Source organism: Dama dama, chromosome 27 (genome assembly GCF_033118175.1).
Source record: "Dama dama isolate Ldn47 chromosome 27, ASM3311817v1, whole genome shotgun sequence".
NCBI lineage: Eukaryota > Metazoa > Chordata > Mammalia > Artiodactyla > Cervidae > Dama > Dama dama.
In genome coordinates this window covers 50,742,076-50,886,254 of record NC_083707.1, presented here as the reverse complement: position 1 = coordinate 50,886,254, position 144,179 = coordinate 50,742,076, and the positions used below count along the sequence as shown (strand labels likewise).

The window sequence follows — 144,179 nt, the reverse complement described above, 5'->3', positions numbered from 1 at the left end:
GCAGGTACTCAAATATTCGCCAAACAATTGGACATTCTACTCTGGGGACTTAACATTCTCTTGCCATGAAAACACAGCTTCACTTCAATGAAAAACAACAAAGCAAAAGCAAAAAAAAAAAAAAAAAAAAAAAAAAACCCGAACTTTTACATTCCATTTATATCAATTAGCATGCCACATATAAACCGATGGGCTTCCCTGGTGGCTCAGAAGGTAAAGAATCTGCCTGCAATGCAGGAGACCTGGGTTTGATTCCTGGGTCAGGAAGATCCCCTGGAGAAGGGAATCTCCCACTACCCACCCCAGTGTTCTTGCCTGGAGAATTCCATGGACAAAGGAGCCTGGCAGGCTATATATAGTTCATGGGGTCACAAAGAGTCAGACACGGCTGAACGACTAACACACACATATAAACCAATATAAACTTCCATACTCAGAGAAAATCACATGGTTACATCCACTCTCTGAAGAGTCAATGTGTTTCAAGGAACAGAGGTCCACTCATGCAGGAAAGAGTGTGTCAGAAATTTCAGCTCTGGAAAGAGATCTCATTCCACTCTCAGGGACTATGCATTCTTTCCCAGCTCTTTCTCTTTCTTGTCCACTTCTCTTTGAAGGATTCCTTGGCGTTATATCCACAAGTCTATGTCCATTAGGCCTTTCAGAAGTCTTTGTGTCTCCTGTTTCAATTTCTCAAAAGAGAGACTCTGATTGGGTGCTGGTCAGGCAGTGGATTGACTGGACCTTTGTCAGGTATTCACCACAGGTGCAATCAGGGAAGGGGAGCTGGGGTCAACAGGGCTCCCTGATTCTACCACTCCTTCAACTGAGGCTATGGGTAGGGAGGAAGCAATTTTGAAAAGGAGGCTACAGGTAAGACAAGCATCCAAAAATATATCTATTAGGATCACTGTCCTATAAAATTGTGCTGAGAAGTCATTTTAGTTAAGTTACCTGAAATAATATCAATAACCTCAGATATGTAGATGACACCACTGTAATGGCAGAAAGCAAAGAGGAGCTAAAGAGCCTCTTGATGAGAGTGAAAGAGGAGAGTGAAAAAGGAGGCTTAAAACTCAACATTCAAAACACTAAGATCATGGCATCTGGTCTCCTCATTTCATGGCAAATAGAAGGGAAAACAATAGAAACAGTAACAGACTTTATTTTCTTGGGCTCCAAAATCACTGCGGACGGTGATTGCAGCCATGAAATTTAAAGAAGCTTGCTCCTTGGAAGAAAAGCTATGACAAACCTAGACAGTGTATTAAAAAGCAAAGATAACACTTTGCCAACTAAGGTCCCTATAGTCAAAGCTATGGTTTTTCCAGTAGTCATGTATGGATGTCAGAGTTGGACCATAAAGAAGGCTGAGTGCCAAAGAATTGATGCTTTTGAGCTGTCATGCTGGAAAAGACTTGAGAGTCCCTTGGATTACATGGAGATCAAACCATCAATCCTAAAGGAGATCAGCGCTGAATATTCATTGGAAGTACTGATGCTAAAGCTCTAATACTTTAGCCACCTGATGCGAAGAGTCAACTCATTGGAAAAGACCCTGATTCTGGGAAAGATTGAGGGCAGGATGGGAAGGGGATGACAGAGGATGAGATGGTTGAATGCATCACTGACTCAATGGACAGAAATTTGAGCAAATTCTGGGAGATAGTGAAGGACAGAGAAGCCTGGTGTGCTGCAGTCCATGGGGTGGCAAAGAGTCAGACACGATGGAGCAACAGAATGACAACAAAGCCTAACTGAAGAAGCAAAACACTTGTATCTGAAAAACTATAAGACTTTGTGAAAGAAATTGAAGACAACACAAACAAATGGAAAAATATGCTGGTGTTCATAGATTGTTAAAAATGACCATACTTCCCAAGGGATTCTGCAGATACAGTGATATTCCTTTCAAAATACCAATGGCATTTTTCACAAATATTTAGAACAAATAGTTCTAAAAGTTCTATGGAAACATAAAAGATCTTGATTAGTCAAAGCAATCTCAAGAAAGAAGTATAAAGTTGAAGGTATCATGATCCCTGATTTCAAGCTATACTGCAAAGTACAGTAATCAAAAGAGTATGATGCCTATTTACCTTTCAGTTAAGTTCAGTTTAGTCACTCAGTTGGGTCTGACTCTCTGTGACCCCATGAACTGCAGCACGCCAGGCCTCCCTGTCCATCACCAACTCCTGGAGTTTACTCAAACTCATGTCCTTTGAGTCAGTGATGCCATCCAACCATCTCATCCTCTGTCGTCCCCTTCTCCTCCTGCCTTCAGTCTTTCCCAGCATCAGGGCCTTTTCCAGTGAGTCAGTTCTTCGCCTCAGGTGGACAAAGTCTTGGCATTTCAGCTTCAGCATCAGTCCTTCCAATGAACATTCAGGACTGATTTCCTTTAGAATGGATTGGATGGATCTCCTTGCTCTCCAAGGGACTCTCAAGAGTCTTCTCCAACATTGCAATTCAAAAGCATCAATTCTTTGGTGCTCAGCTTTCTTTATAGTCCAACTCTCTCATCCATACATGACTACTGAAAAAACCATAGCTTTGACTAGACAGATCTTTGTTGTCAAAGTAATGTCTCTGCTTTTTAATATGCTGTCTAGGTTGGTCATAGCTTTTCTTCCAAGGAGCAAGTGTCTTTTAACTTCATGGCTGCAGTCACCATCTGCAGTGATTTTGGAGCCCCCAGAAATGAAGTCTGTCACTGTTTCCACTGTTTTCCCATCTATTTGCCCTGAAGTGATGGGACCAGATGCCATGATCTTCGTTTTCTGAATGTTGAGTTTTAAGCCAACTTCTTCACTCTCCTCCTTCACTTTCATCAAGAGGCTCTTTAGTTCTTACCTTTAACACCCTCTTTTCTTCATGCATAAAATATGGATAACAATGCCTATATTATCTATCTTGTATACATCTTGTATCTTACAAATGGTGACACCTATCTTTTAAAAAGGCAGTGTAACTTTGAATAAAACACTATTATGCCTCAGTTTTCTCACCTGTAAAATGGAGAAAATAACTAAATCATAAGGCTACTTGACTATTCAAGAGAGGGAACCACATTTAAGACAGCTTCTAATTAAATGTGGAGTCTGAATGTAAAGCTTTTAGTAGTGTTCATTCTTTAAAGAGTCAAGTTGGGGGAAATATCTGAGTTAGGATTCTGAGAAAATCTTGGAATGCAATTGCAGCTTATTAGCTCTCCAAAAATTCAAATGGGAAAAATATACTTGATTTGGGATTCAGCGAGAATGCAGATAAGATGGAATTTTTATTTCTTGGGCTGTGTCAGTAGCTTTACTGCCCAGTTTGTGAGCTGGGTAGTAAGAGGGAAAAAAATAGTTCAGGAAGAGAAAAAAGTCTGTTGAGAAGTTGGGCTGCAAGTTGTTTGATGCAGCCTGGCAGCTGTCAAGGGCACATGGCCTCAAGGCAGCCCAAACCCACAGGTGAAGAAGTGTCAACTCAGAGTACTCAGGAGGGTAGCTGTCATCAGAAGCCTGGGTTAACGTGCACACCACTTGGGTTTATGGAGAGCTTTAATGAGCTAACCCCTGCAAAAGCACTGCACAGTGCCTGGATCAGAGAAAGCGCTCAGTATACAATAACTGTTGATACTGCTTTAGTTCAGTAAACACAGTGAGCAACCTGGCAGGGAGCTGGATAAAAAGCTGAATAAATCCAATTCTGGCCCTTGAGAAAACATGCACATCAAGTGTTAAAGAATCCACCTGGGCACAAATGTATCGGAGAGCTGTCAGGACATCGTAAGTAGAATGCTTATCTCCTATAGATGTATTTGTATAAATATAGGTTTCATTCCTAGAGAGTCCTTCACACCAGAGCAATACCACATATGCTTAATGCAACTGCTGGTATCTGCTTTTCTAGATATCTACTAAGTGTTAAATGCAGGTGTGGTGGTTTAGTCACTAAGTCGTGTCCAACTCTCTGTGACCCCATAGGCTGTAGTCTGCCAGGCTCCTCTGTCCATGGGATTTCCCAGGCAAGAATACTGGAGTGGGTTGCCACTTCCTTCTCCAGGGGATCTTCTGGACTCAGGGATTAAACCTGCATGTCCTGCATCTCCTGCATTGGCAGGCAGATTCTTTACCATTAAATCTAAATACTTAATCTTTAAAATACTCTTTTGGGAGAATTTTACAGCACAAACTGAATTGGCTGAAGAATTTCACAGTAAGAATACAATGAAGGTTAAACAAAAAATGACAAAAACTCCCTAAAGCAAGAGGAAGCATTTTTTTCATTGCTCCCCAGGTTTTCAAACTGCATTCAAAATCATGAGTCACGTGTCTCAAGAACTTTTCCTTGCCTAGTTGATGTTCACAAACACCACTGAAAGTGTGTAAGTTGTACATATAACCTGGGTAAGGGGTATTTTCCCTGGAAAACTTTTTCAGTGATCTTCTTTCACAGGTGTTAAATTATGTCTCTAACCTCTGGATGATTCTAGTTCTTTTCTTTATTTTTTAGTGTTAAATCACTTGTTTCAGTTAAGTGACCTGCTAGTTCACACAGCTGAGTATTTAACACCTTTGAGTCTCCATTTTCTTGCCTGAAAAAATGAGGATAATTAATAGAAACTATCTCAAAGGACAATTTTAGGATTTTTAATTTTAGGTTTAGTAGAGTTATTACAAAGCATTTAGAACATTACCTTGATAATAAATGCTTAATGATTATCTTACAATATAATATATAACTATTATGAGCTTCCATGGTGGCTCAGACGGTAAAGCTTCTGCCTACAATGCAGGATACCTGGGTTCAATCCCTGGGTCAGGAAGATCTCCAGGAGAAGGAAACGGCAACCCACTCCAGTATTTTTGTCTGGAAAATCCCATGGACAGAGGAGCCTGGTGTGCTACAGTCCATGGGGTTGCAAAGAGTTGGACACAACTGAGCAACTTCTTTCTTTCTTATAACTATTATAATATATAACTAATATATATAACTAGTATATAACTAATATAATATCAGTTCAGTTCAGTTCAGTCGCTCAGTCGTGTCCGACTCTTTGCGACCCCATGAATCATAGCAGACCAGGCCTCCCTGTCCATCACCAACTCCCGGAGTCTACCCAAACCCATGTCCATCGAGTCAGTGATGCCATCCAGCCATCTTATCCTCTGTCATCCCCTTCTCCTCCTGCCCCCAATCCTTCCCAGCATTAGGGTCTTTTCCAATGAGTCAACTCTTTGCATGAGGTAGCCAAAGTATTGGAGTTTCAGCTTCAGCATCAGTCCTTCCAATGAACACCCAGGACTGATCTCCTTTAGGATGGACTGGTTGGATCTCCTTGCAGTCCAAGGGACTCTCAAGATTCCTCTCCAACACCACAGTTCAAAAGCATCAATTTTTCGGCGCTCAGCTTTCTTCACAGTCCAACTCTCACATCCATACATGACCACAGGAAAAACCATAGCTTTGACTAGACGGATGTTTGTTGGCAAAGTAATGTCTCTGCTTTTTAATATGCTGTCTAGGTTGGTCATAACTTTCCTTCCAAGGAGTAAGCATCTTTTAATTTCATGGCTGCAATCACCATCTGCGTGATTTTGGAGCCCAAAAAAATAAAGTCTGACACTGTTTCCACATCTATTTCCCATGAAGTAATGGAACCAGATGCCATGATCTTAGTTTTCTGAATGTTGAGCTTTAAGCCAACTTTCTCAATCTCCTCCTTCACTTTCATCAAGAGGCTTTTTAGTTCCTCTTCACTCTCTGCCATAAGGGTGGTGTCATCTGCATATCTGAGGTTATTGATATTTCTCCTTGCAATTTTGATTCCAGCTTGTGCTTCTTCCAGCCCAGCATTTCTCATGATGTACTCTGCATATAAATTAAATAAGCAGGGTGACAATATACAGCCTTGATGTACTCCTTTTCCTATTTGGAACCAGTCTGGTGTTCCATGTCCAGTTCTAACTATTGCTTCCTGGCCTGCATACAGGTTTCTCAAGAGACAGGTCAGATGGTCTGGTATTCCCATATCTTTAAGAATTTTCCACAGTTTATTGTGATCCACACACTCAAAGGCTTTGGCATAGTCAATAAAGCAGAAATAGATGTTTTTCTGGAACTCTCTTGCTTTTTTGATGATCCAGTGGATGTTGGCAATTTGATCTCTGGTTCCTCTGCCTTTTCTAAAACCAGCTTGAACATCTGGAAGTTCTCGGTTCACGTATTGCTGAAGCCTGGCTTGGAGAATTCTGAGCATTACTTTACTAGCGTGTGAGATGAGTACAACTGTGTGGTAGTTTGAGCATTCTTTGGGATTGCCTTTCTTAGGGATTGGAATAAAAACTGACCTTTTCCAGTCCTGTGGCCACTGCTGAGTTTTCCAAATTTGCTGGCATATTGAGTGCAGCACTTTCACAGCATCATCTTTCAGGATTTGAAATAGCTCAACTGGAATTCTATCACATCCACTAGTTTTGTTTGTAGTAATGCTATATAACTATTATAATATATAACTATTATCTAATAATAAAAGTATTAACTCTTATCTTTATTACTATCATTATTATTGCAAATTCTTCATATTTCCTTTTCGTATCAAATACTTCATATAGCCCTTGAACTGTGCTTCTTAAGTAAACAAACCATCTTTTCTTTGCTTCTGTGGGAAATGTCTTTCTTTGATGTCTTACCAATTTCCTAGTAAGCATTTTAAAGAGAAACTGTATCTTGATGCCAAAGTGTTTGCTAGTAAAAAGGCATATGAAATTTTCTCCCTCATGAAACAGCTCATTGAATTTTATTTTAGAGGTTACTTTTTAAAATTTGTTTATTTAATATTTAAATTTTTGATTAATTTATTTTTAATTGAAAGATAATTGCTTTACAAATTTGTGTTGGTTTCTGCCATACATCAACATGAATCAGCCATAGGTATACATATGTCCCCTCCCTCTTGAACCTCCCTCCCACCTAAATTTATTTTTTGTTGGAGTTTTTAATCACTGTAGGTTGCAGAGAAAATCAGAGAAAATCTTGTTATGATAAGAAATGTCAAAAAAATCAGAAGGCAGGACACAGAAAGATGGAGCAGCTAAGGAAGAGTGATGATCAGGAGGCCTGAAAGTGTCCTATAGAAGAGGAGTGGCCAGCCTCCAGGCACTTCAGAACCATCCGTGCCAGACCCTCACTATTCCAAGTGCAGTCTGTGAATGAACAGCCTCATAACATCTGACAAGCCCCATGAGACCTAATGAATCAGAATTTGCATTTCAGAAAGATCCCCAGGGGGTGGGTGGACACAGCAAAGTTCAAGAAGCACCAAGTTAGTTGACTGTTTAAAAATACTAATGTCCAGACATCTGCCCCACATCAAGAAAGTCAGATTCCTCAGGAGTGAGGCCTGGGTTTCAGTACTTTTTTAAAAAGCTCCTGGCAGCTGATTCTACTGTGCAGCTAGGGTTGGAAGACCTACAGGAGAGGAAAACAGAACTGGGTGTGGCGGTCAGAACAGCATCCACCTGGTGGAGAAGGAAAGAACACGATTTGGAGTCCAAGGGTGAGCCTGAGTGCGTGCGCAGAGGGACAGAGAAGCCAGTTTGTCTCAACTACAAACAAGCCACCATTTGTAGTTGAGACAAGAGACAGTCAAGGGCGAGGAGGCTAGACCGTCAGCGAACAGATCGTGAGAGGCCTTGGGAAGTCTTAGTCACTCAGTCCTGTCCAGCTCTTTGTGTCCCCATGGACCCTAGTCCACCAGGCTCCTCTGTCCACGGAATCCTCTAGGCAAGAATACTGGAGTATCCCCTTCTGCAGGGGATCTTCCTGACCCAGGGATCGAACCCAGGTCTCCTGCATTGCAGGCAGATTCTTTACCATCTGAGCCACCAGGGAAGCCCTAAAGGCGTTTAGTGAGGTCCTTAGAGCTAAACCTGCTCAGGCAGACTCTGAAGGGTTTACCAAGCCCTCACTTTTGTGTATCAATCACTGTAGAGATTGGATTTGGCAGGGACAAGACATAGGACAAGAAGGCCAGTTACAAAGACAGTGGATAATTCTTGATAAGACGAAGGTCCTGGATCAGGCTAATGGTATTGAAGTTAGAGACAGGGGGACAAGTTCCAGAATTAGCAGAGGACTTAATGTGGGTAGACAGGGACTATACTAAGAAAACTGAAGAACAGGAATAATCAGTTACGGGGAAAAGTCTAGCATTCCAAAGAAGTAGCCTTGGGGAGGGAGGGATATAAAGGAGTCGGGGTACAAAGGGGACTTTTTAAAAAACTTTTTGGCCAACCCAATATATTGGAATATAGTTGATTAATAATGTTGTGTTAGTTTCAGGTGTACAACAAAGTGATTCAGTTATACGTATACAAGTACCTATTCCTTTCAAATTCTTTTCCCATTAAGGTTGTTACATAACATTGAGCAGAGTTCCCTGAGCTATACAGTAGGTCCTTGTTGGTTAGCCATGTGTACATGTCAATCTCAAACTCCCTAGCTGTCCCTCCCTCCCCTGGTAATCATTAATTCCAGTCTCTAAGCCCATGAGTCTGTATTCTGTTTTGTAAGTAAGTTCATTTATATAATTTCTTTTTATATTCCACATATAAGTGATATCATATGATATTTCTCTTTCTCTGTCTGACATTTCACTTTGTATGACGATCTCTAGGCCCATCCATGTTGCTGCAAATGGCATTATTTCATTCTTTTTAGTGGCCAAGTAACATTCCATTGTATATAAGCACCACATCTTTATCCATTCTTCTGTCGATGGACATTTAGATGGCTTCCATGTCTTGGGTATTGTAAACAGTGCTGTAATGAACATTGGGGTGCATATATCCTTTTGAATTATGCTTTTTCTGCAGGTATATACCCAGGAGTGGGATTGCAGGATCTTATGGTAGTTTTGGTTTTCCATGGAACTTCCATACTGTTCTCCATAGTGGCTGTATCAGTTTATATTCTCACCAACAGAGTAGGATGGTGGGCAGGTGGGGGAGGTCAAAGTGTTGGTTGCTCAGTTGTGTCCAACTCTTTGTGAAGCCATGAACTGTAGCCCACCAGGCTCCTCTGTCCATGGGATTTCCCAGGCAAGAATACTGGAATGGGTTGCCGTTCCCTTCTCCAGAGGATCTTCTGGACCCACGGATCAAACCCATGTCTCACACATTGTAGGTGGGTTCTTTACCCTATGAGCCACGAGGGAATTGTGAGTCAGTAAGGATGGGGTGGGGTTGAGATGCTGTGTTTTGCTAAGGATGTGCACTTTAAGTCTCAAAAAACTACTTGAAAGAATCAAACCTAGGAGCTGTATCTACAGGTATTTCCAGGCATCAGCTGGAAATTTCTCCCAAAATGGTGCCTCAGTTCTCTGGCTACATTTCTCTTAACAGATTAAAGATCAGACCCATGAGCTTTTGGGAGTGAAGCGATGGTGTCCCACCTTTGGGCTCTGAAAGGCCTGGAGGTGGGAGAGGAGCTGCAGAACGTGGATGTGAGGTTTCCTTCCGAGGCGACTCTGATTCAAGGAGGAGGGTGTGGGGAGGGCCGATTTCTAAAGCCCCTTCCCTTGGTTCCTGCCTTCAACAACAGATTTTCTTGTCTCTCTGCGCTCTGAATTCCCCTCCATCTGCTGAAGTCAGGATAAGTGCAGCCTTCATCCCTGCCATTTCTGGACTCTCTAGTCTTGTAATGAATTTAAAATGTGTTTATATAACAGCCTTCAGTCTAGCTTGCTACAACTGGAGGCAGGAGTCTGATAAGAGAGCTCCCCTAACTGCCCTCAGGTAGGGAAGAGAATTTTTGAAGAGCGCAAAGCACTCAGTTCAGTTCAGTCACTCAGTCATGTCTGAGTCTTTGTGACCCCATGGACTGCAGCACGCCAGGCCTCCCTGTCCATCACCAACTCCTGGAGTTTACTCAGACTCATGTCCATTGAGTCGGTGATGCCATCCAACCATCTCATCCCCTGTCTTCCCCTTTTCCTCCCAACTTCAATCTTTCCCAGCATCAGGGTCTTTTCCAGTGAGTCAACTCTTCACATCAGGTGGCCAAAGTATTGGACCTTCAGCTTCAACATCAGTCCTTCCAATGAATATTCAGGACTGACTTCCTTTAGGATGGACTGGTTGGATCTCCTTGCAGTCCAAGGGACTCTCAAGTGTCTTCTCCAACACCACAGTTAAAAGCATCAATTCTTCGGTGCTCAGCTTTCTTTATAGTCCAACTCTCACATCCATACATGACTACTGAAAAAACCATGGTTTTGACTAGATGGATCTTTGTTGGCAAAGTAATGTCTCTGCTTTTTAATATGCTGTCTAGGTTGGTCATAGCTTTTCTTCCAAGGAGCAAGCACCTTTTAATTTTATGGCTGCAGTCACCATCTGCAGTGATTTTGGAGCCCAAAAAAATAAATGCTGTCACTGTTTCCATTGTTTCCCCCATCTATTTGCCATGAAGCGATGGGACCAGATGCCATGATATTAGTTTTCTGAAGGTTGAGCTTTAAGCCAACTTTTTCACTCTCCTCTTTCACTTTCATCAAGAGGCTCTTTAGTTCTTCTTCGAAAAGCATTAAGGGAGCTCAATCAGCATATTTCTCCCCCGGCAGTCCTCTAAGTGAACTTCTTCTTGCACCATATCCAGGTTTGCTTCTGGCCAATCTCTTCTCCATCAGGGTTTACAATAGACTAGTACATTTTCCTGCTCGCACTTGTGAAGAGCTACATTAATCTCTTACCTTTGAAACTTCTTGGCTGAGCTTTCAAAGTCCTCCCTCACCCTCACCCGTGTAACCTCACCTCCCACTGCACTCCCAGCTCAAGCTCACTGCTGTCATGAACAGGTTTTTTTATTTATTCTTGTTTGGGATTCTCTCCCTTGTCTAATCACTTCTCAAGGTGAAGCTTCAGGAAGCTCCCTCATCATCCTCTCTAGAGTTTCATTGCCTCCTACATGGAGCCGGCACTACCAGCTGAGAACGTCTGTCTGTCTGTCTGTCTGTCTTTTTTTAACTCCAAAAAGACTACAGATTTCTTGAAGGCAGGGATCAAGTCATCTTTATTTTGTATTCTGCATAGAAGCTGGCAGAGAGACAGGCCTGCATCAGTGGCCAGTACACGTTCTCTCATTTACTCCATTATCCCCCTTTGACAAAGCACCTATTTTTAGGTGGTGAATTTGGTGCAGTGGCTTTTTAAGCAGCATGCAAGGTTTATGGTTTGCAAGGGCCACTAGAGTCAAAGGCAAAAATTTAAGAATTCGACTCTAAACCCAAACTTATTTGTAAATTTTATGTCTTACCATATCCCTCTCCTTTATCCTCATACCCTGAATAATAGTGGAATTAGGAGTCACAGCAATAGCTATAGCAGTAGTAATAATAGCAGCACTGGTGGTGCTAATGGTGGTAGTGGTGGTAATAGTGGTGGTAGTAGTAGTAGTAAAGGTGTAACAGTAATAGCAATAATAATAGTGGTAGGTCCTACAGGGCTTCCCTGGTGGCTCAGATGGTAAAGAATCTGCCTGCAATGTGGGAGATCTGGGTTCAGTCCCTGGGTTGGGAAAATCCTCTGAAGAAGGGAATGGCTACTGTTTCCAGTATTCTTGCCTGGAGAACCCCATGGACAGAGGATGGTGGTGGGCTGCAGTCCATGGGGTCTCAAAGAGTTGGACACGACTGAGCTACTATCACATATGTACACAGTAGATCCTACCTGATCTGTCACTCCTCATTATCTTTCTAAACTCCCTTGTCTATCATTCTCCCCCTTGACCTCTGCACTCCAAACAACTCATCTCCCTATAGTTAGTCCCTTGAACACACCAGGCATGCTTCTACTTCAGAACCTTTGAACTTGCTCCTCCCCAAACAGGCACATGGCTTACTTGCTCATCTCCTTCAGGACTTTTCGCAGAGGGAAGCTTCTTGATGATGCTTTCTGGACCATTCTATTTAAAATTACAAACCCTCCTATGCTGTTGTTGGGATTGGAAATTGGTGCAGCCACTATGCAGAACAGTGTGAAGGTTCCTTAAACACTAAAAATAAAGCTACTATATGATCCTGCAGTTCCATCCCTGAAAATCATAATTCAAGAAGATACATGCATTCCAATGTTCATTGCAGCACTATTTACAATAGTCAACACAAGTTCAGTTCAGTCACTCAGTCGTGTCCAACTCTTTGCAACCCCATGGACTGTAACACACCAGGCCTCCCTGTCCATCACCAACTCCTGGAGTTTACTCAAACTCATGTCCATTGAGTCAGTGATGCCATCCAACCATCTCATCTTCTGTTGTCCCCTTCTCCTCCCGCCTTCAATCTTTCCCAGCATCAGAGTCTTTTCCAGTGAGTCATTTCTTCACATCAAGTGGCCTGATTGCAAAAGTATTGGCATTTCAGCTTCAGCATCAGTCCTTCCAATGATTATTCAGGAATGATTTCCTTTAGGATGGACTAGTTGGATCTCCTTGCAGTCCAAGGGACTCTCAAGAGTCTTCTCCAACACCACAGTTCAAAAGCATCAATTCTTTGGTGCTCAGTTTTCTTTATAGTCCAAATCTCACATCCATACATGACTACTGGAAAAACCATAGCTTTGACTAGACAGACCTTTGTTGGCAAAGTAATATCTCTGCTCTTTAATATGCTGTCTAGGTTGGTCATAATTTTTCTTCCAAGGAGCAAGCATCTTTTAATGAAATGAAAATAATGAGTGGCAAAATAATAATAGCATTTATTTATAATGATAATTAATAGTTATTGCTAAGACCTTTAGATTCATTATTGCATTTACCCCTCATAACTTTATGAAATAAGCACTATTATAATCACACTTGACAAATGAAAAAACTAAGGATTAGCATTTCATTAATTTTTTCAAGATATTACAACTAGCAAATCAACTGGAATTCAAAGCTAGGGAGTCTGAGTTCAAAACCTATTCTTTTAATCATAATAGTTTTGCTTTTCAAACCAAGATATTTATCATTTTTATTTATGAATTTTTGAACCATTTAGTAAAAAAAAGTCTAGCTTCTCTAATTTTTAGGAAACCTATTGGCTTCACATTATGAATGAAGATGAAATTTCTTCCTACCTCCCTTCTCTCCTCTCTATTACCCAATTTTCTTTTCTGTTACTTTTTAAATTTCATTGCTTTATATGTATTGATAGCCTGTTACCTGATTTAGCAGATTTAGACAGTATCTTTGGATCACCCACCATGAGAAATGAGAAAATCCATATACTTACATTACCCACCTTCTCATTCTCTCTGTTGCTGCTGCTGCTAAGTTGCTTCAGTCGTGTCCGACTCTGTACGACCCCACAGACAGCAGCCCACCAGGCTCCTCTGTCCCTGGGATTCTCCAGGCAAGAGTACTGGAGTGGGTTGCCATTTCCTTCTCCATCTCATTCCCTCTGCCATCTGAGGTTTTTAATTGTTTTTGTACATTATCTTTCTTTGTAATGTTCACATTATATTCTGAGCCATATTTGCCACTGCTGTTAGTTTTATTGTTGCATTTAGATAGATTCAATCCCTACTGCCAGTCCTTTTTGTTTTAGCTCCTCCACTGACCTTTTATACAGCTAAATTTTATCCTTTAGTAGTTTTTCAAGGTCTAATAGGAAATATGAACTATGTATTCAGCACTGTTACATACATCTGTGCAAATTGTGCACTGCACAATTCCAGGGAACACCATTCATATTACAGTCTATGGAATGCCATATACATGTATGCCACATGTGGCAGCTATGACTACATTCTTTTTTATTATTACTTTCTTATTGAAGTAGAGTTGATTCACAATGTCATGTTAGTTTCTGGTATACAGCAAAGTGATTTAATGATTTAGTCGTGTGTGTGTGAGTATATATATATATATATATATATATATACGCACACATACATATACACATTTTCTTTTTTCATTATGATTTATTACAGAATATTGAATACAATTTCCTATGCCAACATATATACACATATTCTTTTTTCTTTATGGTTTATTATAGAATATGAAATACAGTTTCCTGTGCTATAAAGTAAGACTTTTTGTTGATGTATTTTGTATATAGTGGTTTGTATCTGCTAATTTCAAGTTCCTAAATGAAAACATTCTTCAGGTTCTGTCATATTTGAAAATATCTGTCAGTTTCTTATTTACTTTTGTGCACTTTATCTGGGTATAACATTTTTTTTCTTTCCCTGAGGACTTTCCAATCATTGCTTTAATCATTACTGAAATATTTTCTATATTAACTAATACCTTGGAGAAGGGGGACACATGAAGCTGACCTGTGTGCCAAACTTGATCTTTATGGATTCTTAAAGGTTAGAGGATTAAGGTTTTGTTGGTCTGGTGGGTTAGAAATAGCACCTTATGAGTGGTAGTGTTAGTGGATGTGTCCCTTATTATTCATTTTATTATTTTATTATACATGTAAATATTAAAATTATATAATACTTGTTATATGTAATTATATATTTATATATTATATTACTCATATTATATTTTATATATTTGCTTACTATTAAAAACAAAGTAGACCATCTTTTCACATGTTAAAGCCCTTTTAATTTACTTTTCTGTGATCTGGCTGTTCATGACCTTTGTCTATTTTTCTATTGGCTTGTAGGTCTTTCTCTTGATGCTTTCTAGAAGTTCTTTATATATTAGAGAGATTAGGCCCTTGCAGATCAAGGCTTGCCTCCTCCAGGAAACTTTGCTTGAATTATATCCTAAGGGAGACTACCAGTGCCAGCAAAGAAACAGACACAAAAGGGGTTTGACTTGAGGGACATATAGTTTATTATGAAATCAACTATAGCAAAGGAAGGAACAGGTCAACCATCCGGATGCTTGGGACTTCTCATTGGGGACTGTGTTGTCTTTAGCTTGTGAGGGCCGGATTCACTATGTACCCTGGACAAGATGCTCTGAGCCTGCCAGTTCCATAGCCCCCTTAGGAGAGAGCAGCCAAAGTAATAATTTGCCTCTAAAGCCAGATCACACCCTCTAACCCCGGCACCTGACTCCAAAAACAGCCCTCTGAAATCTGGCAAGTTTTACCGAACAGGGATGGCCAATAGTGGCTGGCGACTAACTGAACCAAATCAGATTCTTTCATAACAAGTCTGATCATGGCACACACACACAGGTGGCCAACAGCAGAAGTAGAGAAGCGTGTGGAGAGAAGGACAGAAGAAGCAAATAGAAGCAGAGAGAGAGAGAGAGAGTATAGTTGAGGTGTGAATGTGGCCTTGATGTTAGCGGCAGGAACAGCCTTATGACCAGACCACAAAGACAGTCACTGAGCCCCGAGGTCAGGAGAGCCACCCCAAACCCTGAACTGTGTTCCCAGTCTGTGGAGTCAGGGTAAGTGACCGGTGTTTGTCAAAACACACCACACGGTAAATTGAAGATTTATGTATTTCATTGTATATAAATTTGACCTCAAAAGGGACAAAAGAACCATAAACAAATATTGAACTTTAAAAATATTCACCTGACATGTTTGGTCTGATGGGTTCTGACACCTACCATTTAATTCAAAATGCATCCAAATGAAGGTGGTATGATAGATGAAAAAAGAGGAACAGATAGATAGATAGACATGTGATAAAGTAACCTCACTAAAATGTTAATGGTGGCATCTGAGTGGAAGGTGTGTGGATGTTCACTATAAAATCCTTTACACTTTTTTGTATTTTGAAAATGTTTGTCATAAAATCTTATAGGCAAAATCTTTGGGGAATGGCTAACTCATGGAAAAGAAGGGAAATAGTCTATTACATCAAAATGAATCAACAGAGGAGAAAAAAGAAGACAGCAAAGAAATTAAATGAGAACCCCCCTCCAAAAAATAATGCTGGGTTCAGAGTGAATGGGCCCTGATCCTAAAAGAACAAAGATGGGGAGCCATGAGGAGACAGCAATCAAAGGAAATATGTAGGTCTTAATAAAATTACATTTATATAGAAAGAGCACAATTTGGAAATACATAAAAGTAGTAAAATGAAAAACATTAAAGTCACAGTTGGTATGGCCCTGAGAGAGAAGAAACTGATGTGATTTTAGTACAAGAAATAAAGTGTAATACCTAGAGAGAATTTTATTGTACATAAAGGGAGTGGGTTTTAGGCATCTTCCCACAAGCCAGTAATAGGAAAAGGAATCATGTAGAGGTGGAATTTTGTTTAATATACAAAATGAGCATGTTTGAAAGAAAGAGAACCTCAGCTGCCAGATGTGTATTTATAACACTGCATATGAATGGGAGCCTGGGAATAATAATAAAATGTGTAACTGCCTCTGAAAAGTAATCTTTCCTCCATGCAAGAATATTTCAATTGTGTCTTTAAAAAAGACAGACATGTGAGAAGTCATCAGAGATCAATCTACAATAAACAGGGTCTCTGAGCAGAATTTGGGAAGGCTAATTGAAGAATTCATGACAACTGGGCTACCCATCAAGTCAGAAATTAAACACATTTCGGCTATTTACAAATGATAGATAGTCAATAAATATGTGGGTAGGAAAGACACCTATAAAGCTACGCACATAATCCTGTAATAATGAATTTGGAAATCTTCTAAGGCTTTGTGTCCAAATCTGTAAAATGGAAAAAATTCTCAAAGTGTCTGACTCAATATAAATCCTCAGTAGGTGTTTCTACTTACTTATGAGAACACAAGTAAATAAAGGTGTTTACTTACATCAGGCTTCTCTGATAGTTCAGTTGGTAAAGAAAGCGCCTGCAATGCAGGAGACCCCAGTTCGATACCCAGGTTGGGAGGATCCCCTGGAGAAAGGAAAGGCTACCCACTCCAGTATTCTGACCTGGGGAATTCCACAGACTGTATAGTCATGGGCTCGCAATGAGTTGGACACAACTTTCACTTTCACTACTTATAGGAGCCTGGAACACCAGAAAGGGAAATGGATCAGTAGAATTTTCTGGATTGTGAGAAAAAGATCTCTAATCTCTATGAAGTATAAGGTATAGGATAAAGTTTTTCCAACATTCCATAGTAATCACTGAAATTAAAATATAGTACATTTGGGCAGAATTTGGAATGAGCTAGATTTTAGTAGAGCAGGAGGGCATTTTTTCAATGATTAAAGGAATGATGGAGAAGAGCTCCAAATGTCCTCCAAGATTTGAAAGAGTTGTGATACATGTTAAAATGGGCATAAATGGTGGGAAAAATGAAGTCACATGTTTGCTGCTGATTATAAAGTGACATGCGTGCATGCTTGGTGGCTTCAGTCATGTCCGACTCTTTATGACCCTGTGGACTCCAGCCAGCCAGGCTCCTCTGTCCAGGGGATTCTCCAGGTAGCATACTGGAGTGGCTTGCTGTGCCTTCCTTCAGGGGATCTTCCCTCTCCAGGGATCGAACCCACATCTCTCATGTTTCATGCTTTGGCAGGCAGGTTTTTTACCACTACTGCCATCTGGAAAGCCCTATAAAGTGACACAGGCTTTTTGTTAAAAATTCAGATAATACCAAATGTATAAGGCAAAAAGTTAAGGACTCTACCTTCAATTAGGTATATCAGAATTTTAAAATAAAAGTAAATATTCCTCCTCTAACTCCCAGTATAGCTTTTAATCCATGAACTGGTCTATGAATTGGTCACACCAATTTTATTTATTTTTTTTTTAATTTTTTTATTAGTTGGAGGCTAATTACTTCACAACATTTCAGTGGGTTTTGTCATACATTGATATGAATCAGCCATGGATTTACACGTCTTCCCCATCCCAATCCCCGCTCCCACCTCCCTCTCCACCCGATTCCTCTCGAAACATCCCACCCTCACCTTCTCCCACAGAGTTCAAAAGTCTGTTCTGTATTTCTGTGTCTCTTTTTCCGTTTTGCATATAAGGTTATCGTTACCATCTTTCTAAATTCCATATATATATGTTAGTATGCTGTAATGTTCTTTGTCTTTCTGGCTTACTTCACTCTGCATAAGGGGCTCCAGCTTCATCCATCTCATTAGGACTGGTTCAAATGAATTCTTTTTAATGGCTGAGTAATATTCCATGGTGTATATGTACCACAGCTTCCTTATCCATTCATCTGCTGATGGGCATCTAGGTTGCTTCCATGTCCTGGCTATTATAAACAGTGCTGCGATGAACATTGGGGTGCACGTGTCTCTTTCAGATCTGGTTTCCTCAGTGTGTATGCCCAGAAGTGGGATTGCTGGGTCATATGGCAGTTCTATTTCCAGTTTTTTAAGGAATCTCCACACTGTTTTCCATAGCGGCTGTACTAGTTTGCATTCCCACCAACAGTGTAAGAGGGTTCCCTTTTCTCCACACCCTCTCCAGCATTTATTGCTTGTAGACTTTTGGATAGCAGCCATCCTGACTGGCGTGTAATGGTACCTCATTGTGGTTTTGATTTGCATTTCTCTAATAATGAGTGATGTTGAGCATCTTTTCATGTGTTTGTTAGCCATCTGTATGTCTTCTTTGGAGAAATGTCTGTTTAGTTCTTTGGCCCATTTTTTGATTGGGTCATTTATTTTTCTGGAATTGAGCTTCAGGAGTTGCTTGTATATTTTTGAGATTAATCCTTTGTCTGTTTCTTCATTTGCTATTATTTTCTCCCAATGTGAGGGCTGTCTTTTCACCTTACTTATAGTTTCCTTTGTAGTGCAAAAGCTTTTAAGTTTCATTAGGTCCCATTTGTTTAGTTTTGCTTTTATTTCCAATATTCTGGGAGGTGGGTCATAGAGGATCTTGCTGTGATTTATGTCGGAGAGTGTTTTGCCTATGTTCTCCTCTAGGAGTTTTATAGTTTCTGGTCTTACATTTAGATCTTTAATCCATTTTGAGTTTATTTTTGTGTATGGTGGTCACACCAATTTTAATCCATGAAATAGATTCACCAATTCAATCAAACTTCTGGGCTGGGGCCAAAGCATCAGTATTTAAATCCTCCCCCGCCCCCGCCCCCCCCAACCAGGTGATTCTAAAACACAGACAAGGTGGAGAGCCAGGGTTTAAGAACTACGGTTCTCCAAGGGCGGGCATCAGATCAGCAGCGTAAGCGACACCCAAGAACTTGTTAGAAATGCAAATTCTTGGTCCCCACCCCCACCGCAGACCCACTGCAATGGGTGTTCTGAGACCAGTGAGAGGTAACTGTAGAGGGTGTATTGAACAGTCACTAAGATTTACATGACATTTCCACTGTAAGGGTGTAACTCATATGATAAGCAAGTATCATTTGTGATATAATTAAAATGCAACTTTATTTTTGCCTTTTACTTCCCCTTTAAAAGGGAGGAGTACATCTCCCCTGTTCCTTGATAAGAATACAGTCAGATCCAATGACCCTTCTGCTGGTTTGGAGGCAAAATCTCCCAATTCAGAAATTATAAGACATGTTCAGGGTGAGACTTCTCTGTTGCCCTCCCAGACCTCTGAGAGGTGACATGATGTCCCCCATGGAGTGGCACATGGGGAGAGACAAGAGGAAGGGGTGAGGAGGGGCAAGGAGGTTCCCCCGTGACCAACAGCTTCCACTCTCCTGGCTGGTAGGTGGACATTAAAAGCCACCTCTTCCCCCACAGGTACTTTCTTGGACCCACTGGAGGCCACTCTGCTGGCCCCTCTGGCCACGCTCCCACAACATGGACCCTGCGTTCTGCTCCTCCAGGCACTGCTCCCCATCACCCATGGCCCCGTGCAGTGCCCACATGGACTCCATCAGGAGGTCTTCATCCACTTCTTACCTTCTCTAGATGCTAAATGGCATGAGCTCCACCAACCTCTGACTTCCAAGAAGTCCTCATGCTCTCTTCATCCCGCAAGTCCCCAGGAGTCAGGCAACCCACCTACCTGCTGCTCCTGGTCCTCTGCGTCTTTCTCGGCATGAATCAGGTCTCCCCCCACGAGTCAGCTCTTCCAACTGCAGCAATGCACACCAAGCTCTCTGAACGATCCCCTGGGAGTCACCTGCCACCAGGGAACCTCAGAGGGCGTGGAGGTTCACGTTATGGCAACAGTCCTCACTCAAGAAAATCCCCCTGAAACTAACACAACTTTGTAAAGTGACTAGACTTCAGTTGTTAAAGAAGAAGAAGAATAAAATAAAATTCCCTCACACATTCTCAGTCCTCTCCACCTCTTGATTCTTTTTATCATCTTAAAGCTGGTGAGAAAAAGTTTAAGAGATCATGAATCAGTTTGGGGACATTTTCTTTGGAAACTGTCCGCGTGCTGATATGGTGTTGGAATATGACATGTATCATGGCTTGAGGACTGAACAGAAGCTTCCATTTTCACATTCTGTTGCATGAGGAGGTTCTCGTGTGATCCAGAATAACCCAGTAAGGTGTGTGTCGTGATTGTCATTATTGTCCAAGGTCATGCATCTAGATAGAAGCAAGGAAGAGACATGGACTCAGATCTTCCAGCTCTGAAATGTCCTCTTTCAACTACCACATTAGATGGACTGAATTTGCTGAAACATAAACTAGAACTAATAAGACACAGAATATGTATAAATATGATTTATTAAGGCTGAGGTCCTGCTTGAATTGACAGCCCCTTGAGTACAGACCTGGGATGAGAGTGCTCCCTAAACATATTCAAGAACCAGAAAATGTAAATAAAATGGTATCTTAGTTAGGCTTCCTTTGATTGGAAACAATCAAGGCCAATGCTTGAAGTAAATGGATATGTTCACTACTTTGGTTGTGGTGATGGTTTTATGGGTTTATACATATGTCAAAACTTAGTAAATTAATGCTTTTAAATGTGTACAGTTTGTTGTATGTAAATTTCACCTCAATAAATTGCTTTTTAAAACTCAAATAGCAAAAACAAAGTGGGTTAGTGTGGGATAGCAAAGATCCAATGTTAGGAATAAGGACACTCTGGGGTAACAGAAATGTGAAAATGTCAGAATGAGAATTAGGAACATAAAATGTGTGTTATAAAACCACACAGGATCATGGGACTTCCCCAATGGTCCAATGGTTAAGACTCTGCCTTCCAATGCAGGGGGTGCAGGTTTGATCCCTGGTCGGGGAGTTAAGATCCCACACTCCTCATGACAAGAAACAAAATCGTAAAACAAGCCCAATGTTGTAATAAATTCAATAAAGACTTTTAAAATGGTCCGCATTAAAAAAGCAAACTTTAAAAAATAAGTAAAACAGGTTCATCAGGCAAGTAAAAGGAGAAAGTGAAATATATGGGATTTAGTGTTCCTGAGATATTGATATTCAGTGTCCGTGGAAGTTTTATTGCCTTTGTTCGGTGGTTGGGAGTGTGTGCATGCTCAGTCATGTCTGACTCTTTACAACCATATAGACTATAGCCCACCAGGCTCCCCTGTCCCTGGAGTTCTCCCTGCAAGAATACTGGAGTGGGTTGCCATGCCTTCCTCCAGGGGATCTTCCCAACACAGGATTGAGCCCATATCACCGGCATCTCCTCATTGCGGGCAGATTCTTTACCACTAGCACCACCTGGGAAACCCCTTAGGTGGTAGGGAAAGAGCTGTCAATATTTAAATATATAATATGATGCATACTTTAAAACTCTTTCAAAGGTCCAAAGAGATCAAGTATACATTAGCACTTTGAAAAGTATAACATGTTAGACAAATATATAACAAATATATTAACAATATAAAATAGTATAGTTATTCCTGTTAAATTCAGCATTTCCCCAGCAGACACCTTCCAACTTCATGGGTAATTGAAAGTCCTAGACATCTTTCTCATTGACAGGTTGAGAAGTTTTCAAAATAGTCTTGAGTCCTAGATATGGAGATGACTGTATTGCCATAAACCTCTTTAAACCTGGCCTCTCCAGGGGCTGACCCCCTGCGTCCATCACCAGCAAGATTCCCAACTGATGGGAGTAGGAGTGGGCAGTGGGGAGCAGGGACATCTTGTGCCGCAGCTGTGTCGAGTTGACTTGGCTCGTCCAGCCATCTGTAACAGGGAAAACAAGCTTCCCACACACGGGCGTGAAGTCAACAGATGGAGGGTTGGGGATGGCTTCCGTCCTTCAGGGAGAGGCAGGGCCCGTGTCTTCTCTGTTAGAGCAAGCTTTCAGAAGGTTTGCAGGCTGTTGGGACACACTTTCCAGAAATTTCTTTAACCTTTCACAAGCCACAAACACATGTCCCCTGCCTGGCTAGTTCCAAGCAAGTGACGCTCAGTGGACAGCCACAATTCTTGTGTGGCATCCAGGGGCCTCACTTGGCATCTTGCTCAACAGAGGAGGGGGCAACATCGGCCTGTGTCTCTAAGTGCCCAGGACATTATCTGATACAGATCAGGGACTCAGAAAGCATTTCAAGAAGGAAGGAAGGGAGGGCGGGAGGAAAGGAAGAAAGAGATGAAACAAAGGAAGGGTGGAATGAAAGAAAGAATGAAAGCAGAGAGGGAGGGAGCCAGACAGAAAGTAGAACTGAATAACTCTCCTGAGAGGAAGGCAGAGACTCTACAAAATGGCCGTAAGCAAACATGCGCCAATCAACTAGGGAATGTGGGAGTTTTGCAAGCTGTTCTTCACCAACAGAGTTGGAGCGCCTTGTGGGAATACGGAAACAGGGAACTTTCTGTGGTTCAGGTACTCTGCCCCTTCCCTGAGACCACACCTGACCTGAAGAGATGGGTTCCTGTGGCAGACACTATTGGCTACCCACCCAGTATCCATCCTTGCTTCTTCTTTAACTAAGAGAACATTGATTTATTCAGTAAATGTGCCAGTTTATCTCTTTCAGATTCCCTTGTTGGTAGGGAAGTAGCCATGTGACCCGTACTGATGTGCTCAGCCACTCAGTCATGTCCAACACTTCCACCAGGCTCCTCTGTTCGTAGGCTTCTCCAGGCAAGCACACTGGAGTGGGTTGCCATGCCCTCCTCCAGAGGATCTTCCCGACCCAGGAATTCAACCCTGTCTCCTGAATTGGCAGGCGGCTTCTTTACCACTAGCACCACCTGGGAAACCCTGGCCATGTGACCCAGCTCTGTAAGTAGAAACCTACAGCATAGAGCTTCTCAGAAAGTGTGTTTCCTCATTTACAAAAGAAAAAGAAAGTCTTTCCCTTTTTACTATTCTTTGTCATCCCTTTCTTCCTGCCTGGAGTCAAACATGATTTCTTTCAGTGAAAGAGTCATCTCGCTCTCCTGAGGCCAACAGCCACACACAACAGACAATAAGGCCAGAAGCATGAGAAAGACAGAGTCTCTGATAGCATTATGTATGTTCTGCCTCAGTTCTAGACTGCCTTTCTCCAGACTTCTTTTTATATGAGAAAAACAAAATTTCTATTTGGTTCATCAGAATCGGGTTGGTGTTATAAGCTGTTAGGTATAAATATAACTAGTGAATCAGAAACACAACATGGACACCAGTTCTTCTGGAAACCCACTCACTGGGAGGAGAAACACAATGATGTCTCCTCAAGGGTGCACACCCACGAGTTAGAGTTCTTTTTATAAGTCACAGACTCCCAGGCTCTAAGTAAGGGGGCTAAAAAAAGAACCAGACCAGGTGCTGGAAGACCCCATGAAGGTTGGCATCACCAGGCTGCCATGGAGTCACATGTCCGCCCGCCTGAAGACAGGACTGGCTCTATGGATGAGGATGGAGCTGTGGAGACACCAATGTAGTAAAAAGACAGCTATTTAAAGAGACAGTGAGAAGGCTGGAACCAGTGTTGGAGCCACTGGTTAGGCCTCCGGCAGAAAGGCAACAATGATTCTCATTGTTTCTGGCCAATATGGCAAAATGACAAGACATGGTGAAATGATGTGTCACTGGCAAGAACCAGGACCTCCAATTCCAGCAACAACTTCCAAGCTAGAGAAGAAACAAACTGAGATAGAAGAGTGGGATTTGTTGGACTTTTGGACTTTATTGCTAATGGCCTGATCAAATATTTGGAGAACCAGACATCCAGGAAATATGGCAGATGCTCACGGCTGCCTACAAGCATCCATCCCCCAACCCTCTTCCTCGCTGGACAGTCCATCACACTGCACATGTGGACATGTCATTCACCTGCTTTCCTAGCTTCTCCCACAGCTGGGGCACGAGCCTATGACCCATCCATGGAACCTGAGCAGAAGTCCACTGAAGGGCTTCTCAACAAGCCTTTCCTTCTAAGTAAGGCATCCTTCTTCACTTGACATAGGTTGGGATTGAGACTGTGACTCAAATTAATCTCGAATTAGGTTATATGTGGGTTAGCGGGTGAATATAGCTTTCCTCTCAGGACTTTGTGCACCTGTCAAATCACCAACAAAAGCCTTAAGTCATCATTTTAGAGGAAGACAGGCTTCTCCAGCGTCTGTAAAGCAAGAAACATTCTCAAAACCTTCCCAGGTGCACCCAGCGGGTTCTGGCAGTCAGGGTAGGACAAAGGAGAGCAGCAAAGTGACTCCACCGCTGGACGAGTGGGATTCATTTCACTTCCGGAAGTGGAATGGCAGCTAGTGCAAATTCCCAGTTGTCTGGAGTGAGCGCTCCTGCTGACAGTATGCTCCCCAGGGCCTATTGTGAGGGAATGGGGTCAGGGGCTGCTGCCTTCTCCCCTGGGAAGCCTCACCTGGTGTCCCTGTTCCATTTCAAGTGCCTGGGAACCACCTGCTACTGATAAGCCTGGTTTCCTTGATGGCCGCCCTCCGTGGCCACAGGGATGCTCTGGAGAGAGAGGGAAGGGGTCTCTCCTGACCTGCAGGCCTGGCTTTCTCCTGTCACTCACTAGCCAGCATCCTTCATGGCTCTTCTCCAGCATTCCCATCTCCCTCACCTCAGAGCTGTCACCAGTGTCAGCTTTTCACGCACTGAGGGAAGCAAGTCAGGGGACCACGAATGCATGTCCATGTCAGAGGCAGATTTGACAAGACCCCAAGTAGTACAACCAGCTTGCTTTGTCCCTGACTTGTAATCACACTTTTATAGGCCTGAGAGGGAATTCACTAGAAAGGGTCCATCAGGGAAAATGGTTCACTGAGCCGTGTGGATCATAAAGGCAGTAGACTAGATGTCATGTTCATCATGCAGGCAGCCTCCCAGAAGGCCAATTTGAATTACTTTATCATATGCATATCCCTGAATCTGTTCTAGTGAACAAAAAGGGAATAATTTGTAAGCTAAATTTAACTATTGAGAGTACCAAATTACTAGTAATATCCCTCATGTCTCTATCAAGAACAGCTTTAGAGGAGGACGCTCTTTAAATACGTCACCCTCAACCTTTCCTCCAGACTGATCATGTACGGGGGGGCGGGGTATTCTCTGCAGGTGCCTTCATGGACTTCATGTCAACTCAAGTCCTGCAGACTCACTGGACATCTCCCCTCTGCTCAGCACTGAGGAACCTGCTGGGGAAACTTCATAAGAAGGGTCTGCCCCCATGAAACTGAAGCTCCTTTCGGGACAGGACTTTTGAGCAGAAAAGGGTCAAAGAATGACTACAGGCAGCCCTGAGGTCCAGATGGAAGACCTAAATGTGAGTGTCTGATGAGTCCCCTTGTCCCCCAGCCGTTTGGGGCACCCATGTCCTCAGAGACCCAGAGGTGACCGTCACCTTGATGAAGCCACTCGCTTTGTCGCTGATGCTGCTCCCTCAACACAGTGTGACCTTTCTCTCCCTTCCTCCGTAGGACCACCCCCTCAAGGGGCACCTCCTCCACAACATTCCCAGTAGCCCCAGTCAGAATGAATGGCTCCTTCCACCCGACTCTCCACTGAGGGCCTCTTACACCTCAAACCAGGAGCTCCTTACTATGGTTTAGTGAGCAGAAGAAGAAGTCAGAGGTGGATCTTTATTTATGTCTATTACACTTGCAAGGAGATCCAACCAGTCCATGCTAAAGGAAATCAGTCCTGAATATTCTTTGGAAGGACTGATGTTGAAGCTGAAGCTCTAATACTTTGGCCACCTGATGCCAAGAGCTGACTCATTTGAAAAGACCCTGATGCTGGGAATGATTGAAGGCAGGAGGAGAGGGGGACAACAGAGGGTGAGATGGTTGGATGACATCACCGACTCAATGGATGAGTTTGAGTGAACTCCGGGAGTTGATGATGGACAGGGAGGACTGGCGTGCTGCAGTCCATGGGGTCACAAACAGCCAGACACGACTGAGCGACTGAACTGAACTGAACACTAGTAATATATATCTTTATGGTAAAGGAAAAGAGAGGGAGAGGTAAAATAAAGAAAGAAAGAAAACAAAATCTTTAAAAACTAATACACACAAACAAAATTTAACTGCATTTCTACCCCCTAGACTAACAGATGTCAATATTTTGGTAAGCCTTCTTTCTAGATGTTTTTCTACGTGCATATAGAGATAGAGGTGTAGATGTAAGTATAAATATGGAAAGATATAAGGCTTCTATTTTTAAAAAATGAAATAATACTGCACGATGCAGTTTTGTGAATTGCTTACTTCCTTCGGCAAGGGATCCAGAGCCTCTTTCCATGTCAAAAAATTCCTTCTAATGTCAGACAGGTCAGCGATTCAGCCTCACGTCCATGCCATTTTCTCCCTCGATTAGATATAGAAAAAGAAGCCACCAGATATGAAGATGGACTCCCTCCCGAGCTGTGCCCTCCTGGGAGAGACTGATCACACAGCATCATACACAGGCAGCCCACAGCTCAGCACCTGTGCACACACCCAGCCCCCAAAATAGGGGCTTGGGAAACCCAGTCCCTCTCTTACCTTCTGCTCTGGCCTCAGCAAGGTTTGAATCAAGCAACCACAGGCAAGTCTCAAAGATCAAGGGATCCGTGCCTCATTGCAGGGGGCTTCCCAGGTGCCACCCAGTGGTAAAGAAACCTCCTACCAATGCAGGAGACATGAGTCACAGGTTCGATCCCTGGGTTGGGAAGATCCCCTGGCGGAGGGCATGGCAACCCACTCCAGTATTCTTGCCTGGAGAATCCCATGGACAGAAGAGCCTGGCAGGGTACAGTTAAGTTCACAGGGTCGCAAAGAGTCAGACACGACTGAAGCGACTTAGCACGTACAGGTAGAAAACAAATGGCTGCTGGGGACAGTACGTCTACATAAACCAGCCCTGAATCAGGGAACAGAAGGGTTTTTTTTTAATATTTACTTACATATCTATTTATCTGGCTGAACCTGGTCTCAATTGTGGCACACAGGATCTTTGATCTTCATTGCAGCATATGGAATCTAGTTCCCTGACCAGGGATCGAACCTGGGTCCCCTGAGTGGGAGCACAGAGTCTTAGCCACTGGACCACCAGAGAAGTCCCAGGGAGCAGGGTTTAGAGGAAAGTGGACCCAAATCTTCAACATCATGTTTACTAACTTCAGAGAATTCTGTGATAAAAAATATGTATACATGTTTGCTTATCTATTTTTAATTTACCTAAATCTGATTGTCATACATTTAGGATGTTTCTTTATTAGTAGTATATTAAAAATGAATCACTGTGAGCATGTTTGCCAGACTCTGTGCACTATCATAAATATTTCCTGAAGATAAATTTCCAGAGGTAGAATGGCTGAGTTTAAGAGAATTGTATTTTTAAGGCTTTTAAAATAGCCAAACCAAAATGCCCAAGGTTGTAGCAATTTAAACTTGTGTTTCAACAAGCTCAAAAGGAATGGCCTCCACCACAAATTAAGGAGGACTTCACAGAGGAAGTGGAATTTCAGCCCAGTGGAGATGGAAAGTCAGGCCAGAAAGAAACAACAGCCCAAGTAAAGACACAGTGAGGGAAGCTCTTCTAGGAACCACTGAGCTCCATTTAGCGGAGGGTGGATAGCCTGAGTAGGAGGAACAGAAGATAAAGGCCCGCAGGAAGGCTGAGACCAAACTGGAAATGTGAATGCTTGGCCAAGGGGCAGGGAGTTTTATCAACCACATCTGAGCAAGGAAAACACAGTCAGATACGATCAGCTATAAATTGCCCAAAGTTATGTTTATTCAGAGATTATACAACTAACCAAGAAAGACAAGAAAGATGTAAATTGCCTATTGTGCTTGAAATAATAACACTAATTCTCACCATCAGTGTGGGCAGACTTCCGTTTGTCTATGGATTGTGCAGCATAATAAAGGATATGCATGTGGTCCTACATGTGTCGTTTCAAGAACATTATTTGCTTACAACCCAGAAAGCTTTCAGAGAAGGCAATGGCAACCCACTCCAGTACTCTTGCCTGGAAAATCCCATGGATGGAGGAGTGCAGTCCATGGGGTCGCACAGAGTTGGACACGACTGAAGCAACTTAGCAGCAGCAAAAAGCTTTATGTGTGCTCCATCTTTGCAGTTTTTTGGTATAACTGTGTGAGCTGCCCTCCTCCAAGACTTCCAGGCAGAAGGAAGAGTAGGTGTTTCTTCTGCACCCAGATCCTCAAATGCATCTGGGGAGCTTCTGCCCTCACTTCTATCCCCTGGTTTCAACCCCACAGGTGGATCGAGTCAATGCCCCTCCCTATCTCTCTCTGTCTCCTGAGCTCCTCCTAGCCCAGGAGGCATTTTTATTGTCTCCTTGTGGGATGGGAAACCACCTTAAGTCACAGCCTACCTCATTCCCTATTCTATTGTTCACCTGCATAAATGCCAAACTCTAGTCCTCCAGCATTGGCTCCCGGAGAACACACAAACCTCACTTCTCTCAAAGAATCTGACTCCTCACACTAAAACCCTGCAGATGGAAATCACAGCTGTTGTCTTTGATGTGCACTTTGAGAGCCTATCTTGGAAGCCGGGAACTGAAGTCGTCTCTACTCTTCAGCTAGATACTGCAAAGCTCCCTGTGTCACAGGAATTGAACTTTGCCCCAAAAGAGGTCTGGTCTTTGCCCTTGGCTCCTGGGGTGCTTACCTCTAAGCCTGGAATGTCCTGCCTTATAGGAATGTCCCTGCTTACCCGGAGGCATTGGACCACACCAGACATGTGATTTATGGAGGGGGTTTTGAGGCAAGTGCTGTCAGCTCAGTTTCCGAAGAAGGAGCTGGAGCCTGAGGTCAGCCATGTGAGCCATCATGAGCCATGGAACCCAAACAAAAACTCTGGACACCAAGGCTCAGGTGAACATTCTTGGTTGGCAATCCCCCACATTCATTATCACACAGCCTTGGCAGAAGAGTAACCCTGTCCATGACAGTGGGGGAGGATGACCAAAGACTCCACACCTGGGACTTTTCTGGACTCTCCCTCCCACCTGTTCCCATGGTAGGTCTTAACCTGCATCTTTCCCCTGTAATAGACCATAATGGAGAGCATAACAGCTTTCAGTGGGATCTGTGAGTACTCGAGAGGTATTAAACCTGTGGATGGTCTTGGGAACCCTTGAACTTGCAGTGGGTGTGAACTTCAGTCAGAAGTGAGTGTGGTCTTGCCCCCAGTTCAGTGGTTGCCTCAGCCTTACTGGAAAGAGAGGGTTGCAGAGCAACCAAAGTTACCAGCAAGGAGAATTATCCCAGATAATATATCAAAATATTGTCCCATCAGTTCAGTTCAGTTCAGTTCGGTCACTCAGTCATGTCCGACTCTTTGCGACCCCATGGACTGCAACACGCCAAGCCTCCCTGTCCATCACCAACTCCCAGAGTTTACCCAAACTCATGTCCATTGAGTTGATGATAACATCCAACCATCTCATCCTCTGTCGTCCCCTTCTCCTCCCACCTTCAATCTTTCCCAGGGTCTTTTTCAATGAGCCAGTTCTTCGCATCAGGTGGCGAGAAAGTATTGGAGTTTCAGCTTCAACATCAGTTCTTCCAATAACACCCAGGACTGATCTCCTTTAGGATGGACTGGTTGGATCTCCTCGCAGTCCAAGGGACTGTCAAGTGTCTTCTCCAACACCACAGTTCAAAAGCATCAATTCTTCGGTGCTCTGCTTTCTTTATAGTCCAACTCTCACATCCATTACACATGTCTAAAAAGGAAATGAACACAGTGTGGCCATACGTGGTAAGCACTAATAGTGAGCTGCACACCCTGAGTGGTACTAAATTCGGAAAGAGAACATGGTGGGTGGAAGAGATTAGAGAAGGCTTCCTGGATTTCGTGGAACTTGAGCTGAGAGCTTAAGAATGTAGAGAAATCAAGCAGTCAGAGCGAAGAAGAACATTCCAGGTCAGAAAGAATGATTTATATCAGCTTACCAAATTGGCATAGCATTGAGAATCTGGGGAGGAAAGGCTGAAAGAGAAAATTAGGGAGTTATTAGCTGTGAAAGATTCCTGATGTTATTTATCTCCCTGAATGCCCTCATTAGCTGATCACTGTAACAATCTTTTCAAAATCCCAACAATCACTTTGCTAATTTGGAACACAGAAGCCAGAGTCCTATTCTTGATTCTTCTTTGATCTTTTCCACATAGTCCACAATAAATACACATATGAAAGAGCAGACAGACCATGGGGGAAAAGGGGTGTTGGTGAAGACCTCGGTGGCATCAACACATACAAGAGAGCACTGGCAATTAACAAGGCTGCTTCACTGCCCAATTTGAGGTGTCATTCACAGGGGATGGAGGCGAACAGTGTCCCCTGAAGTTGTGTGATGCTCTTATCCTCATGAGTAAGAAAGAGCTTTGAGGCTGCAGGTCTTATAAGAGATCACTGGCTCTGATAAGAGAAATTATAAAACATGAATACTCATACTGAGGACCATAAAATAATTAAGGCTAAGGGACCACACACACACACATATACACACACAGCCCAAGTGACAATTAGAGCTATTAACCAGTGTAACTTTGTGGAGGCACAGACATCAATAAAAGCAAAGACCTATTGTTTAGAGGAGGTGATCAGAAGGCCAGTAAAGCTCCTCTCTTCAGTTCAGCCTAGTGCTGAGAGCAGCCGTCAACCAGGGTGCTCAGCGGCATGAGAATTCAGAAACAATAAACCTGAGCTTCTCAATATTCCCACCTACCCATCTTAGTCAGTTCAATTGATATAACAGAACACTCTAGACTGAGTGGTTTATAAGCCACAGAAATTTATATCTCAAAGTTCTGGAGGCAGGAAAGTCTAAGATCAAAGTGTCGGCAGATTTCATATCTGGTGAGAAACCTCTCCTTGGTTCACTGATGGATTTCTTCTCACTGTGTGCTTATATGGCAGAAGGGGCGAGAGAGCTCTCTAGGGTCTTCTTAATAAGGACCCGAATCTCACTCGTGAGAAACAACATAATCACTTCTCAAAGACCCTACCTCTTAATGCCATCAGATTGAAGGTTAAAATTCCAACATGTGAATTTTTTAAATTTATTTTGAATTGGAGGATAATTGTTTTATAATGCTGTGTTGGTTTCTGCCATACAACAATGTGAATGGGCCATTAATATATGTATCCGTATGTCCCCCAAACCTGAGCCTCCCTCCTACCCTCCACCCCATCCCACCCCTCTAGGCTGTCACAGAGCACTGGGTTGAGCTCCCAGTGTTATACAACAACTTCCCACTAGTTGCCTATTTTACATACGGTAGTGTACCAACATATGAATTTTAAGGGGCCATGAGCATTCAATGCATTGCACCACCCCACATAGGTAACTGGACCTTTTGCCATCCTCAGAAACAATGCCATGTAGATATCTGAACCTTTTGTTTCCTCAAAAACACTGCAGAAAATGGAATTTTCCCTTTCAACATGGCTCATTACATTTTTAGGGAGATCATGAACACCTCTCTGAGAATTTGGTAAAAAGCCTGAGCTCTTACCCCAGAAATACACACAGAGAGAGTTTTGTGCAGAATAGATTCTGAAGCCCATATCTGAAACCCTGCTGCCTCACAAAATCAAATGTGATCTGCTACTCAATTTAGACAGCCCTTTCCTTATTAATACCCAGCATTACCTCTGTCAGGAGATTTGAATTTTAACTAGGTCATAAGGTCACTGTGGTAATTTACTTTTTAAAGACTTTTAAGACTATGAACTATGTAATGTGTAAAAGGTGATTCATTATCATATGAAAAACCCTGAACAAGACTCAACAGTTCAGAGGTGGCTGCTTAAGCCCCTCAGACATTGTGACTTAAATCTACTTCACAGGTTTCTTAAACAGCATAAAGGATGTTAGGTATAATTTATTTGGGGTGAATTAAGTGGTATTCGAGAAATAAAAATTATCCAGTCTCCTCGGAGAAGGAAATGGCAACCCACTCTATTATTCTTGCCTGGAGAATCCCCAAGGACAGAGGAACCTGGTGAGCTACAGTAAATGGGGTCGCAAAGAGTCGGACACAACTGAGTGACTTCATGTTCACATTGAAGACATTAATGCTAATTGAAATAAGCCAGACCCAAAAGGACAAATACTGTATGGTTCTGTGTATTAGGTACACAGAGTAGTCAAACTGGTAGAAATAGACAGTCGAATCATGATTGCCAGGTCTGGGGGTGGGGGGCGGTTGGGGACAGACCTAAGAAAAAGTTTTTTAATGTCTTGCAGTTGGGTTACTCTAAAAGATGAAAGCTGATACCTATTATGACTCTTTCCTTATCCATCTCCTCCACCATATTGAGTTAACTGAGATGGGAAACTATCTTTTGTTTCTATATCTGACAGTATTTGGTCCTAATAAGAGAATCACTAGGTAATTTTTTAATAAATGGATTATTGTCTGAATGAATAAATTAATGAAAAATCAAATTCATTCCATTTTACAGGGGCATCTGCTGTTCCTCTGTGCCCAGCATTTTCCCTTTATCTCAGTAATAGCAACCTTCTTTCTTCCTTCCATGTAGTTCTGGTGGGGCTGCCACCCATAATTCCTGTACCCTCTATCCAAGCTCACCAATCATGGTATTCCTTTTCACACACCACAGTGATTGGTCCAAGCAACAGATACATGACTCACAAAACCAATTAATTCCCTGGTACTTGGGTACTAGGAGAAAGGTGTTCTCTTATTACTGAGACTGCTAGATTAACACTACACCACCCGGGAAGCCCATGGGGATATCAGTGGTCATCTTTTCTTTGACATGGAAGTAGCCTGGGTATGACCGAAGAAAATATGGAAAACCCAGAGAGAGTCAAAGAAGAGAGAGGAAGGAAATGAGAATAAGAAAGAGAGAATGAATGTGATGGAAAGTGACCTGTTATATTTATTTTAATCTGATCCACTGAACAGACTCCCACTTCATCTTTCCTGTATTTTGCCCCATTTTTCCCATTTATAGTAGTCTTTGTTGGAGACCCAACTAATGTACTCCCAAGAAGCAATTGCATCTACCTTTCACCAAAGCAACAGAAGCTTCTCTTTAAAAGAAATAGACCATACCCCAAAGTTATCATGGGCTGCAAAGTTATTATGGACTGGTTCTACTCTGAATCACAGAGTAAATCAATGAACACACAGTTCAGCCCTTAACTTTCACTCATTAGAATTTTGTAGAACTCACACTCCTTTCCAAGAGCAACACATCAAAATCACCTTTCACACAAAACTCAGCCATATTAAGATAACACAGCCTGGCAATCAATAATTTTGATTCTAAACACCTCTGTCTATGTCTATACAGCCGTATTTCAGCACTTGTTTAGAATTTTTTTTACCTTTATGATTTTTTTATAACTTAAGACAAATCCTAGTATAAAAGAGAATAGATTTCACAAAAAAGTATAATCCAAACAAAAATGGGAATTGTTAGATGTGTTTCAAAGAGTATAAATAAAAGAAAATCTGTATATTCAGTTACAGGGGGAAAAGAATAAAATTAAAGAGCATTCACATTCATTTCACAAAGCCTGGGCTGAGCACTGTGGTAGCAGTAAAGACTCAGGTAAAAATAGACAAAGTCCCTGTCCTTGTGTTGTCTACAGTGTAGTGGTAGAGACTACACTAGACTACACAGTGTGATTCATGAAATAATCACACTATGGCAGATGTTACAAAGGACGGACCGTGGTGCCAGAAGGGCTAATAATTAGGGCTCTTGACTTTCTCAGTAAGGTCTGGAGAGGCTTCCTAAAAGAGTGATGATTGAACTGCAATTCAAGAATGAGTAGAAATTAACCTGGTGAAGAAGGGCACGTGGTGTAGCAGATGATGTCAGTGCTCTGCCCAAGGGCTTTCTCTGGCCATAGGGTGGTCTCAATCCACACACAAGGCAAGGCAGGAGTCCTAGAAAGTTGGCACTCCCAGAAGCACAAACATCTCAACTTCCTAAGCTACCAGGTTGGACAACTCCAAGCATGATCTGCACCACCTTCTAGAAGTCCCTGATGAAACCGAGCTTGACCATCCTCACCAGGAACCTCCTCATCCTTGCATCTAGTCTTGGCTTCCTTTTATCCCCAGCTCATCTGCCTTCCCTGATTCCCTTACCAGTGCTTTCTGGACCACTTCTCACACCAACTAGACAAACTCATGTTCCAGTGTCAGGAGAAGACTTCTTGGAGAACCCACCTTAAGACAAGAAGTTCAAGAGAGGGAGGAGAGAACAGGAAAAAATCTTGTGCAAAAGCCCTGAGATGGGAAGGAACATGAAGAGTTCAAGGGATTGAAAGATGGCCACTCTCACTAGAACAGAAAATAATGAGGAAAATGTGGTAGGAGGGATTTCTCTGGTGGTCCAGTGGCTAAGTCTCCATCTCCCCAATGCTGGGGGCCCAGGTTCAACCTGTAGTCAGGGAACTAGATCCTACATGCCAAAACTAAGGGTTTGCATGCCACAAGTAAAGATCCTGCCTGTTGCAAAGATGATCAAAGGTCCCCTTTGCAGCAACTAAGACCTGGCACAGCCAAATAAATAAACAAATATTATGAAAAGAAGTGGGAGGAGAAGTGTCCAGAGAAGTGGTTGGGGGCAGAGGGAAAAGAGTAGAGAAGGATTCTGCAGGATCCAAGAGCGATCATAAGGGACCTGGAAACGAGCTCTGCCTTTGTCCTCAGTGGGGTAAGAAGCCAGTGAAGGATTTTATAATGGAGGTTGATGTGATCTCATTTCTGTTTTGAGATGGTGGCTCTTGTCTCAATGTGAAGAAAAGACTAGAGGGGGCTAAGAAGGATCTGTTTGGAGCCGTCAAGGGTAGATGATTGTGGTCCAGATTGAGGTGATAGGAATTTGCCCTGGAGTTACTGACAGAGGACTGGAGAAGGAAATGGCAACCCACTCCAATACTCTTGCCTGGAAAATTCCATGGACTGAGGAGACTGGTAGGCTACAGTCCATGGGGTCGCAAGGAGTTGGACACTACTGAGCGACTTCTCTTTCTTTCTTTCCTTTGTTCTTCCTTTCTTTCTTTCTTTCTTTCTTCTTTTCTTTCCTGACCAGGGGACATTAAGTGGTGGGATTTGGAGAATATTTAGGAGGCAAAATCAATAGGTCTTGGAGACAGATTCGATTTGAGAGATGAGAGATAGGGAATTATCAAAGATAACACTTAGATTCTGGCTTATGTGCTTGAATAGTTAATGTATTTCTATTATAGAAGACATGCCAGAGATCATTAAAGATTGCCTTAAAGACAAGGTTATACACAAGGGGTATCTTTAGTTCTCTGGAGTAAGTACACATAGGCAGATAGACCTATGATTTTACTTCTACACATAAAAATTCTGGGTAAGACAGGGACTGTCAGAGTAGGAAAACATAAAGAGCAAAATCTAACAGCAGCTGGAAACTAAACGTCATCTTGTTTTGAAACTAAACGTAGTGTACTCCCCAGCTGACATAACTGGGCAGGTTAAGTGGGTGAAGCGGGGTGGTCACACGTGGACTCAAAGCATGAGAAGGAAGCCATGTGGGAGCAATGACCTAGGCTGATCAGACGTCTTCCCCCCTTGAGCCAGCCTGATGCCACCTAGAGTTTCAACTCTGTTCAAATGAATACGCCTCTTAAACCCAGCCCACATGATGATGAAACAGCAAAGGAAAGGGAAAGACAATGAAAGCTTGGGAAGGACAGTGTATGAAAGGAGAAGAGAGAAAGTAAACAAATTCTCCTACTTTACATTTGTGTTTCAGGCCCAAACCAATGAGAGTATGAACGGAAAAGCTGAAGAGATGGGAAACATCATGGCATTTTAGGGATGGTAGACATCAGCTAGCCCAGGACTTGTCAGCCTCAGCACTATTGGCATTTGGAGCTAGATAGCTCTTCAATGAGGAGGGAGGAGGCCTCTCCGGGGCCCTGTAGCCCAACACCTCTGGCCCCAACTCAGTAGATGCCAGTAGTGTCTGTCCTCAGACATTGCCAAATGTCCACTGAAGGGAAAAATGACCCATGATGAGGACAACTGATCTACTCTCACCTCTCCATTTTACAGATGAAGAAACTGAGGCCCACACTGGGAAGAAGTTTGCCCAAGGATGTGCAGAGTCAAAACAAGAATCTAGATTGTCCCAAAAAATTGGATCATTCTATTTAAAAGGCTATGTTTATAGACAAAGATTTCTGCTTTGTATAAACCTAACTCTAGAAAAGGCTGTATATTGTCACCCTGCTTATTTAACTTCTATAGAGATTATATGATGAAAAATGCCAGGCTGGAATCAAGATTGCCAGGATAAATATCAACAACCTCAGATATGCAGATGATACCACTCTAATGGCAGAAAATGAAGAGGAACTAAAGAGCCTCTTGATGAGGGTGAAAGAGGAGAGTGAAACAGCTGGCTTGAAATTCAGCATTCAGAAGACTAAGATCATGGCATCTGGTCCCATCACTTCATGGCAAATAGATGGGGAAAAAGTGGAAACAGTGTCAGATTTTTTTTCTTGGGCTCCAAAATCACTGGACAGTGTCTGCAGTCATGGGGGTCACAAAGAGTCAGACGTGAGTTAGTGACTGAACAACAGCTCTAATGAAAAATAGTTAAAAAAAAGTAATAATCAGGCAACACTGAGAACACATCAGGGGTAAAGAGAACCATCCTTATATGTGAGTGGGTACTAGGCCAATCTGACCAAAAAGTTTTTACATCAGTGAGGGCACCATGAACCACCCACATGAGCAGGAAAGTGTGTTGAGACAAAATACCTGGTTTACTTTTATTTGTATAAGACTCAGGAAAAAGTCTAGTTTAGAATACAAGTCAAGGAATATTACTCAGCCTTTTAAAAGAAGGAAGTCTGTGACATTCTATAACCCATAAACATTATGGACAGTATGCTAAGCAAAATAAGGCAATCACAGAAAAGCAAAGTCTGTATGATTTCCCCTGATAAGAAGTATCTAAACTGATAGAAACGGAGAGTAGAATGTGGTGGCCAGAGGTTGGAGGAAAGAGAGGGCATAGGAGTTGCTATACAATGATTAGAGTTACAATCATGTCAGATGAAACAGCTCTGGAAATTCGAGTGCAATGAGAGTTAATACTGTACTGTACACTTAAACAGTAGTTAATAGGGCACATTTTATGTTTTGTGTCTTTACCACAATTAAAAACACATGCACAAATCAAGGACTGTTACTATTCTATCTCCCTGTTTCTTTAGAGTAGGCTCCTGTCTGGAAACATTTCCTGTGTTTGATGGATGACAATCTGGGAAATGCTGGTCCCAAATCCCAGCCCTCATTTATAAAGCTCGAGCAACCACAAAGTTGCAGAACACGAAACGACTTTTAAATCCAGCGCTAATTATCACCAAAGACCCATATTTCCAGTACCAGGGCAAATCTCACTTCTTAAATACAGCTGTAATTTTACAAACGGCACAGAAAGTTAATGCCTGGAGATCATACTGGTCAAATCCTTCTCTTTAGAGATAAGGGTCCTAAGGCAATACCAAGAAGTTGCAATTTTGCCCAAGGTCACTCAGCCTGTTAGTGATAAAACCCTGCACGCAAACCCAGACTCCCGAGCCCTCATCCAAGAATTTCTCTACTTTACCAAACTGCTCTCCTGCTGCTCTGAAGACCCCAAATCTACCCCCTCCATTAACATGAGATGTTCATTCCAGGTAGGAATAAATGTGAGACCCCAAAAAGGAAACCATGGAGGAATGTCAAAGAAGAGAGATGTGATGAAAAATAAATGAAAACTGTGAAATAAAAAAAGCAAGAAAATTCAGAAGGCTAGAAAAGAAAAATCCCAGAGGATGAGAAACAGGCCCCAAAAAGACATCTACAAAGATAAGCTGCTAGTTATTCTTGGTGCCCTGAGGAGTGTCTGAACCGCTGCCAGAATTGCTTCTGACCTAAATGGAGAATAAAAACTATTTTCCTTATCTATTGAGAGAAAAATCAAATTTCATGTTAGGAAGCATTGGTTTGGATGAGGTGAGTTGAAGTTTTAAGAAATAGAGTGGTATTAGCCACCCCTAGCCAACCCGGGGCACTTGAGAAATGCTTATTTTTAAAAAGAATATCTAGATTTTAACAATCCATATTGGAGTCACACTGCACGAGGAGTTCATTATTTTCATCTGCTTATAAATGAATGTCCTCCTCTCTCCTGCTTTCTCCCACGGATATAAATTCACTCCATGCTTCCTTTAGCTTTGTGCTTTTACACGCGCACACACGTGCACCTGCATACACACACACTGATTCTTAACTCCCCCTTTTCCCTCATTCCCCTTCATATACCCTTCAAATTGAAATAAACTGTAGAAAAACCCTGTGTCCACTCCCACATCTATTTACTTAAGCAGTATATATATCAGTCATGCTGCTTTTGGCTACAGGGAAGCGCAAACCCAAATAAAAGTAGCTTTGAACAATAAGTACATTTATTTTCCCCATGACAAGAAGTCCCAAGGTATACAAAGCACAATAAACGTTTGTTGATTTGAGTTACCCCGCAGCATGTATTCTGCAGAAAATTAATAACTCACACGTACTGTGGTCCCGGGGGCTTGTCGGCCAGCAGAGAGAACTGTGTCCCCAACCCTAAAACCAGGTGGCGTGACAGACACCAAGTGATTGGTGTGGACGATACACACTCCTGCAAGCGCTGAAAGGGAGGAAAGCTCTAAGACCTCAGAGAATGGACAAGGCTGCCTTACAGGGAACAGGAACACGGGTGAGGTTTCTAAGGATGGGAAGGATTTTGCTAAGTGGAGATGTTGACATGAAGAAGCACTCAAGGAGGAGGAAATCACTGGAAGCAGCAGAAAAAGTGAATTTTTGGAAGCGCACAGGTAAATATGATCAGAGTAAAGAGTTTGTTCCTCCAGACTTAAAGGAGAAATGGTAACGTCCACTTCAAATCATGAAGACTAGGGTCAAAACAAGAGAGAATGCCTCAGTTCAGTTCAGTTCAGTTGTTCAGTCATGTCCAACTCTTTATGACCCAGTGAACTGCAGTACACCAGGCTTCCCTGTCCATCACCAACTCCCACAGCTTGCTCAAACTCATGTCCATCGAGTTGGTGATGCCATCCAACCACCTCATCCTCTGTCATCCCCTTCTCCTCCTGCCTTCAATCTTTCCCAGCATCAGGGTCTTTTCTAATGAGTCAGTTCTCCACATCAGGTGGCCAAATTATTGGAGCTTCAGCTTCAGCATCAGTCCTTCTGATGAATATTCAGATTGATCTCCTTTAGGATGGACTGGTTAGATCTCCTTGCAGTCCAAAGGACTCTCAAGAGACTTCTCCAACACCACAGTTCAAAAGCATTAATTCTTTGGTGCTCAGCTTTCTTTATGGTCCAACTCTCACATCCATACATGACTACTAAAAAAACCATAGCTTTGACAAGAAAGATCTTTGTCGACAAAGTCCAGTGGAATTTCAAAGGCCATCCCCTCAAGTGGTGGCTTTCCTGATAGCTCAGTTGGTAAAGAATCCACCTGCAAGGCAGGAGACCCCAGTTTGATTCCTGGGTCAGGAAACCTGCTGGAGAAGGGATAGGCTACCCACTCCAGTATTCTTGCACTGCCCTTGTGGCTTAGCTGGTAAAGAATCCACCTACAATGCAGGAGACCTGGATTTGATCCCTGGGTTGGGAAGATCCCCTAGAGAAGGGAATGGCTAACCACTCCAGTATTCTGGCCTGGAGAATTCCATGGAGTGTATAGTCCACAGGGTCACAAAGAGTCAGACAGGAGTGAGCGACTTTCATTTTCACTCTCCCCTTAAGTGGTCCAAGGAGGCCCAGTTGAGTGGAGAGGCAGAATACCTCCAAGAGGAAGTTGAATTCCTTATGGTGGAGACCCTGGCTCTGTCAAATCTGAATTGCTAGGTTAAAAGATCAGGTTTAAGTGGACACTTCGGGGACTCCTGAGGGAATCAACCTGAAAACTTTTAACTGCTTTGTTGAGGAATAACCAGTATGCACATACTTGGCAGAGAGTTGGGAATTAGGTTACCGGCCCAGCTTTTCCTTTAACTGGCTGCAGCTCCTGAAGTCACTCCCCACTCCCACCCCCAGCCTCAGTTTCCTCTTCTCTAAAATAGGATCACCAGACTAAAGGCACTCTGCACCCTTCCCTCCTCCAACAATCCAAGAATGGCTCTATGTATGGATGTTTATTTAGGGAAATGCGGTCCACACGCCTCACAAGCAAGGAAGCGGGGCGATCGGGGCTGTATCACTCCCCCGACCGTCACCAGCTGAGTGGTGCTGCAGTTTTTCTCCCAAACATCTGCTCCGTCATTAGTAATGTCTATCCTTCAACCACAATGGGGTTTATTATCATTAATGATAATTATTGTTGTTGAAGAGCCAGAGAACTTTCATCTCATCCCAATATTTTGTTTCTGCCTCACATCAAATCTCTTCTTCCTAACACATTTCTATTTTCTTTTTTTTTAGAAAGCAGAAGAAAGGGTATGATTGCTGGTAGGGATATTTGGATAGTTAGTTCAATTTCGCGTGATATTAGGTAAGTCTCTTCACCCCCTAGCTTCGGAGTGAGTAGAATAGATCTAATGAAGTCTGTGGTTTTTAACCATGAGTGAACCTCAAAATGATTATGAGACTTTTTCAAAAGGCAGATCCACGAACACCAGTCCGGAACTGGAGGATTTGTATGTCCAGGGGTGGATCTAGCAATGTATATTTTGAAAACTCCACCCAGGAATTCTGATGGGCTCTCTAAATTATCTTTATTGATTTGGTCAACAGATACTTATTTACAGCCTACCAAATAAATAGTAGGACTATTTATTAATAAATTAGGGCTAATGCTGAAATGTCTAAAGTATACAGAGAGAGAAGATTTTATTTCTGTCTTTAAGGAGTTCAAAAAATGGTGAGGAAAGACGAACATGAAAACAGACACAGACTAAATAGAATCAGACTTCAAAGACAGAGCACTGATGTTATAGGAGCAAACGTGAGGGATTCCAAGTCGGACTAAGGTGATAAGAAGTCTTCCCTGAGGAGGTAGCCTTGAATTAAGCTTTAAAGGACAATCAGAGGTTCAGGGAGGTGGGGACTTCCCTGGTGGTCCAGTAGTTAAAACTCCTCGCTGCCAATACAGGGGGGCACGAGTTCAGGGGCACGGGTTCGATCCCTGGTCAGGGAGCTGAGGTCCCACACGCCGCACAGTGTGGCCAAAAGAAATTTTTAAAAAAAAGAGGTTTCAGGTAGGTGGGGAGAGCAATGCTATAGGAAAGATCCAGAGTTCAGATTAGTAGTTCTTACAAATGAGGTACAGAGACTGAGTGGGAGGCAAATGAGGGAATAAAAGCTATAGAAACGCCCCACCTCTAACACTTCCAGCATCCGTATATGCAGACACCAGCACCCCCATCTCCTCTTGACCTGCAATGTCAGCCCAGGGGAATCACCAACCAGACTGGCTGCAGGTCTAGGGTGAGAATTTGGGGAAGGAGAAGAAGTTACTAAGGACAGAACCAGAAGAATGCAGATAGGATGATACTGTGAGCTCTTGCTGAAAATATATGAAGTCCCCCTAGAGAATCAGTAACTCCAAGGGAAAGAGGACTGGGCTTCGCAGCCAGATCTGGTATCTTCCCCACCAGCCTCCTGACTCACCCCTCAGGCTGCACTTGACCTTGGCTTGAAGTCTCCTCCCCTTCTCCCTCAAGGCTGAGCCTGGAAGCGCAGCCTGACCTCAGATCTCTTGACAGGCACACTGGGTGCAGAGATGGGGGCCAATCCCACAGTTTACCTGCACCCCGTGAGAGTGATGTTTCTTGGAACCCCTTGAAAGTTGGATCTGATTCCCCCTCCACCCCCGCCCCCCCCCCAAGGAGCAAACCGATTTCCCCCTGGTTCATAGGTCTGCCCTCTGTAGTGACCTAGGTCTATGGGTTGGTTACATTGGCTTCCATTGTTGAACACAGCTTCAAAATCCTGCGGCTCTGTGGCTAATGCTCTGTCTGACCAGACCCACTGAGCACTCAGACCCCTCAAAGTGAAGGCTCTCTTATCTTATCACAGGCAGCCTAGAGCAACGATTAGAAGTTTTGGAGTGTCAACTAAGATAGGCTTCTTGGAGTCAGTTTATAGCCTCCTTGTAAAAAAAGAATTTAGAGGAAACATATCTCCTGTGGGCCAACATTCATCTCTTCCAGAGCTTCAAACACTCATTAGACACCACTGTTTGCCAGGTAGCCAGTGTATCGATGCTTAAAATCAGAGCAAATACAGAGAAATGGGAATAAGCCCACCGCAACTAAACCTGCTGTGATCAGTGTCCACAGCCCTCAGGTTACAGCGTACAGAGGGAGGCAGCAGTACCCTTTGTGGTCTACACTCTGGCTCTCTTGAAAGAAAGACTTTATTCCAGGAAGATAATCTATACAAGTTGCATAGGGTGAAAGTGTTAGCCTCTCAGTCGTGTCCGACTCTTTTTGCAACCCCATGGACTATAGCCCGCCGGCCCCTCTGTCCATGGAATTTTCCAGGAGAGAATACTGGAGTGGATTGCCATTCCCTCCTCCAGGGGTTCTTCCCAACTCAGGGACTGAACCTAAGTCTGCAATGGCAGGCAGATTCTTTACCGCCTGAGCCCACCAGGGACGCCTTGCATAAGGTAAACCAGCCATTCTCAGCTGGAAGGGCTCTTGCCCCACCCCATGGGATATCTGGTGATGCCTGAAAATACTTTTGGTTGTCACAACTAGAGAGGGGATTCTACTGGATGGGTCAGGGGTGCTGTTAAACATTCTATAGTACACAGGAACCACTACCCCCCACAACAAAGAATGATCTGGTCCAAAATGTCAATAGGGCCAAGACTGAGAGCCTGGGGTAGACTGTGGAAAGGATGTGTTCTCTTCCCTCCGTGGCTGGAAGTTGGTGCCCCTGCTAACGTGCTTTTGTGAAGGCTGACAATTGTGCCCCTCTCCTCACAAGTCCAGAGACCAGCTAGTCCAGTCCCATCACTTACAGATAATGGGAAAACATGAGGCTCTGAGAGTAAAGTGACTTCCCTGAAGGACACAAGTTAGCAGAGTGGAACCTGGCTATCAAGCCCCCAAGGTTATTGCCCCCACATTGTGTCCATCCACTAGGCCCCATTTCTGCACAGAACCTCATTTCCAGCCAGACTGTTAGTGCCTCAAGTTACCAAATAAAGCTTCTATTGGAAAGGACTTTTTTGTCTCCAAAAATCTTGGATCTTCAAGAGAGAGAGAGAGAGAGAGAGTGTGTGTGTGTGTGTGTGTGTGTGTGTGTGTGTGTGTGTGTTGTGTGTGTGTGAAGGGAACTGGGAAGGAAGGGTTTGAATCCAGCTTTTTGGAATGAGACAGTGAAGCAGCAGCTGCCCAAGGCAGTGGCTCTGAGACCAGATAGACAGTTAGGAGACTGTGTCAGATGGACGTAGAGGTCACTATACAAAGTCAACCAAGTCCGGCAGAGAAAGACCAACATGTGGTATCACCTACGTGAGAAATCTAAAAAAATAATACAAATCAACTTATTTACAGGATAAAAACAGACTCACAGACATAGAAAACAAACTTATGGTCACCAAAGGGAAAAGGCAAGGAGGAGGGGTAAACTAGGATTATGGGATTAATAGGAACACACTACTATATACAAACTAGATAAACAAGGACCTACCATATAGCAGAAGCAACTACATTCAATATCTTGCAATAACCTATAATGGAAAAGAATCTGAAGTTGTATACCTGAAACCACCACAATGTTATAACTCAACAATAGTTAAATAAAAATAAAATGAAATGGAAAAAAAATAAAGAAAGGAAACAGTGGTACTAAGAGACCAAAGGCAGAAATGCAAGCGAAAGTTAATTCAACTTTAAGAGACTGTTTGGTCCATTGTCCAGGCAAAACCATAGAACAGGACTTAGAGGAAGGGGCAGTATGTTAAGGGAGGGTCTGATGGAACCATGGTTAAGGCCCAGGCATATCTGTATGTGTAGCTGGTCTTTCGGAATGTTAACCTTGTGCACTGCAAGGTTCAGAGACCCTTAAACAATGATCTAGGGGCAGCCCCTGACTTGATAGAACCATGGTGAGGAGGCCTTTTGGGACCACATGGTATAAGGAACCTACCTATGCATGGATCTGATGCCCTGGGTTGCCTGACAGACACCAGATTGATTGCAAGGAGAACAAAGAGGCTCCGGAGAGAATAATCCCAGGTGAGGGAGGGAGGCATCTGGGAAGGAGGGGCACGCCAGCCCAGGCAGGAGAGGGAGTGAGTGCAGAATGGAGTGATGGGTTCTCTACCATGCTACACCCTTCCCCATCCTTCTCCACTTCCTCCTCAACCTTTGACCCAGTGCATAGGTGCCTTAGGAAGAGGAAGTCTGAAGGGTAAACCTCAAGACCTGAGACATTCTGGGCTACAGCCTCTGTGCTAGGGGCCCGTGCAGTGGTTTCTCCCCTCCCACTCATCTCCCTGAAAATAGATCTGGTCAGTTTGCAGAGGAAGACATTTTTTAATAGACTGAGAGAGAGAAAGGTGTCCATGAACTGGAGAGACATCGTGGCCAAGCCCCAGAAAGCAACCAAGAGCAAACCCCGGAAGTCAAGATCTGGTTAGCACCGCCACTGGGGCGATGGACAGCATGCACTTTAGAGAGAAGGAGAGACAGAGTTCTCACTCCTCCACCCCCTTCCTCCATCTTCCTCCATCTCCACCTGTTGTCCTTGAGGAGTTTATGTACCTTCTCTGAGCTTCAGTTTCCTCCTCCTTAAAATAGAGTTCTTGTAAAGACTTAAAGGGGGCTTCCCTGGTAGCTCAGGGGATACAGAATCCGCTTCTAATGCAGGAAATGTAGGTTCAATGCCTGGGTCAGGAAGATCCTCTGGAGAAGGGAATGGCAAACTCATTCCAGTATTCTTGCCTGGAGAATTTCATGGACAGAGGAGCCTAGAGTGCTACAGTCCTTGGGTCGCAAAGAGTCAGATAGGACTGAGTCACACACACACACACACACACACACAGACACACACACACACACACACACACTTAAAGAGAGAATTCCTGCAAATCACTTAACATACAGCACAACTGTTATGGACTAAATATGTGTGTCTACCCCCACCCTGTCTACCGCCAAAATTCATATGTTGAAACTTAATCTCCAATGAGCTGGTATTAGGAGGTGGAGCCTTTGGAGGAAAATAGGTAATAAGGATGGAGCCCACATAATCGGGATTAGTGCTTTCATAAGGGGCACTGGTGGCTCAGACAGTAAGAATCTGCCTGCAATGCAGGAGACCAGGGTTTGATCCCTGGGTTGAGAGGATCCCCTGGAGAAGGGAATGGCAACCCACTCCACTATTCTTGCCTGGAGAATCCCATGGACAGAGGAGCCTGGCGGACTATAGTTCATGAGCTTGAAAAGAAACTTCAGCGAGCTCCTTTACCCTTTCTGCCACGTGAGGACTCAGGGGAAAGACAGCCATCTCTGAACCAGGAAATGGGCCCTTGGCAGACACCCAATCAGTCAGTGCCTGATCTTGGATTTTTCCAGCTTCTAGAATTGTGAGAAATAAACTTTGGTCATTTATAAGCTACCTGGTCTATGGTATTTTGTTATAGCAGCAACTGACCAAGACAACAGTGCTGGGTAGATATAGCACATTCCCAAAGAAGGGATAGAGGTCATCACTACAGGGAGCTATTCCAAGCATCAGCTACAGTGAGGATAGGTGACCAGAGTCAGGCTAGGAAAGCATGGACTCCAGATGGGCCTGGATAACAACAGGCGGCCTTGAAAGTCAGAGGTAAATGTTGGGTCAGTGCAGCAGAGGCCAGGCCTGGGCTGCGACTGTGGCGTCCACAGATCGGCCGTCTGAGACAGGTGATGCTAGTGAGTGAGAAGGGACTGCATCAGCAGAGGATGGTAGAAAGGCCAGGGGAGGCCAAGATACCCTCTGTGCAGGGGGAGCTCCTTCAGAGCCACAAGGAGAGGGAACGTGTGGCCCGTCGGTTCAATAAACATCACCAAGAGGAAGGAAAGCTGGGGTCCAGCCCAATGAGAGGAAGCTACTGACTCAGCTGACTTATGGACAAGCTGAACCTTGCCAAGGATTCACAAGACTGGGGAGCATTAAGAATGTGAATATTTTTACAAACTTTTTTTTTAATTAATTAATTTATTTGGCAGCACCGGGCCTTAGTTGTGGCAAGCAGTATCTTTGTTGTGGCATGCAGGATTTTTAGTTGTGGCATGCAAACTCTTTGTTGTGGCCTGTGGGAACTAGTTCCCCCACCAGGAATCAAACCTGAGTCCTCTGCATTGGGAACTCAGAGTCTTAGCCACTGAACCACCAGGGAAATCCAATTTTTAAAATGTCTCTTGAGTATATGAAAAGATGTTTGGTCACGTTGTAAAAAGAAAAGTTCAAGAAGCTATGATTTCTCTATCAGAAGGACAAAAAATAAGTTTAAACATGAGAACAACCCTGTACATTGTGGGAGGTTAATCTGAGTATATCTCTATGGAAGGTTGTTTGCACTGTCTATCAAAACTACAAACACACACACCCTTGGACCCAACAATTCTGTTTTTAGGAATGTATTCTTTAGTGGTACTTGTTACATATGTGTAAAATGATCTACACAGAAAGTTGTTCACTGCAGCCTGGTTTCTCACAGAGAAAGAATTTTTAGAAAAAAAAGAAAAGAAAACTAAATTTTGAGTAAATAAGTAACAGCCATTAAAATAGTGACACGTTGTACCCTTTGACCACCACCTCCCTGCTTTCCCCTGCACCGAGCCTCTGGTGGTTACCACTCTGCTCTCTGCTTCTCTGAGCTTAACTACTTCATATCCCACCTATAAGTGAGATCATACATATTTGTCTTTCTGTGCTGGCTTATTTCACTTAGCGTAACATCCTCCAGGGCCATCCATGCTATCACAAATGGTGGGATTGCCTTCCTTCTTAAGGTTCTGTGTAATTCTTGACTAAAAGGTCATTTTAATGGCTTTGCTCTTTTTTTATGAAGAAGGAAATGGCAACCCACTCCAGGATTCTTGCTTGGAGAAGTCCATGGATAGAAGAGCCTGGAAGGCTACAGTCTGTGGTGTTACATAGAGTCAGACACGACTGAGAGACTAGCATTCACTCACTCACTCTTTTTTTTAACCAAATACATTTGTCTTTTTATTTTCCTTAATACCCTTTCCTTCTTCCTTGCATTGCTATCCACCCAGATCAAGTTGTCAATTTGCAGAGACTGTATAATTCTGTGGTTAATATGCTCTGTGGGAGAGAAATACACTGGTGAGACACAGGGGATACAACAGGGAAGCAGTAACCAAGATTCAGAAGAATTCCCTGGTGGTCCAGTGGTTAAGACTCCATGCTTTTGCTGTCTAAGAGGAGGGTTCAATCCCTGGTCAGGGAAGTAAGGTCCTCCAAGCCATGGGACATGGCCAAACAAGATTTTTTAAAAATACAATCTACAGAGCATCTCTAGAGAGGCACCGGAGTAAGGGTGGGGGAGACCCCAGCCCAACCCTGACTCAGAATTGCAGAGTGAAGATACACAACAGAAAATCATCAGGGAGACATTCCATTTGGTATCTAAGAGAGATGAAATTGTTTGTAATATCCTAGAAGGAGGATTATTAATCAGAGGACCTGACAACAAACTGATTTATAGACATTATGCAACATTATATTTTGTCTTCTGTGTGGATTCTTCAGAAAGTGAACTTGGTATTTTAGATCTAATTCAGGTATTTGTGGAAACATTAGACAAGTGTTTTGAAAACGTCTGTGAACTGGATTTAATTTTCCATGTAGACAAGGTTCACAATATTCTTGCAGAAACGGTGATGGGGGAATGGCATTGGAGACCAACATGAATGATATTGTTACACAAATTGATGCACAAAATAAACTGGAGCAATCTGAGGCTGGCTTAGCGGGAGCTCCAGCCCATGATGTATCAGCTGTAAAGAATATGAATCTTCCTGAGATCCCAAGAAATATTGACACTGGTGACATCAGTATAAAAGTGCCAAACCTGCTCTCTTTTAAAGAAAAAATTTAAAAGGCCACTCCCAGGTAAAATCCAGGGGAAAAAATCATCTAAGTTTACCATGTAGTTGTTTACCAAAAATAGAGGAGAGTCTTAACTTTTACTCTTGGATTTAAGTCAAGGTACTATATAGACATAATGTAAACTCAGTATGGAAGTTCAATGTTACTTTTCTTGCTCAGTGGTTTTGAAGAAATGAAGTAGTTCCAGTGTGATTTTTTTTTTTCTTTATTTTCTAAACTGCATTCCTGTGGCCACCTAAAGCATGCCTCTATGTATTGGCTATTACAGTATTTCCAAAAGTGTTCAGGACATTTCTTTAAATTGTGTACAACCCAAAATGCTGATGTTTTGTATGGATCACAAGTGCAGCATTCCTTAATGATGTCTGTTATTTGTTACAATAATTGTTATTTAAAGAACGAAGGATGTATTGCATGAAAACATTATGACCTTTTTCTCTTAGTTTAAATAAACTACAATGTAACCAGACTTATAAAGCAAAAAATATATGTATAATCTACAGAATGCCAACACCTCAGGCATGTAGGTGCACACAGTGGGAAAGGAAAAGATCCAGGCCATGTTCCATTTGTGATTACAAATCTACCATCTAGCCTGGAGGAGGACCAAAGTAACTAGAAACATTGATGAGCAGGCTAATTTTCAGTGATAAATCCTCAGATGGGAGTCAACCTTCCAGGAAACACCTGGCTAATCAATGTAATGAACAGTCACTTAAGGATCTTGAATACCAACGGAGTCAGGCTAGCTGGAAATAGCACCTGTGTCCATTCTTCCTATTTACAACACTGGTGAGAAACAGGGGCTTTAAGGAAAAAGTAAAACAGAGCAAGAGAAGAGATATCATGACATGAATTGCCTTCAGTTCTTAGTCTACTGTTTTTCTCTCGCCACCCCTTTCTGCCCAAAGAATTAGCCTGCTGCTATTTTGCTGGTCACTTCTAGCCTAATGACTCCTATAACCTTCTTTCCTAAGCATATATCAGAAGATGAAAATGTCACCTGCCATATCTAGAAACAAAAGAGGCTGCTGACATCAAACCCTCAGCCACTGTAGCCTCAGCCCTCCCCCACCACTGTGAACCCCCCGGGAGATTCAGGATGGACAAAACAGAATACTGGCCCAGATAGTTCAGGTGCCTATCAGAGGAATAATCTCAGTGAACCCAGACGCTTGCATCTTCACATTCATAAGAAAGTGCTAAGGTCATTGACTTGAAATGTCTGTCTTTTCTTTCATTAACAGTAATCTTTCAATGTTCCAACTACCCGGTTTTTGTTGCAAAAATTCCTATATATCCTGATTTCTCCCTTACTGTTTGGAGCAGTCCCTCAGAACTAAGGGAGAGATGGCCACCTGGGCTTAAGTCTTCAGAAAGTCCTTCAAATAAAACACAATTCCCGGACTACCCTGGTCGTCCAGTGGTTGAGAATCATCTGCCTGCCAAAGCAAGGGGCATGAGTTCGATCCTTGGTCCAGCAAAATCCCATATACTGCAGGGCAACTAAGAGCATACACCCCAACTACTAGCCCAGAGTCTGTGCCCTGCAACAAGAGAAGCCACAGCAGTGAGAAGCCCAGGCGCACCAACTGGAGAGTATCTCTGCTCGCTCCAACTAGAGGAAGCCCTAGCACAGCAATGAAGACCCAGCGCAGCCAAAAATAAACAAATAAATATCTTTTTAAAGCCTAATTCTCGGGTTTAGGGTGTGGAGTTTTGTTTTGTTCTGTTTTTTTTCAGTTGACACAGCTGTCTGCATAGGAGATATTTCTGCATGAATTGTACTGTTAACCTAAAATGAATGTTTTCTTTAAAAAAAGCACATTCTCTTCTCCCACAGTATTTTCCTCTCCAAGTTTTTTTTAATGTCCATCAATTTTCATTATTTTCCTCTCCATTTTCTCCCAAGCACTTGGGTTTACCGTTAGTCTTAACCATCACAATAACCTCCTACACAATTCTCTGCCTCCGATCCCTCCTACCTTCTGGTGTCCTTCCTGTATGGGAGGAAAGACTTTCCCTCGATCCTGCTAGTTTCATTAGGGGGATCTACTAAATAAACTGACAACAGGCAGACTAACAGGAGAAAAAGATACAAATATATTAATTCTTAATATTATGTGCATGAGGACATCACGGGGAGGGGGAGAGTGAATATTCAAAGAATCAGTGAGATTCAAAAGCTTTATATCATCTTAAGAGCAAAAGGGGAGGGAGAATGCAGGCAATTTAAAGGAGAGTAAATGATGTTTAAGAAAGATAAATGGGCCCTTCAAAGAACAGATGAGAGGTATAATCATTGTCTTTGTTCAGTTGCTAAGTCATGTCCAATTCTTTGTGACCCCATGGACTGCAGCACACAAGGCTTCTCTATCCTCTATCCTCTATCCTCTATCCTCTATCCAACTCTATCTCCCAGAGTTGGCTCAAACTCATGTGCATTGAGTCAATGATACCATCCAACCATCTCATCCTCTGCCACCCCCTTCTCCTCCTGCCCTCAATCTTTCCCAGCATCAGGGTCTTTTCCAATGAGTTGGCTCTTCACATCAGATGGTCAAAGTATTGGAGCTTCAGCTTCAGCATCAGTCCTTCCAATGAATATTCAAGGTTAATTTCCTTTAGGATGGACTGGTTTGCTCTCCTTGCAGTCCAAGGGGCTCTCAGTAGTCTCCTCCAGCACTGCAACTCAAAAGCATCAATTCGTCGGTGCTCAGCCTTCTTTATGGTCCAATGCTCACATCTGTACATGACTACTGGAAAGACCATAGCTTTGACTAGACAGACCTTTGTTGGCAAATAATGTCTCTGCTTCTTAGTATGCTGTCTAAGTTTGTCATAGCTTTTCTTCCAAGGAGCAAGTGTCTTTTAATTTCACGGTTGCAGTCACTCTCTACAGTGATTTTGGAGCCAAAGAAAAGGAAATCTCTCACTGTTTCTACTTCTTCCCCTTCTATTTGCTATGAGGTTTGATGGGAAGTATGCTAGTTTGTGATAAAGTTTGTCTAGGTGTGGTGTCAACTTCTTATTTCCTCTCTTGCAATGACTCAGTCCTCCCTGGAGGACAAAACTCCCCACAGGGCATCTATCACTATTGAGTTCCTCTTGGAAGATCTGTCTTGAGGTAGATAAGAGGAGTTCAGAGCAAACCTCTCCCTTCATTTGACGTTTTTCAAGTACCTTCAGCTCAAAATAATCAATACACCAAAGTGGCCTATTTGGCTACGCAATGTCCTGAAATCCTTCAGTTCCCTCCACACAGACATTAATCCTCCAGAACACAACCTTCACCATAGCTCTCTACTCAAAAACCTTCATTAGCTTCCTAATGGCCTGTGCAATGAGTTCCAAAATACTTGTCATGTTATTAAAGATATGCATGAAGGTACTCAGAATCTCCTTCTCCTCTAGCCTTACTTCTCAGGTTTTAAGCAAGGTTTCTCAGCATCAGCATTATTGACACTTTGGACCCAATGGTTTTGTATCGTTGGGGACTGTCCTGTGCATGTCCTTGAACTTTTAGCAATATCCCTGGCTTCCACTCGCAATGTGCCAGTAGCACTTCCCGCCCTGATTGCAACAACCAAGCATGTCTCCTGACACTGAGAAATGTCCCCAGGGAGGGCAGAATCATCCAGTGGAGAGCCACCACTCTACAGGAAATTCGGGTCAATTCATCGTTCTCCCATTAAAGTAAGATTTTTAAGGCATTTGTTTACTCACTCATTCATGAGTGTATGTGTTGGTTTCACTATGTGGCTTCCCCTTCTAGAATACCTCAAAAGGTTTTAAATCTTGGGGAAATGGGGTTCTTAACTTTAAGAAAGGTACAGATCAGATCAACTCTTATTCTGGCCAACAAAGGCCTCCAACATCCAGACCCAGCCTTATCTCCCTCATCTCACATCAGTTCATGCCTCACACTTCGGGCAAACAGTTCTTGAATACACAGTGTCTCAGCTTCCCACCTCCCCACAGGTCATTCCCTCTGCCTTCATGGGGGATCCATGGATTTTCCTGGTCCCAATCACTCAGGGTTCTCAGAACCAACACTGTGCTCCCCTGAACCGCCTCTGGCCCCATGCACACCTCCATCCACATTCCTAGCACACAGATAGAACTGTATATTTGTTTCTCTGATGCTCCAAACAGACCATCAATAACTTAAGAAATAATACTTATCATTGGTGTGATACTTATCATTGTTTCTACAAAGCCAGGCACAGAATATGTGGTATAAAGTCATAGTAAAGATAGTAACATGTTGCTGCTGTTGTTGTTGCTATTTAGTTACTCAGTCGTGTCCAACTCTTTGCATGGACAGCAGCACACCAGGCTTCCCCATCCTTTACCATTTCCCAGAGCTTGCTCAAACTCAAGTCCATTGAGTCAGTGATGCCATCCAACCATCTCATCCTCTGTCATCCCCTTCGCCTCCTGTCTTCAATCTTTCCCAGCATCAGGGTTTTTTCCGAGTCATCTCTTCCCATCAGGTGGTCAAAGTATTGGAGCTTCAGTTTCAGTGTCAGTCTTTCCAATGAATATTCAGGACTGATTTCCTTTAAGATTGACCCGTTGGATCTCCTTGCAGTCCAAGGGACTCTCAAGAGTCTTCTCCAACACTGCAATTCAAAAGCATCAATTCTTTGGTGCTCAGCTTTCTTTATAGTCCAACTCTCTCATCCACACATGACTACTGCAAAAACCATAACTTTGACTAGACAGATCTTTGTTGGCAAAGTAATGTCTCTGCTTTTTAATATGCTGTCTAGGTTGGTCATAGCTTTTCTTCCAAAGAGCAAGCACCTTTTAATTTCATGGCTGCAGTCACCATCTGCAGTGATTTTGGAGCCCAAGAAAATAAAGTCTGACACTGTTTCCACTGTTTCTCCATCTATTTGCCATGAAGTGATGGGAACGGATGCCATGATCTTAGTTTTCTGAATGTTGAGCTTTAAGCCAACTTTTTCACTCTCCTCTTTCACTTTCATCAAGAGGCTCTTTAGTTCTTCGCTTTCTGTCATAAAAGTGGTGTCATCTGCATATCTGAGGTTACTGATATTTCTCCCAGCAATCTTGATTCCAGCTTGTGATTCATCTAGCCCAGCATTTTGCATGATGTACTCTGCATATAAGTTAAATAAGTAGGGTGACAATATACAGCCTTGATGTACTCCTTTCCCAATTTGGAACCAGTCTGTTGTTCCATGTCCAGTTCTAACTGTTTCTTTTTGACCTGCATACAGCTTTCTCTGGAGGCAGATCAGGTGGTCTGGTATTCCCATCTCTTCAAGAATTTTCCATAGTTTGTTGTGATCCACACAGTCAAAGGCTTTGGCATAGTCAATAAAGCAGAAATAGATGTTTTTCTGGAACTCTCTTGCTTTTTCAATGAGCCAGCAGATGTTGGCAATTTGATCTCTGGTTCCTCTACATTTTCTAAATCCAGCTTGAACATCTGGAAGCTCACGGTTCATGTACTGTTGAAGCCTGGCTTGAAGGATTTTGAGCATTACTTCACTAGCGTGTGAGATGGGTGCAATTGTGCGGTAGTTTGAGCATTCTTTGGCATTGCCTTTCTTTGGGATTGGAATAAAAACTGACCTTTTCCAGTCCTGTGGCCACCACTGAGTTTTCCAAATTTGCTGGCATATTGAGTGCAGCACTTTCACAGCATCATCTTGTAGGATCTGAAATAGCTCAACTGGAATTTCATCACCTCTGCTAACTTTGTTCATAGTGATGCTTCCCAAGGCCCTCTTGACTTCACATTCCACGATGTCTGGCTCTAGGTGAGTGATCACACCATCATGGTTATCTGGGTCATGAAGATCTTTTTTGTATAGTTCTTCTGTGTATTCTTGCCACCTCTTCTTAATATCTTCTGCTTCTGTTAGGTCCATATGATTTTTGTCCTTTATTGTGCCCATCTTTGCATGAAATGTTCCCTTGGTATCTCTAATTTTCTTGAAGAGATCTCAAGTCTTCCCCATTCTATTGTTTTCCTCTATTTCTTTGCATTGATCACTGAGGAAGCTTTTCTTATCTCTTCTTGCTATTCTTTGGAACTCTGCATTCAAATGGGCACTTAGCATGTCTTTATTAACTCAGTTATTCTTCAAAACATAGTGGCACAGTGGTAAAAAAATCCGCCTGCCAAGCAGGAGACTTGGGTTCGATCCCTGGGTCTCCAAGACTAAGTGGGATTGATTTCAGGAGTGCAAAGATAGTCTACTATTATGAAATGTAATATATAATTTACCAAGTCTGGGAATGAAAAGAGAAAAGAGTCTTATGATTATTTCCACAGATGCTGAAAAAATATTTCATACTGAAAAAATGTAATGTCTAGTCTTAATAAAATCACGTACTAGATAGATACTTTCTTTACTTTAATTAATATTTATTGAACACTTGCTATATGCCAGGCACAGTTTTAGGCATTTGGAATATGGCAGTGAATATAACAGGCAAAAATCTCTGCCCTCTTGAGGCTTACATTTTAGTAATGAAGACAGACAATAAATAATAAGCATAATGATTAAGTAAATTAAGGGCTCTCCAGCTGGCACAGTGGTAAATAATCCACTTGCCAATGCAGGAGATGCAGAAGACTTGGGATCAGTCCTTGGGCCAGGAAGATCCCCTGGAAAAGGGAGATGGCAACCCACTCCAGAATTCTTGCCTAGAAATTCTTCTCCATGGACAAAGAAGCCTGGTGGGCTACAGTCCATGGGGTTGCAAAGAATCAGACACGACTGATCAACTGCGCATACACAAAAATTACCTAGGATATTAGAGGGTGATAAGTGGAATGGAGAGTTGGAAGAGCTGGGGATGTAGGCAACAGGGATTTTAAATGGAGTAGTCAAGGGGTAGGCTCAGTGAGGTGTTGACGTTTGCACAAACACCCGAGGGAGGTGAGTGAGCCATGCAGATATCTGAACTAAGGACATGTTCCATGCAGAGAGAACATGCTAGCTGAGTTGAAGAAATAGCAAGGAGGCCAGTATAACTGGAACCTATTTGAGTATAAACTGTGAGGTAATGTGTGATATTTAGAGGTGTGACCACCACACCCTCACAGAAGCACCTCAAAAGGCAGAAAGAAAAGTATCTTTTATCACGTTTCTTTTTATCAGAGAGGAAAATATGTCTTGAAGCTCTACAGCAGACTTTATAACACTATCAAATCTCCCTTCAATCAATCTATAAATTTAATAGGATCCCATTTTTTAAAAAGCAGTATTTTTTTTTTTTTAGTGTGGAAGCTGATTCTCAAGTTCATACACAAGAAAAAAAACAAGCAAGAATAAACATGAAAATTCCAAAACATAAGCACAAATAAGGGAAACACACCTTATCAGTGTTAAGATAACCGAATCATAATCTGAAAGAAAATAAAGTTAGATCCCCACCGCATGCCTTATACTAAAATAAACTCCAGGTTGATCAAAGAGGAAAGAGACTAAGTGGTTAGAGATGGTAATGGATGGGAGACTGAATTTTCATTGTAAACCCTCTGTGTCTTTTAAATTTGGTAGTGTCTGCACTGCATATTTAAAATTAACAAAAATGTGTTTAAAAATACTCATCTTACAAAAGATTAATTGCATTTAACATATACTCAGGTTCTTATGTAAGCAATAGATTATAGTAGAAAGAATACAGACTTGAGAATCAAGTCCTGATTTTGTGCTATTCACTTGTAACCTTGGGCAAGTCATTGCATCTTCACTTTATCTCTAACGTGTGAGTATTAGATTAGGTGGATTCCAGTCTCTTTTAAAGCTAAATTCTGTAACACTTAATTTTAAGCTTATAAACTGACCTAAGACTACTTTGATCTTCTATAACCAGTTTTGCCAGCTGATCTAATATACACCAGATGGTTTGGTGTGGAATTTAACATCAAATATTATACAGAGATTACTCTACTCATGCGGTTACAGTTGAATGAAAACAACATGCAAACTGCACCGTAGTTTCAGCCAGGAGATTCTGGGCTGTTGGTTGTTTCTCCCATGCACCAAACAGATGAGAAAAGGATCACCTCATGGGACCGGATGCTTGGGATGATAAGGCTGAAGACTCATACCAGAGGGCACCATAATTCCACACCCTATCAGCCATCCATGAGTCAGAGCCCGTTGTCCAGTTTGGGGCTTATGTGGATCTTTGATCTTTCGGCCATCCTTCAACTACCACCATCGAAAGAAAGAAAAAGGATAAAACATAAGTCAGTCTGCTTTTTAACAACTTTACTAAGTGAAAATGATTATCAGCTACATGAGCCAGTAGGTAAATCATTTTATATGCTTCAGGGAATTTAATAACTGAAGGCATCTTAATCATGATGTAGTCTGAACCACAGATTTTACAGATGAGAAAAGTGAGGCTTAGAGTCAAAATGACTTAACATACACAGCCAGTCCCTGGCAAATTCATGGTAAAAATTCCACTGTTCCCACTCTCGATCCAAAGCTGTTTCCACTGTGATCTTTTGTCTTTAAATTACCTTCCAAACTGCCCTATGATTTACTGCCTTCCAAAAGTGTGTTTTATTTCTAATACTGACTTGGCTCTATCTGCTGTCTGGACAATGAAGCTCTATGACCTGAGGAGTAGATAGAGCTTCTGAGCAAGAAACTGAGAGAGGGAACTAAAGAGAACGTGGAAACTGCAGCTTAGACCTGTCCTTGAGAAACTCTTAGCCAACTCTCCCTGCTTTCGCCAGTCTCCCATCACCTCCCCAGGAATACTTGTATCTAACATTTTTCTTTAAAACCTTCAATTCCTTCTTTTCCACTTCCATCCTCAGCCAAGATGATTCTTAGAGTTCATAAGCTTCTCTCAGACACATGCCCAACCTAATTCTACCCAGGAAAACAGCTGTCAGCAAATCTCCTTGGAGGTTTGTATTTCCCTTTAACTTAAGTAGGTCATTGCTCTGAAGGAAGCGTAAAGACGGAATGAATGAAAATAAGCTGCTGAATTCAGCTTGTGTGAGATCTGCGAAAAATGCAGGGAGATGGCAGAGCAGCAGAGCTGGACCAGCAAGGGAAGTCCCCTTTCAAACCCCCCTATGACTCAGAACTTACAAAATACCCAGACAGGCAGAGTGAACATTCAAGGGACCTTAATCATAAAGACATGAAGTTGCTATCTTGCCTGTGTCTACCTTCTCAAAGATAAAAGGACTCAACATCAGAGACCAGCTTGCCTGGCAGGGTGACATTTTTCCAGTTGAAAAGAGGTGCTTGGGGCTGAAAAGATGGAGATGTGTGACCCACAGTGCAGAGGTCTGATTAATATGATTGATGTCTTTCCAGCAAAAATCAAATGGCCTATTTCTCACCCCAGCAAGTTGCCACATCTCCTTTTGAAGAGTCCATTCAGAGAAGTAAAAGTCTACTGTCCACAAAATAAGCAGCCCTGGTTGGAAACGGGCTCTTGGTAAGATGCCCTATGAGATTAGGCTGGGAAAAACCAGAGCCTAAAGGAAAAAAAAAAGGAAACACGGCCACTGTGGGAAAGGGAGCATGGCTCGCAGGGAGCAGCCCTGATTTATTCTTTTTTTAATTTATTTATATATTTATTTAGGCTCTGCAGGGTCTTTGCTGCCATGCATGGGCAACAAAGATGTGGCAACCAGGGGCTACTCTCTAGTTGCAGTGCTCAGGCTTATTTTGGTGATTTCTCTTGTTGCAGAGGCCAGGCTCCAGAGCGTGGATTTCCATAGTTGAAGTGCACGGGCTTAGTTGCTCCATAAGCACATGGGATCTTCCTGGACCAGGGATTGAACCTATGTTCCTGGCACTGGCAGGCAGATTCTTAACCACTGGACCACCAGAGAAGTCCCTGGTTTACTTTTGAATGTGAGTGTCAGGAGACTTTAGTACAGCTCACTCTCATCTCTCACAAAACCACCTTAAAACTTGGCTTCCTGTCAAGTGCAGCAAAGTTTGTTCCACTGCTACTAATACACACAGCATCTCATCACTAGATAAGGTCTATTTTGCAACAGCTATCCTTATCAAGCCGTAGGATCTTAACTCCCAGAAGACAAAAACATGTATAGGTCTTACCAGCGTTGTCCCTAAAACTTTGACTCTTAAGCTACATAGGGATGCAGACCAGAAATCTGTTGCTACTCAAGGTAAGATGCTCCCTAAGGCTACTCTGCACTGTTAGCCTAAGAACACACTTCCGTTTGTTCACTCATGCATTAAATATTTGAGGAGCATCATCTAAGAACCATCAGGCAGTATGCAAAGAGAAACAAGGGTGAGAAAACTGCCCTCTTGAACTTTATGCTCTCTAGTCTGGAGAAGCACTTACCAAGAGAAATAGCAATGTGAGTCGCATATGGAATTCCAAATTTTTTAGTTGCCATGTTTAGAAAAGGTAATAAGAGACGAGTGACACTGATTCTTATAATATATTTAATTTGATTCAACAGATCCCAATATTACCATTTCAATATGTAATCAATATTTAAAATTATTATTTATATATTTTACATTGTTTTGTACTAAGTCTTTGAAATCTAGTGTTGTTCTTTTTTTTTTTATGGCCCATCTCTATTCAGACACTAAATTTTTGTCAGGAAAAATTGTACCTGTATTTATATTTCATAAATGTTCATTGATAAAGTAGGTTTCCATGCCTTAAGATTTTATAAATATTCTTAAAAGCTCTCTGATTAATTAACTTTATTAATAGTTCTTAAATTTAAATTAATCAAAGTGTTAGTAGCTCAGTCGTGTCCAGCTATTTGCAACCCTATGGTCTGTCCATGAAATTCTCTAGGCAAGAATACTGGAATGGGTTGCCATTGTCTTCTCCAGGGGATCTCCCATACTCGTGGATCAAACTGGGGTCTCCTTCATTGCAGGCAGATTCTTTACCATCCGAAAATTTAATCAAAGCTAATCATTAAAATTCAATTAGTCAGTGACGCTAGCCACTTCCTAATGTTCCATAATCACATGTAGCTAGCGGCCACCATATAGGATAATGTGACTCCAGAAGGAAAGAGAAACAGTAATCAAAAGAACTCATAAGCAACTGTAAGTGATAAGAACTATAGATATATGGTGTTAGGTGATGGTGTAATATCTGACTTTGTCTAAGGGAAGTGTTGTTTAAGACTCTGAAGATTAATCCAGGAAGAGGTCACAGATAGGAAGAAAGGCTTTCCTGGCAAAGATAGAAGCATGTACCAAGGCCCTGAGGCAGAGCGGAAGATAATAAGGCCTGTTTTAGTCAGCCTCCTGTGGGGAAAAACAGAGCCTCTGAACCAGGAAATTTAAGGAGTGTTTACAAGATGAGGCCAGGGTATAGGGAAGATAGTACAGAATGGTGCAGCCACTTGCAGGGAACTGTCAGCAACCACCACCCCAGCGTAAAGGCACAAGAGAATAAGGCAGTTATCGGAATCTGGAGTAGGCAGACATGTAGGGCCATGTAACAGGAGCTGTGGTCTTCAGTAGAGAGGGGTGCAACCAGCCCACAGAGACCCAACAGGGTGGCAGGAAGGGAGATAAATAGCCCAACTTCACATTTCTTCTGCCCTCCAGCCTCCTGGGGGTATCTCCCATTGGCCAAGCCCAGCCACTGCGGAAGTTAAGAGATCTCATTGAGGCAGAGCACGCAGGTCAGCCTCGGGGCACAGAGCAGCACAAAGAATGGTGGAGAATAATCTGGAAGGACAAACCGAGGATCTTCAGCTCAGGGATGTGTGTATCTGTTTATTCTTGGTGCTGTAACAAATATCACCATTCCAATCACTTGAATCAAATTTCTTATTTTACAGTTCTGAAGCCTTAAAATTGAGATGTCAATAAGGTTGTCTGCCTACTAGAGGAAGTGTTGTCTTCTGGCTCCTCCAGTTACCAAAGACTACCTGTGTTCCTTTTTTAAAAATAATTTTATTATTCTTATTGTAATTATACTTATTTTTTGGCTGTACTGCCGGGCACGTGGGATCTTAGTTTCCCGACCAGGGATAGAACCCGTGACCCCTGTATTGGAAGCACAGAGTCTTGACCACTGGACCATCAGGGAAGTCCCTACTGGTGTTCCTTGATGCACAGTCCCCTCCTCATACCACTCTGAGCTCTGCTTCCACCATCACACGTCCTTCTCTGCCTTCAGTTCTCCTGCTTTGCTCTTATAAGGACCCTTCTGATTATCATGGGACTACCTGGATAACAGAGGATAATTTTCCTGTCTCAAGACCCCTAACTTGATCACATCTACAAAGTTTCTTTTCCATATAAAGTCACATTCAGATGTCTTGGTGAGTAAGCTGTGAACATCTCTGGAGGGCCTTTTCTGTGTCTACAATGATGTGTCAAGAAAGTAAAAGAATGCTGCTATAATGGCATGGCAAGAGGGGAGTGTGGAGAGTCACGGTGATGAGGAGCTAGGAAGGAGGCGTACCAGCCAAGGTTTGTAGACCTGAGTAGGGATTTTGTTCTGTATCTTAAGACAATGGAAGGACACTGATTTTTGCACTTTGAAGAAATGCACTGTAACTACAAAATAAAAACAGACTGAAAAGAGGCAGAAACACATTGTAAGTGAGTTGAGAAAATATATAGTAATTAGATGATTGAAGATAACGGCTTGGGCTCAGGAGGTGGCAAGAAAGATGGTGAGAAATGGAAGGATTTACGAGATAGTGAGGAAGCAAAACTTGTAGGATTTGTTCATAGATCAGCTAAGCAACCAGGAGAGAGGTTGAGGGCCGTGTTAAAGATTTCTGACTTGCTCAACCGGATAGATTCAGTTCACCACAACAGAAAACACCATGCTCAGGACAGGTTTATTTGGGGGACAGGGGATGTGGTTTTGAACATTGTGGTCTGAAATGACCTTAAGAGAAATCAAATAGAAAATTCAGTGGGCAGTTGGACAAAGAAGCCGGTGCAAAGTTTCCTCTGGGTTTCAGAGGAAATGTCAAATCCTCAGGTTTTGGGTGGTCATTGAAGCCTTGCCTATGAATGAAATCACCTCAAATAGAAGCCAGTTAGAAGAGTGCCTAGCACCCACCCTTAAGAGGCTTGAACATTTAACAGCCAGAGAGAGAGTGGCAAGATAAAAGAGAGACCAGGAGACTGAAGCATCAGAAAAGTCAAAGAAATCGATGATTTAGAGAAGAAGCGGTCACCAAGGTGGACGGCTCCTGACAGTTCAGTAGATGGGTTTCTACAAAGATTAATGCCAATTCACCCTCATTGTCAGTCCATCAGGCTCGGGTGGAGCAGTTTACACCCTTGAGGCCAGGTGGTGCCTACCGTCCCTCTTCATCCCAATCAAGGAAATCAAGGTCATGGCGATTGATTTATGGGTGGGCACAAAACCACTGAGAGCCAATGAGATCCATCTGTGGGACTTCTAGGAAAGGAGTATCACTCGTTCCCACTGTCTTAAAACTAGAGGAGATATAGGACCCAAATTGTTGCTACTCCCTTGCTACTACATTAAGCCTAGAATTAAGGGCTTCCCTGGTGGCTCAGATGGTAAAGAATCTGCCCGCAATGCGGGAGACCTGGGGTTCAATCCCTGGGTTGGGAAGATCCGCTGGAGGGAGGGCATGGAAACCCACTCCAGTATTCTTGCCTGGAGAATCCTCATGGACAGAGGGGTCCAGCGGGCTACGACAGTCCATGGGGTCACAAAGAGTCAGGCACGACTGACAGAGTAAGCACCGGAGTAAAGGCAACACTAGGCAGAAAACAAAGATGGTGAGAAACCAGTTATGACATCTCTTTGCCATTTACTTCAGCTGTGCCCGAAACTTGATCTAGCCCTACACTTTCAATTAAGATGAGCCAATAAATTCCTTTTTTGCCAAGTACAAAACACCACCTACAATGGAAAGAACACTAAATTTTATGAGAAGATAAATGAAATGGAACTTTTGTCTAAAACCTTTAGAAGAAAAATGCCTAATGGGTCAAGATGATCAGGGGATTGACTGAAAAGTTCATTAAAATTGTAACAAAGCCATGAAAACAGATGGGGGACAGAATCTTGGAAGCAGAAAAATAAAATATATGAAAATAACAGAAGAGTTTCTTTGTTCATGAACTCCAGTTTAAGGTGAAACACTCAAAAATAAATAAGAATATATAGAGAAAGAAAAATTAAAATTCCAGACTTTTAAAGTAACTGCTTTTTTTTTTTTTTTTTTTTCTTTCCTTTTTGGCCAAACCATACAGCATGTAGGATCCCTGACCAGGGATCAGATCTGTGCTCCCTGCAGTGTGGGAGTGTAGAGTCCTAACCACTGGAACTCCAGGGAATTTCAGTAACTTCTTTTTTTTTTTTTTTTTCCATTTATTTTTATTAGTTGGAGGCTAATTACTTTACAATATTGTAGTGGTTTTTGTCATACATTGACATGAATCAGCCATGGATTTACATGTATTCCCCATCCCGATACCCCTCCCACCTCCCTCTTCAGTAACTTCTTTATTGCCACCAGAAATCTAGTTCCAAAGTTTTTCTTGTTCTCCTTTGTTCTGAGCTTGTATCTTTCATGCGCCTTGAAATAGCAGTTTTACAGATGTATGAACCATAATATTCATGATTTCCATGGCATTGTTATTGTATTCAGTAATTATAATTTTCATTGACACAAAAGGTACAAATTCCCAGGACTTGCTCAGGAGAACATAAGACTATTGCTAGGCACCTTACAAAAGTGATTATCCCCTTTGTGGGACTTGAGGAATCTAACCTCAATTAACTTTTACATTTGGAAACTTAAATTTATTGACTTTGTCTTCTTTGAACCCTTTTATTGAAAATTCACCAAAATATGGGGCTATCATGGCTCAAGAGATGGGTCCTGTAGAAAGAAGTCTACAAACACATGCGGGGGACCCACCTAAGGCAAAACAATGAGCTAGGTACACTCAGAGGCTTGAAAATTGGACCTCATCCCCCACAGAGCTTAAAATCTGGTGACAGAGGTAGGACCTACGCATAAAGAATCAAATAGCAATATAAAGCAATATGTGATAAATGATTTTTTTTTAAGTTGTGCAAACAAAGACGTAGATGATAGAAGAGCAAAAAATCAGTATGAATTAGAATCCCTTGAGGGTTGGTTAGAGCGAATGGACAGAAAAGAAGTGAAGGGCTCTGTAGGCAGAATGATCTATACAAGCAAACCACCATTGGAGAAAGACTTGCAGGTTACTATATTATAGAAAAATCTGGCTGAAGCAGTGATTCTTATGGAGTTTTAGTTGTGGGGGACAGGGGAAGGGAGGGTGGAGTTTAAAAGGTAAGGAGGGCAGTGAATGACAACCTGCAAAACTTCCGCTTCATCTTATAGGAAATAAAGTGTTGAAGACGATCTTAAAGATTAAATCAGTGGACACTAACCATCTCTCTTTCTCATTATCAAAGCTGTCATAGCTACTGATGCAAGTGCCTGGACTTGGTCTGTGGGTGAAATAATAAGCTTTTGTTGACCGATGCAGTGGAAAAAGAAAAGTGAGAACCTGGAGAGGTCAGGGTGGGCGGAACGTATTGTACTAATACAGCTAGGCTTGCACTGCAGATATCTTATGTAGTTGCCACGGGGAAGATGGATTTTACAAGGATGAAGCTGGAATGAGCTCAGGCAGAAGGCCACTGCAAAATCCCAGGCAGAAGTTCACGAGTGCCTGTACTAAGGTAGCCACAGTAGAAATGAAGAAAAGGGGGGACTTCTCAGGTGGTCCAATGTCTAAGAATCCACCTGCCAATGCAAGGGACACGGGTTCAATCCCTGGTCCAGGAAGATCCCACATGCCATGGAGCAACTAAGCTTGTGCGTCACAACTACTGAAGCCCAGACTCAGAAACATGGCCCGTGTTCCGAGCCCATGGCTCTGTTGCACATGGGAACTAGAGAGTAGCCCCCACTCAGTGCCACTGGAGAAGACCCACGTGCAGCAACAAAACCAGTGCAGCCAGAAACAAATAAATAAAGGATGGTAAGTGGTGCTTTCGGTGAGTAAGAGCATTTGGCATTGATGAAGTATATACTTTATCTGCATACATTTTTGTCTGTTATAATCCACCCAGACTAGAGCAAACTAGTCTGCCTTCCACCTCCAACTCATGTGCTGAAAGGTAACATTAGGCTGAATTTTAGAGGGGATAGTCAGGCCAATTTCTGCAGCCATACTCCCAACACTTGGGACAACTCCTTCCAGCTTTAGGGGTCAATGGCTAGAAGAAACATTATACCTCCCATCAAAAATCCCTCCCGACTTAGCACGCACGGACACACGCATCCAGCACCACCACCAACACCACCACTATCTCCATCACTTTTGAGATTCTGGCATCAGATCATCCTCTACCTTAATACCCACCACATTCTCAGTCAGGAGAGAAGGCTCAGAGCCCCACGAGGCCACTTTTAACACATTTTTGCTATTTTTGGCTGTGCTGGATCTTCCTTGCTGTCCACGGACTTTCTCTAGTTGCAGTGGGCAGGGGTTACTCTCTAGTTGTGATGTGCAGGCTCCTCATCGCAGTGGCTTCTCTTGCTGTGGAGCACGGGCCCTCAGGCTCACGGGCTTCAGTAGTTGTGGCTCACGGGCTTAGTGGCCCCAGAGCACGTGGGATCTTCCCAGATCAGGGTTTGAACCAGTATCCTCTGCATTGCAAGGCAGATTCTTAACACTGGACCACTAGGGAAGCCCCCTGCAGACTACTTTGAAAGACCATAAAATAAATGTTAAACTGTCACAGTAAAGGTTGGTGTCTCTTCCCAATTCTATTCAGTTCCCCTGAAGGAAAAGACTGGAAGGGCCCATTCAACAGCTAAGATGATAAACAACAAAGGCTAAAATCAGCTTCGATACTAGCACAGTGTATCTTCAGTTTTACAACAATAATTCCTTTTGCCTTTTGTCTGAACCCCAAAGTATAGTTTCATTATATATTATTTCTATTTTATTTAGTTCTATTTAGGCTGTCAGGAACACTCATTGAGGGCTGATATACTATGCATGTGTGTGTGTGCTCAGCCGTGTCTGACTCTTCTGAAACCCCGTAGACTGTAGCCCACCAGGCTCCTCTGACCATGGAATTTTCCAGGCAAGAATCCTGAGGCAGGTTGCCATTTCCTTCTCCAGGGGATCTTCCCAACTCAGGGACGGAATCCGTGTCTCTTGCGTTTCCCCTGCATTGGCAGGCAGGTTTTTTTTACCACTAACATAAATATACCTCTGCCTCTCCTAAACACCAAGGGGTATATCAAAGCACCCATCCCCCTAGGACACAGTCAAAAGAGTCACCAGATCAGTAAATTATTTGCTAAACCTAGATGAGAGACTTGCGTCTCAATGTCTGGATCCCAGTGCCCCGGACCTCTCTTTCTCCTGTGGGGGAAGTTAGAGTCATAAATGACCATGATGACCCTTCCTCCTGCATTTCGGGGGCTCTGGTTCTTTCATCATTTTATAAGGATTCCTACTTTCACCTCCTATTGCCTCCAGGTTGGGGTGGCCTTGACTGTAGCTACAAATTTATTTTGTTCCATCTGAACAGCAGAATGCCTGCCATACACAAGATAACTCTACCCCTGGCCTCCATTTCTTAGAGAACTGAAGATAGAATTCTTGACTCCACTTGTCTTTTTTGTGATAACCTTCCCACCAGTCTCTGATACGAGTCCATAGAAACTAACTTAACAATATAACACTTACCATCTCTAGGGACCCGGCCAAAAGCCCTTCTGGAAACCTTCACCCGTACTTTTCCCAAACCGCCTGCCCTTCCTGCCCCATCCACAGTCCTTGCACCAAGCTCTTGGGCACGCTCTCCCCACTCAAGTTTAGTTATTTCCCTTTCTGGTGCTCCTTCTAAATTGCCTCATTTCCCTAGTTACTCAGAAGTCTTGAGCCTGGAGTCGTGGTAAAGAGGGCTGAGTCCCTCAGAGGGACCCACCCCTGTCTGGGTTCACAGCCAGGCAACAGTTTAAACCTCTGCCCCTTGGGCCCCCTCTACACAGAGAGTTTATGGTCAGTGACTTGGAACGCAAAGCCATTCTCCTAAGGAAACAACCCTGAAGGAGTCGGTAGATGCCCAGGAGAACTCACACAAGGGCTTCTGACTTCCATACCTCATCTGGAGCTCTAGAACCTAGCTAACAAAACACCTTGGTTTCCGTGGTTTCTCTGGTTAAATGAGTTCTGAGTTCCAGCTGTGAATATACCTCTGCCTCTGCCATCAGGAGGAACAGCCAGGCTTTCACCTTCTGCAGCCTGCCAACCCCATGGTAGGGATACGGCGGAAGTCTAGAGAGCTTAACTTTTAAGAAAAGGGAGTAGAAAGGATGTGACTCTGGGAGGTGAAAGCAGGCTGTACAGGCAGGAGAGTTCAGAAGGGTTGGGGATGCAAGAGTCAAGCTGCCTCTGGGTTTAAGGTCCTCCAGAGATCTTCAACCCAGCTGACAGGCCTGGTCTACAGCACTGCCGCTTGCTGAGGATGATGGAGTTGGGGATTCCAGTAGAAGGGGGTGGGAACTAAAGAAAATGTGTCCATGGGTTTCAATGTGAGGTCAAATAAGGAATAAAAAAAAAACTTGAAAAAGCTAACGTAGATCAGCATTGTGATCAGTACTATGTTTGTTAATGAAGTCAAATCAAATGTAATACTATATATCGTGGCCTCTGAAATACCCAGCCCACAAAAAGTATTGTGTGTGTCAGTCCCATTGGACATGGCTGCCTTGTAGACATAAGAGGAAACTTGACCTTTGTCTATGTCCAATTCCGTTTTCTCTTTTGTAAGCTAATTCGCCCTTGCCTAGCACTGAGCCAGGGTAAATGTGCGTGCTAAGGTGTTCAGTCATGTCTGAGGCTTTGGGACCCCACAGAGTGTAGCCTTCCAGGCTCCTGTCTCCATGGCATTTTCCAGGTAAGAATACTGGAGTGGGCGGCCATTTCCTTATCCAGGGGATCTTCCTGGCCCAGGGATTAAACTCGTGTATCCTGCATCTCCTGCATTGGCAGATGGACTCTTTACCACTGAGGCACCTGGGAATCCAAGGGTAAATTTACTTACAAATAAAATATTAAGTGTGGAGAAAACAAGTAGGAGCCTCTATTTTTTTTCCTTTGGATCTGTTCAGAAAGATCAAGAGAAAAATCTTTCCCAAGTAAGGAAAAAGGTGAAAACGTTTTCTATGTTTTCAGTGACTATTGTCAGGAGGCTCAAAAAAAACTAATTTTTAAATGACAACTGTAATATGAAAGTACTAATTCATTTTAAATTTCGAATACAAATACGAATGGGTCTAAATACCAGTTATTTTCTCTAAATCCACTCTCTTATTTTATATTTTAGATATTATGATGTCAAATTACTTTCACATGACCATATATCACAGATGAAAAGAAAGATTATTTAGAAAGTTGTTTCCAAAATTCAAGAAAGGAACTGAATGGGCTATTTTAAGTATCAGAATTCTAGTAGTTCTAGTGATGAATTAACAGATTACTTTTGTGATGACTACTTAAATTCAATCAATGCAACAATATTTTCTGAAATTATTATGTGCTAAAGAATGCAGTAAGTGACATAAGGACATACAAAAGCACACTGCACGGCCCCATCACCTGTAGAATTTATGTCATCAGGTAAATCCAATTTACACGCACAGAAAAGTAGAGAATTCTATTTACCATGTAACCAACCTTCAAAGCAAGTGCCTCTTGCCTCCTGAAATGACTGAAAGGGGGGAACTAAGATCAGCCCCAGGAAACAGTTGCAATTTGAATACACTGAAAGGACACTTTGGATGTTAGAAATTGACAAGAGCCCAAGGAGGGATTGGCTTAGCCTAACTGTAAAGAAACTGTCCCACTACAAAGGGACTATGAATGAACTGTTCTTGATTGAAGCTGGAAGGCCATCTTTGGAACAGTCAGGAAGCAATGAGAGAATCCAAAGAGGAGAAAATGTTTAGAGATTTTGGTCCATCAGTCATGTGGTGGTTGCTAGGAGGAAAACAGCAATTATGAAGTCACTGCAGTCTTCTAACATGGAGGAGGAAGGTTCAGCACTCATGTGGTGACACGACTATGAAAAGAGGGAGAGATTTAAAGACATCTCAAGAGAAATCCAGAAATAACATACTCGTTAGACTAAGTGGGAGATAATTCATCTCCTTTTAAAACTTTGGTCTTGGTTCTTCTCTTTTGAGCCATTTCCTCTCCATTTTTTTTTTTTACGTCTTTTCTTATTCTTATAAAAATATACGTGCTTTATTTTGGAAAACTTGAAAAATACAGAAGAAAATATAAAGAAGGCATTTAAGAAGGCCCTCTGCTCTCACCACTCAGAGATGATTTCAGATAACATACTGATTTTTTTTTTTCCCCAAGATGGATGGATGTGATTAGGAGTGATAACTTCATAGAATGGACACAGTGGAGTACAAAGATGAAGCGGCTTGACATTTTCTCCTACCGTTTCCTTCCAGTTTGCATTTCTCCATTCTCTGCCCTTAGCCACGACCCAAACACAGCCCATAGCTTTTCTTTCTGTCACCTTCAGGGAGGGGAACTGTTTCTCACGCAGGAATGAAAAGGCCTCGTTCGCTCTCCATCAAGTCAATGCTTCTCTATTCCCTGAGCCCAGGCCTCTCTGTAGTTCAGGGACTCAGAGCGGAGAAGGAGGTAATGAATGGTCTGATCTTTCCTTCTCCTCACCCCACCCCACTCAACCCATGGAAGAATCCAAGGGGGAAAGGAAGGCCTGAGGACGCTGCCACTCGCATCTCTTATCCTACCATTGTGGACTGCTCCAAGCAGCTTCCCACCTTCAGATACCTCCAAGGCAGCATCAGGCACCAGGGTCTATGCCAAAAAGCACATGGCTACCCTAAAAAATTCACTTCAAATAATCCTTTCTGAGAAATCTCACAGACTGTTCCTTATAGTAACAGTGATTACTACATTTCATTCCTTTTTGCTTTTGTTTTTTAATGTAAATACTGTGGGACTGTGTCTAACCCGCTTCTTGAGAATGTAAGGGTACTTTGTATCAATTACTCAGCTTTGGACTTTGGCCGAGAAAATTCCAGATAATAGAAAAAGTCCCATTTCACATCCTAAAGCATATATACATACACATATACATAAAATAATAATAATTGGGACCATATCATCATTTTGCATTCTACTTGATTTCCATTAATGTTATGAGCATTTCCCATGTCAAGGAATATTTTCCAAAACTGGGATTTATATTGGCTCATAATTTTTCATCATATGACTTCACATTCCTCATTATTTATCAAACCATCACCCAATTAGACATTTACAGTTAGGCTAATATCACTGCAATTAACAACCCTGGATATGTATATCTTTGAGTATATGTACTCAAAGATATGTAACCTTTGAGTACACCTTTGAGTTCCTATGTACACCTTTGAGTATACCCTTAGGGTCATTCCTAGAAGAATATTTCAAACAAAAGTTATGAACATTTTTAAGGGTCTTAACACATAAAGCAGAAAAGCCCTCAAGAAATGTAGAGTAATACAAACACATACATTTATGCAAGCATTTTTACCATATTTTTCACCTTGCAATTTGATTAATGAAGAGCATATCTAGCCCTTTTGATTTGTTTTTTAGTTTATTTATTTTTTAATTGAAGGATAATTGCTTTACAGAATTTTGTTAGTTTCTGCCAAATATCAGCAGGAATCAGCCATAGGCATATATACGTGCCCTCGTATGTTGCGTTAGTTTCTGGTGTACAACAGTGTGAATCAGCTATAAACGTGCATACATCCCCTCCCTCCTGAGCCTCCCTCCCACCCCCCCCACCCCACCTTTCTAGGTCCTCACAGAGCACCAACCTGAGCTCCCTGTGCTATCCAGCATCTTCCCACTAGTTGCCTATCTTATACATGGTGGTGTAAACATGTATATACGGGCTTCCCTGATGGCTCAGTGGTGAAGAATCTGCCTGCAATGTAGGAGACCCAGGTTCGATCCCTGGGTCGGGAAGATCCCCTGGAGAAAGGAATGGCAATGCACTCCAGTATCCTTGCCTGGAGAATTCCATGGACAGAGGAGCCTGGAGGGCTACAGTCTATGGGGTCACAAAGAGTCCAGCTCGACTGAGTGACTGACACTTTCATTTTCATATATGTCAATGCCACTCTCTCAATTCAGCCCACCCTCTCCTTTTCCCTGTGTCCCCAAGTCCATTTTCTACTTCAGTGTCTCTATTTTTGCCCTATATATGCCACATCTTTATCTAGTCATCTATCAGTGGATGCTGATTTGATTTATATTTCTGTGCTTGTTATTGAATCAGATTCCTACTTATTGACTTTTTGTATTTCTTCTTCTGCAGATGGTCTGTTCATGACCTCTGCTCACTTTTTTCCTGGAACAGTAACATTTTTTTATTGATATGTAATCTCTCTCCATGCAATAAGAATAGTTACCTTTTCTGACATATTGTATTTGTTGCAAATGTTATCTAGTTTATTTGACTTAATTTTAAAATATTTTGGCTTGCAGAAACATTAACTTTTGCGCAGTCACATCTATTGGTATTTCTGTTGCCTAACCTAGCTTAAACAGAAAGGGGTTTGTTAGAAGGATTGTAGTTCACAGAAATTTTAAAAGAGATTCTACCAAAATCAGGGCAACCCTGTGGATCTCGGGAAATGAAACTAGTATCAACATTACCAAACCTCCAATCCATCCTTCTGCTTCTCCTCTGATTTCCTATGCTTTCCATTTGGCTTCTGCATGCAGTCCTACCATCAGCTTTCTCTAGAGATCCTGCTAGTTTCTATACTCAGGTCAAGTGGATTTATCTTCAGGTAGAAAAATCCTAAGGAAGGACTCTGGCTGGCCTGATCTCCAGACCAACCATCGTGCCAAGACAATAAAGGGCTCTGATTTTCCAGATAAAGACATGTTCAGAGAGAGAAGAAAGCAGCTAACCCAAAGGAAAGAGCAGGTACTGAGCAGACAAAGCAAAACAAAGCAGAAACATTCATTGGAAGGTTTTAAAACAATACTTTCTTCTACTAGTTTGATACTTCTATCTTCATCCTGAAATCAATTTTTCTTCTGGATTTCATTTTCTACCTTTGGCCCTATTTTCACCAAATCCCTTCATTCCTCCCTTCTGACAGTCACTTCACCATTTCTACTGGCTTGGCCATAGCTAGGACGGCTAGTTAGGACCCTGTCTCTTTGTGTATGGCCTAATAAGCTTGGTTTCCTGCTTCCTCTCACCTCCAATACACACATGTGCCTCTTCTTCAGTTCACCCTGCACACCATCACAAAACTGGCATTTCCCAAGCACCACGCCCATCCCTTTAACGATGTCATTTTCCTCCTCACAAGCACTTATTTCGGCCTCCCCGCCCCACCCACTTACTGGGGAGGGGTGACAGCCAATGTGATGGTGAAATGTTATTTATGCAGCCCTGACATCTCTGTTTGGTGGATATAATCTCCATTGGCAAGAAGGCAAACTGATGTTCAAAGAAGTTAAATCACTAAGTAAAATACTGTTCATATGTGGGTGGAGCAGGGACTTTATTTCCATTCTGCCTGAATCCTAACACAAGAAACCGACCTTTCCACAGTAGAGGGGCCTCACAGTGGAGTCTAAATGCCTTCACCTTTTCCATGTTACCAGGCTGTGCTTTTTCTCATCGCTGCAGATTTATCACTCACTTCAATCAGACTTGTCTACTCACCCCACGATCCTACCACCACTACTCCCAAGACTGAGGGCTTCTCTTATTCCTTCATGTGGAATGTTTTTCACCAACACGCTGCCTACCTCCTGCTTTTCAGCTCTTCAGAGCTCACCTCTCCTGAATCTCTACCTAATTCCACTTCTTCCATAAGGTCTTTCTTGATTATTACAAAAACAATATTCCTTCTCAAAATACCTAAAATATGCTTCTCCAACATCCATTTAATTTATTATTTAATAGATTACCATCTTCTCTGCCCATGCATGTTTCAACTTTTGACTGTCTTGCCAGATTTTTAACTTTTGACTATCCTGACTAGATTATGAGCCTCTTGAGGTCAAGGCCACAGTTTATATTTCTTTGTATCCCCACATGCTCAGTCCAAGGCCTCATAAGAAGAAATTAGTCAGGAATTTCCTGGTGGTCCAGTAGTCAGGACTCTGCACATCCATGGCAGGGGATGCAAGCTCAATCCTTAGTCAAGGAACTAAAATCCCACAAGTCACAGCACAGCCAATAAAATTTTTTTTAATTAAAAAAAAAGAAATACTTGTTGATCCCTGTCTGTCTCCTCCAACCTGCTGTATTAGGAGATTTAAATAATGATTCTTAAAGAGTTTTCCCCTCTTGGCAAAATATCCATTCAATTTTAAGATTTCCAAATCTTTGGCATTTCCTGTTAGGATCAGTGATTCAGGAGTGAAGATAGTATCAGTTGTAAATTTCTGAAATAAATAGATAATTATATCAGGAAATTTTCACTAGCAATAAGTAGTTCACCTCCTAATAAACATGCTGATAAATAGGCAGAGGGAACATATTATATTCCAGCATACGTAAGGTGTTATTGATATAGTAATAGCTCATAGCATCTACAGAGATAGGAAATCAATTTTAAATAACATTGCATTAAACTTTTTATCCATTACTCATCACTTTTTAGTAGATTTTACAATATTATTTGATATAATAAATAGAAGTCACTGAGAGACAAAATGGTTTTGGAGAGTGTGGGAAAATCATCTGAATATTGTTTTATTTAGGGGTTTTAGAGCATCTGTTTCAACCGATATTGCTTTGAAAACTGTATGAAACTTTGGGATGATAAATGTTTATAATTTGCATCCACATTGTTACTAACACAATAGCCTGTTAAATCCCTTGCCGTGAATATGAACAGACTGCCGGCCATTCACATTATTTATCAAGGGAGAAACAGACATTATTCACGAATTTTAATTGCTCCGTTGGCACCAACAGTCTGAAAATGAAACATAAAAATGTAGCCTTGGGGAGGTTTCGCTGTGCAATGACTTTAGTGCAAATTTGACTGTGGGGACCAATGCCTCTATCACAATTACACAGGGACCTGAATAAAATAACTTCATGGCTTCAACCCAAGTCCTAGTGGATAGTTGGTGTATTTCAAAATTCATTCTGTCCATTGTAAACTCAACAACTCCTGCACATGACCTAAAATAAAGAAGTCAATGGGGACATGGGTAAACCTATGGCTGATTCATCTTGATGTCTGGAAGACATCAACGAAATCAGTTCAGTCACTCAGTCGTGTTTGACTCTGCAACTCCATGGACTGCAAGCAGCCAGGCTTTCCTGTCCATCACCAACTCCCGGAACTTGCTCAAACTCATGTCCATCGAGTCAGTGATGTCATCCAACCATCTCATTCTCGGTTGTGTCCTTCTCCTGCCTTCAATCTTTCCCAGGATCAGGGTCTTTTCCAATGAGTCAGTTATTCACATCAGGTGGCCAAAGTATTGGAGTTTCAGTTTCAGCATCAGTCCTTCCAATGAATATTCAGGACTGATTTCCTTTAGCATGGACTGGTTGGATCTCCTTGCAGTCCAAAGGACACTCAAGAGTCATCTCCAACACCACAGTTCAAAAGCATCAATTCTTCGGCACTCAGCTTTTTTTAATAGTCCAACTCTTACATCCGTATATATGACTACTGGAAAAACCATAGCTTTGACTAGATGGACCTTAGGCTATGAACCTTTGGCTACGGACCTTTGGCTAAAACCTATGACTGATTCATCTTGATGTTTGGTAGAAATCAACACAATACTGTAAAGCAATTATCCTTCAATTAAAAATAAATAAATAAAACAGAAAAGTAAAATGACTGTTTTTATCTTATTAAATTAAATATATTAATTTTTATTAAACATCTCATTTTTGCAAAATTTAAAAAAAAAAGAAGTCAGAGATTTGATTGCTAGGGAAAGTGTATTCCCTGCTCATCCTTAAGAGGAATTTTTCACAGTCAAGATTCAAATATTCTGCTAAGAACTGGAAGAAGAGATGCTTCCCTATTTTCCTTACCGACAGAAATTTAACCCTCTAGTACTGCAAAATGAGCTTTAAATTGCTTCTAGAAGTTAAATTAGGGGCTTCCCTGGTGGCTCAGTGGCAAAAAATCCGCCTGCCAATGCAGGAGACACCAGTTCCATCCCTGATCTGGGAAGATCCCACATGCCACAGAGCAACGGAGCCCATGTACCACAATGACTGAGCCTGTGCTCTAGAAGCCCAGAAGCTGCAACTACTGAGGCTAGCATGCCCCAGAGCTTGTGTCTGCAACAAGAGAGGCCACTGCAATGAGAAGCCCGCACGTTGCAACTAGAGAGTAGACCCCCTGCTCACCGCAACTAGAAAAAAGCCTGTGTGCAGCAATGAAGACCCAGCACAGCCAAAAATAAATATATATAAATATTAAAAATAAAAGTTAAATTATTGCAAAATACTATTTTAAGAAAAATATTTTTTGAATTAATCTTATGAAAAAATGTTAAGGAAAATTTGAAAGTATTAGTAGGGTTTTTTTCCTTTTCCAACCAGGAGTCATTTATATCCTCTCTAGGACCACTGTCCCACAGGGAGAATGTTTAGCAGATTTATAATGAAGTACTGAGGAAGAGGAACCAGCCAACAGGCTGTCTAGAAAACTAGGCTGCTCCTTCTCCCTAACGCTCAGACTTCGAAGGTTGCAAAGCTGAAGAGGAGAACTGGCAGGAAGGATCATGAGAAACATCAAATCAGAGATGAAGACTTTGGACTCAAGCCGCAAGAGAGGCCACCCAGGTCATGAAACCCTATACTCAGCCCAGACTTGGTCTGCCTGCAACAACCCCTTCCGATGGCATCATCAACTTTCTGGTTTCTTGGGCGGGTCAAGATCTTGGAGTCAGTTTGCACTTTCTTCAAAAATACATCCCAAATCCTACAGTTCCTTATGACCCCACTCCTATTCATGTCTCCTACAGCAAAGATCCTCCATGCCTTTGAAAACATCACTTCTTTGCTGAAAATTCAGCAATGGCTTCTCATTTCACATATAAAACTAAAGCCTATTAAACAGCCTACAAAGGTCTGTGTGATCTACTCCCAATTCAGACCTTTGCACTAGATCTGAGACTCTTCCTGGAACATGCTGCCCCCAGATTTCCACTTGGCTAACTCTTTAACCTCTAAGTCTTTGCTCAGACATCACCCTCTCAATTGATCTACCCTGACCACCCTATTCAAAACTGCATTGTGCTCCAGTGGGTTAGAACTTAGTGGTGAGATGCTGAATTCTGAATTGACAGATTGCGGAAGTTAGAAAAACCATCCTTTCAGAATGATTCCGTTCTTAAAATGGATAGATAATCAAAAGTGGAGACCACAACAGAGTAAGCCATGTTAATGCCCTCCAAAATAAGGGCAGAAATTTAAGAAAAAAGAATGTAATTACTTATATACTTATATTAATCAAATTTATTTACATGGTTTATTATTAAACATAAATTTAAGATGTATTCAAATCATGTTGTTAATTTGCAATGTACTATCAGATTTTTTTAACCTTATAGACATTTTCCTTAGCTTCTCAATCAACTAATATTTATTTATAGATTCCAGATTCATCTCATTGTTTTTCTCTTTCCCTGTTTTATACAACTTGCACTTCATTTTCTTCTTTAGTTTCACTTTTCTAATGAATTTTTACTATTTTACATATTTTTGTGTGCTATATGCTATAGCATATCCTTCTGTTTCAATGGCCTTAACTGTTTGGCCAATTAGATTCTTCTCTACCTTTCTCAACTTTTTGGTACCTATATGTTGTGGCTTTTTTCTTCTTCTTTGGCTATTTTTTGTTTTTTGATGTGGATCATTTCTTCTCATACCTCAGTTAATAAAGAATCCACCTGCAATGTGGGAGACCTCAGTTTGATCCCTGGGTTGGGAAGAGCCCCTGGAAAAGGGGAAAGCTACCCACTCCAGTATTCTGGCCTGGAGAATTCCATGGACTGTATAGTCCATGGGGTCACAAAGAGTCAGACACAACTGAGAGACTTTCACTTTCATTTTCATTTTTAAAGTCTTTATCGAAGGTATTACAATATTGCTACTATTGTTTATGTTCCTTCCCCCACCCTCACCCCTGCCACCTCCAAGCATGTGGGAATCTTAGCTCCCCCACCAGGGATTGAAATCACACCACCTGTATTGGAAGGTGAAGTCTTAACCACTGGACCACCAGGGAAGTCCCTGGTTTTTTGGGTTTTTTGGCTTTTTATTTTTTATTTTATTTTTTTTTGCTTTTCTTGACTGTACTTTTTGCCATAGCTACTGTTTTACATTGAGCTTTTTAGAATTAATTCCATATAACTTGGAGATCAATTCTGGTGATTTTTCTCCTTTTATTTTGAAACTTGAAATTTTTCACTGAAATTCTCTTCCACTTTTTTATTTATATTTGATAATTCAAACATATAAATAAATATTTGTTCCTTTCCAGTCTGTGTATTTTTTAAATCTCTTCTTCTTGCTTTATATCTCTGGTTAAAACTCCTAGTACTATGTCAAATGAGAGTGGTAAGAGTGGACATTTTTGCCTCATTTTTTATTTTAGGGTAAAAGTATTCAGTCTTTTGTCATTAATTATAATGGTGGCTAAAGCCTTTTTGTAAATCAAGGAGAAGTTTCCCTCCACTCTTTGTTTTCTGAGAGTTTTTTTTTATCATGAATGGGTATGGGATTTTGTGATGTGCTTTTTCTGCACCAATTGATAGGATAATATGATTTTTCTTCTTTGGACAGTTGATATGGTAGATTACATTGATTGACTTTTTAAGATATAAATAACATACAGTATGATAATCCACACATTTAAACATATAAGTTCATAGTTTTTAGTACATTCACAAGGTTTTTGAACCATCACCACTAATCGCAGAACATTTTAATTACTCCAAAAATAGACTCCTCGACAGTCACTCCTTTTCTCACTCTCTAGTCCCTAGCAGCCACTAATCTGCTTTCTGATTTTTATGTATTTGCCTATTCTGAGTATTTATATAAATAGATTTATACAATATGTGACCTTTTGCAAGTGACTTCTTTAACTTAGCCTAAGGTTTATAAGGTTCATCTGTGTTGTAGCACGTCTCAGTACTTCTTTCTTTTTATGGCTGAATAATATTCCATTGTGTGAATATACCACACTTTGTTTGTCCATCCATCAGTTGAGAATGTTTGGGTTGTTTCTACTCTTTGGTCCTTATGAATAATGCCGCAACAAACATTCCTGTACAAGTTTTTTTTTTTTTTTTTTTAATTTTCTTTATATTTTATTCTCTTGGTGCTTGTACAAATTTTTGTGTGAACTTATGTTTGCTGTTGTTCAGTATCTAAGTCATGCCCGACTCTTATACAACTTCATGAACTGTAGCCAGCCAGGCTCCTCTATTCAGGGGATTTCCCCAGCAAGAATATTGGAGTAGGTAGCCATTTCCTCCTTCAAGGGATCTTCCTGACCCAAGGATTGAACCCAAGTCTCCTGCACTGACAGCCTGATTCTTTACCACTAAGCCACCTTTACTACTCCATTAAATATTGGAACAGCCTTACATACATGAAAGAAATGCCACTTGGTGGTGGTATATTATTCTTATTATGTGTTGTTAGATTTTATTTGATAATATTTGCTGAGACCTTTGTGTCTTTGTTCATGAGAGATTTTGTCAGTAGGTTTGTTTTCTTTGAATTGTCTTTAGTTTTAGCATCTCTACTGACCTCATAAATGATTGCAAAGTATTCCCTCCCCTTCTATTTTCTAGGTGATATTGTATAACATGGTCTTATATTCCTCTTTAAGTATTTAGTAGGATTTTCCAGTGAAACCATTAGGTTTGGGAGATTTCCTGAAAGGATCTTTTCCTTTCCTTTTCAAGAGTTCAATTACCTTAATTGTCTTGGTTGAATTTTGATAGTTTGTGGATTTTGAGGAACTGGCCCACTTCTTCCAAGTTGTCAAATTTTTAAATATAAAATTATTTGCAGTATTCTCCTTTATCCTGTTGATGGTTGCAGAATCTATAGTGCTATTGTCTGTTTCATTAATGATATTGTTGATTTGTGTTTTCTCTCAAATTTGTCATTCTTACTAAAGATTTACCAATTTTATTGAATTTTGGGCAAGAATCAGTTTCTTGATTTGATTTTCCTGTTTTCCTATTTTCAATGTAAGTGATTCCAGCTATTTACTAGTTCCTTCTTTCTGCTTTTTGGGCTTATTTTGTTCTTTTTTTTAGATAAGAATTTAGATTATTGACTTTAAATCTTTCTCTTTTCTAATATAACCATTTAGTGCCATAAATTATTCTCTCATCTCTGCTTTAGCTGTGTCCCACAAATTTTGGTATGTTTTATTTTCATTTTCCTTCAGTTCAATGCATTTTTAGAAGTGTATAATTTCCAGGTATTTTGATATTCTTTTGTTTTCTTTGTTAGTGATTTCTAGTTTGATTCTATTATTGTCAGAGAGCATGCTGTATATGATTTCATTTCTTTTAAATCTGCTGAAATTAGTTTTACAGACTAGGATATAGTCTATGTTGTATGGGCACTTGAAAGCAATGCATATCATACTGTTGTATGCAGCAATCTATCAATATTCATTAGATCCTGTTGGCTGATGGTATTACTCAGTCCTTCTATATTTTTGCTAATTTTCTGTCTAATGGCACTATCAACTGATGGAAAGGGAAGGCCCCAATTACAATTGTAAATTTGTCTATTTCTCCTTTTAGCCTTATCAGGTTTTCTGTTTTTGTTCATTCATTTGTTTTCCATATACTTTTAAGCTCTGTTATTTAGTACATATAAATTTATGACTGCTATGTCATCTTGGTGGATTGACAATAAATATTATCAGGCTCTAGGCTACAAAGTGGCTTCCCAGGTGGTGCTAGTGTTAAAGAACCTGCCTGCCAATGCAGGAGACATAAAAGACTCAAGTTTGGTCATATGGCAGTTCTATTTTCAGTTTTTTAAGAAATCTCCATACTGTTTTCCATAGCGGCTGTACTAGTTTGCATTCCCACCAACAGTGTAAGAGGTTTCCCTTTTCTCCACACCCTCTCCAGCATTTATTGCTTGTAGACTTTTGGATAGCAGCCATCCTGACTGGTATGGCAGGTTGGATGCATGAGAGAAGTGCTCGGGCCTGGTGCACTGGGAAGACCCAGAGGGATAAGGTAGAGAGGGAGGTGGGAGGGGGGATCAGGATGGGGAATACATGTAAATCCATGGCTGATTCATGTCAATGTATGGCAAAAACCACTACAATATTGTAAAGTAATTAGCCTCTAACTAATAAAAATAAATGAAAAAAAAAAAAAGATTCACGTTTGATCCCTGGGTGGGGAAGATCCCCTGGAGAAGGGCAAGGCAACCCACTCCAGTATTCTTGCCTAGAGAATCCCATGGACAGAGGAGTCTGGCAGGCTACAGTCCATAGGGTCGCAAAGAGTTGGACACAACTGAAGTGACTTAGTGCACACACGCAGACACACACACAGAGGCTACAAAGTGGGATAGTCCCAGGCAGTTTGTGACCAGAGCAAATGAATAGCTCAAATTAAGTACCATCAATGTACAAAACGCTTATGTTTTTGTGTATTTTTTGCTTAAATAGATTTTATTGTTTAAAATCAGTTTTAGGGTCACAGCAAAACTGAGCAGAAAGTACAAAGAGTCCCACACATACCCTGGCTTCCCAGAGCATGACCTCCCCCACTATCACTAGTCTGTACCAGAAGGACATTTGCTACAATCTGCAGCCTGCACTGATACATCGTCATCACCCAAAGCCAGCAGTGTTCTCTTGGTACTCTATCTTCTATAAGTCTTGACCAATGTATTATGACATGTATCCACCATTGTGATTACATACAGAATAGTTTCACTGCCTTAAAAATCCTCTGTGCCCCACACATTTATTCTTTTTCCCCCCCCTTAATCCCTTAATCACTGCTCATTTCACTTTTTCCTTACAAACCACAGGGGTTTTTTCTGATTTCTTTAAATTAGAGGATAATCACTTTACAATGTTATGTTGATTTCTGCCGTACAACAACGTGAATCAGTCATAAGTATACATATGTCCCTTCCCTCTTGAGCCTCCCTCCCCACACCATCCCACCCCTCTAGGTTGTCACAGAGCACCAAGTTGAGCTCCATGGTATACAGCAAACCACAGGTTTTCAACCCCAATATTGGTTTTTAATTTTTATCTAATATTGGACTATAGTTGATCATCAATGTGTTAGTTACAGGAGTATAGCAAAGCGATTCAGTTATACCCATATAAGTATTTATTCTTTTTCAAATCCTTTTCCCATTTAGGTTATTACAGAATATTGAGCTGAGTTCCCTGTTAACCTAGCATTTTATATTAATTAAGATAGGTTAACCACTGCAACAGATGTACACAAAAGTGTATAATACCTCAAACTCAATAAAAAAAAATTTTTTTTAAATTTCACGCCAAGTTTAAAACACCAAATCAGATTGCAGGGCACCTTTCCCTCCATGTGGTGATGTACCTTTTATCTCGTGACTCTGCCATTTTTAACATGTGGTCATCATACTCATCTACATCACAGATGGGAAGAGGATGTGGAAGATACTGTGTGAGGGATTCTTCAGGGCTAGGTCTGCAATTGTCACACCCTTGGTAAAACTGAGTCTATGGCAGCCCCAGTTTGCAACAGCAGCCAGGAAATGTAGTCTGGCTGTGTGCTCAGGAAGAAGAGGAAGTGGGTTAGTGAATATCTAGCTAGTCTGAGTCACAGGTCTCTGCAATCCCAAAAGATCCATGGATAGACTGTAAAGGGGAGTTGCTTAAGCATTCAGAAGACATAAGCACAATGTCACCTTCATGTGCATTTTCCAGGGGAGAGGGAGAGAAGGACTACCCTCGATTGTAGTGATTAGGAAAATATGTCAAAGGAAGTCGACATTCTAAGCTGAGGCCTTAAAACAGGTAGAGATGGGGAGGGTGGAGATAAAAGGTGAGAGCAATCAGGGCAGAAAAATAGCACAAGCAAAGGCCCAAAGATGGGAGACTACACTACATCTTTGAAAAATGGTCAAAAGCTCAAAGTAGCTAACGTATTGAGTTTATTTGGAAGAAACTTCAGTTAGTAAGTACATACTGGCCCCTCTTATGCACCAGGGACTATGTAGGTACTGGCTTTATTAGGATGAAAACAGAAAAGAGACAATTGAGCAAGTAGGCAGAGTGTGGCTAGGGACATGCAGGATGCAATTGGTGCCTATTACAAGGTCACCTAACCTTACCTAGGTGGTTAGGGAGGACATCCTAGAGGAAGTGACACATAAGCTGAGCTCTGAAAGACAAGCAGGAGTTAGCTAAGCTGAGAGTGAGCAGAAGAGAGCCATACTCAAGGCCCTGAGGCATAATGGGAGTATGTATACAGAATACAGGAATGGCTCCTAGAATGCCTCTATGGCTGAGGTCAAGAATGCAAGAGGAAGAATAGCAGGAGATGAGGCTAAAGAGTTAAACAGGACCCAGATGCAGAAAACTTTCTAAGTGATGTTAAGAAACCGGGGTGTTATCCTAAGGACAACAACAGGGAAATGGGTAGAATAAACTTGAATTAAAATCATGCCAGCTGCAGCATGAAAAATATATTGCAGGAAAGCAAGGCTGGAAATAAAGATATTGTTTGGGGGACTATTGCAATAGTTCATGGTCTAAATGATAGTGGCCTAGACCATGGTAATAGTGGTAAAGATGGAGAAAGATAGATGTATTTGAGAGTTGAGAGGTATGAATCACAAGATCTGGCCTTGACTGGCTATGGAGGTTGAAAGAGAAGTCAAGAATAGCCACCAGGCTCAGGGCCAGAAGAAAGGAGTAGATGAGTTGTGCTATCCAAAACGAAGCTAAAAAACATTTTAACTGAGATTTCCGTTTGGAAATTTGAGCTGAATTTTAATTGCCCACTGGAAACATACCTAAAACACTGGATTTCTAGGTCTGAAGCTCAATGGAGAGATCGGGAGCGACAAGGGGTCAATAAGGAAGAAGAAATCTTAGGAAAGGATAAGATGTTTAGGTGGAGAGTATGGTGTAAGCAGAAAGCAGGCCCAAGACAAATCCTCAATAAATACCTCAGGAGAGATTGGGACACTAAGCCTGTGAAGGAGACTGAAGTAGGAATATGGAGCAGGAAGGAAGGCAGAAGGCAGGCAAAGGAAGACAGTGCTTCGAGGAACAGTCATTGGTGTCCAACCCTGACATGGAAAGGTGAAGCGGAATAAGGACAAGAAGTGCTTATTGGGTACAGTGACAATATGAGGATATTTCAATGAAGCAGCAAGAGGCCACAGGCACTCTGCATTATGCAGTAAAGGAGAGCAGGCAGTTATTGGAGAAGTTGATTTGGAGGAGAGAACCAAGTGGTCACAAGAGGCAGATGCAGCATCAAGGAAGAGTTTCTGTTAATATAGCAGAGATTTGAGTGTGTTTAAATAACAATTTCAAGCACTTAGAAGAATGTCCCAGCATGTGGAAGGCCTAGGAATTTCATGTAGGAAACTTTATTCCTAAACAGTTGGAAGCTATTGAAGCAGGAGAATGATATGTTCATTGAGTAAGACTTACCATGGAGCAGGGTATTCCTGTTCCCAGGGGACATCCTCAGTTCAGTTCAGTTCAGTCGCTCAGTCATGTCAGACTCTTTGTGATCCCATGGACTGCAGCATGCCAGGCTTCCCTGTCTACCACCAACTCCCGGAGCTTGCTCAAACTCATGCTCGTCAAGTCAGTGATGCCATCCAACCATCTCATCCTCTGTCATCCCCTTCTCCTTCTGCCTTCAATCTGTCCCAGGGTCTTTTCAAATGAGTCAGTTCTCATCAGGTGGCCAAAGTATTGGAGGTTCAGCTTCAGCATCAGTCCTTCCAATGAATATTCAGGACCGATTTCCTTTAGGATGGACTGGTTTGACCTCCTTGCTGTCCAAGGGACTCTCAAGAGTCTTCTCCAATGCCACCATTCAAAAACATCAACTCTTTGGTGCTCAACTTCCTTTATGGTCCAACTCTCACATTCATATACGTGACTACTGGAAAAACCATAGCTTTGACTAGATGGACCTTTTTCAGTAAAGTAATGTCTCTGCTTTTTAATATGCTGTCTAGATTTGTCATAGCTTTTCTTCCAAGGAGCAAGCATCTTTAAATTTCATGGCTGCAGTCACCAACTTCAGTGATTTTGGAGCTCAAGAAAATAAAGTCTGTCACTGTTTCCATTGTTTTCCCACCTATTTGCCATGAAGTGATGGGACCAGATACCATGATCTGAGTTTTTTGAATGTTGAGTTTTAAGCCAGCTTTTTCACTCTCCTCTTTCACTTTCATGAAGAGGCTCTTTAAGGGACATTCTACCCTAAAGAAACTCATTCTGATTAAAACAGAGCAGATGTTTCTTTGAGGGTTCTAGGTGACAGTGTCAGCCAAGTCTTTCACCCCACTTTTGTGGTTGCTTTTACAACATGGCTTCAAAGTTATTATCTAAATTTCTCCTTACTAGGACAAACATCTTTGTGGAGGTCTGTTTAGTTTGCAATTGTTTCAACCTTAACATCCTTACAATCAGGTTTTAGCAGTCAGCCTGCTAGTTGATAAAATGTAGCCATTTCTGTACTTTCTTTTAGTCCCGGGATCTTTAAAGCAACCCCTCTGTTCCAGTGTATGAACCTATATCCTAAACAACAGCAGACAATGAAAGGGAAAACTAAATCAGATGCAAATTAATGCTGTGTGGTTGTGGGAGGGTGGAGGGGAATAGCCTGTTTAGTGGATTTAAATGAAAGAGACTCAGTCATGTATTTAGAGCCAAAACCAAATCTTAAACTTGCTTCATAAACAAAATTTAATACAAGACAATAAATTTAGACCCAAAAGGGAAGGTCTCTGAACTTCAATAATTCCTACCTTGTTCATAAATCACAATATTGATCAAAGGTAAATTAATGTATGAATATACATTTGTCTATAGGAACTTAGGAAACCTCATTTACTACATGAGACTGAAGCAGGAAGCAATTTTTATGTTAAAAACACATAAATTAAACCACTTAGCATTAAAAAAAAATAATCTTAGCTGAATGGATCTTATCTACAACTCCCCCCTCTTGAAAGAAAACTATATGCGGAGCTATCACTTTTGCTACAACTTTTGCTTTGAGTTCTTGGGAAGTGAATGTGAGCAATAAATGACAAGTCATGAAAAGAGGCAGGGAAAGGAACTTCTGAGTTTCATTTGTAATTCTGCTATGCATTTCCTCCTGACAAAAATATCCTGGGAGTAGCCACTATGTGTTTTAGTTTCTCCCTTGAAATGAGATTTGTTCTGCTAGAAAAATCTATCCTTCAAATAATGATTATTGCTTAAACAGAAATATCAGACAGCAAACATAGCTGCATATTTATAAGTAAGTGTCTAGTTACACAAAATTCACTGGTAAATTTTTTTTTAATATATTCAGCACCTTTATTAAGATGCCACAAAATATTATGTCCTTGGGATATATCACCAAAAGGGTATAAACATAGTAAATCCGTGAAAATAGTACCTAACTGGGAAGGTGTGTGCATGCTAAGTCGCGTCAGTTGTGTCTGACTCCTTGCAACCCTGTAGACTGTGGCCCACCAGGCTCTTCTGTCAAAGGAATTCTCCAGGCAAGAATTCTGGAGTGGGTTGCCATTTCTGTCTCTGAATTGGGAAGGTAGGGGAGAAAAAGATCACTTTTCAGTAAATAGCAAGATTTTCTTCTGTAAACCTCAAACTCACACCCTGGATCAGTATGCTCAACCCTGTGTAGTTTTTAAAAAGCATGTACAGGTTCCCACTCTAGATGCACTTTATAACAAAATCTAAGACTTTCTTCTTTCTTTTCATTTACCATTTTAAAAAGCCTTTCTTGACTTTGTTATATAACCAAGACAGAAATCACTGCTCCAGAGGCCACTGCTATAAATGAGTTGTTAGAGAGGCAACTTATAGGGTGATTGAAAGACTAAGGATAAAGTGGAGTAACAGAAAAGGTTGGTGCTAGATAAAATGCTCTATGCCTTTGATTGGAAGTGTTGACCTGAAAAATAGTCACAACCTAAAAGTTGAGAGTTATATTTTATTCAGTGGGAAATTTTAGAACTTCAAGCCTAGGAGACAGGTCATCTCAAGTGACCCTGAGAGAACTGCTCCAGGGAGGCAGGAGGGTGGCCAGTGAGGAGTCAGGTTATATAGAAGTTTGCAACAAAGGGCAGGTAGTCTGAACATCAGAAGTATTTTTGTGAATTAAAGAAAACCAGATACCTCAAGTTAAGGAATTTAGCGCTTTTCTATGTACAGGAAGATGCAAGAGTCTGGGCTCACTGAGATCATTCCATTCATCCATCTTACCTATCTGGAGCTAGTACCCTGAGCTTTTCCTCAGGGCTTACCATAGGGAGTGGCTGCAGCCTAACAGTTGCCGGATGGCAGGTATTGTTCTGCTTCCTGGTTGCCCTGGAGAGCTGGAATTGCTGATAACTGTGACACCCTGGCTATTGATATGGCAGGAAATACTCCATTTCCCAGAGGGGTGGATAAATTGAAGTAGAATTGTGTACACGGATAGAAGGGCATAAAATAGAGCAACAGAACACAAAGCTTAGCCTTCTCTCAGACTGTCTTTGTAGCACCTCAGGCAACTTAGAAAAGTAGGCACTCATTCAAGCTCATAATAAGAAACGAGTTTCAGGGAACAAGATATAATAAATCCAAAATAGGGTATCAATTTATAATTCAGAATTCAAGAAGTCTAACACTACTATCTTGTACTTGAAATATGGCCAGCATGAAGTGAATATTGAGCTATCCTGATGCAAAATACCATTTTCAAAGATTTAGCGTGAAAAAAATTATAAGATACATTAGTAACTTTATATCGATTGCATCTTGAAATGATATTTGGAATATACTGAACTCATATTTATTAAAATTGCTTCTTCTTTTATAACGGTGACACTAGAAACCTTAAAATTACATCATGCTGTTCACACTCTACCTTCATAAGACAACACTGGTGATTAAGACTAACCTGGGGAAGACTCCCTGAGGAGATTCTAACGGGAGGGGGGGTGGGTAAGGAAAGGGGAGCAAGGGAGTGGGGGATGACAGCCATAGCCCGAGATGAAGGAAAGTAATAAGATTTGTTTTTAACAAACCATTTAAAAATAAATCCCTCTAAAAGATAGCCACTGTGTGGTGTCAGCCGGACAATACTGTGCGAATAACGTCTTGGAGGAAGAAAAGCCCCCAAAGAACTGGAGTTCAGCATTGAAGGTTCCTGATGGAACCACCCCGGCTGGCATTGGGAGGCGAGCCGGCAGGGCGTGGGAGGGCCCCGCCCGGGAAGGAGGAGCTTCCCGGGGTGGTGCAGGGAAGGCCCAGGAGCCACGCGGCTCAGGAAACCACCCCCGCGGCTGGATAGGAGGACACCTCACTGGCTCCTCCTTCAATGACTCTCCCTAGGCCCTTACTCTGAAAGAGGGAAATCACCTCTTCAACCATGCCCTCCAGGCCCATGCCTACGCTACACCTCCAAAGCCGCCTCCACTGGGAGCTGAAAGACCCCACCCAGGTGGGCCCCAGGGATGCCCAGGACCGCAGCCAGCCAGGTGTGCGCTTGGACTGCACGCGCCTGCGCGAGAACCCCCGCCAGAAGGCTTCCAGCTTCAGCCCTCTGCGGCCTTGCTTTCGCCCCGCCTCCACCCGGCTACGTCACAAAGAGTGACGTGTAAAGCGAACAATCACAGTCCCTCTCCTCGTGAGCCAGTAGGGAACGGGGAGGGCGGGGTGGGGGGGGGGTGGGCAGAGGACGGACGGAGAAGGCTTTGAGGGGCGGGCTTGTCCCAGTCACCCAATCAGAAAGCTCTGGGGAGGAGCGGGGCGGGGCCCGAGAAGCGGGTGGGGGGGTGGGGCTAGGGACAGGAGTTAGAAGGCCGCGGGGAGGAGAGGGCGGGCTCCCGGAGATTAAAAGCGGCCAATCAGAGCGCGCCGGCTTCACTCGGAGAGCGGCGTGGGGCGTCGCCACCGCCGCCGCCGCCGCCGCCGCCGCGCGCGCCGGGGGCTGGTTAAGGCCATGAAACAAAAGAATCCCTGAGAGGGGAGCCGCGGCCGAACCTCCGTCAGCCCGCCCCGCTGCCGTCCCCACCCACCCACCTAGTTACCTGCCTCTGCCTCCTTCCCCTGCCCCTCCACCCCGCCCTCTCCGCTCTCCGGGCGGCCCTGGCGCTGCTCGGCCCGGGTCGCTCGGCCCCGCCGCCTCCCCTGAGGAAAAGTGTTTGCGCGCTGAGCCGGGCCGGGGCCCTGTCCGCCATGGGGCTCGCCGCCCGCCGCGCCTGACGCGGCCGCCGCCGCCGCCGCCGCCGCCGCCATTGACAGCGCGCCGCCGCGATGCCGAGCGGCAGCTCCGCGGCCCTGGCCCTGGCGGCGGCCCCGGCCCCGCTGCCGCAGCCGCCCCCGCCGCCGCCGCCGCTGCCGCCGCCGCCGCCGCCCCCAGCGGGCGGCCCGGAGCTCGAGGGGGACGGGCTCCTGCTGAGGGAACGCCTGGCCGCCCTGGGCCTCGACGACCCCAGCCCGGCGGATCCCGGCGCCCCGGCGATCCGGGCCGCGGCGGCGCAGGGCCCGGCCCGGCGGGCGGCGGGACCGTCACCCGAGGAGCGGGCGCCGCCCGGCCGACCCGGCGTCTCGGAGGCGGCCGAGCTGGAGCTAGAGGAGGAGGAGGAGGACGACGACGACGACGACGAGGAGGAGGGGGAGGACGCGGAGCTGGACGGAGACCTGCTAGAGGAGGAGGAGCTGGAGGAGGCAGAGGAGGAGGGCCGGCCGTCCCTTCTGCTGCTGTCGCCGCCCGCGGCCGCCGCCTCTCAGACCCAGCCGATCCCGGGCGGGTCCCTGGGGTCGGTGCTGCTGCCCCCCGCCGGCTTCGATGCCCGGGAGGCGGCCGCGGCGGCGGCGGCAGCGGGGGTGCTCTACGGAGGGGACGATGCCCAGGGCATGATGGCGGCGATGCTGTCCCACGCCTACGGCCCCGGCGGCTGCGGGGCGGCGGCGGCGGCGGCGGCCGCCCTGAACGGGGAGCAGGCGGCCCTGCTCCGGAGGAAGAGCGTTAACACCACCGAGTGCGTCCCGGTGCCCAGCTCCGAGCATGTCGCCGAGATTGTCGGTCGCCAGGGTGAGTGCGAGTAGGGGGTTGGGGGGGGGGGGGGCTGTCCAGCTGGGCTGGGCCCCGGGCATGAGTGGGGAGACGAAAGAAAGGAGCTTGGGGCTGGAAAGGCGAACCTGGCGAGGCCCCTAGGTCCACCGGGAAGGGGTATGGGAGGAACCCGAGGGGCTAAGAGACGAGAAGATGGGTCACCTTGCGAACCGCTCCCCCACCCCCCGCCACGGTATCCCTCTCCTCCTGCACGGTACAAGGCGATAAGTTTCTCGAGCCACCGAGCCCGGCGGTGTCCCCTTGACTCGGGCTGTATTCCTGGAACACCCCGGCTGGCGTGACACCAGAAACAACCTGAGGTGGTAAAAGGTCGGGTCGGTGGATTCGGTGTCGTGCACGAAAAGCTTCGAGATAGCAAGTTTGCGCAGCCGACTACTGTCTTTGTAAAAAGCTCTCAGCCTGCCTTTCAGCGGCTTGCTGGGAAGAAGAAATTGACAGAAATGGAGGCTTGTGGTGGGGGGGGGAGCTCATTCGCGAGGGATGAGGGGATGTTCAAGTGGTCGTTCTTACCGCCACCCCCCACCACCACCACCTCGCTGTTCAGAAACTTAGCTTCTTCGCTAACTCTGTCGATCGATCTTACGGTATTCTTTTCGATACATTTTAACTCTCGAAAGGACAGAGTGGCTACCTTTTAGAACGCTTTAGGGTACACAATGAAGGAAAATTGGACAGTAAAGTAATTGAGTTTAAGGAACTTTGTGCGTTCATACAGTTTTCAGTAGATTCTCCTCACTTGCCAGCACACCAGTACTGCAGACAGACTCCTCCCACATTGTTCAGACAAAGGACCTATGTCTCAGATTCCAGGAGTAGATTTGTGAAGGTGGGGGAAGGGGATGCCCAGAGTACCTCTCTATCCGACATTTTTAGGGAAGGTCCTATGCTCTTTAGTGTAGCTTCCCCCGCTTTATTGAAGGAGTGAATATTCTCTGCAGCTGACTTACTACAATATGATTGAACCTGGTTGATGCATGTCTGTCTACTGTTAGGTTGAGAGCATTGTTGGGGTCAAATAAAAAGAAATGATGGCGCTGCTGCTTAAATGATCTCATCTTTCCCAAGTGGTCTAAAGTACACATAAATAAGGTCTGTCGAAATGGTGGTTTCAAATATCAGAGTTGGCTCATTTCTTACCCCTAGGATTTTAATATGAAAAATCCATCCATCTGAAATCTGGATGGAGGGGATAGCATATTTCAAACTGCCTGGTACTTAAAGACAGTGTTCAAAGCTGATGCCATTCCCTTAAGAGTTTATTCCCATGGTTTGGTGAATAAATTTTGCCTGCCTTTTTGGGTTTTTTTGGTTTGTTTTGTTGTTTTGCTTTTGCAGTACTGAAGATGCCAGTCCCAGAAAGAACTGTTTCACCTCCCATAAGATAAAATTGTAACATCTCAAATTATAGATCCAGAATGAGTTGGTTATTCCATTAACAGCATCTGGGAATTACTATATATCAAGCTTACATTCTGCCAGGCATTTGAGTTTATGGCAGTTGGGAATGTGAGATTAGTTCCAACTAACTTGCCACCCTTAAGAAGAAGCCAACAGTCTACTAAAAACAGCGGAGTGGCACTAATCTGTAATTAACGTCATTAACTGTAGTGTGTGACAAAGTCCGTACATGTATCAGCTGTGGGGGGCCCTTGGAGAAAATGGATAGGACTTTAACAAATGGAAGGTGGAAGAAAGACTGAGGAACACGGTGAGGAAAGGTGTGGAGAAATAATCTCTAGGTATGGTTGGAAAGCTGTGAGGGGGACTGTTTGTTTTGATACTTAGAGTCTGATACTTAACAGAGTGGGGAACAGGTGATGGCAAGGTGTGTGTTCAGGCCCTTCTAGGCTGGAATTTCCTCAGCACAAGTTGCTTCAGTTTGCTTATGGTGACAGTTTAGGACAACAAAGGAAAACGCTTAGAGGCCAGTTTTACTAAGGGACAAGATACTGATAGCTTTTAGTTTAATATGAATTTTTGTCTTCTGCATTATACCCTTTAAAGCATGGTAAAATGGCCCTTAATTAGGCAATTACCTTTATACCAATCTATTATTTAAAAGTAAACTGAATTCCAGGTTTTTATCTTGCACCAAATTATAGCAATGAAATAAAGTCTTTAGTTTTTCCTCTTAAGGCAGAGCTTATTAGTTAATAAGGAAATGTGAGTCTATTTATGTCTTAGGACATAGAGACAAATTGATGACTGTTCTTTTGCACTTAATATTTTCCCAGAGTTGACAGTACTGTTAAAAGTATGTCATCATTCTCAAGATTATCTTACCTTAAGAGGAAAAAGTTTTACCCTTTTCCTGTTCTGAACCATTCAACTAGTGGATCATTGACCCCTTTGCCACCCTTAACTTCAGCTGCACCATTATAAAACCTGTATTTTCCCACTCACACAGAGGACCAGGCAACTTCTAATGTTTGCATCCTTTTACAGTGTGATAATTTTCCCTTTCCCTAAGTGAATAAATGGGGCAAATCATTTCATTTACTTTTTGCTTTGGAACAGAATTTTCCTCCTTAAGAATTATCCCTTCCTGCCATTTTTATTCATTACCTGAAGTCATAATTTTCTGTTTGACATCTCTTAATTGGTTTTGGAAATAATTATGTCACAGATGGAGACATCTGTGACTTCAGCTCTGAAGCAGAGAGTAGGACAAATGGAATTCTGAGTCATATAGACTAGCAACTCCTGTAGATGGCCTCTAGTTTCAGTGTCTTTCAGAAAAACAAACTACTGCTTTTGATAGTGATGAAAGTTGGCAGTGTTGACCTCATATTTATACTCCCCAGCAGCAAATGTTGAAGGTTAAATCATTTGCAAATGTTAAATTGGTCCCCCTTTTTAAGTTTGCATCTCATTTTGAAACCAACAGTACTGTAAAATAAAAGCCAGGCACTAAAGAGGGTTGTTGATAATCAAAGAAGTTCTGGAATATAGACAGCAAAAGTAAACCTGACAACAGATTTAAGACCTAACTTTTTTAAAATGTAGTACCTGCAAGATACATTCACAGTGGTTAACAGGACGTTTAAGTCAGTGGACTTTGCTCCAATTTGTATAGTCATTGAGAACCAGTTAGACTGAAAAATGAATTAAAGTACAACTCTACTTAACGATGGTATAAATAAATGTTGAATGTCATAAGTTCATTTGTTTTAAAGACTTGTAACCCAAGGTTTTATAGTACAGTTTAAGATTAATGTACATCTTTAACTGTTTTCATGAGTGATTTCCTTGATGGTATATGTGTGTTTTCTAACCTAGTTGAGAAAAGCTGTTTCTGGGGGTGGGTGGGTGTGTGTGTGTGTCTGTCTGTCTGTCTGTCTCTGTGTGTGTGTGTGTGTGTGTGTGTGTTGGCTCTTTGCGACCTTTTTGGACTGTAGCCCACCAGGCTTCCTTGTCATGGGATTTTTCAGGCAAGAATACTGGAGTGGGTTGCCATTCCCTATACCAGAGGATCTTCCTGACCCAGGGATGGAACCTGCGTTTCCTTGCAGGCAGATTCTTTGTTGCTGAGCCACTGGGGAAGCCTCTTTTTTTTGTTGTATGCTCTGTCAAAAAAATATTTAAGTTGATAATCTCAATATGTGAATATTTATGAATAATACATATGCTGATATGCTATACATTTTTAAAACATGTAAACAATTTAAAAGGATGAGTTAAAGATGGAAATTGGAGTGTTTTGATTTTTTTTCCTGCACTCCAATGACTTTTCTTGTACCCTGGTTTGGCTATTACTGAGCTAGACCTCCTTAGAAATTTTTTTTCTTTATTGAGCTACTGTTTCCATTGATCTCCAGTGATTGTGTATATTGCCACTTTTTAAAACAGGTAATATGACACATCCTCGAGAAAATTTTCCCCAGTTTCCTAGGATGGAACAAGTTTTCAGGTTCTAAAAAGAGAAAGTTTGGTATTGTACATAAATTCCCTGTTTAAGAAGAAATATCTATTTCATGAGGAGAAATAGTTTCAGAATAATGCTAAAGCACAGTGTCTTTTTCTTTTGGGAGGAGGGTTGTTGGCATTCCCAGTTTCAGGTACTGTATTACCTGGTGTTTAAGTCTGGTAGGTGGTTATCCCCATTTTACAGACATAGAAACTGAGGTGCTAATAGGTATCTTGCTCAGGTAGTGGATCTTGGGGTTAGATCAGTTGTTTGATAATGGGGATAAAGTTCTCAATTCTACATTGCTGCCTCAGTATTAAGCATTTTGCTCAGGAATAATATTTTGGGTCAATTTCAATCCCAAACATGATTTAGGATATTGTGTTTCTGATATGCATAGCTTAAAATATCATCATCACTATCCAAATTAATTTACTTAATAAAATTTTGGTGTCCAGAAGGCACAAGTATTGTTCTAACATTCTACTTCTATTATGTCTAACTAGAAATTCGCTATCATTTATAATTCAGAAAGTTAATTTGTATGTATATACATGCTAGCTTTAAAAATTAAACGTTGTCATTTTTTTAGACTTTAAGATCCAAATAATGATTAATATTAGTTCTGGAACCTTAATTGTTTTGCAAATGGGTGGGGAATCCACTGCCTTTTCTTCCTGCCTTATTGAACTAATGAACTATTTTGATTCACTAAGGAGGAAGTGGAAAGTAAAGTGGTAATTCAAGGGTGTGTTTTCTGCCCCCTGGTAGAAATGCCAGTGACCTAAAACTGATGCAGGGAGTCAAGTACGTGAGACCTATAGAGATTTCTTCAAGGAAGATTTCCAGTAATGTCTATGGGTTGGAATTCTAGACAGTTCTTAACATCTTACATTTTCAAGGAAAGGTGGAATTTAGTTATAAGATCATGCTTAATATTTTGTGGATCTGGTTTTGAATGAATTTAATATTTGCACAGATGGAAGAATTTGTTGCTTGTGTCTTAAATTGAAGACAAAAATTATTTTAGAATATATGTTTTACTATAAAAATATATGTTGAAAACTGTCCCATATTGCCCGTAGCAGTCCTTGCTTAGCTGTGATGTGTTGAAAAGAGATAGCAATCAGAAGTTAAACTTCCTAAATTCTGATTACTCTTTGGCAGTAAGTCACTTTGTGGCCCTGGACAAATCACTTAAACTCCCTAGGATCTAGATTCCTCTTCTTCAGCTGGGTATAGGTATATCTACAGTACCTCTAGGAACTGTGAATTGTAAACAAATAAATTGACATATATGAAACTAAGTGATAAGTACATACTACTGTTGTTAAGTTAAATCTGAAATTAATTGTTAATCTCGTTCACCTTTTCTCTGCTTTAGCAGACAGTTTCACACGTTACTGTATCCTTCTAATGTGACAGAACTGAAAGGAACTGATATCTAAATGATATCTAAATGCCATTAGACACATGGAACTTCTATCCAGATAGGCATAAATGATGCTGTAATGACAAAGAACCCCAACATCTCAGTATTAAAATGACCAGTGACTTATTTCTTTTTCACAGGGGCTCTGCTCATTTTGGTCATTCAGGGTCTTAGACCAACAAAGCTGCCACCATCTCAGGTGTTGGCTGGTCTTCCTCTCTGTGCCTGAACGATGAGACGGTGGCATAGCACACAACAGTCTTTAAATGTTAGACCTGAAGTAGCGTGGTGATCACATCCACTCATATTTCATTAATCAGAACAAGTTATCTGGCCACTGTTAACTTCAGGTGGGTTGAGAAATTGCATTACAATCATGTGCCCACAGGAGAGAGCCAGAATATTCATGAACAGCCATGATGACTATCACAGTATTATCTTTTAAAGTCTATGGGATTGTGGCAGAATTTTTTTAATGTAATTTATGCCTTAATAGCATTTGTAATTTAAACTCAAAATGGGAAAAAAAGAGATAAAAATGTTCATAAGATACTAAATAGGAAGTGTGTTTGCAGTTTAAAACTCCTTGAGGAACTTCCCTGGCAGTCCAGTGGTTAAGACTCTAGGCTCCCACTACAGAGGGCTCATCTGATCCCACAACCCACATGCTGTGGTCAAAAAAAAAACAAAAACACAAACTCCTTTAGGAAACTCCAAAGAGATTATGAATAATCTATTTTAAAACCTCATTGATCTTCAGGTGATTCTAAAATGATATGTTTATCAAACTACATCTTAATCTTTCCCAATGGCCTATATACCATGTTGCATGTTTACTCTTTAACTATTCTCCCCATATTACCATTAGGTACTCTATAGACATTTATAATGATTACATCTGATATTTAAGCTTTTAAAATGATTTTCTAACATTAGTAATATCAAGCCAAGCTGTACTAAATTGAACATGTACAGCGTGGTGTTATTTTGAATCCTTTTGAGTCTTTATTTCAGTGATTGATTCTGAGAATTCTAAGTTACACTGCATAATTGCACTGCCTCTTTCATGCCAGGGTTCAGGATTTAAGAACAATTCATGTGGGCATGACTTGTTGCCTTTGTCCAGTGAGCAGAAACTGCAGTTCATTTTATGCAGGGAAACCTGGTTTGACCATAAGTAAAGTGGTATCATGAAATAAGACTGGGCCTTAAAATAATAAAGAAAATTATTTAATGAACTGCAGATATACTTGAAGATAAGCATAAAGCTTCATCTTAAACACAGTTAGAGAAGAGTGGGGAGGGAACAGTTGCAAACTTCTAGAAGGTTACCAGTGTAAAATGTTTACCCTTTGGGCTGACCTCCTTTCTATACCACTGTCCCCTTGCCTTTGGCTTATCTTCTACCTTTCTACCAGTACCTGCAGTAAGGACATTGAACTTGGAGTTAAACTTGTTAGAGACACGGTTTTACCATTTGTTGCCTGTGACCGTGGACTGAGTCTTGGTTTCCTCTTGGGGGGAAAAACTTGTTCCATCCAGTCTATAGTCTGAAAGAGAATCATTTACAGATGAATCTGATTCCATTATATGGTTCCCAAACAGGAGTAACTCTAAGTTTCTATTAACATCCTCTAATGGGCTTCCCTGGTAGCTCAGAGGTTAAAGTGTCTGCCTGCAATGCAGGAGACCTGGGTTCAATCCCTGAGTCAGGAAGATCCCCTGGAGAAGGAAATGGTAACCCACTCCAGTATTCTCGCCTGGAGAATCCCATGGAGGGAGGAGCCTGGTAGGCTACAGTCCATGGGGTCGCAAAGAGTCAGACATGACTGAGCAACTTCACTAATGGACATGAACATAAGTTTAAAATCCCCAGTTAGGAAAATTGTTCTACCTCTCATCGCTAATTTACACCCTCTTCTGGGTGTCACAGGTTTAGTGAAAGGCCAAATGGGAGCCCTTTTTTGTTGCATATGTGGATCCTCTTGTCTAAACTAAGTGAAAAAGGAGAGGGGGGGATTTTAAATTTAGTTAAACCTCTGTTTTTAAAACTACCTCATATATTTTGGGAATTCTCCGCTTCTAAGAATCAACTGGGAAAAGAAGGCAGGTTGAGAAAGTGGCGTGTTTAGGGAATTGGGGTATTTCGGGGTCGTTAGTTTATAACTTTGGACAATTCTTGGCTTCAGTTTTCTCCACAAATAAAGTGAGATTGGACTAGATTATCTCCTGTAACCCTTATATTCTTATCTTTGTCCAAGAAGAGTGCCTAGAATCATGTGAAAGTAAACCAGATTTAAAATTACCAGTTAGATTGACTTTGACATATCTCCTCCGAGGTTTTTTTTTGTAAAATTAATATCTTAAACATATTTTTAATAATCTAAATATAAGTTTTATCTTTAGGACTTAAAGGTTTTTTAATGTTTTTAACTTCCTAGAGAAAATCGATTCATTTGAGTTTTTCTTTAAAAATAACATTTAAATGTGTCAAGTTGTATGTCATCTCATTTGATCCATTCTTATTGCACCATACAGATAAGGAAATAGGTCTATGGAGATGTAAGTAACTTACCCAGGGTCACATTGAATCAGAGATTTCAATGCTCCCAACTCTGTAAATGGTAGAACAAGCAGACAAAGCAGCAAGGATATAGAGGACTTGAACACCGCCACCAGCCAACGGTATAAGAAAAGAAAATGATAGATCAATATCTGTACATGAACACATATAGTCAACAAATCCTTCTGATGCTTGAAGTTGGATACAGGTCAGTGAGGGCAGAACTGAATCTCAGTCATCTTAATCTCAGTTAAATTACCTGAAACATAGCAGATACTTGCTATTTATTTTATTGAACTGAACTATTGGACTACAGACTTGCCATTTTAGTATTTATCATTATAGTTTTCATATTGTGAGGTTTTCTTCCCTCTTGCCTTTATCTCTAACCCTTTACCTGAGGAGTCAGTCAACCAAAAGTTGTTTGGATCTGTTTGTTCTAGATGCTACTTGATTTAGGGCATTATATGTCTGTATGAATACTGGTAATAAGCAAATCTAAAAAGTCACATAAATGAAACAGAAGTGTTGAAGAAGTGATGTCTAATGTGAAACTGTATTCTTAACAGAAAATTTCAGCAATTTTTGACTGGGGCTACAAGAAGGACCCTTGAGCAGGGAAAGGAAAGCTATCTCTGCATTGTACATTTAGGAATCTATTACATTGTAATCTAAACAGTTTATTTAAATGTTGAGTTAAGTTGTGTGTGTAAGAAACACTCTCTTACTCGATTTATCTGATATTCCCCAGTCCTTGAAGCTAATAATACTGAAAAATCGAGTCCCTATAAAATTGTAGGAGCTTTTGAATAGTCTGTCAAGATTATCCCAAGAGGAAAAGGGTCTTATTTATATGTACAATCATTAAAGAATTTGATCCCCCCTTGTTAATTCTAATATATCATGAAATATACATATAAAATAATGTGTTTCTCTAATGCTTTTAGAGAAAAATAGTATGGAGGAGTGTGGCGACAACGTGTGTTGAGGTCTGGCTTTCCAGCTGGGAGATCTTTCTAATCTCTTTCAGTTTGTTTCCTATATTTCCTAAAGCTGTTAAGCTAGTCATCACTCTGTTATGCTGATTAAATGAAAATATAGGAAAGTTTTGAAAAATGCATTACAAGTTTATTATTTCAAAGGCAATCCTTTTGGCTCCATTTACTTATGAAACACTTGAAGTGGTGGGGGTGGAGAGGGGAGAGGGGCTTGATAGCCTAAAAAGCTGTCCTTTACTGAGCACCTACTTGAATAATAGGCACTGTGATGAGTATTGTTAATACGTTATTTCATTTAATCTTTGCAACAACCAAGTGAGAGAAGTAACTTTGATTACAGTTTCTGGGCTTCCAAGGTGACACCCAGGGTGGGCCTCAGGGCAAGTGGTAAAGAAAACCTGCCTGCTAGTGCAGGAGAGCATAAGAAACGTAGATTCAATCCTTGGGTCAGAAAGATCCCCTGGAGGAGGACAGGGCAACCCACTGCAGTACTCTTGCCCGAGACATCCCATGGACAGAGGGGCCTGGCCTGCTGTGGTACATAGGATCGCCAAGAGTCAGACATGACTGAAGCAACTTAGCACACACCCGAGGAGGGAGAGGTTTAGTGACCTGTTAGAGCTCGCAAAGATGGTTAGTGATGGTCTGTTCACAGTCTTGTGCTTCCAGCTGTTACTCAACCTACTTTTCTTGAGGAAAGGAAGAATAGATGTGTATACATGTGAGATTGTCCCACGTGCTTTATAGCTTTCAGAAAGAAGTGATTTTGTATGTCCCAGGAGAAGAGGGACTTGGTCAAAAATAAAAGCATTGGAAAGGACCTAGAGGTTGAATGACCTAACATTAAAACCACAAGCAAACTGGTGGTAGATTAGAGCCCAGTCCAGCAGATAATCAGTTTTTTGCTCCTTACATTTCCTTTAAACTAGACCTTGGAATAGTATTAGTAAGCTGTAGCTGTAATAGTAATAGTCATATCCATATTTGTATTATTCTTGAGTTCACAGAGCCTTCAACACACAGGCTCATCTTTTCCAAATGACTGTGTTTGTTACTCAGAAGATACAGGGTGAGGGGGCAGTGCTAGGAGGATTTTCCAGATTATTTAGGGAAATATCTGAGTAGAGACAGGAGGAGCCAGGCACATTTAGGAGATGATGAAGTCTAGGAGAAGGTAGGTGATGCCACTTAGTTAGGAGAAGGATGGGGAAAGGGAGGTGGGATGGGGAGGTAATTTTTAAATATTAAGCCCAGCATTCTAATTTTCTTGAAGATAAAAAGAACTGCTTCACTCTCCCCTCCCTACTTTTATTAAAGCAGGTATGTTTGTGTATATGCATGTACACTCGTTTCCCTTTTAAAATAAAACCTCTTGGAGACAATTTCTGAAGAAAGATATACCTGAGGATGACCCAAAGTGAAAATATATAGACCTTAGTTTTGGTGTGTTTATAAGGGTTTTAGCTTTCTTAAATCACCTTATATTTGTAGCTAATTTATGAAATATGAGTGGAAAATATAATGAATTTGATTTCTGGAAAACAAAACCCTCTGTCAAAAATCAGCAACACTTCCCATAGCATTTGGGGTTCCTTTCTTTAAAAAACAAAACAAGTTCTTTGCACCTACCAGACAGAATTTTAACTCCCATGCCTTTGTTAAACTAAATCATCCCCCATCTGACCTAAAGCTCCCACAGCACTGAGCCAGGTGTGGTATCCAGGCTGCCATCTTGGGCTCTTGATTCCTGCTTTGGCACTTGCAGTTCTCTTGACTCTCCTTTCCACCTGGCAGAACTACTTTCTTCAAACCTAAGTTCAAATGCATTTGAAGCCTTCTTTCATCTTCTGTAAACAATAAGGCCAAACCAAGTCGCTTCAGTCGTGTCTGACTCTGCGACCCCACAGACGGCAGCCCACCAGGCTCTGCCGTCCCTAGGATTCTCCAGGCAAGAACAGTGGAGTGGGTTGCCATTTCCTTCTCCACTGTAAGCAGTAAAGCCCTGCCTTTTTCTGTACTTGCATTGCTTTGTATGCCTGTTTTCATTAAAGCAGTTGCCTTATATCAGTATTGTTTTCATGACTGTTTCCTTTCTACATTGTCAGCTCCTGGAGAGCAGAAATTATTGTAGTTTCTGTATATCACCTGGAATTAGCCACCTGCACCTTTCTAGGGAACTTGATACTTGAATTGGTAAGTTGAAGCATCAGGCTGGTGGATGTTCTGGGCCGAAGGAATGGTTTAGCTAGGAACACTTAGCCACATCCCAGAGGACAAGTGGAGACCAGGTTCACTTGTCAGTTTCTTACCAAATCACTCATCTCTCAACATAAACACCCTGTCTGCATCAACACCCTGGCTTATATATTTCTTTTTGACCTGTTTTGATTTTTATCAGTAGTTTACCCCTTCACCCTACTTCAGTGCCTGTGATCTCCAAACTTTTCTTGTACTTGTATCTCACTACTGCTCTGGACAGTGGGTCACTATTCTTGTGTTAGGGTTTCAGATTTTTCTGAATCCAATACTTTGCTTAAAAGCCAGGAGTCTGGAAGAATGGATAAAATTGGAGGAACAGAAAATTGGTGTTGTGGTAGGCAGAATAAACCCCCTTTCCCTGAAGATGCCTATACCCTCTATCCCTGGAAACCCTGACTGTGCAGATGTGGAGTATGGACCTTGAGGTGTAACGGTTATCTGAGATTAGCTGGGTGGGCCCGGTGTAATCACATGAGTCCTTCAATGCAGAAGAACTTCCCAGCTAGGTCAGATATGAGAAGGGTTCAGTCCCCATTGCTGACTGAAGATGGAGAGACAGGGCCACAAGCTATGTTGGTGACCTCCTGAGGTGGGGAATGGCCTTCAGCAGACAGTCAGCAAGAACACAGGGAGCTCAGTCCTGTGATGATAACAACTCAGTTCTACCAGTAAGCCAGGTGAGCAGGCTCTTCCCTGGAGCTTCCAGAGAGGAACACAGTCCTGCAAACGCCTTGATTTTAGCCCTGTTGAAACCCATGTCAGAAGTGTAAAATAAAAAATTTGTGACATTGAAAGCACTGTGTGAGGTAACTTGTTATGGCAGCATTAGAAAACTAAAGCAGATAATAAAAGTAAAGAACAGAACAAGGTTTCTAGATTGAGGCCTCCATTTTCCTCCTAGCTCTCAGCTCCCAGAGGCCACCTACACTTCCTTGCCATGAGGCCTCCATGGGCAGGTCAAGCATAGGTTGCTTTCTTCCAGAAAAGCCAGAGCACATCTGACTACTTCTGAAGCCTGCTGGAGAAAGCTCTTCCAAAGAACTTGTGATTAGGTCAGGCCCACCCCTGTGATCTGGATAATCTTCCTGTTTTAAGGTGAATTGATTTGGACTGTAATTATATCTACATTGCAGACTATAATTCTATATCTGATTCTTCTAAGTATATCATTCCACATGTTTCATGGAATTAAAAAGCAGCCTTAAAGGTCTAGTCTAGTGCTTTTAAACTTTTCTGTGACAGCCCCCCCCCGCAACTTCCCATCAAAAGAACATTTTATTTTGCAATCAATGTACACATATTTCATCAAAACATTTGGAACCTATTAAATTGCTACTGCAGACCATGGTTTGAGAAACACTCAAGACCATTTCAATTCCTTTTCTTTAAACTCCTCTCCCAGCAACAGAGGCCCTCTCCCTTTTAACTGCTCAGGCAGCTGGTGGGAAAGACTCTTTACCCTGGAGAAGCCAGACCCAACCTTTTGCTATACCAGGAAGTGAGAAGACCAGAATTCTGGCTGCAGCTAAAGAGTTTTAAGGTGAATCACAGCCCTAGCCACAGTGATACAGAAAGGGGAAATGGGTTCCTACAGGAGGGAGGTAAGTTAGAGACTTTTTATTGGGGGAATTTACTTCCAAATCAAAATAAAATGGTAACCATGAAAGTCATTAGTGCCGTCCTGGTTCTTGGTCTCTGCACAGTCTGGTGTACAGCTTGCCGTGTGTTTATTTGTAGCGATGAGAAAACAATTGTTAGTCCCTACCTCTTAGACTTAAAATGCCTTATTCAACTTTGAGGTTATGAAATCATTTACCCTGCTGTTCATAATTTTTTTTTATCTAAATCTCAGAACTAGTCAGAAGTCTGATTGATGTGCTTATTTAGTCTAGTAAAATCTGTCACTTCTTCATCTCTTAATTTTTAAAATTTTCTAATTTAATAACATTTCTTAAAAAAAATAATAATGCATTCTTATGGTTCCAAAATTTGTAAGAATGTAAAAGTATGCCAGGGAAGTTAAGTCACCCTCCTACCCTGTCTCCCTTAGTCTCCCACTTTCATGACTGCAGAGTATTCCCTTACATAGCTGAACCAACTTCCCACTAATATAAACAGGAATACAGAGGTTATTCGTGCCTGGGCAAGTATTCCTGCAGACTTGATTCTGTGAGTGGGATTGCAGGGGCAGAAGGATACAGGAAGTTGTAATTTTGATGGATAGTGCGAACTGCCCTCAAGCAATTTGTACTCTGCAGCTAAATATGAGGGCTTTTCCCCCATTCTTACTAGCACTGTTTGTTTTTGATATTTGACAGTGTTATAGGTGGGAAATGATACCTCAATTCACATGAAAATGGGAATTTTCATATTCAGAGCCTTTTATATGTTTCCTTTTCTATGAGCTCTTTTACCTATTTTTTCTGTGGTTTTTGGTGTTTTGAGATACAAGGGTAAGTATATGGGTACCTGTGTAAGAGAAATTAGCCATTTGTGATGTGAATAATGTTTTTTTTTTTACCTTGTTTTTGGTAAGTAGGCCTTTTGGGCAGGGTAGGCTATCTTACACCCCTATCTCAGAGGTGGTCCACATTCTGCCTTCTCTGTCTTCCTAGTGAGACTGTCAGACACACACTCATTAGTAACAACCAGAGGCTCAGGAGTATCTGACTTAGGCATGGGCATGTTTGTCGCTCAGTTGTGTCCAACTCTCTACAGCCCCATGAACTGTAGCCCACCAGGCTCCTCTGTCCATGGGGATTCTCCAGGCAAGAATACTGGAGTGGGTTGTCATGCCCCCCTCCAATATTATACCTACTGGGTATCAAGCAAAGTATTCCTCTAAGGTTCATCTGACAATTGCTTATTTTCTCAGAAGCATTTCGAGAAGTTTCTTCATTTAGCTTTCTAATGTTCACTGCGGTAAGCGTTGAGAAGGCTAGACCCTCACACTAACTCTCCCTTTGTCCTTAATAGAGTTTGTGAAGTGTTTTTCTCTAGGATGATCAGGGCCCTCTTTGTTAGAAACCTGTGATTCTAGCAGACTGCCTTCTTGTTAGGTTGTAGTGCCGAGAAGAAGCTCATGTATCCAAATAATGATAGTAAATAACTCCTCTGAGGGTGCAATAGGAAGAATTAGGCATTCTCACCACCCCTTCAGACTTTCCTAGGAGTCTCTCCATCAGTCACACACTGGCCAATGGAAATGATTGTCGTTCTCGGCCTCAAGCAACGCCTCCTCTGCTGAGTGAGGGAGTTTCCTAGATTCAGCCTGCGTGAATGATAAGTGGATGTGGAAGTTTTATGGTCTTCCAAGTAGTGCACTTTCTGTGGTGGAGCAGAGGCAGGTATAGATTTTCCTATACGCCGAAGTCACACTGTCAATGTAATCCTGTAGTTCATTGTGGATATAAACTTACAGCGGCGCTCTGTGATAACCTTTGTGTTCTACAGCAGCATAACTAGACTAATTGTAGTAATTTCTTGATAGCCCCCAACCCACTCTGTCACCCTGCCCTGCTTAGCTCCTCTGGTTCTTCCACTACGTGCATTCCTTGCAGTTTTGCTTTTAGCTGTGCCACCCGACCCACCCCCACCCCCCTGGTCTTCTCAGATATAACCTTCAGGTTAGGGTAAACCTGACTCAGGGAAAGCAGCAGAAACTTCACAGAGAATGAGGCACCTAATAAACTAAAATCTGAAGGGCCATCAGGAATTCAGCAGAGCTGGTAGCAAAGGGGCATGGATAAAGGAACATTTCTGATGGTGGAAGCAAGGAGCATGGGTAGGCATATGGTGGAAGCACACCACAGAGTTTAAGCAGTGAGCAAGGGGGAAGGAGGGGCGCAGAGATAAGGCGAGAGAGGGGTAGTCTTCAGGCACAGGGTCACCTTCCATGTGCCACACTGTCTGGACTTGATCCTGACAGTACAAGGGAGTCATTAAGGCCTTGCGCAAAGAAGTGAGCCTTTGGTCGGTGCTTTTTTAGAAAGCATCATCTACCTAAAGTGAAGGTAGAGAACTGATTGGAGTGAGGCAAGAATGGAGGAAAGGAGACCTATTTTGTGTGGGGTGGAGGGTACTAGTGCAGTCACACAGGTTGGGAATGATGTCCAGAAAGAATTAGTTTTTGTACACTGTGACTTTGTTGAGGGCAGGGGAAAAAAAGTTTTAAGAAAATGATCTGCTCAGGTTGTGGTGTGTGTTTTTCGGTAGCATCTAACTGCTTTATTTTGAGAAACTAGGAATAGCATGATACAGTCACGAGAAGAAATCTGTTCTGGCAAGCTTCACTTTAAGATCTTTGAAAAGCATAACCCCAGAGTCTCATGCCTTTAGTGTATATCTGGTATCTTAAGTTACTGTTCGAAAACCTCCAGTGTTACACAGTTGGCACTGCTAATGGCTGATTACTCCAAAAAGTAATCTTTGGGTAGCTATACATATGTATCTTAGATATTTTATTTAGTCAGCTTAAATATACTTAGGATTTAGAACCAAAGACTTTTATTTGAGAATGGGGCTGCCAACCAGCATAGTCCTTCAATAAAACCACATCCAATGAACCATTCTCCATACAATTTCCAGTATGTTTCTTTGGAATTTAGCAAGAACTTCACAATGAATACAAAATTACTTTGCACCAGTTTTTTTAACCCCGTAAGTTTACAGTTGTCTCACCCGTACTTCAGCAGCATCTTTTTTTTTTCTTTAAGGTACTCATCATTATTGAAATTTTTAAAAATAATCAATTTTGATACAAGTTCCATATCTTGAGTTTATATGTCACTGCTTTAAATGTAATTATTAATTTAGTTAATGCATGAGTTCAGTTAGCATAAACAGATGGGGATAAAGACAACTGATTCTTAGTTAAGCCTGAAATCCAACTGATGGAACAGAAATGAGATAATGTGCTCACTTTGAGCACTTTGCTATTGTCATCAATTGAGTTTTACAGAGGGAAGAATAATGTTGAGGTAGAATGACAAGACAGTTAAGTGGAAGTCAGTTGAAGAACTTTTATCATGCAGTATAGTTCTGTGGAATTTGAGGTTCTAGGACCAACAGAAAAAGACTATAGACTATGAAGTCAGACTAGGTTTAATTCTGGCTCTGCTTCTTACTTGCTGTGTGAACTTAGACACGTTACACAATATTTCTATGCTTAATTTTCCTTAGCAATAAAAGGAATGTAATAGTCTTGTCTTTAGGGTTGTTATATAGATTAAATAAGATGATAGGTATCATCTCACATTGTACGTTAATATTTTTTCTTTGCCACTGACACCCTGCAAGGTAGTAAACTATTAGTGTTCTGAAAGTCAGATCCACTCATAGTGTAGCTGGCCTATTTCATGCATCATTTGCAATGACTAATAGCAAGAGGAAGAAAACTATAAGCCTGTCCTCTGCATTGAAGGCCTTCAGTGGAGGCATCACCTCTTTGCTGAGAATGAGATCACCAGAAAAGTACCCCTTAGGATCCAGGAGTCATGGTGGTACTAGGAAAACTTTACCAGCATTTAGTGATAAGTTTTTGTGATAAAGAAATACTCTCAAACTTACAGAGGGAAAGAAAAACTGCCCCAAAACAAACTGCTGTCTTGAAAGGAACTTTCTGTAATTTGTCTTTATCAATATTGTTGAAGTAGATGTTGATACTTAATGAAATATTTTCTTTCTAACAGGTTGTAAAATTAAAGCGCTGAGAGCCAAGACGAACACGTATATCAAAACACCGGTTCGTGGTGAAGAGCCCATTTTTGTTGTCACTGGACGGAAAGAAGATGTTGCCATGGCCAAACGAGAAATCCTGTCAGCTGCAGAGCACTTCTCCATGATTCGTGCGTCTCGAAACAAAAATGGCCCTGCCCTGGGAGGGTTGTCATGCAGTCCTAATCTGCCGGGTCAGACCACTGTTCAAGTCAGGGTGCCCTATCGCGTAGTAGGACTGGTAGTTGGACCCAAAGGAGCAACCATCAAAAGAATCCAGCAGCAGACTCACACGTACATAGTAACTCCAAGCAGAGATAAGGAGCCTGTCTTTGAAGTGACAGGGATGCCCGAAAATGTTGACCGAGCCCGAGAAGAAATTGAAATGCATATTGCCATGCGTACGGGAAACTACATTGAACTCAACGAAGAGAATGACTTCCATTACAACGGTACCGACGTCAGCTTTGAAGGTGGCACTCTGGGCTCTGCGTGGCTCTCCTCCAATCCCGTTCCTCCTAGCCGCGCCAGAATGATCTCCAATTATCGAAATGATAGTTCCAGTTCCCTGGGAAGCGGTTCCACAGATTCCTACTTTGGAAGCAATAGGCTGGCTGACTTTAGTCCAACAAGCCCATTTAGCACAGGAAGCTTTTGGTTTGGAGATACACTACCTTCTGTAGGCTCAGAAGACCTTGCAGTTGATTCTCCTGCCTTTGACTCTCTACCAACATCTGCTCAAACTATCTGGACTCCTTTTGAACCAGTTAACCCACTCTCTGGCTTTGGGAGTGATCCTCCTGGTAACATGAAGACTCAGCGTAGAGGAAGTCAGCCATCTACTCCTCGTCTGTCTCCTACATTTCCTGAGAGCATTGAACACCCACTTGCTCGGAGGGTTAGGAGCGACCCACCTAGTACAGGCAACCATGTTGGCCTTCCAATATACATCCCTGCTTTTTCTAATGGTACCAATAGTTACTCCTCTTCCAATGGTGGTTCCACCTCTAGCTCACCTCCAGAATCAAGACGAAAGCACGACTGTGTGATTTGCTTTGAGAATGAAGTTATTGCTGCCCTAGTTCCATGTGGCCACAACCTCTTCTGCATGGAATGTGCCAACAAGATCTGTGAAAAGAGAACGCCATCATGTCCAGTTTGCCAGACAGCTGTTACTCAGGCAATCCAAATTCACTCTTAACTATATATATATACATAAATACTATATCTCTATATGGACTCGTAAAGGCATGGGTATAATGGTACCCCCAGTAAACTTCCTAATGAATTCTTATGACTGTTATCAGGCTTTATTGGGATTAGGCTAAAGTTGTTAGTAAACTTATAAAAGGCTGCTATGGTAACACTAAACCTAAGTGGTCTCTTGTCTTAGTTTGGTTTGAATTATTAATCTTATCCTGTAGACCCAGAGACATAGCTTGTGTAAGAATTGCTAAAGCTGACGTTCAACTCGGCTGAGTGAAGATTATCATAGGTTGTGTGAACCTATGAGAAAAATGTATACGTCTAAGATTTCCAAATGATGGGTCCCAAAGCCTAACCACATTAAGAGTTTATGGAGGGTACGCGGCATTACAGATGACTCAGACACTTCCAGGGCTGCCTTCTTTACACTGCCAGTTTTGACAAAACAGGTCCGTTTGTTTTTTATTTTACAACAACTTATGCCTAATTCTGCAGGATTGCAAGTAACTTTTTAATGCATTGTGGTTACTTATTGGTAATAATAGGGCTGATGGCGGTTTACTCAATCACTGGTTATAATTTGGGACAAAAACTGCTACATTGACCTTCATCTCGCCCAGAGTGCTCCCGGCTGGTCTGATCAGTGGAGCAGGAATGCAGATGTGTCGATCGTGAATTCCTACCCATTGCCTCCCTTGGTGAATGTGGAAATGGCCACCTGGGTTTTTCCATTCCAGGAAAGGCTTTGGGGTGCACCTGTATTGGCTAATAATTGAGGATACGAACATTCCATTCATTAGTCTGATCAAGCTATTGATTAATTTTTAGACTATAGATCAAAATGTGAAACATTTTATGTTCAATCCATATTTGTCTTGCACATTATAAATGTATTTTTATTTTTTAGTAATCTAGGGGAGGGGGAGGGAGAGAGGGGTAACAATGCCCTCAGCATATTTACAGAAGCAGCTGTGACGACCTCCAATCAGTTTACTTCATTTCAAAACTTATTTCCAATCACAAGGAAAGATTTCTTTAAGATACACTTTTTACATTTCACCTGTGGATGTCTGTGACTTCATCCTCAGTATGTTCCCAAATCTGCTGGCATTGAACGGATAAAACATTATACTGGTGGGTTTTTCTACTAATTATTTTTTGAAGCGTTATTTTCCCAACACAAAAGAGCTTTTTTTCTCAGTATAACAAAAATTGAAATCCTATGTGTATTGAATAGTAAATAGACAAATTTTATTTTTTATTTCCACTTGAAGAGTTACATTTCGTATAAAAGTTTACAAATAACGGTTTTTATTTTGATTTTTTCAGTATAAAAAATTGCCTTGATGGCATATTATGATGTAATGCTAATTGCTTGTAGAATAGTTAAATGTCAGTATTGAAACCTAATCTTTAGCTGCCGTCTTGTAGATACAAACGAATGTTCACCAAGCATGTATTTTGTATTTTGTTGCATTGTACACTGCAACTAATAAGCCAAGGAATCGACATATATTAGGTGCGTGTACTGTTTCTAAAAACCACAAACTAAGAATGATAAATTATCAATATAGTTTAGTATTTGCTAATTTTACTACACTCTTTTGTTATGTATATGTAGGGACGTCATAGGGATTATAAATTCAATTTGAGTAAAGTTTAAAACCATATATTTTATGATAAAGGGCCTTTAACTTAAGATGGCCAAAGCACTGATATTATATATTTGCTGTAAAGAGAATTATAAGAGTTTTATTTTTCTGATATTAAAAGTTACTTAATAAAGACTTGTTTCCATTAACTTGAATGTATTCTCCTTGGTGTTTTTCATGTATTCAGTAGTTTACACTGGAAGACTGCTATTTGCCAGAATTGAAAACGTCCTTTAACAAGAGTTTCCCCTTCCCTAGCCAGTGATCCCTGTTCTGGGTGTGGAACGTGCTGCTTATGCTCCTATCCGAATGTAGCTTTTTTCTTTAAATAGTGTCACATTATAGTAAATCTAGAGATTTGGCTAGTTTTAGATTATATAGTTGCATGTTTATCTAGTTGACAACATAGTCACCCTTAATCTAATATGAATAAAATCGTGAGTGATTTATACATATTAATGTTAACTAACATCCTGAACTCACCTTAGACTTAGTTTTTATCCGTTGTTACAAATTGTCCTTTTATCACCAAAACTATAAAACTAATTTTTTCTAATATGAAGGTGCAAGTTTTTAACTTTGAATTCTGAAGTACCTTCTGAAAGACTTTGTGGTTGATAAAAAAAAATACTGCTCCATTAATGAAAATGACTTTGCTGACTAGAATAAATTGTTGCTGTTTGGTAAAAAGCAAGAATAAAGACACTTCTAGATTGTTTTACTAAAACCAAAATTCTGTCCTTAATACTTAGAGGCATTACACAGCCATAGGAAATCTTTCCATCATAAATTTTGAACAAATTCTCAGGCTGTGCTAGACAACTCTGGAATGTATAGATTTGGTGATGGGCAGGATCATTGCCCTGTGGAATTGTTTCACTCACTTTAGGATTAGCCTCCAGAAGTATGAAAGTCAAATTATTCAACTATGTTGTAGTTTTACAATTCCAGCATAGACTGAGAGGTGAATATGAATTTGAACTTGCACATAGTATAAGGTCAAGATCTTTCAGAGGACCTTGAAAATAATCTCCAAGGCTTTCCTTGCCAGAGGAAGCCAAAACTTTGTCTGAAATTAATGTTAGCAAAACTGATAAACATTTATCCAAGGTCTCCGTCTGAACCTGCCTTTCCTCATATGCCTATATCCATTTTCTTGTTTAAGGAAATACCAGGAGAGGGGCTCCACGAACCCCATGGACCAGTGTTCCCAGGGAATTGTTGCACCATACTGGATAATCTGCAGTGTAGATAATCAAGAATTAGACAAACCTGTTGAGAACTTGACATTATTCGTTTACATGGCCTTAGAGGCTAGATGCTGAACTGCAAACGTGAGGATCAGATAGCAGCTTAGTTATAAAAATATGTGATTCTTTCTATAAAGGAATTTATCAAAAAGTATCCCCTTGCAAAATAGGTTTTTAGAGTGAGAAAGGCTAGAAGAGTTAGGTTTAAAAAATAGGTACATGAATGTTATTATATTTCAAATTATTCTTATCAGTGGATGTGTTAGCTTAAAAACAGACATGTTCTCAATCTGCTACCAACCTCCCCTCAAATTTCTCCCTTTCTCGTTCCAAAACTTTTTACAAATAATGCAGGATAGTAGTATTTATAATACAGGCATAGCTCTGATATACCATGAGTTCAGTTCAAGGCCACCACATATAAAAGTTATTTATACTGGTGTTCAGTGTGAAATAGCATTGTATCAAAGAAACAATGTACTACCTTAATTTTAAAATACTTCATTCATAAAGAATGCTAACCAGTACCTGAGCCTCAGTGGGTCATAATCTCTCTGCTGGAGGATCTTGCCTCAATGTTAATAGCTGCTGACCAAGGTGGTGGTTGCTGAAGTTTGTAATTTTATGAAAAGAATAGAGTTTGCCACATCAGTTAACCCTTCCTTTCACAAAAGATTTCTCTGTAGCATGTAAGGCTGTTGAGTAGCATTTTACCCACAGTAGAACTTCCTTCAAATTTGGAGTCAAAAATCTCAAATCCCATGCTGCTCTATCAACTAAATTTATGCCCTATTCTTAATCCTTTGTCATCATTTCACCAGCCTTAATGTTATCTTTGCCTGGAGTGGGTTCCATCTGAAGAGACCTTTTTATTTACTCATCCATAAGCAACTCCTCCACTAAAGTTTTTATCATGAGGTTTCAGCGACTGAGTCACATCTCGAGGCTTAACTTCTAATCCCACCCATCTTGCTGTTTCTACCATATCTGCAGTTACTTCCGTCACTAAAATCTTGATCCCTCAAAGTCATCTATGAGGGTTGGATTCAACTGCTTCCAATTTCTTGATGTTGGTCTGTTGACCTGTTCCCGTGAATCACGAATGTTGTTGGTGGCATCAAGAACTCCCTGTAGGTTTTTGGTCAACTTTGCCCAGATCCATCAGAGAACACACTATCCATGGCAGCTATAGTCCTAATACGTTTATCAAAAAACTAGACTTGAAAGTCGAAACTCCTTGATGCGTGGGCTGCAGAGTGAATGTTGTGTTCATCTCACTGTACAGCTTCCATCAGAGTTCTTGGTTGACCAGATGCATATTCAATAAGCAGTAATATTTTGAAAGGAATCCTTTTTTTTTTTTCTGTTTTTCTAGCTGTCAGTCTCAGTGATGGGCTTAAAATATTCAGTAAACCATGCTGTAAATAGGTGTGCTACCATTATAAAACACAGGCAGAGCAGATGTAGATGATTCTTAAGGACCCTACGATTTTTGGAATGGTAAATTAGTGTTAGCTTCAATTTAAAAGTCACCAACTACCTTAGTACCTAAGAGTCAGCTTCTCCTTTGAAACTTTTTGAGACCAGGCATTGACTTCTCTTTAGCTAGGAAAGTCCTAGATGGCATCTTCTTCCAATATAGGGCTGTTTACGTTGAAAGTCTGTTTAGTATAGCCACCCATGCTGGTTACCTTAGCTAGATTTTCTGGATAAATTTGCTATTTAGCTTCTACATCACTTGCTGATTCACCTTACACTTTGATGTTATGGAGACAGATTCTTCCCTTAAATCCCATGAGCCTACCTTTGCTAGCTTCAGAGGTTTTTTTCTGTAACTTTCTTAGCCCTCATAGAATTGAAGAAATTTAGGGCCTTGCTCTGGATTAGGCTTTGACTTAAGGAAATGTGGCTGGTTGTTTTTCCTTCAAGAACTTTTCCCTCGGAATCACAACTTGACTAACTGGCACAAGGGAGCCAACTTTCAGCCTGTCTCTGCTCTTGACATGCCTTCCACACTACATCATTTCTAGCTTTTTATGTAGTGCTATTAATTGGCACAATTTCAAAATTACATCTCCAGGAATAGGGAGGCCCAAAGAGCGGGAGAGATGAAAGCATTCTTATTGGTGGAGGAATTCATGAGTTAGGTTTGCCATCTTTTATAGGCACAGGCCATGGCGCCCCAAAACAGAGCAGTGACATCAAGGATTACAGGTCATCATAACGGATAAAATAATGAAACAGAAGTGCTGCAAGAACTACCAAAATGCGACACGCAAAGTGAGCAACTGCTGTTGGGAAAATGGTGCTGACAGACTTAATGCAGGATTGCTACCAACCCTGAATTTATTTTTTAAAAGTGCAGAAAAGCGAGATGCAATGAAACAAGGTATGCCTGTATCTTGTGAGCCTCTTCTCCATTGTCAGTATACTTTCGTAGCATAATTTAGTGGTTGCAGTTTTATGGCTATTCCATACCTTAACCATTTTCTATTAGCAGGTAAGTAACTATAGGCAGTGCAGCATTGATGAAAGAGGAAAGGACATTGAGAAACCTAATGAGGAGATTCCATTTAATAAAATTAAGAATTGTTCTGTTTAAACTGCCGGCCTTCCTACTTGAGTGTCACAGAGTAATTATTCCCGGTAAGTGTCTTCAGCTGACCACATGAAATAATTGAAAATTATGAACGTTACATTTTCTTGCCATTTGGGGATTTTCTATGCCGTTTCCATATTAATGTTTTATCTAGTTTATAAGAAGCATTTGCACCCCAGTGCAAGAGTCCTTCCGTATCTCTTGGCTAGGTATCTTTAACAGTAAACAGAGCTCAGTGATCAGAGATCAGGATTGGAAGGCAAAAGAGGAAAACGGTTGGAGAGGAACTACGTTTTTAGGCCCTTGAGGTGTTTTTAGAGGGCTCATGGGAAATGGAGATGTTTGTCACCTGACACCTAAGGGAGCCTTGCTGCCTTTGTGATTACAAATCTTCAATTTTGCAAGAGCGTATACAAAAATACCTTATTAAGTATGAAAATCTTAAGAGCTATGACACTCAGCTGAAAACAGCAGTGAAAAACAGAAAAGAACTGGCTTAATCCTGCTTGTTTTAAGAGACAGTAACAATACTGTAAATCAGCATACTTCAATATTTCAATAAACTAAAAAAAAAAAAGACAACAAAGGCCAAGACTATATAAATCTTTATTCAGTGCCTACCAGCAACATTTCAATATTTACCTAAAGCATCTATCAGTGTCATGCATAATTTACTGCATATATTAATTTTGAACACCAAAATGGGAAAAATCACCATCTTAAAGGATGCACAAAACCTCAAAATACAGAGATGACCTATGCTGAGACGGATGAGTTCTGTTAAAGTGGAATATTCTCGGTATATGTGCTGCTGAAGCAACCACGGAATGTTCTTGGAGAAGTCAACAATAGCCTCTGTTCAAAATGGAAATTTGAGGTTTTTTTTTTAAATGTGATCCTGGAACTATATGAATATAATGATTATTTAAAATGAAAATAAATTATAGGTATTTCTCTATTTTAAAACACCGAGGTTCATATCAATTCCATGACATTATGGTGGAATTTTTTATAGGATCTGTTACTGTAATTTCAAGGGAATTACCAAAGGCATTTTAACAAGAGAGCTGAGTGGGGTAGAGGTTTCAAGTCTACTTGAGTCATAGATGGAAAATGCTAACGTATGGAAATTAGGCATTGTACTTTAAAGATTAATCTAAAACTGAGAGCTAAGATTTCCACAAAGGTTGAGGGAATACTTGATAGCTTATGGACTTCACTAATGTTAAATATTTGTAAATTACCTAGATATAAAGCCTCTGATGTTCACTATTGGGTGACAATTTTTTTTTTAATTTCTAAAAGTTCTGGTAATTTTTTTTCCATTTATTTTTATTAGTTGGAGGCTAATTACAATTGACAATTTTTTTAATATGGGTAATCTGGGCACCTGTAGGTAAACCTTGCCTCTTACTAAAGAAAGAGCCAAACCTACTACTCTTAAGAAATTGTTACTGGAATTCTTAAAGTAAGATTTTCTGAAAGCAAGATCACAGAGAAAAACTGGAGAGATGGACTGTTAAGTCTACTACAAGACCTTACTGTAAATTTTAAAAATTTTGTGTGTGAAAGTAATTATGTGGGTTTTCTCTTAAAGTGGCTCTTAAAACTACTTTCTTGCTAGTGGTAAAGAACCCATCAGCCAATGAAAGAGACGTAAGAGACACGGGTTCAATCCCTGGTTTGGGATGATGCCCTAAAGGAGGAAATGGCAAACCACCACCCCCCCTCCAGTATTCTTGCCTGAAAAATCCCACGGACAGAGGAAGCTGGTGGGCTACAGTCATGAGGTGGTCACCAACAGTCGGACATGACTGAAGCGACTTAGCACATTTAACACTTCAGTTAAGGACTCTTTTTTTTCTCCCATATTGATAAAAACCAAGAATGAACTGTGAATGGGTTTTGGGTTGTATATGGATTAAAAAGCAACTTTCCTTTGTTATTCTATACATTGCTGAATATGGACTTGAAAACTGCACATTGTCACCCAATGCCATGGCTGAGGATGTTTCTTTTTAATTCTGGTAGTTCCAGTTATCTTGAAGCCAGACATACATTCCTAAGTTTGTCTTTTCAGTACATAGATGAACGTTCTCAGAGAGCCACCATCTCACTGGAAGTGCGAAGAACAAACTCCAGTCGTGTCTAATTTTCCTGGCCTGTTCCCTGTGGCTTTTCTTGAGCCGCATGAAAACCAGTGAGATCTTGTTTTCTCGTGACTGTGGTGAGCACTCTTGAGTCAGAATCATACTTTGTTTTCTCTTCCCAAGCAAGTGATGCCTAGTACTTTTGGGAAACTATGCCCTCAATCAAAGATTCTATTTGTGGTCAAGGATGACAGAAATGTTTCCTTTACTTTTACTCTCTCTGCTAGCAGACAAGTCTCTCTAAAGTCGCTCTTCTATTCCATTTTTCTCAACCTTTTCAGTCACCTCCCTTCAGCCCTCGCGCCTTCCTTTTTTAACCTTCCCCCAGGAAACAGCGTCCTTCTGCGATCCTTTCCACTGCACCTGCCATCTGGGCACCTATAGGTAAACCCTGCCCAGCTGGCTCAGTAGTAGAGAGTCCGCCTGCCAGTGCAGCAGACCCAGGAAATTCGGTTTCGATCCCAGGGTCGGGAAGATCCCGTGGAGGAGGAAATGGCAACCCGCTCCAGTATTCTTGCCTGGAAAAAATCCCATGAACAGAGGAGCCTGGTGGACTATAGACCATGGAGTCACAAGAGTTGGACATGACTGAGCCCACACACACCCACACACACACATGTAAGCCCTTCCGGGTAAAACATGGAATCAATTGAACTGCAAGTCTCTCTCAGAGCCCTTCAAATTCAAGTTAAAGGACTGAAGGGAATTGGGTGTGCCCCCCTTTTACAGGTGATTTTTGACTGATCATGGCTGATTTTCAGTCATTTCCCATGTTTTCCTGGTCAATGGGGAATTGCTCCTGGACTGGGCCTACACAGCCTATTTTCCAGCTTTGGGCTTTATTTCAATTCCAGTTCTCTTATTATCTGGCTTCGATAAAGGGCATCTACTGCTATGCTTGACAGATTATGTACTTTGAATCTCATTTTCCTTATTTCTGTAATATGGAAATGATTTACCTACATGAAATTCAAGTAAGAAACTAAGACCCAGAGACACTGTGAAATCATTTTCCTCCTTGGCAGCATCCTTCTTGTTCTTTTGGCTCTTTGTAACACCCAGCATGACCCTGAAAGAAAATGCTGAGGTGCTGCTGAGAGCAACACGAAGTAAAAGTAAAGAACCTTCCTATTTGAAAGTTCGACCTTTAATTGAGTGACCCAGTTAGTACAGAGCGAACTCTGGTGTGTAATCTTAGTTAATCTTGACCACAGCCCTAGGGGTAGGAACTATTATCTCCATTTTGCAGAGGAAAAAAAAAGCTTAAGCTTAAGAATCTAAGTAACTGGTTTAAGATAAAGATAAAAAACCCCAAATCTAAAAGCATTTTCAGGAAGATTTCATGGGAAATGTCTCATGAGTTTCTTATAACTGCAGCATGAGCATTTTTCACGGAACACAGTGGTCCTCTAATTCCTGGGCATGCCAATCAAAAAACTTCAGCAGCACTTCTTAATATAATTGGGTTCATTTGTAAATATTCTCAAACTATCATGAGTCTGAAGCACTTGGACTGGATTAAGGCTCCACATTTTCTTTTTTTTTATTTTATTTATGGATTTTTTTGTCTGTGCTGGGTCTTTGTTGCTACCTGGACTTTTCTCTTACCAGCAAGCGGGGTCTACTCTCTAGTTATGGTGTGAAGGCTGCTCATTGCAGTGGCTTCGCTTTTTGGGAAATATGGGCTCTAGGCTGCATGGGCTTCAGTCATCGTGGCACGTGGGTTCAGTAGTGTCTGGGCTCTAGGACACAGGCTTAGTTGCTCCACAGCATGGGCGATCTTCCCGGACCAGGGATCGAACCCGTGTCTCCTACACTGGGGATTCTTCACCACTGAGCCACCACGGAAGCCCACCATGTCTTCTTTCAAAACTGATTTGTGGACTCAGGCTGGGCACTGAAGTGCTCTGACAAGCAAATGGAATGTCAAAATTGGCTGCAACTGTAGTCAAACCAGGATTTTCACTTTAGGTTTCTAATTTCTTCGTTAAGACCATAGCCATGAGCAGATATTGGCCCAATCAGATAGCTGTTGACCTACTGAGGCATTAGTGTTTCCAGAATCATGGAAACTTTCCTTTACTTACAGTCTCTTAGTATGTAATTTGTTTTGCCCTAGAAAGAAAATTTTAAAAAATGGGAGAGAGGTCTCATCTATTTTACTGCTGTGTGATGCCTTTTTCCCCCCCTGGACCACATTTCAACCCCCAGTTGCTTTTCCCTTTCTGACCCCCTAATTTTTTACTGCTTTTAATTTGCAGCTTCCCAAAAAGCTCTTTGAATCAGTCCACTGAGTTTTAATTCTGAATCCAGTTTCCCTGACTTAACCCTGTGAGTGCTAACCACTAAGATGTGTCCTAATTGAGAAGAGGGTTCCATTTTCAGGGATGTGTTCAAGAGATTTCACTTGCTGCCAGATCCGAGACTTGGGGGTCCCATTTGCTTCCCCCACTCCCCTCGTCTGAGTGGGCTAGCCTCAGCTTCACCCTTTACATCAGGGGCTTTCAACCTCAGCACTGTGGATATTTGGGGCTGGGTAACTGGGACCCGGGCGTGGGGGTGGTGGGTGCCATCTTGCGCATTGTTGAGTAGCGTCCCTGCCCTCCGCCAGTCAGATGTCAGTTGTACACACACACACACACACACACACACACACACACACACACACAGTTGTGATGATCCAAAATGCAGTCACACATCGCCAGTGGTACTCTGGGGTGCAAAATTGCCCCCGATTGAGAACCACTGCATTTTTTTTTTTATAATTTCATTCTATTGGAGTATAGTTGTCAACATTGAGTTAGTTTCAGGCGTATAGCAAAGTGAGAACCACTACTTTAGAAAAATATTTGAGTTTATTAAATAAACATTCAACCAAGCCCTCATTTAGCCAGTCAACTTGAGCATGTTGACTTACTAGACATTCTATGAGCAAGTGACAAAAAAACATTTTTAAATGGCTAAAATACCCATTGAGTTCCTTAGGGTAAGCATGCTACCAAATGTCCCAGGCCAGAATACTGGAGTGGGTTGCCATTCCCTCCTCCAGGGGATCTTCCCAACCCGGGGATTGAACCCAGTTCTCCCGCACTGCAGGCAGATTCTTTACTGTCTGAGCTACCAAGGAAGCTCCATTTTATATAAGTCGCATTTAATCCTTAGACTCTGTCGAGGAAGAAGCCCCCCCCCCCCCCCCCCCCGTTACAGAGAAGACCACCTCAGATGGGTGTACTTGCCAAGGTCACACAGCCAGGGCCAGAACCGGCATTCAGCCCAGGTTGGTGGGACTCTGATGCCCGCGGTCTTCACCCCTCTTTGTTCCGCACCCTTGCCCTCCGGCAGCTGACATTCTAATTGAGACGCCACAGTTGGTCAGCCTTCCTGAGCCCCAGGCCCCCTTCTTACAGGGCTGTCTCAGCCTTTCCCGGTCCTCTGGAGGCCTCTCTGCAGCCAGGTCCCAGACGACTGTTCCCCAAGGGCTGGCTTGAGAGCTAACCAGATCGGCCCTGGACCGCCCTCACCACCGAGGACATGCTGTCCATCAACCTGGCAGCTTCGTCAGAAAGCTGCCTCAGAAATCTATCTGATGAAAGACACTGTGTTCTTTGTGGAACAAACAATGAAGAGCTAAGCTGCCTGCCTAAGAATCCATGTTCTGGGTGCCAAGAATTTTTTTTGAAAACTTAAGACCTGAACCTCTCTGGGGAATCTCATTTTTCTGTGGTTTTCCCATCCGTCCCTGGTCCTGTGAAGAAAGCATCACCTCCAGGCCTCAGTGGGGAAGGTAGTGGGGGAAGTTTGGGGGATGCTATCTTACCTTTACCAGGGTTTTGAGAGTTATCTTAGATCACTCGCTCCCCATTATCAAAAGATGGAAAAAGCCACCCAATCATGAAACCTGGGTGCTCTTCGGCAGATCTGTACCCAGCGTCTTGGGCACACTCTGCAGCTTCCAGGCCATCTGGAGCTGACCCCTCAGGACATCCTCACCCTCCAGGGTGTGATGTTCACACTGGTTTGATCCAGCAAAGCTCCCCAATAGACTTGTCAGTGTATCACTGAGATCTTGAAGAAACCACTAGCTCATCTGCAAAGAGACCAGAAACCACCCCTGAGGGAGTACCTTCCAGACCTTTCCATCTAAGAACAAACACCCTTGAGCCGGCATTGCTAATTCTATCTGAACTTTAGAGCCGCCTGGGAGCCCTTTGAGACACACCTCCCCCTTAAGGTCCCGATTCAGTGGGTATGGGGTGGACCAGGTGAGGCTGCGTGGAGGCCATGGAATGGAGGTGTTCCCCGGGGGCAGGGGTGTTACATACTGTCTCCCGCACCAGCCTTGTTAAACCGCAAGTCCGAAACCTCCCTGAAGCTGTGTGTTTACTCTTGATCCGTGAACAATCTGCATTTTACAAACATCTTTATTTGATAACTGAGGCTCAGTTGCTCAGTCGTGTCCCACTCTTTGCGACCCCATAGACTGTAGCCCCACCAGACTCCTCTGACCGTGGGATTTTCCAGGCAAGAATGCAGGAGTGGGTTGCCGTTCCCTTCTCCAGATATTTGATATTAAAATATCTTAAATCAATAAACTTCTCGCATACACTTCCAAGAGTAAAATCGATGAGCCTGGAAGCTGTTTATCGTGTGTCACATACCTTCATTTGAGGCAGGTGGGATCCGGATCTTTACAATCCCTTCACACTCTTACCATGTGCAAAGCTGCATCATGAGAGAAATGAATGATTGCTGGCCACCTCTCTTGGGCCTCTGGGAACCCCTTTCCTCATTTGAACCAGTGCCTGGACTTCCCCAGGGCCAGGTTCTTGATTCTTGAGAGCGTCTGAGGCTGCACAGGTAAAACAGGAACAAGAAGTTCTGCTTGGGTGACAAACAACATATTTGACCAGGAAAGATGACACAGATGGGGAAAACCCTGACCGTACAGCCGGGGGACACGGAGGAACCAGGGAGAGAGGCTTCCCGCTCCACAGCCTGCACACGCGGGCCTTCTGGCACCTCACTCAACGCCTCACTTTCTTTCCATTCATTCCAGAACGAGTTCCTCATATATTATCTCTGACCCTTCTGCCAGTCCCAGAGGCAGGGTGGAGACCTGGTTCTGCAGAGGAGAAGGAAATGAGACTCAGTGAACCTTCCAGAACTGGAGAGCTGGAGGCTCCGAAGCCGGAAGCAAAGCTTGGGGAAGCCGAGACCAGGAGGCACATTTGGTTGGAACAAACAACCTCGCATGATGCCAACCCAGAGCCTTCCTCTCCTCGGGATGTTTGCAGCATCCAAATGCTCTCTGGATTCACAGCTTATATTAATTTTGTTAAAACAGAGCCCCTGGGTGGGAAATGTTTTCTTCATTAAAAAAAAATACCTGTCTGTCCTGCCGTGTTCATAGAAGTAGACTCTCCTGGACATCCGGACATCCGTCACTCCACGTCACTGAGCCCTGTGGGGACGGGGCGGGTCACACACGCCGTCCTGTCACCTACAGCCTTGGGCTGGCCCCCTAGGCAGGTTCAAGCAATAGAGGAGAACCAGGTTCGATCCCTGGGTGGGGAAGATCCCCTGGAGAAGGAAATGGAGGCTCAGGGCAGACTCCATCCTACATCACAGCCCTCCCACCATCCCCACGAGAGACCCTGTGCTTTTGACATCCTGGAGGCCTACTAGGGCCCGGAGGGGACCCCCTATCCTGCCTAGATGTGGCAGGACAGGCCTGAGGATGGCACTGTTCAGAGCTGGGGGGCAGGCCGGGCGGGGTCCTCTGCCCCCAAAATGAAACAATGCAGGGGGCTGGGCACGTGGAGCTGTCAGCATGCAGGGAGCTTGGCCAGCCCAAGCCCTGCGTAAGTGCGGGGCAGGACTCACACGCCATTTCACCAAAGGGGGAGGCCACGAGGAGAGGAAAAATGTATCCATTCTGAGACTCCCCAGGCAAAGACGTCAGAGAAAAAGCCGACCTTCGGAGCCACAGTGCAGATACTTGATGGAAAGAAAGTGCAACTGTTACGTGCACCCCAGTGTTCATCGCAGCGCTGTTTACAACAGCCAGGACGTGGAAGCAACCTAGATGTCCATCGGCAGACAAATGGATAAGAAAGCTGTGGTACATATACACAATGGAATATTACTCAGCTATTAAGAAGAATGCATTTGAATCAGTTCTAATGAGGTGGATGAAACTGGAGCCCATTATACAGAGTGAAGTAAGTCAGAAAGAAAATCACCAATATAGTATATTAGCGCATATATATGGAATTTAGAAAGAAGGTAACAATAACCCTGTATGCAAGACAACAAAAGAGACACAGATGTAAAGAACAGACTTTTGGACTCTGTGGGAGAAGGCAAGGGTGGGATGATGTGAGAGAATAGCATTGAAACATGTCTATTACCATATGTGAAATAGATGACCAGTCCAAGTTCGATGCATAAAACAGGGCACTCAAAGCCGGTGCACTGGGACAACCCTGAGGGATGGGGTGGGGAGGGAGGTGGGAGGGGTGCTCAGGATGGCGGACACATGTACACCCGTGGCTGATTCAAGTCAGTGGGCAAAAACCACTACGATATTATAAAGTAATGAGCCTCCAATTAAAATAATTAATTTTAAAAAAAAGTGCAAGTGTTAGTCGCTTCAGTCATGTCCGACTCTTTGCGACACTATGGACCGTAGCCCACCAGGCTCCTCTGTCCAGGGGATTCTCTGGGCAAGAACACTGGAGGGGGTTGCCATTTCCTTCTCCAGGGGATCTTCCCCACCCAGGGATCAAACCTGGGCCTCCTCTATCGCAGGCAGATTCTTTACCATCTGAGCCACCAGGGATCCTGATGGAGGGTCAGATAAAGAAAGCAGCTCGGTTTGATCAGGTTTCTGACTCAGGCTGGGGGTTCTGGTAAGGGGAGGGGATGACAGGTCCCACCTGCAGCCATGCTCCCGGGGCCCATTGGACGAGGCCATGCCGATGGACGGGGCTATGCAGGTGGCAGCTGAAAACTCTGGGCAGGCTGAGTCCTCAGAAAGAGTGCCTCCACCCCCTCCCTGTGCCCATGGCCCTCCCACTAACGTGTGTCAGCTGGACCCGGCTTTTGGCCTGGGAGAAAGTCACAGAAAACAAACCATGTCCTGCTATCCGGGTCTTCCCCTCCCGCCCAGGTCTCCCCTAGAATTCAGGAAACAGGACTTCAGGGCATTCTTCTGATGCTGATTGAATTCCTTCCTTCTGGGCAGCCTTGTGCACTCTTGGCACAATGGGAAAAGGAGTAGGAAGGCTTCAGATTAGCACACAACTCACCATCGGGCCCTGCCAACATGGGCTAACTATTCCAAACCAAAAAATCCAGGTGATGCAATTTGTTGCAACTGTCTCTGGCACAGACTCGGGTATGGCCTGCATTTTTAAGAGCACACATGTTCACCGGGTAGAATGGAAATAAACCAGTGCAAATGCTGCCACAGGCTCTGGGGTCATTGCAGCGTGTGGTTGCAAGTCAGACTGCAACCCCCTTTGGTGTCCAAGGAAAATGTGGCTGTCACCCATTCCTGACCTCAGGTCCCCTCAGGTGACATGTGGTCATTGGGTGCCATTGGAATCAGCTGTTTCTGGGAACCAGAAACTATGACAGCCATAACAGGAAGTCACTTCCTGGGGCTGTTCTTCAAGACATGTTGGACAGCTTCTAGAGATGGCTGTCACCGGCCAGTCTCCTGGTTGCAAACAGTTTACTGGAGACACATGTTCCTCATGACTGATCTCTCCTGAGACTTTTGAGAGGGCCAGTGTCATGAATACAGAACACATATTTACAAAGAACAGTTTTTAATCACTTTATTAGTTACTCTGTCTGTTATAACAAGAGAATAGTAGGCCATCCTGGACTAGGTCGCCGGACGGTCCACTAGATTCACTCCATAGCAAGTAAGTGACTCAGATCTGTGCCCCTGCAAAATGGCAAATACACACGTTGAGGACCTTCCAGAATGGCTACAAGGCCAGCTGTACAGATGCCAAGGATATACAACAGTCTTGTCGTCAAACCAAGGGTTTGGAATGAGAATAGGGTGGCTACAACTGTGCACAATCTGCCTGCAATGTAGGAGATGCAGGTTCAATCCCTGGGCTGGGAAGATCACCCTGGAGGAGGAAATGGCAACCCGCTTCAGTATTTTTGTCTGGGAAATATCACGGACGGAGGAGCCTGGTGGGCTATAACTCAAGGGGTCGCAAAAGAATCAGGCATGACTTAGCAACTTAAGAACAACACCTGCACACACCTTTACTCCCCTTGCCTTGGAGGGAAGCAATGTACCTTCTCAGGATGCACTGGAACTAGCCAATTTTCACATCTGAGTGACGCTTTCAAAACATTTCACAGCTATTACCTTCCTACATGAGGTGGAGAGGGCAGATCTTAGATGGATGAGAAAAGCACCAGAACGTGAAAAGCCTTTTTGCTCAAAATCACATAATTATGAATTAGCTGAAGCTGGAATTAGAAATTCCAGTCTTCCATCTGACATCGTGCTGCCTCTTCCTTCTATCTGACATCCTGCTGCCTCTTCCTTTTTGTTGTGTGGAAGTGTTAGTCTCTCAGCCGTGTCTGACTCTTTGCACCTGGCTCTGACACACCCTGACATCCCCCTGACAGACCCTCCCCTGGAAAGTTCAGTCACAGGAAGCCACTTGTCAGAGATAGATGCCTAAATTCCACCATTAGAGCTTCATTTCTTTTGCTTAAGGCATGAGTGTGAATTAAAGTGCAAATGCTCCCAGAAGGAAGGGGTCTCAGGTATCATCAAACACTTTCTGTGAAAGGGCCAGAGTATAGATATTTTAGGTTTTGCAGGCCACACAGTCTTGGTCACAACTTTTCCACTCTGCCACAGTAGCACGGAAAGCAGCTGCAGACTACAGAACAAATGAACAAATTACTATTTCTGGACACTGATGTTTGAGTTTCATATGATTATCACATGTCAGAGAACGTTATTCTTTTGAGAAGCGTTTTACACTGTTTAAAAGTGTGAAAACCATTCTTAGCTCACAAGCATGCAAAAAATAGAGCCAGGCCTTTGCTCTAAGGTGTCCCCCGGTCAGGACTGTGCTTTGTGGGTCAAGGCTCTGCAGAAAGGATTGGGGGGTAGGGGGGCGAGTAGTGAGCAGGAGACCCCTGAGTGCCTCGGGCAAGGAAGGGGGTGGTGTGGACAGACCACTGCCGTCTGCAGTCTGTCCTAGTGCAGCACCCCTGGACCCATCTAGAAGGAGGCGGCTGCCCACCAAGCTGTCTGAGCAAGCCCTGCATCTTGATCACCGCTGGAGCTGCGGGGAGCTGTGGTTTTGATGCCGAGGTTGGCTGGCCACCGAGGGGGAGTCGGCTGTTCCTGTCTCTGGCACACAGCTGCACAGATATTTAGGTTTTTTTCCTCTCCCCACATCCACCTGTAGGCTCCGTGCCCCACCACGAGGAGGCTGAAAGGTCAGGTTGCTCCATGGTACTTTTACATTTGAGGGCTTTTGTTACTGATTTAAAAAATACATACATCCATCGGAGAGCATTGCTGTGGGCTGACACTTTGACCTGCCACCTGGTAGACACGAACTATCAGATGCCATCGTCCTGCAAGCGCTTCCTCTTACAATCCCATCTGGTTCTCCTAAGTGGAATGAACAATGAGATGTAATTACCACCATTTTACAGACGGAAAAGCTGAGGCCCAGAGCACTAAACTGACTTTCCCCAGGCAGAGCAGGGGCGCCCGGTTTGCATCCAGGTCTGAGTCCAGAGTCCTGACCCAGTTTCCAGGATGACTTGAGGAGGGATGAATTGCAGACCGGCAGCCTCGCCCTGACCCAGAGCAAGCAGGTGCCATTCCAGCCTCCTTGGGCACAGCCTCCAGCCTCAGCCTGCCTCTCACTTGGGCCCCTCTGCGGCTCTTCTGTGGCCTGGGGGCTTCCATCCACCTACAGGGCCCGCTGCCTGCCTCGACCCCACCCCACCGAGCACCACAGTCTCCAGGGAGGCCCACGGGAGCCCCCAGACCTGTCTGCCGTCTATCCCTTTCACTGCGTTTTCTTCTTTTATGTTTCTTATTTTATTGCCTGACATGCAATCAGCACTCAATGTTGATTTGTGCCTGGAGGAGTGAATGAGTTAATACCTCTTACCTTCAGATACCAGGAATGCCAGGATAAGAGTCTCCATGATTAGCTTTCAGTGGCATGACCCACAGGAATTTTTTTTAATTTAGTTATTTTGGATCAGCACATAATAAGGATTCAAGGGAGCAGTCGAAAGACCCGGCACTTCACATACATTCGTTTCATCCTCATGGCCGCCTGCACTAGGCACCCTCATCACCCAATTTCACAGATCAAGGAACTGAGGCTGAGTGGGGCCTGAGGATCTGGACCCTGGTCTCACTGGTTGTCTCCACACCAGCCCGTTCTGGGCACCAAGCGTGCAGGTCAAGGAGACTCCATAATCCACCCTAAAGTACAGGCCCCAAGAGGAAGAGGGCTGGGAAAGGAAGGATCCCGGGGTCCCCATGCCCCCATCCCTCTCAGCCCCCCTACCCCCTCACCCAAGCAGGGCAGCAGCTGCACAGGTGTGCCGGGGCTGGGCAGGAGCCCAGGGCAGCCTGTTCCCTTCCCTCCAGCCTGGGTACCTGAGGCTGGGATGTTAACACTTCTCCCTGGCAGCCCGTGCAGACGGGTGCAGAAAAGTGACCGCACAGTGGACCTTCCCTCACAAGCACATGGCGTGATTGGGGTCCAGTGTCAAAGACCCTGACTCTTGACTGCCCAGCCTGTGCTAGGAATCCTGCCCTGGATGTGTTACTGCTTCTGACTTCCAAGCAGAGAGAAATGGTGTGCGGGGGGAATAAGAAGAAAAGAAAACTGGATGTGAGTATGAGTGGGAGGGGGCAGGCGCAGGGCAGAGGGCCGGGAGGGCTCCACGGTGGGCCGGCCACGGACGCGGGTTCAGGACCAGCCTCCTGTCCTTGACCCTAGTGCTAGCTAAGGGTGTAGACGGGACACGGGACACGGAGCAGCGAGCGGCCCGCCCCCTGGCCCCTCCTCCCGGCTCCCCCCACCCTCCCCCACGCTGGCTGCCGCCCCCTCCCCCCGCCCCAGCTCCCTCCCCCCAGCCCCTGCCCCGGCCCCTCCTCACAGGTCAGCTCAGCCCGTCAAGACTCGTCACTTCGCTGACTGGCCACAAGAGCCTTCAGCCAGTGAGACCCACCCTTCCAAGAAGGCAGCAGCAGAAGGATGTATCCTACGATGTTTGGGTCCTGTTGCACATACATTACCTTATTGAACATCTGAGGTCAAAAGCTAGTGCGAGGCCTCACAGAACCCATCACATCTCTCTGACATCAAAGCCCCTGCGACCCGGCCGGGTCCTCGGGGTGAGGCCAGTAAGTGGGCTACAGGGCCCTGCCCCCCACGGCCCCAGGCAGCCGGGCGGTCCTCCCAGGCAGCCGGGGGGTCCTCCCCCACTCTTCTTGCCCAGGTCCTCCCCTTCTAGGGTGTGCTCAGTTGCTCAGTCGTGTCCAGCTTTCTGCGACCCCGTGGACTATAGCCCGCCAGGCTCCTCTGTCCATGGGATTCTCCAGGCAAGAATACTGGAGTGGGTTGCCATTTCCTTTTCCAGGAGAACTCCCTGACCCAGGGATTGAACCCGCATCTCCTGCATTTGCAGAGAATTATTTACTGCTGCACCACCTGGGAAGGCCTTTGTAGAGGCAGTTGCAAAACCTCAGACAAGGGGATCCACCTCTGAGGGGGACACCTGGGCAGTGGGGGGTGTGGCAGGGGGACAGGGGTGCCGGTGGTCTTCGGGGGGACACTTGTCTTCACTGTGAGGAAGGTGACAGGCAGCGGGGGCCTTCAGAGTGTGTCCCCTCAGGCTGTGGTCATTTCCACAGAACAGAGGGCCCCAGGCCAGCGGCGTCACCTGGGAACCTGCAAATTCTCACATCCCACCCCAGACCTCCCCAACCAGACCCTCTGGGGTCTTTGTCTTTACAAGCCTCCCTGTGACTCTGAGGCTCGTGAAGGCTGAAGTCAGCTGTCCTCAAACTTCTGTGTGACCCACTCTTCCCTGGGGGCAAAAAGCTGTTTACAAGCTCTGATTGCCTTATTTTATCAATGATGGTGAGGTACTAGTCTATCACATTATGTACAAAGTAAAGCATCCAAAAAAGATTATGAAGGATGAGATACAGCTGAAATTAAGAGTATCTCGTGACGCAATATACACTGCCGGCAACTTTCACCATGAACCGTTATGGATGTAAAGTCTTCTGGATAATTTCAGTTTTGTCCAGCTCTTGGTCAGATCTGCTAAAAGCATGTGGCTGACCATGAACTCCTACCAGCGCTTGGGGACGGGTCAACTCAACTCTGCCACCCGGAGCTATTCCCTGTGATTTCCATGTTAGCGTCAGCTCCACTCCAAGTTTCCTTTCAACAATGATTTAATGTGCTTAGTCGCTCAGTCATGTCTGAGTCTTTGCGACCCCATGGACTATAGCTCTTCGGTCCATGGGGATTCTCCAGGCAATAAGACTGGAGTGGGTCTCCATGCCCTCCTCCAGGGGATCTTCCCAACCCAGGGATCAAACCCGAGTCTCCTGCATTGCAGGCGGATTCTTTACCATCTGAGCCACCAGGGAAGCCCAAGAATACTGGAGTGGGTAGCCTACCCCTTCTCCAGGGGAACTTTCTGACCCAGGAATCGAACTGGGGTCTCCTACATTACAGGCGGGTTCTTCACCAGCTGAGCTACCTGGAAAGAGGCCACTTGTTATTTTCATGAGAGTTTGTTTACTGCAAAAGAAATCACAGAATCTCTCAGTTCCCCTGTGGACACATGTAAATTACAATGTGCTGAGATATCCCCTCCCCACATAGGGCCCCCTCCTCCCTCCTCCAGGACCCCCTCCCTGCACCCCACACGACAACCCAGGAGGCCAGAGTGCATCAGCACGCAGCCTTCCTACTGTTGCCAAGCTTTCTCTTTCACTTTTGAAGTAAACCATCAGTCCAAATAGAGGGACTGTTCTTTTCTTTCCTCCACCCCATGAATCATCTTCCACGCCCTCTGGGGTGCATGTACGCCACTTTGGAGACCCCAGACTAAATATAGCACCTCTCCACTTCCCCCCAAAGCCTGTGGATGCCCCTAACGAGGCATCGTCCATCAAGAGAGCCTGCCAGGAGCTGCCCAGGCCCCCGAGGGCAGGTCGGTCGGGGTGGTCTCAGGGCCACACGCCCCCTTCCCTCCAGCACCCTGCTGCCCTCCTGGAGCCGGGAGTCTCCCCGGGGGCCAGCCTGGCTGGATCCGCTGCTGGCCAGCCTGGGTGGGCACCGCTTTCCCCGGGGAAACGGCCGCCCAAAGCAGGGGAGATGCAAGGGAGGGGCCGCCGCCCACCCCCGCCCCCCACAGCCCCGCAGTGGCATTTCTGAAATCTCATTTCCTGTCACAATTCGGAGGCAGGTGTTTCTGTTTTTAAACCCGTCTCCAGTTGCTATTCTGGTCTGTATGAGTCGCTGGGTTTTTGTTGTTTTTTTTTTTCAGGGACTGAAGTGCTATTTTTTCCCCCTGGGGGAGGCACAGTGAGCAGCCAGCCCCCCACCTTCAGCCACCTACCCCCCGGCAGGGTCAGTCTTGTGGCGGAAGCCCCTCCCAGAGACCTGGGGACCCTCCAGGGACCACTGGGGGCCCAGGGGAGCGGAGCGAGTGGGAGCCAGTTCCCCCTGGGGTGGTTAAGAGCCATTTGTGTTTTGGTTGAATTTCAGATGTGCAAACCGTCTGGCTCCAGCCAGGGAAGGCAAAACAAAAACAAGCCAGGCCCGCACCTTAGGGGAAGCCGGGTCCCACAGGACTCGAGAGTAGCTGAGGACTGTAGCAAGAGTTTCTCACATGATAGCCAGATCCTCAAATCCAGGAGTTTTCAAACTGGGGTCTGCAAACGACCCAAGAGGCACCGACCCCATTCAGGGGTTTCCATGACCCCCACTATGAGAATTTTGACTTTCATCTGGATGAAAATCTTAGAAATTAATGTCAACGTGTTCCATGTCACATGAAAGATTATCTCATGGCTAAATATTTCTGGAGACTTCAGGACCAATTACTATTTCTAAAAAGAAGAGAGAGGCTTTTCCTTATGAACATCATGGCATCCTAGCCCAAGGGAAAGGTGTGCAGTGAAGACTTCACCTTCCAATGCAGGGGGTACAGGTTCGATCCCTGGTTGGGGAGCTAAAATTCCAGGGCCCAAAAACCAAAACTTAAAACAGAAGTAATACTGTTACAAACTCAATAAAGACTTTAAAAAAAAAAAGTGAGCTAAGAAAAATTTCAGCGGTAGCCTCATAGGGACTTTCTGTATTTCATTTGCATGCTGGCTTGGGTTTGAGCATCATGTAAGAGCTATTAAGCATACAGAGTTTAAATAATTCTGTATTCAGACTTATTTAAGTAATATTATAAGCAAAATCATTTAAATCAGCCCTGGGGGAGCATAAGACTTTTGATTTCATTTGTTTGAAAGAAGTTTGTACCTGACTCAGAATTTAAAATGACCACTTTGGCATTTGAATCAAATACCCAGAATTACCTAAAGCAAAGGTTTATGCTGGGAGAATTCCAGAACAGTCTCTTAGGGTTTAGGACCAACCAAGAGAATGAGCCTGCAGGAGGTATGTGATCACCTGTGTGTTTCCTGGGAGCTCAGTTTAAGCAGGGGCTGTTTATTGCCATCACCGTTACTCGGGCCTGAAATCTTAGTTTCTAGCACTTTGTGGTTAATGAGTAAAAAGTGAGTTTTGTGTATGTGTTGTTGCCAAATGAAGCATATGTGAGGCGATTTGAACACTCACAATCTCCGGAGAGCAGTTGCAGGCAGGTGAGGTCACCACCCAGGGGTGAAGTCAGCGCCTTCCCTCCACCCTGGGAACTGAAACCTCAAGGGCTCCCCCGCCTCCCCCGCTGCTGGGTTGAGGGTTACCGGGTCGGGTCTGGTTGTCAGGGCCAGGGAGAGCCAGGGCCACAGCTTGGTTCGGGTCATTCTCAGACTTCCCAAGAGCCCTGGTGTGCACAAGAGCGAAACAAGAAATCCAGCCGTGCAGGGGCTGCTGACGAAGGAGCCCACAGGGCAGCTATGTCACCGCCCCTGCGGTGTGGGGACCCCGAGGGCAAGTCCAACCAGCGATCCTGCTGGTGCTCCCCGCACAGCCAGGATCTCGGGGCGGAAACTCTAGCGATTGGGGCTCTCGGCCCCTGAGACAAGAACTTGCTAGACTCTCCTCACTGGGACGGGGGTGGTTGGTAAAGGAAAATGAAATAATCCTTGGCAAACAAACCCAGACACAAAGAGAGGGAAGGAGCACGAGACCCCGGGACCAGGTAGGGGTGGGGGTATTTCCTAGGAGGACAGAAGCTCTCAGCATTACCTTCCCATCAACCAAGAGAGTGTGTGACCCCAAGTGTATTTGTTGGCTAAGGCCGCCATATCAAAGACCCACAGCCTGGGGGTTTGATAGGAATTTGCTCCCGGTCCTGGGGGGCTGGAAGTCCAAGATCAGGGTGTGGGCAGGTTTGGGTCTGAGGCCCCTCTCCTTGGCTTGCAGGTGGCTGTCAGCTAGCCGTGGTCTTGAGCCGCCTTTCCGCTGTGCCTCTGCATCTCTGCTGTCTCTCCCTCTTCTCATACGGACCCCAGTCCTACTGGACGAGGGACCACGCATCCGACCCCGTTGACTTTCTTACTCTTTATCTCCAAATATAATCACATTCTCAGGTATTAGAGTTCATACTTCAACATACAAACTTTGGGGGGACACCATTCAGTTTGGGGCTTCCCAGGTGGTGCTAATAGTAAAGAACTCACCTGGCAAGGCAGGTGGAAGAGACACAGCTTCGATCCCTGGGTCTGGAAGATGCCCTGGAGGAGGGCATGGCCACCTGCTCCGGTATTCTTACCTGGGAAATCCCACGGACAGTGGAGCCTAGCGGGCTTCAGTCCATAGGGTCGCAAAGATTTGGACACAGTTGAAGTGACTTAGCAGGCACAGATTCAGTTCACACCACCAAGAAATGGCTTTGTGTGAGGTGTGGAGTCAGACCCGAGCTGTGCCTTTGCCAGCGAGAGTCCTGCAGAGCCCCCAGCTTCATTCAGCCCCGAGAAGATGATGCCGGAGCTCCAGGAATGGCCTCTCACCTTGCCTCAGCCCCGGCAAGGACGGCCTGACTCTGACCCTTGGCCCAGGTCTTTGAACATGCAGTGAGCACTTGCTGTTTCCATCTTTGTGAAAGTGGAACAAAGAGTCTATTTTCGCACTGACCTGTAGAGGCCGGGGAGGCCCCCGTGGCACCGGGCCCTGGGCTCTGAGCCCAAATCTGCTCAGGACCGCGCCGGCCACCTCGGGTGCCCTTTTGGATTGTGTTTATTCAGGGAGATAAGCGCTACGTGCAGCTCCTGGGACCGGCAGACACACACCCCCGCCCCGGAACAGCGTCCCCTGCTGGGTCTGTGAGTCACCTTTCCCAGACACCACAGGTGTTCAAAGCCGCTCTGCAGCCAGTGTGCTGTGCTGAGTCAATCCGTCGTGTCCGACTCTTTGTGACCCCATGGACTGTGGCCCGCCAGGCTCCTCTGTCCATGGGATTCTCCAGGCAAGAATTCTGGGGTGGGCTGCCATGCCCCCCTCTCTACAGGCAACACCTGCCCGCATACTTGCCCCGTGGGTCTTCTCTGAGTACAGTATAGTTAACAGCCTCCACGGCCATTAATGACAAAATAAGTAAATCAGACCAGTCGTTTCATCAAGGACAACTAGAAAAGCAGGATTAGATAGAAAAATCAAAGAAGACATCAGAGAGCTAACATGAGAGTGGAAAAACTACTGGGCCAAGAGCTCATGGAGACCAGAAACTCAGGTGGGTGAGAGGCGTCCAGAGCCTGGGTGCATCTGCTGATCCACAGAGAGCAGATGAGAGGCTGAACATAGCTTTTCAAAGCTTATAGGCTGTTGGGCAGGCCATCCTGGTGGCTCAGACAGTAAAGAAACTGCCTGCCGTGCAGGAGACCCAGGTTCGAGCCCTGTGTTGGGGGGATCCCCTGGAGGAGGGCACGGCAACCCACTCCAGTGTTCTTGCCTGGAGAACCCCATGGACAGAGGAACGTGGTGGGCTCCAGTCCACGGGGCCACACAGAGTGGGACAGAACTGAAGCAACTCGCACAGCACAGAACAGACTGCCGGGCAGGGGTCCATAAAAATAGAGTGTATCAGAAAAAGAATAACTGGAATTAAGGTTTTTCTAAGGTATTCATGTTGTCTAAAAAAGGTAAAAGTACTAAATTCTTTTAGAATTTGATAACACAAAAGAAGTATTGTAATCTCTAAGTTTGACCCCTAAAAACCATATATTTTTTAAAGAACTATAACTACCAAACTAAGAAAGGAACAAAAAAAAATAATTTAAAAAAAAACTAAAGAAGGCAAGAAAGTAAAAGGAAACATGGGCTAATTGGGACAAAGCAAGAGCAAATAATAACATTTAAGCCCAAGTGAATTAGTAATTATATTAAATGGAAATGGACTAAATGCTCCAATTAAAAGGTAGTCTGACTTGATAAAAACAAAACCCAGTTAAAAGCTGCTAATAAGAAGCACATCTAAAATAAAAGATACAGAAAGGTTAAAAGTTAAAGTACTATAAAAGATAAAGCAATCAAAAAATCTAAAGACAGAGTACCCATATTAATATCAGAAAAAAACATTTAAAATCAAGAAGCATTACTGTAAGTGACCCAGTGTTTCATAATAATAAAAAGGTTGACTCACCAGAAAGATCTATCAGTAACAAATCTAAATTTGCATGTATATGATAATAAGCCTCAACATGCAGAAAGAAAATTTGACAAGTTAAAAAAAAAAAAAAAGGCAAATCCAAATTTGTAACTACAGTTAGGAGATGGTAACATATTTCTCCCAAAAATTTTGGAGAAGTCTGAAAGGAATTAAAAGGATAACCACTTAAGTGACCCCAAATAACCAATACCAAGACATATTCTAGTAAAATATTGGACTTTAAAAGTAAAAAGGAGAAAATAAAAGGGGTATAATATGTATTAACTATTTGTCGTTGTTGTTCAGTTGCTAAGTTGTGTCCAACTGTTTGCGACCCCATAGATGGTAACACACCAGGCTCCTCTGTCCTCCACTGTCTCCCAGAGTTTGCTCACATTCATGTCTATTGAGTCAGTGATGCTATATCATGTCATACGGGATGGAAAAGAAGCTACAAAGATTCAGGAGCCAAGTAGAACTCCAAATGGCCAAATATGGGACAATGTGAGCATTCAGGATAATTAATGGATGAAACACATCAACTGGATTTTATTCTCTGAGTAGCACTAATTTATATCCACAAATGAGCGACCCCAAGTTGTGGGGAGCTCTCGATGAGCAAGTCCACATGAGGCACCTGTGAGGAGTTTTTGGAAACCGAAACCTTAGCCCAGACCCCACCCTAACCGTTAGGGGAGGGGTGGGTGCAAGGGAATAGCAGGAATTAGGAGATTTAAGGAAAAGGTCCTGCCCAGGGACAAGATATACTTTCTGGTTTGGGGGGGTTTTGCCTGCTTGCCATGTTTTATTTGTTTTATATTATGTTGATCTGATTCAAAGAGCTTAGAGTTCGGATGGGGAGATATATATTTGTGAATAAAGATCTAACAATTCCTTACTGACAGGTGAAACTTAAAAAGACACTATTGGCAGGAGAGTTAGGAGGGTGGGTGACTGGAGTGGGAAGACTCTGGACTCAGACAATCCAGGTTTACATCCTGCTCTGTGTGACCTTAGAAAAGGGCATTCCTCTTTTCTGCATCCTCATCAGCAAGGTGGCGAAGGAAGACTTGGAGGTTTACACTGAAGGTCCTGATCGACAGGAAAGCAGGGCCCTGAGTGAGGACAGCCAAGTTTCCAAGCAGGCTGGTAGGGGGCAGGGGAGGGGCAGAGGCCATGGAGACACAGCAAGGAGGAGAAGAAAGGCTAAAGAACCAAAAGCTCCAAGAAAGCAGAAAGGAGAAGACAGGGCTTCCTGCCTCTTGGAAGGGGACTACTCTCTGCCCCGGGCTTCTACTGGGAGCCAAGATAATCTTGTGGCTGGCAAGTTACAACCCGTCCCCACTCCACCTACCTCCCCACTTAGATCTTCCTCAGCCTCTAAGGAAGGAGGCCGCAATAAATTCTGTGTTCCTGTGATGGATCTAAGTATTCCAAGAAAATTCCAGTTTAATTAGTTCTAAATCATCATCCAGCTGGACATTGTCTGCCTTTATTGAAATCTGGACCTGGAAGCCTGTTCATCCAGATGGATGCTTGCACAGTCTGATGAATCCAGCTCTCACGCTGCCCTCATTTTCCAAAGTGACTGACGATAAAGGGTTTTGTGCACTCATCAGCAAGAAGGCCTAGGAGGAGGGACAGAAGGGGGGTGCTTGACCAGAAATCCTGAAGACACACAGGGTGGTTGTACAAAATCCCATCAGTCTGCCATCTCCTTTCCCATTCCTTTTTCTTCTTTTTTAAACTGGAAAATCTGATTTTTGAATTTGTGGTTTGAGTCCTGGCTATGCTGCCAGGCAGGAGCTCTGGCCACCACAGACTTGTGCTTCCTAGTCTCTTTAGAGGGTCTGAAAGGCTGTATCATGGAGAGAGAGGCAAGATGGTATTAGAAACATTTTGTAAACTCAAAAAGTGTTAGACATTCTTAGTTCACATATCAGACCTTATGTTCTTGGGCTCCAAAATCACTGAGGATGGTTACTGAAGCCTTGAAATTAAAAGCCAAGTGCCCCTTGGAAGAAAAGCGATGACAAACCTAGATAGCATCACTTTGCCAACAAAGGTCCCTATAGTCAAAGCTGTGGTTTTTCCAGTAGCTATATATGGATGTGAGAGTTGGTCCATAAAGAAGGCTGATAGTTAAAGAATTAATGCTTTTGAACTGTGGTGTGCTGGAGAAGACTGTTGAGAATTTCTTGAACAACAAGGAGATCAAACCAGTCAATCCGAAAGGAAATCAACCTTGAATATTTATTGGAAGGACTGAGGCTGAAGTTGAAGCTCCAGTACTTTGGCCACCTGATGCGAAGAGCGATTCAGTGGGAAAGACCCTGATGCTGGGAAAATTGAAGGCGAAAGGAGAAGGAGATGACAGAGGATGAGATGGCTGGATGGCATCACTGACTCAGTGGACTTGAGTTTGAGCAAACTCCGGGAGATAGTCAAGGACAGGGAAGCCTGGCGTGCTGCAGTCCATGGGGTCACAAAGAGTCAGACACGACTTAGTGAGTGAACAACAAAAAGGCTCATGTCTCTGATGGACTCTGCGGGGCCACCGGAGGAAAGGTTTGCTAAGCCAACGAAGGGTGTGGCCACCTGGGCCAGGAGGAGAGAAGGGTTACACAGAAAAACATCCTCTCCCACTCTGAAAGATCTGACCTCATCACAAGTCATTCTTACTCAGGGCTTCCCTGGAGGTCCTGTGGTTAAAAACCCGCCTGCCAAAAATCCCACATGCTCCGGGGCAACTAAGCCCATGTGCAACAACGGCTGAGCTGGGGCTCCCTGGAGTCCAGGCTCCCCAGCAAGAGAAGCCACTGCTACCCTCCTACTGCTTCACTGTAGAGGAGGGCACACGCAGCAGTGAAGATCCGGCACAGCCACAAATAAATAACCAATCTTAAAAAGCAATGAATTCACCCTTAATTCTTCTCCCAGGTCACCCAAGAACCCCTGATTGGCAGGGGTCACCCGTCGCCAGGCATGTTTTGGAATGTCCCGTAAGAAACACCCTGCGGCTGAACTCTTCCACAGCCTCAGCTGGGAGCCTCACCCCAGAGTCTTCCCACGCATCCGGCACATCTTGGTTTGTCTGTGTAATGAGCCTGGTTTCCTGACGCTCCCTGGAAGGCGGGCTTCCACAGTGGTTGCTGGGCTGTGTGGTCACAATTCACTCCCATTTTGTCCTGGGACAAGTCACTCACCAGAAACCTCTGGGTGCCCCTATTTGTCATCTATGCAGCGTGCGGGCATGCAAAGTCACTTCAGTCATGTCCGACTCTTGGTGACCTTAAGGACTGTAACCCACCAGGCTCCTCTGTCCATGGGATTCTCCAGGCGAGAATCCTGGAGTGGGTTGCCATGCCCTCCTCCAGGGGATCTTCCCAACCGTGGGATTGAACTTGAGGTTTTCACATCTCCTGCATTGTGGGTTCTTTACCAATAGTGCCTGCTGGGAAGCAGGGAAATGATAATCCCCTCCTCACAGTGTTTCTCTGCAGATGAGATTATTCACACAAAACATTGGACAAGGCCTAACATTCAGGAAGTCTTCACAAAGTATTAGCTATAACATTCAGAAACAAAAGTCAAACACTAGGTAAAAGGCTTCTTTCTCAGAGAGGCAGAGAAGTCCACACAGGACCAGGTTGTGGGTTTCGGGGACATGTGCTCCAAACGGAGGGACCTTTGTGCACCAGGCTGCTCACTGTACACATTTAGTCATTTTATCAAGCGTCCCAGAGCACTTCAGCTGACCTCTAGCCACCACCTCCCTGCTCCAGGCGTGATTCGGTGTTCGAGCTTATTTATGGGAAAGCGTGAGTTCATTTCAAAATGTCAAATGCTCCCTGGTGACTAATGGTCCCTGCTGTGCTCAATATCTTCACAGAGGTTGTCCTTCCGTGACCCAAGGGCCTCTGCACTTCAGGAACATCCATCTGAGTGTCTGCCACAGGAACTACTGTGTCACAAAACCATCCAAAAAATTGCGGAACCCAGGCCTGTTGGGGTGAGCACTTGGGGAGTCAGCCAGAAGGCACAATCTCAGGAGTGGGGAATGCGATGGTTGGAGGGCAAGGATTTATAAACTCCACCAGCCCACTGGACAAGTGGACCTCATGAGATGTGCCCAGAAAACAATTTTATTATTTTACAATTCTGGCTCACGTTTTTCACCCATTGAAACCTGCTCTGATCCTACCCCATATATGACTCTCCTGTAGATTCTGTGCCTATCCTGTTCATTCCCAATTTCAAAAAGTCCTCTGGTCACCTCTAAAAATTTATATTATGGAGGGACTCCCCTGGTGGTCCAGTGGTTGAAAATCTGCCTTGCAAGGCAGGGGACTCGGGTTTCGATCGCTGCTCAGGGAACTAAGATCCCACATGCTTCAGGGCAATGACGCCCAAGTGCAGCAAGTCCAGAGCCTGTGAGTCACAATGAAAGGGTCCCTCGAGCCGCAACTAAGACCCGATACAACCAAATAAATAAATACTTTTTAAAAAAATTGTATTTTGGAAATTTTCACACACCTCCAAAACTAAGGAAAATGGTATTATGAATCCCCATATACCCAATCACCCTGCTTCAACAATTAGCAACAGTCCTACTTGCTTTATCAATTTGTATTTCCTCACCCCACCCCTCCCCCTGCCAACACACACACTTTGTCTTTGCTGAAATATTTAAAGCAAATCCTCTGATTATTTTCAGAAACAAAAGTAGCCTTAGTTCAGGAAAGAGTACCCCATGCAGTGAAACAATCAAGGACTTGAAAACTCCATTTCAGTTTCAAGCTCACTCTCCTATCCAGGCAATCCAAAAGGAAATCAGGCCTGAATATTCATTGGAAGGACTGATGTTGAAGCTGAAACTCCAATACTTTGCCCACCTGATGCGAAGGACTGACTCCTTGAAAAAGACCCCAGTGCCTGGAAAGATTGAAGGCAGGAGGAGAAGGGGATGGCAGAGGATGAGATGGTTGGATGGCATCATCAACTCGATGGACATGAGTTTGAGCAAGCTCTGGGAGTTGGTGATGGACCATGAAACCTGGCGCGCTGCAATCCATGGGGTCACAAAGTCAGACAGGATTGAGCGACTGAACTGAACTGAACTCCCATCCAGGGTTGCTGCTGGCTGGGAGACTGCTTTTGGGAAGGAGGTGTGGCGAGGGTCTTCTCTGTTCCCCAGCTGAAGTTTCTTCTCCCACTCACAGCTGCCTCTGGCTCCTTCAGGGTTCACAGGTAAGGGCTGGGGGAGAGGTTCCCAGTGGCTCTCAAGGCTAGAGGTGGTGGTAGGCTAAACACCCTGAAGTGGACACTCCGTCTCTCCTCTGCAGGGCTTGCCTTCCCAGAACTGGTCCCAGAGCTGATGGACAGATGGTGGAAGCAGACATCTGCCTGGGTTGCAGAGCAGTGCATGCTGGGTAGACTGAACACGTGTGTCTGCCCATCACTGTGAAGACGATTTTTCATTGGGAAGGAAAAATCTCATCAGAGGAGGGGAGGATATGCACTGCTTTCCCCCTCCCTTAGGTGACCTGGCATCTCACTTGGGAATGGGGGATAAATAGTTGGCACATCTTGTCTCAAAGCCATGCTGTCCAATATGACAGCCACTGGTCACGTGTGTCTACCGAGCACATGAGATGCGTCCTAAGCAGGGAACACACACTGGCTCTCCACAACTTGGTATGAAAAATAATGTAAAATCTCTCGTTAACAATGTAAAATGACAAAAATATCTTATTTTCTATATTAATTACATGTTGAACTGATAATATGCTTATATTGCATTAAGTAAAATGTATTATTAAAGTTGATTTCAACTCTTTCTTTTAATTTTTTAATGTGGTTATTCAGTTCAGTTCAGTCGCTCAGTCGTGTCTGACTCTTTGTGACCCCCATGGACCAGGCTTCCCTGTCCATCACCAACTCTAGGAGTTTGAGTTTACTCAATTTGAGTTTACTCAAATTCAAGTCCATTGAGTAGGTGATGCTATTAGAAAAGTTTAAATTATATCCATGGTTCACCTTATATTTCTGTTGGACAGGGCAGCCTCAAGGACTCAGCTAAAACCATGAGTGAGATTTGTTGCATTTTAATTTCGTGTTACGAAAACTCCTTCTCCTCCCCCGCCCCACCAAAAAAATTGGTCCTAAAGCCAACAGAGGTTTGATCTGGATACATCTCTAGGTGAGGGTCAGTCCTTCATTTTGCAGATAGTGAGACTGGGGCCTAGAGGGAAGGGACAGGCCTGGCTCCAGGTCACCAACTGTCACTGCAGAGCACATCCGCCATTTCAAGCGGCTCCTGTGAAACCATGGGAAAGACAAACACCAGACTTCCAGAAGATCCTTTAAACACGTGTGCCTCAAAGGGCTTTCCCCAGTGGCTCAGCGGTGAAGAGTCTGCCTGCCATGCAGGGGACACAGGAGACTCGGGTTCGATCCCTGTGTCAGGAAGATCCCCTGGAGAAGGAGATGGCAACCCACTCCAGTATTCTTGCCTGAAAAATCCCATGGACAGAGGAGCCTGGCGGGCCACAGTCCACGGGGTCGCGAAGAGTTGGACAGGACTGAAGTCATTTAGCATACGTGCCTCAGAATGGAGTTTTTCATAAGTCAGACTGAGAAACACAAACCCTGGGTGATATCATTTATATGTGGAATCTAAAGATACAACAAATTGGGAATATAACGAATATAACAACAATGACAAAAAATAGGCGGACTCACAGATACGGAGAACTAATGGTTACCAGTAGGGAGATGGGAGTGGGGAGGGGCAATGCAGTGGTCAGGGATCGAGCAGTACAAGCTCTCAGGTGTAACATAAGCTACAGGGATGTATTGCACAACAGGAAATATTGCCAATACTTTATAATAACTATAAATGGAGCATAGCCTTTAAAAAGTGTGAATCACTGTGAAGACCTTACTATATTATACACCTGTAGCTTATATAATATTGCATAGCAGCTATACTTCAACAAAAGTAAATAAATTTTTTAAATAGTAATAAATAAATAAAATGCATTATTTCAGTGTCTCATAGTTCACAGTGGGGAGCACAGGGCCGCGGACCTTTGCCCGCTGCCGGGGGAGAAGGCTGGGCTCCCACCCGCAGACACGCAGGGCCTGAAGAGGTCTGGGTCTGAGGTCAACGAACTGGCGGCCTGAGGCCTAAATCTGGCCCTCTGATCTGTTTTGATTGGGCTGCGATGTTTGACAATTTTTTAAATCATTTGCCAATGTTCCAACTTTAGGAAACATCAATAGCAATGTGGGTTCCAACGTCTCCTAAAAACTTAGATCTGGCGACAGTGGGCTCGTGGTCCTGCTTGGCAGCCGCCTGCCAGCCCCATGGCCGCGGCCCCTTGGGGTGGGGTCACACCCTCTGTTCCCCCATGGTCTTCGTGCCCCCCGGAGGCCCAGCTGTAATCACCGTGACCTCTACTTCCCTTAGGGCAGAGGTAAGAGGCAAGTGGGGCTTCCCAGTGGCGCTAGTGTTAAAGGACCCGCCTGCCAGTGCAGGAGACCTAAGAACTGCGGGTTCGATCCCTGGATCAGGAAGATCCCCTGGAGAAGGGAGTGGCAACCCATGCCAGGATTCTGGCCTGGAGAATCCCATGGACGGAGGAGCCTGGAGGGCTCCCTTCCACGGGGTCACAGAGAGCCTCACACGACTGAAGTGACTTAGCACACACGCACACAAGACGGGTGCTGTGCTGTGCTTAGTCGCTCAGTCACGTCCGACTCTGTGACCCCATGGACCGTAGCCCTCCAGGCTCCTCTGTCCATGGGATTCTCCAGGCAAGAATACTGGAGTGGGTTGCCATGCCCTCCTCCAGGAGATCTCCCCCGACCCAGGGGTCGAAACCAGGTCTCCTGCGCTGCAGGTGGATTCTTTACCATCTGAGCCACAGAGGAAGAAATAAAAGCCAGGCCAAGACGGCATCATGTTTCAGCGGGGGATAAATCTTTTTTACCGGCTGTTGCCCCCATTTGCATCACCTCCCTCCTCAGCGGAGAAACCTGAGTTTGCCATCGAATCTGATCTACTTCTGCTGCGCCCCAGGACAAAAGGGAAGGAGGCCATTTCACCCATTTTCCAGGAGGAAACAGAGGAACCATCTACTGAATACAAGGAGCTGGCTGCAGGGCTTAGCCCCTGAGGGGCTTCTTTCCAGCTCGCCAGCATTCCGAGGCCAAGTTATCAGGGTCTGTGGGCCCCGGGGTGCAGGTGCCTCCTGTCCCGAGGACAGATAACGTACCTCTAGGGGCAAATTACACACAGTCAGCCTCCCCAGGGCTCCTCCTAAGAGCCAGATCCTGGCACAGGAAAGAGAAAGACACAGCTGCACTGAGGTCAGGAAAAAAGAGAGGGGTCCCTGCTGGCATTTCTGCTGCTTTTGGGCAGCAGTATTCTTACCCGGAGCATCCCCATAGACAGAGGAGCCTGGAGGTCCATGGGGTCGCAAAGAGTCAAACACGATTGAGCGACTAACACCATTCCTGGTATCAGGCCACCCTCCCTCCACCCCTGACGGCATCCTGCCGTCGGCGTCCTGGAGCCCACGCCTGTCTCCCAGGGTGTGGGGCCAGCCACACCCAGACTCCCCCAGCGTTCAGAACCTAGATCCAGACAAGGTTTGCCCTGGGCAGGTTGGCACCCTGACGGGAACGGGGCAGCCCCGGGGGGCAGGGGTGCCTCTCAGCTTCCCCACCAAAGGGCTTGGAAGCCCTTACTTGTCCCAGGAGACTGATGGATTGGGATCGTTTCTTTAGCCACGTGCAGAGGCAGGAGAGTGCAGGCTGCCTCAGTAGGAGAGGAGAGGCGGGGGAAGGGGGTGCTGGTTGTAATTAAGACCGCTCTTGTGGTTCAAAATTTGGGGGATGGGGGCAAGACAGTAATGAGAAGGGCACAGCAGAGATGCCCCGGCAGCTGGCAGAAACCCGTTCCCATCTATCCCCAAACCTCACAAACCAAGATGGCCACGGATACCTGCCCAGCTCCGTGGACTGGGGCACAACACCTCCAGGTAAATGGCAGAGACTGGGAGTCCTTCGTTTCCCTAGGAAAGGAGGGGGAGAAAGACGGGGAGGGGAGGGAGGTGGCCTGGACTCTGCCAACCAAGCCGGCCCCTAAGGGCCCGATCCGAGTCTGCCCGCCGTGTTAGCAGTCACAGCACTGACACTTCTATGCTTGTTTGGGTTTTCCCCTTTGTTCGTTCGTTTGTTTTGAAAAAAGGTATCACGCAGGGATTCAGAAAGATTGCTAAGTGGGGAAAAAAAAAAAAAACGGAGCAGAAACAATTCATTTAGCCCCATGTCTACAGTAGAGTGGAGAAAAATAGGTATCTTCCTCAGGCTTGCTTGGATTGACCCCAGGAAAACATGCAAGGAGACACTAGAAGCAAACAAAAGTGGCTACTGGGCGGCAAGGTACAAGGAATATATCTCAAATCGTATGCTTAGAAAATAAAATGAAATTTAAAATGAAACGCCACAAACAACTTTAGAGTTTAAAAAGCAGATGAAGGACATGTGCCCTTAATTCTACTGCCGTCAAAGCACAGATGCATTCATTCATTTGTGCCTGTCTCCTTCCTGCTGTTACCCACACGCTTTTATGTTTTACATAAAAGACAAGACTCAGAAATTTGCCTCCTAATTATCTCACTGTCCATCATCAGTGTTTTCCAGGTTGCCGGGTAGGATTCATTTGGGCTGGACACAGAAAATTCCATCACCTTGGGACTTCCCTGGCAGTTCAGTGGTTAAGACTCAGGCTTCCACTGGAGGGGGCTTGGGTTCGATTTCTGGTTGGGGGACTAACAGCCAGCATGCTCTGGAAAAAAAAAATTTTTTATCAAAGAAAAAGAAAATTCTATCACCATTCTTGCTTCTAAAGACCCACGGTGTCTATTTCTCTATTTCTAAAGTTCACCAGGTTGATTAGCTCTGAAGTTCATCGCCCGGCACAATTATGGCTACAGCTAATGGCGCTAGTGGTAAAGAACCTGTCTGCCAATGCAGGAGACATAAAAGACATAGGTTTGATCCCTGAGTCAGGAGGATCCCTTGGAGGAGGGCATGGCAACCCTCTCCAATATTCTTGCCTGGAGAATCCCATGGACAGAGGAGTCTGGCGAGCTATAGTCCATGCGGTCGCAAAGAGTCGGAAACGACCAAAGCGACAGCATGTGACGTTGATGGGAGAGCAAAACGGAGACTTTCTTCTCCCAGGACACAGGCAGGAAAACACAGCCAGGACCCATGCCTCCCCCGAAAGGCAACTATGACTGTTCATTGACTTAACACTGGAGCCCCCACAAAGGCTGTTTTTGTCCTCTCAGAGCTAAGAGCCCTTTAAGATCTGCTTACTCTTTATTTTGAAATAATTACAGATTCACAGGAAGCTGGAAAAATAAGACAGAGAGGTCCCAGGTACACTTCACACAGTTCCCCCCAGTGGTGAAGTCTTACATAACTATGTGCCAAGTCGCTTCAGCCCTGTCTGACTCTTTGCGACCCCATGGACCATAGCCCACCAGGCTCCTCTGTCCATGAAATTTTTCAGGCAAGGATACTGGAGTGGGTTGCCATTTTCTTCTCCACTGGATCTTCCCAACCCAGGAATCAAACCTGCATCTCTTATGTCTCCTGCATTGGCAGGCGAGTTCTTTACCAGTAGCACCACCTGAGAAGCCCTATACATATCTATACATCGCTATCAGTCAGTTCACTTCAGTTCGGTTGCTCAGTTGGGTCTGACTCTTTGCGACCCCATGGACTGCAGCACGCCAGGCCTCCCTGTCCATCACCAACTCCCGCAGTTTACTCAAATTCATGTCCATCGAGTCGGTGATGCCATCCAATCATCTCATCCTCTGTCATCCCTTTCTCCTGCCTTCAATCTTTCCCAGCATCTGGGTCTTTTCCAAGGAGTCAGTTCTTCCCATCAGGTGGCCAAAGTATTGGAGTTTCAGCTTCAGCATTAGCCCTTCCAATGAATATTCAGGACTGATTTCCTTTAGGAAGGACTGGTTGGATCTCCTTGCAGTCCAAAGGACTCTCAAGTGTCTTCTCCAACACCACAGTTCAAAAGCATCAATTCTTTGGTGCTCAGCTTTCTTTATAGTCCAACTTTCACATCCATACATGACTACTGGAAAAGCCATAGCTTTGACTAGACGGACATTTGTTGGCAAAGGTAATGTCTGTGCTTCTTAATATGTTGTCTAGATTGGTTATAGCTTTTCTTCCAAGGAGCTATGGAAGCTTCCAAGGAGCTTTAAATTTCATGGCTGCAGTCACCATCTGCAGTGATTTTGGAGCCCAAGAAAATAAAGTCTGTGCTGTAGCCACAGTAGATCAAATACATCGCTACAGAAGATCAAATACATCAACGCCAGGAAATTTACATTGAGACAACATGTGTGTAGTGCGATGCCATTCACCACGTGGACAGGTTCCCATAACCACCACCCCATCAAGATAACCACTGCAGCATCACAGAGGTTTCCCTCGTGCTACCACGCCTACCCACCTTCTTCCCTAACCCCAGGCAATCTCTTCTCCATCTCCCTAATTTTCTCATCCAAGAATGTTGTATAAATTGAACAGTGTGTATTTGAGACTGGCTTTTGGAGACTATCCCAAATAAATTGTTGTGAATATTCATGTACAGGTTCGTGTGTGGGTATACACCTTCATTTCTCTAGGATAAATGTCCCACTGCT

General features: G+C 43.5%; 1 protein-coding gene, 1 long non-coding RNA gene and 1 pseudogene across 3 annotated transcripts; all 3 read left to right on the top strand.

Moving 5' to 3' along the window:
- Window positions 1–44,834: 44,834 nt before the first annotated feature.
- Window positions 44,835–48,380, top strand: LOC133047627 (AP-3 complex subunit sigma-1-like; annotated as a pseudogene).
- Window positions 48,381–87,995: 39,615 nt separating this feature from the next.
- MEX3C (mex-3 RNA binding family member C) lies at window positions 87,996–108,705 on the top strand. The gene is made up of 2 exons (XM_061131321.1): window positions 87,996–88,776; window positions 105,668–108,705. Exons 1-2 carry the CDS (start codon window positions 87,996–87,998, stop codon window positions 106,891–106,893), a joined length of 2,007 nt encoding a protein of 668 aa, XP_060987304.1. The 3' UTR covers window positions 106,894–108,705.
- A 20,443-nt stretch (window positions 108,706–129,148) lies between these two features.
- LOC133047826 (uncharacterized) lies at window positions 129,149–138,156 on the top strand. 2 transcript variants are annotated; one of them, XR_009690851.1, is made up of 4 exons: window positions 129,149–129,275; window positions 136,319–136,438; window positions 137,144–137,676; window positions 137,772–138,156. It is a non-coding gene; the product is annotated as an uncharacterized LOC133047826 (long non-coding RNA). The 2 variants fall into 2 exon arrangements; XR_009690850.1 differs by having other exon boundaries at window positions 137,144–138,156.
- The last annotated feature ends 6,023 nt before the right edge of the window (window positions 138,157–144,179 follow it).

Bases quoted from the DNA above. Each gene is read 5' to 3' on its own strand.
- MEX3C (XM_061131321.1), top strand. From the start codon at position 87,996: ATGCCGAGCGGCAGCTCCGCGGCCCTGGCCCTGGCGGCGGCCCCGGCC. The intron at 88,777-105,667 runs GTGAGTGCGAGT...TCTTTCTAACAG, and splicing joins CGAGATTGTCGGTCGCCAGG to GTTGTAAAATTAAAGCGCTG.